Here is a 143,853-nt window from a genome sequence, read left to right as displayed (position 1 = left end):
CACAATGTGAACAGTGCCAAGATTGAGGTCACCCATTCCAGCCATTTTCAGGGTTTGCCATGAGTTGGTTGGACACAAGAGAGAGAATGACACTTGCCTGTGAGCTAATCCCAGCAGAGACTGAACTAGAATCTAGTTCTGCTCACCTTCAGACCAGGTTATTCCCTAGCGTTACATCACAGCTCACAACTCTCGTGTGTCGACTCCTTCTGTAGAGAAAGTAACTTCAGCGTAAACACCCACACTCCCTCTTGCACAGGTCATATTCTCAGATGGCCTAAAATGGTATCATTCTTTTTCTCCTCCTATTATTTATTTTCTCATATCTGAATTCTCCTGCCCTAGTTTTCTAAATTTTTCATTTTTACATTTCTACAAAGATGACCCAACAGCAATTGAATAAATAACTCTTGAACTGACCCCTAAGCAATCCAAGAAGGCATGATGTGAGTCCAAAACGGATTTTTCTGGTGCTAAGGATACAGTTTAAAGTATTTTTGTGGTGACCTAGATGTGAGGATGTGAGGCAGGGTATGAAGATTCATAAAATCAGCACTTACCTTCTTAAAGTCTGTCTCCCACTTGACTCAACAACTCAAGGCCAGCCCCTCAGGTGTTCACAAGGTGTTTTTATAATGGAATAACTCCTCCCTCTGGAACGGGTGGAGCCCAGTCAAGGAAAAGCCACTTCTACAGAGTTCAGGGTTAACAGTTCATGATAGATTAGAAGAAAACTGCCAAGTCATTCTCTCATCACAAACAATTGGTTAATATATTTCTTTTCAAAGTAAGAATCAAAAGATACACAAAATTTCAGCACATTTGCACTCTCTCTGCCTGTCAGTGGGGCATGGCTTTCTGAAGAAACTTACTGTGAGGTTTTCATGAATGGGATGGAAGGACAGAGGCAGATGAGAAACCTCTGCCATGAGCAGAGCAGGAGCTGATGTCAGGAAGGGGCAAGCAGAGTTCTGGAATGCTTTTATATTGGTTCACAGACAAAACAGAGAACACCTGATTAAATGTGAATTTCAGAGAAATAATAAACAATTTTTTAGTATAAGTGTATCCTAAACATTGCATGCTACCCATCCAGTGTAGGCATCCCCTGCCTCAGCAATTGCTGACAATTTTTTTCCTCCATACCGTGTAGTGGGTGGTAAGGTGGGCCCCTAAAAAGATGGGTCCATGTCCAAAAACCTGCAAACTGTGAGTGTGACCTTACTTGGAAAAAGGGTCTTTGCAGATGTAATTGAGTTCAGGAAGTGAGATGAGATCGTTCCGGATTCTCCTCATGGGCCCTAAACCCAATAACACATATGTTTATAACAGAGGAGAAAACACAACACACAGAGGATGAGGTGAGGTGAAGATGGAGTCAGAGGTGGAAGTAATGTGTCCACGAGCCAAGGAAGCAAAGAACGCAGAAAGCCCCCAGAGCTGGAAGAGGCAGGAAGGCATCTCCCTGAGACCTTTTGGAGGAAGCGAAACCCAGCTGACACATTGACTTGGGACTTCAGGCCTCCAAAAGTGTGAGAGAGTACATTCCCTTATTTTAGCCGCCCTGCTGGAAGTAATTTGATGTAACCACCACAAGAAATTAATATCAACTCCCACCTACTGCTCCCATTACTATGCGATTATTTTGAAACTAATCCTGGACAGCATATCACTCCATCTATCAACAGTTTACTGCGTTCATCTGTAAGAAGTAAGCACTCCTTTGCTAAACAGAAGCAGACTATTAGCCTATCACGCTAACTTTCCATAATTCCTTCATTTCATTAAATATTCAGGATTCTAATTTCCCCCAACAACTCATGAAGTTTCCTTACACTTGGTTTGATAGTATTGGGGAAGGTAAGAGTATATAATAAAGCATCAAATGCTATATTGTAATATGCATATTTCATTTAAGTTGTCATGGGCCTCTTTGACTTCAAAGTATACATGTTCTAGAAACTGTAGTGACTGAAGAGCCTGTCACCATGTGAATGTGCTAAACTCTCAGCACCACAAGGGCCAGGAGAGTGGATATTGTGATTTTTATTAAACTCTTCAATCCTGAACAGGACCTGACACACTAGCAACGAATGCACATTTGTTGAATGAATAAAAGAAAGATCTAACGCTTTATAAAGATGATGGTTTTATTGATGTGTAAGCCTCCTATATCTCTTACAATCATATGTTTGCTTCATGATTTTTATTTAGTGTGATTTCGGATAGTTCTGATCTAGAAATAGTCTCCTTACTTGCAAAGAGAAATGATAACTAAGACAGGTACTATGTCTAATGATGGAGTTTAATTTCCTTGGTTTTGCAAGACTTTCCTAAAATCTAGGAGCGATGTCCCCAAAATTTGTAGATTATTTTCCCTTGGTATCTCTTCACCTGTGGCTTCCTCTCCGTCCACTGCCCCGTCTCTGTTTAGATACATCTCTTCTCTTCCCTGACATTCTACCACATTCTCCTGATGGGAAGCTGGTCTCATGTCTCCCTACATGTGTTGCCAGAATATTTTCTAATGTATTGCTTTCATCGCGTTTCTCCTGGAGCTAAAGCCGCTGTCTGGTGTTCTCAGGATCTGCTCTAATCTCTAGTGTGGCTCCCAGAGCATTCCACAGCCCAAGCTCCACGACCTCGAAATTCCATTGAATAGAAAAGTCTGCACTACATCCTAATAAATTGAAATTTTGCTGAAAATTTTTAACTTCGGTCAAACTAGTGCAACTCTATCTCACAGTGGATTTTTATAAAATGCCTTGAGAGTCAGGATACTCCATTCACTAGGATTCAGGAAGGTGGGGAGTAAAGGTCATTGTCCCAGGAATACCCAGTTCTCTTCTTCTTTCTCCTCTAAACTCAGTGCACCCAAGATGCTGAACAACCAACTCACTTTTTCAAATGCAAAGATATAAAGATTTGTTGTGCTCTCTTTGGCCAGAGTAATCTTGGCATCTTTGTCATCAGGTGGGCATATGGTAAAAGCAGGATCGTTTCACTCAAATCTGCCACACCTTCTATGTACACACCAATCTTGAAATACAAAAATGACTGAAGTGTCAAATGCCTCCTGCCTTAGATTTTATAGTTGAAAAATGTAAGAGAATGGAGCATCAGGAGGTGGCAAAGGAATTCACCTCCATTGGGAGCATTTTTATAGGCCAGTCATTCACCTATGAGTTTTCCCTGATTTTCACATTTCATTCTAAAACAAGCTCTCGAGGTAGATATATGTTAAAATTTTTGTTACATGCATGACCAAACATACAGACAGAGAGCATCGGTGACCTGCCCTGAGTCACAGACCTGAGAAACATTGATGGTATCACTGCAAGTAACCACTGAGACTCTAGCTAGGGTTTGTCAGCTCTGCTGGGTTTGTTCTGTGCACAAACTCAGTGTGGTTCACACGGCCAATGACCTGCCACTTAAGTCACCTCCACAGGGAGTCCCTGGCACAGCTATCTCAGCCACGTCCCTCTCCCTCTCAGTCTCTTAGATCACCCAGGCCCACATAATGCCCAATGTTAGCATCTCTTCCAGTGATTTCCATAGAACATGGTTCACAGCCCTCTCCAGGTACTGCTGCCCAATGCTGACCATGTTTGCATTTCTCAAGAACAAACCTAAAGTATCCCCTGAAATGCTGCAATTCTTCATTCAGTTCCATCCAGAGCATAAGCCAGGTGAAGTTTTTTATTATTCCAAACAGGGATTTCTATAAGATGCTTTTTAAAATAAAAGCTTTATTGACATGTAATTCACACAGCATAGTGACAACCTTTAAAGTGTACTATTCGGCAGTTGAATACATTCTGAAACCATCATCACATCCTAATTTCAGAACATTTCTATCACCCTGAGAAGAAATCCAGTGCCCTTGACAGTCACTCCCCATTTCCCCCTGACTTTGTCCCCAGACACCCACGCAATTGCTTTCTGTTTATCTGGATTTGAAAGTGTACACATTTCTTACAATTGGAATCACACACCATGTGGCCTCCTGTGTTTGATTTCTTTCATTTAGTAAAATATTTTCAAAGTTCATCCATGTTGTAGCCTTTATTCCCCTTCGGGGCTAAAGAATACTCCATGGTATGCATATACCACCCTTTGTTCATCCATTCTTCACCTGATGGACGTTTGTACTGCTTCCACTTTTTGAAGGTTATGAAAAACACTGTTATGAACATTTGTGTACCAGTTTTAGCGTGGGCGTATTTTTGATTGTCTGGGTGTCTAACTGGTAGTGAAATTGCTGACTTGTATGGTAACTCTCTGTGTAACTTTTGAATAAGTGCCTCAGTTTCTTACACAATTTTAATTTTGATCATGTGGTCCCATCACAAGAGGGAGGAGATGCCCCAGATATTGTTGTATTGGATAAATCTGCTGCTTCAGTCCTCTATCAAAATGCTCAATGTAACCCTAGCATCGTGGGTTCCACCTCTGCTAACCCTCCTCAGGTGGCCTGTCCATATAATTGGGTGATACATTAGGTTCCTAGTATTCATTCTGGTAAATTCTGGAACTTGAGAATCAGCTTCTTTGGGTCCTTCCCTTCCCCAGCCTTATCGTCTAGACCCTCAGACACTTTGTCCCTCATCTCTGGCTGTGGGCTGGTGTCCAGCTCTTAAAGGTCTGAACACCTGGAGTCATGACTCCACCATCCTCCTGGCTTCTTAGTTCATCAGGGTTTGCAGACCTCTGTCACTGTGCCCTCTCCATGGGCCGCATCCTCTTCTATCATCCCGCTGGCTTGAGTCCACTGCGGGTTTCCTGTCCCTCATCCTCCGAGGTCTCTGCTGGACTGCACCTCAGTCTACACCACCGAGGCCACACAGCTGGTGGTCGTAATCCCCCTGACACGGTCTTGGTCCCTTAGTGAAGGACCTGAATTGTTCCTATTAATTGTTGATGAAAGAGCAGGAGAAATACCGTACGGGGCTCTCTCCTTGGTGTCTCCCCCATAGAGGTTGTGTTTGGTGGCAATGTAGTTGAGAATGGCTCTGCTCTGCACCAGCTTCATCCCATCAATTTCGACCGTTGGCACTTGCTGGAACATCAAACTCCCATCTTTTGAAGGAAGAAAAGGAAAAGTAGAGGGAAATGTTTTATGGATCACATACTTTGAGGATGAAAAACTCTTTGTTGAAATGACTGGAGGTGTAACAACTAAAATTACTGTATAACACTTTAACAGAAGAGCATTTATTTTTAGCTTCCTACAGTCTTTCTTTTTCTTATCAATCTCCCTTTTGATTTTTAATCCATTATTTCATTTTTGTTTTTATTTCTCATCCAGATGATGATTGATCCCTGTTTTTTTGTGTTCGATTTCTCTTCACGGATATTTTAGGAAGAAGTTGGGAGAAGCTGCAACAGGACCACCAGCCGTTTGCCATTTCAGTTGGGAAGTTCCCAAAATAAGTGTCATGATGTTCAAGGCATTTAAGGCAGGTTTTCACAGAGATTTCTACATAGGGGTCCCTTTCCTTGCTCTTCAAATCTGCAATACTGCTAGGACATCACCTTGTCAAACCCATCAGAGACAGCAATTCAAGGCAATGCTGGGCCTGTTTCTCCTCTTTCACTCTGTTGCATGTGTTTGACGACCTTGCTGGGAGAACTGTGGGATCCTGAGCTGATACAGCTCAATCATGGTGCAGAAAAGCAGGAGAAAGCAAAGAAAGGGATCCACAGGGCACTGGGGATGGCCTTGTGGCAAAGCAAACTCAGAGAGGTTCAGCCTTTCCTGGGCCTGAGGGAGTTACCAAAGCTGCTCAGGGAGCCCCACCACTTACTTTGAACCACTTCTCTCCCTCTCCTTGGCCCCCAACTCCCAGCATACACACACATAGACATTGCCTGGGTTTAAAACCTCCAATTATAAATTCTACTAGATACCCTCATCAGAGGAATTTAGATACCTAGTTTTACCATTTTTTAACTTTTGAAAGTCTTCCAGAGTGTCTACAAATTTCTCTTCAAATTGGAAAACAGTAACAGTAAATGAGTTCTTCTTCTTTCATTCCAAGCATAGAATTCTTAAACTTGAATGGCCCCTGTCTGGCACATAATAAGCAGAAGGAAGATTTCTGAGCTTGGCAAGGTACACAGAGAAGAGTGATCAGGGCAATTTGGAAATTTAGGTTAGTGCCATCAAGGAAAGCAAATAGTTTGCAGCAGATAGCAGCTCATTCTTGCAATTTCAGTTCACCTCCATCCTGTTTCCAGCTCAGTGGATGATTGAGTCATGATTTCAGAGGGGGGTGTCATGGAGCGAAGGAACTGGAAAGTTCATCTAGTTATGGAGTTTTAATATCTAAGTAAAGCCTATCTCTCAACATGAGATCAGGACAGGACATTGTGTGTCCTCCAGCATAGGGTACACCAGGGGGCAATGACTGCCTCAGGTGTTGCCACCTGGTGCCTCTGCTATCATTTACATCATCCTATTCCATTTTATATATTCAAAGGGGTACTTTATGGTAAAAGTGTGGGAATTTGGGGTTTCTAACTTGTCCAGTGGAAGCGTTTATTGTGGATCCACATGGCTCCACAGGGTCAGACTATAGCGATAGTGAGGTGGGGGTGGAGCAACTCCTAAAGCACCCAGTTCCGGACAAACATAAGGGGTGGTGGCTGGTCATCAAGGGAGGCGGCCGAGGTGGGATGGGGTTGGCTAGTGAGATAGTGTCTGTGAGGCTAATGGAGACGGATGGGATGGTGAGGACCAGCCTTTGGGCACAGAGAACCCAGAAGAACTGACCAAGAGCCTCTGGTAAGTCCTGCCCCACCTCGTCTTCAGTCAAGCTGATGGAGAAGAGGAAGCCTGGGATGCACTCCGCATCTCCCCTACTTCCCCCTCCTGTGCTGAACTCATCCTGCCCAGGGGCTCTGAACACATCCCTGAACCCCAAGTCTGACCCTGGACTACAATGAAAACGGGTTATTGATTTATAGAGAGAAAAATACCTGGAATAGCACTATTTCAATCTTTTGTGTACTTGTTTCTTCATGAAATTGAGAGAGGTCCAGGCTAAAGTCCCATGTATCTGTGAAGCAATCGAGAAAGTGTAATCCCACGGCTTCAGTAAACATGTTGTTATGAAGCTCAAGAGAATCCGCTAGAAGCTCATGTCACAAGACATCACCTCACCTGGAACCTTCCTTTTTTGTTCCCATCTGAGGGACAAGATCTCCTGAGCTCATGCATGACTCCCTCCCCAGGAAAGCCCTCCAAGACCTTCTGCTGCCTCTGGTCTGGACAGAGTAGTGTGTTTCTCAGTGACACCTCCAGAGGCAGCACTCAACACAGTCCCAGGAAAACCTACCATCTTTCCACTGAGACTATGGCATTTTGACACTATAAATGCTTGGGTGTCCTCCTAGATGCTCCCCCCTCCTTTTAATAACCTCTTTACTTGTTTGCAACTTCACTAGAATATAAGCTGCCTGAGGACAGGGCCTGTGTCTATCTTGTTCATCTGGGTATCCCCAGGACCTAGTACAGGATACGGCGCTTGAAGGTGCTCAACAAAATCATTGCTGAGTGAATGCATTGCATCTTTCACTGGCAGTGTCTTACAATCCTCTACTCCCCATATTTCTGGTTATGTCTTAACTTTAATTATATTTTAATATTATATATTTTTATGCTTTTATTAAGGAAATTTCTAGCATGTATAAAATAAATATAAAAGTACAAAGATCCTCCTTGTACCCTCACCCAGCTTCGATAACTATCAACTCAAGCCAGTCTCCTATCATCTGTATGCCCACTACTCTGCCCATCTCTTAAAAATTTGAAGCAGATTCCAGATATCATAGCATTTCATCCCTAAACCTGTCAATGTATATTCTCAAATATGACAATATTTAAAAATAACCACAGAGGAGATATCGTCAAGATAGTGGCATAAGCAGACTCTGAAGTCATCTCCTCCCATGAACACAAACAGGTTACAACTATTTTTGGAAAGATTACCCTGGATAGAAAACTGAAAACTGGATAAAAAGAACTCCCACAACAACGGACAGTCCTGGCTAAGGTGGAAGGGGCAGAAATTCATGCTGGAGAGAAAAAGTCACCTTCAGGAGCAGTGGAATTTCTCAGCTGGCCAGGAGGGAGTCACCCTAAGGTACGCAGGCCTCCCTGGAGAAGTGAGGTCCAGAGCAGGGGCCAATACTGTTATAAGCATCCTTCAGAGTCAGCACAACTGAGACAAGGGTCTTACTATCTGACTTTGCTGGCTATTGACTGCAGTGGGGTATACTGCCAGAAAAGCTACTGGATGAAAGCCAAAAAGACTTGGGTCTTACAGGGCCCACGCACAAACTCACCCATCTCAGCAACCTAAAATCACCAGAGAGAAGGTTGACACTCCTTTGGTGAAAAGAGATTCACTTGGTGGGCTCTGGGGGCATCTTGATGAGAAGAGGGACCTCTCTGGAGACTGAGACATTGGGGGGGGGCCATTGTTCTGACCTGGTCCAGGTGTGCTGACACAGACCCCAGCAGACACCATTGAGCTTCTTCCCCTGGACTGTTAGCCCAGGGGGCTGCCACACCCACTAGAGCAGCAGATTTAATCCAGTTCAGCCAGGGCAGGCAGCCCACCACAGGGACCCACCCTGCCCAACAGCAAGCCCTCAGGCTACTTGTCAGCCTGCATTGACTGGGTGCCTTGATCATCTACAGGCAGGCGAGTGTGTCTGCCTCTGTGGGGCAGGGCCTGGGTGAGGACCAGGTGAACTGTGGGCAGCATTGGTGGAGAGGTGGGGGCCTCTGCAGTGGGGCATCCAGGTATGCTCCAGGGAGCTGGGAAGTGTGCATGGCTCAGGACTGTGTTGACGGCATGTGTGGTCCTGTGGGGGGTGATGCTTATCAGTGGCAGAAGACCTATGCTTCACAAATAGCCATAAAAATGATCAGCCCCACCTTCTAAAGCCTGAAACAATTGAGTGCTCCCATGCCTGGGGCCATCCCTATTCAGCTGTACTCCTAAGAGAATTGACAACAGCCTTGTAGGCCTGAGACCTATTGCAACTGTAAGCCCCTGAGCCTAGCAACCAGCTACACTGGGTACCTACCCAATTAACAGGAAAACTGCAACATGAGTGTGCTGTTAGACCTTGTAGCCAATGTTGCTGAGCCCCCCCCCCCCCAAACCAGATTTACAAACAAGCCAGGGAAGAAAAGACTAGACTCCCTGGATACTTGTCTTAAGAGCAACCCTGCCACAGCAGAAGGATACAAGTAGCCCACAAAGAGGTCACTCCTGGATCTTTTGGACTGGTGACAAGAGGGAAGCACACAGCTGGGCCTCAAAAGGCATCTCTTACATAAGGCCACTTCTCCAAGATCAGGAGACACAGCTGACTCACCTAATACATAGAAATAAGCACAGAGAAAGAGACATAATGAGGAGACAAAGGAATACATTCCAAGCAAGGGAACAGAACAAAACCCCAGAAAAAGAACTAAATAAAACAGAAATAAGTGACCTACCCAACAAAGCATTCAAACAAAATCTCAGAAGGATGCTCACAGAAACTAGGAGAAGATTGGATGAACACAGTGAGCTCATCAACAAAGAACTGGAAAACATAAAAAAATAACTAATCAGAAATGAAGAATACAATACTGGAAATGAACAATTCACTACAGGGACTCAATAGCAGAGTAGAGGATACAGAAGAATGGATCAGCGAGCTAGATGAAAGTCTAGAGGAAATCATCAAAGCAGAACAAAAAAAGAAAAAAGAATTAGACAGAATGAGAGCAGTCTAAGGGAACTCTGGGACAATATCAAATGCACTAAGATTGGTGTCTCAGAAGGAGAAGAGAGAGACAAGGGGGCAGAAAATTTGTTTAAAGAAATAATAGATGAAAATTTTCCTAATCTAAGGAAGGAAACAGACATTCAGGTACAGGAAGCACAGAGAGCTCCTAACAAGATAAGCCCAAAGAGGCCCACACCAAGACACACTGTAATTAAAATGTCCAAAATTAAAGATAAGAGAGAATCCTAAAAGCAGCATGAGAAAGGCAACAAGTGACATACAAAGGAAAGCCCATAAGGCTATCAGTGGACTTCTCAGCCAAAATCCTACAGGCAAAAAGAGAATGGCATGACATATTTAAAGTGCTAAAAGGAAAAAAGCTACAACCAAGAATACTCTATCCATCAAGGTTGTCATTCAGAATGGAAGGAGAGATAAAGAGCTTCCCAGACAAGCAAAAATTAAAGGAGTTTATCACCAAGAAACCGGTTCTAAAAGAAATGCTGAAAGGACTTATTTAAGTGGGAAAGTGATGACCACAAATAAGGATTAAAAAATTATCAAAAACAAATAACCCTCCCAAAAATATCCAGGCAATAAAATCACTGGTAAAGGTAAAAATATAGTAAAAGTAGCAGATCAACCACCTGATAAGATAACACAAAGGTTAAAAGACAAAAGTACTAAAATTACCTATTTCAATGATAAGAGGGTAATGGATAGACACACACAAAACAAGACATTAGATATGATTTCAAAAGCATAAAATGTGGGAGAAGGGGAGTGGAAAACTAGAGCTTTTAGAAAGAGGTCAAGCTAAAGAGTCTATCAACTCGATATAGACTGTTATATACATAGAATATTAAAAAGGATCCTCATGGTAATCTCAAATCAGAAACCTGTAATAAGCAAGCAAGAAAGTAAGACAAAAGAAATCAATCATATTACTAAAGATAGCCATCAAACCACAAGAGAAGAGAGCAACAGAAAGAGACAGGAACAGAGAGCAACTACTAAAACACCCAGAAAAAAAAGTAACAAAATGGCAATAAATACATATTTATCAATAGCTACTTTAAATGTCAATGGACTAAATGCTCCAATCAAATGCCATAGGGTGGCCAATTGGATAAAAAAACAAGACCCATGTATATGCTGCATACAACAGACACACTTCAGACCTAAAGACACTCACAAACTGAAAGTGAAAGGATGGAAAAAGATATTCCATGCAAGTGGCAAAGAAAAGAAAGTGGGGGTAGCAATACTTATATCAGATAAAATAGACTTTAAAACAAAAACTGTAACAAGACACAAAGACGGGCACTACATAAAGATAAAGGGAACAATCCAACAAGAAAATATAACTCTTGTAAATATCTATGCACCCAACATAGGAGCACCTAAATATATAAAGCAATTATTAACAGACATAAAAAGAGAAATAGACAGTAACACAATAATAGTAGGGGACTTTAACACTCCACTTACACCAATGGATAGATCATCCAAACAGAAGATCAATACAGAAACACTCACCTTAAAGGACACATTAGACCAGATGGACTTAGTAGATATATACAGAACATTCCATCCAAAAACCACAGAATACACATTCTTTTCAAATGCCCATGGAACATTCTCCAGGATTGATCACATATTAGGCCACAAAACAAGTCTCAATAAATTTAAGAAGATCGAAATAATACCATGCATCTTTTCTGACCACAAAGGTATGAAACTACAAATCAACCACAGGAAGAAAACCACAAAAATGTGGAGATTAAACAAAATGCTACTGAACAATGATTGGGTCAATGAAGAAATCAAAGGAGAAATCAAAAAATTTCTGGAGACAAATGAAAATGAAAATACGACATGCCAAAATCTGTGGGATACAGGAAAAGTGGTTCTAAGAGGGAAGTTTATGGAGATTCAGGCCTACCTCAACAAAGAAGAAAAATCCCAAATACACAATCTAAAAGTGCTCCTAAAGGTACTGGAAAAAGAACAACAAACAAAGCCCAAAATCAGCAGAAGGAAGGAAATAAGAAAAACCAGAGCAGAAATAAACGAAATGGAGACTAAAAAAAACAATAAAAAAAGTTAATGAAACCAAGAGCTGGTTCTTTGAAAAGATAAACAAAATTGACAAACCCTTAGCTAGATTCACCAAGAAAAAAAGAGAGAAGGCTCAAATAAATAAAATCAGAAATGAAAGAGGAGAGATTACAATGGACACCTCAGAAATACAAAAGATAATAAGGGAATACTAAGAAAAGCTATATGCCAACAAATTGGATAATCTAGAAGAAATGGACAAATTCTTAGAAACATACAACCTTCCAAAACTGGAAGAAGAAGAAGCAGAAAATTTGGATAGACCAGTCACCAGTAAGGAGATTGAAACAGCAATCAAAAACCTCCCAAAAATAAAAGCCCAGGACTAGATGGCTTCGCTGGTGAATTCTACCAAACATTCACAGAAGACTTAATACGTATCCTTCTCAAACTCTTCCAAAATATTGAAAAGGAGGGGAGGCTTCCTAATGCCTTCTATGAAGCCAGTATTATCCTGATACCAAAACCAGACAAGGATAACACAAGAAAAAGAAAATTACAGGCCAATATCACTGATGAACATCAATGCAAAAATCCTCAACAAAATACTAGCAAATAGAATACAACAATACTTTAAAAAGATCATACATCATGATCAAGTGGGTTTCATTCCAGGGCTGCAGGGATGGTTCAATATCCACAAATCAATCTATGTGATACACCACATCAACAAAATGAAGAATAAAAATCACTTGATCATCTCAATAGATGCAGAGAAAGCATTTGACAAGATACAGCATCCATTTATGATAAAAACTCTAAATAAAATGGGTATACAAGGAAAGTACCTCAACATAATAAAGGCCATATATGACAAACGCACAGAAAATATCATTCTCAATGGAGAAAAACTGAAAGCTATCCCTCTAAGAACAGGAACCAGACAAGGATGCCCACTGTCACCACTCTTATTTAACATAGTATTGGAAGTCCTAGCCAGAGCAATCAGGCAAGAAAAAGAAATAAAAGGGATCCATATTTGAAAAGAAGTGAAACTCTCACTCTTTGCAGACAACATGATTTTATATATAGAAAACCCTAAAGAATCCACTAAAAAACTTTCAGAAATAATAAATGAATACAGTAAAGTTGCAGGATACAAAATCAACGTACAAAAATAGGTTGCTTTCCAAACCCTAACAAGGAAGTAGCAGAAAGAGAAATTAAGAATACAATCCCATTTACAATTGCAACAAAAAGAATAAAATACCTGGGAATAAACTTAACCAAAGAGCTGAAAGATCTGTACACTGAAAACTATAAAACATTGTTGAAAGAAATCAAAGAAGACACAACAAAATGGAAAGATATTCCGTGCTCTTGGATTGGAAAATTAACATAGTTAAAATGTCCATACTTCCTAAAGCAAGCTACAGATTCATCACAATCCCTATCAAAGTTCCAACATTTTTCACAGAAACTGAACAAAGAATCTTAAAATTTATATGGAACAACAAAAGACCCCGAATAGCCAAAGGATTCAAAGAAAAGAACAAAGCTGGAGGTATCACACTCCCTGATTTCAAAATATTCTACAAAGCCATAGTAACCAAAACAGCATGGGACTGGCACAAAAATAGACACACAGATCAATGGAACAGAATCGAGAGCCCAGAAATATACCTACACATTTACGGACAGCTAATATTCAACAAGGGGGTCAAGAGCGTATAATGGAGAAAGGAGAGTGTCTTCAATAAATGATGTTGGGAAAACTGGACAGCTACATACAAAAGAATTAAAGTAGACCATTATCTTACACCATGCACAAAAATCAACTCAAAATGAATTAAAGACTTAAATGTAAGACCCAAAACCATGAAACTTCTAGAAGAAAACATAGGCAATACACTCTTTGACATCGGTCTGAGCAGCATATTTTCAAGTCCCATGTCTGACTGGGCAAGGGAAACAAAAGAAAAAATGAATGAATGGGACTACATCAGACTACAAAGCTTCTGCACAGCAAAGGAAACCATCAACAAAAGGAAAAGACAACCTAACAATTGGGAGAAGATATTTGCAAACCGTATATCAGATAAGGGGTTAATATCCAAAGTATACAAAAAGCTCATACATCTCAACAACAAAAAAACAACAACACAATTAAAAAATGGGCAAAAGATCTGAACAGAGATTTCTCCAAAGAAGATATATGGATGGCCAACAAGTTTATGAAAAGATGCTCAACATCATTAGCTATCAGAGAAATGCAAATCAAAATTACAATGAGGTGTCACCTTACTCCAATCAGAATGGCTATAATTAACAAGGCAGGAAACAAAAAGTGTTGGATGTGGAGAGAAGGGAACACTTGTACACTGCTGGTGGGAGTGCAAACTGGTGCAGCCACTATGGAAAGCAGTTTGGAGTATCCTTAGAAAATTAAGAATAGATCTACCATATGATCCAGCTATTCCACTGCTGGGTATTTATCCAAAGAAGTTGAAAACACAAAGGCATAAAGATACATGCACCCCTATGTTCATTGCGGCATTATACACAATAGCCAAGACTTGGAAGCAACCTAGGTGCCCATCAAGGGACGAATGGGTAAAGAAGATGTGGTATATATACACAATGGACTACTACTCAGCCATAAGAAATGATGAAATCCAACCATTTGTGACAACATGGATGAACCCTGAGGGTATTATGCTGAGTGAAATAAGTCAGAGGGAGAAAGTCAAATACCGTATGATCTCACTCATAAGTAGAAGATAAAAACAATGACAAACACATAGCATTGGAAATTGGATTGGTGGTTATCACAGGTGAGGGGGGAGGGAGAGGGCAAAAGGGATGATTAGACTCACATGTGAGGGGATGGGATATAATTAGGTTTTTGGTGGTGAACATGATGTAATCTACACAGAATTCAAAATATATTATGATGTACATCTGAAAGCTATATAATGTTATACTCCAATGATATTGCAATATAATAGAAAAATAAATAAAAATTTAAAAAACCATGTCACACTTAAAATCACACCTGAAAAATTAATAATTTTTTATTATCTAATATTCAATCAGTCATCAGGTTTCTAATTGTACAGTGTCATAAATGATATTTTATAGTTTGTTGAATCCAAATCCAAATAAGTTCTATACATTGTGATTAGTTTCTTTTGTTTTCCTTAAACATTTCTTATAATTGTTTATGTGGTTTCATGGGCAGAATATTTAAAATTTCTAGTTGGTCAAGTCAGTCCCATTCTTATTTAATATGCAGATATTTTTACTTAAATATGCAAGACCATTCATAGGTCATCTAATATTCAAATCTCCCAGCTTATGGGAGAAAGGATTTTGACAGTCAATTTTAGATCCAACTTAATATGAATGAACTCAGAACCAACCTCTAGCCCAACAGCAGCCAGGAGCCACTGGATCGACTCCATCTGCCCTCCTGTGCTGAAGTAGTGCAGCCTGGGCTTCTCTGACGAGATGCAGTCCCCTGGATTCTCTAAATCTGAACCAATGAATGAACTTATGAATGAGACCACAGAAACGCACTGTACTTTATGATGTACATTTGCCCAGAAGGGTGAACTATATGCCTTCTTCATGGTAGGGTTGGAGGAATCCCATAAAAGTCTCCCTTGGTCCAAATTCTCACCCAATAGTGGCCATGATGGCGAAATTACACAAAACCAGTCTCAGGTTGACATTTGTCCTCATTCTGAGGACATCAAAAAAGTAGCTTGTTTCCCACACAGACGCAGGCCCTGGGAGCCTGTGAGGGCCTTGAAACCAGAGGACTTCCCTGACAGCGAGGAGGAGAAGGGAGCAGAGTCACTCCTCAGCTCTTTGGCTGTCATGCTGCACTTGTTCAAAAGCATTAACTGGGGCTTAGTCTTGCCCCGACTGTCCCTCAAACCTTCTAAATTCTCTCCACAGAAGAGGATGTTCATTCCTTTTTTCTGTTGAAATTGCATATTTTTCCACTGCAGGATGAACTTTATTTTACAATCTAAAAATATGGATGTTAGTGCATTACTTTTATAGTATATGGAAAGGAACTAACATGTTTAGTGTCTACCACATAATGGACATTTTATCATTTTTATCCTCATTTCATCTTCATAAAAATTACTTGAGGTAGATCTTGCTATTATTCTAAGTTCACAGTTTGAGATTCTGCTGTCTATAGCGGTTAAGAAACTAGCCTAAAATAAGTGGTGAACCTAGCAATCAAACGGACTTTTGACACCAAACTCTTGTAGCTTCTCTATACCAGTGATAAATAAATAGCAAGCAATAGAATATTGGAACATACGAGGAAGCCATTTGGAGTAAACCTAATTTGGCCTGACCCTGTTTTTCCAAAAGGGCCTGACATGGCCATTGAGCGTGCATTGTATATCTGACTTAAGCCTTTGCTATGTCCCAAAGGCAAGAACAAATGGCCTTAAGATAAAGATGCAACTTTTCCCTTTTGGCATTTCCTTCAGGATAAGCATCTCTCCCTAGGCTGGGAACTGATTGTTGTGCTCACCCTTTGACCACTGAGCTCAAGACAACAGACCTGCTACCTGCTGTGTCCATCATGACAGCAGACTTACTACCTACTGTGTGAATAGCTGTGCTGTGCTGGCTAGGCAGACTAGCGACTGTGGTAAAAGGGACATACCTATCATATGTGACGTATGCTCTTTGTTCCAAGATGGTATAAGACTCTGTGCACCCCACTTCTTTGGTGCCCTTCCTTCCTCGGGGAAGGCAGGCACTGGGCCAAGCTAGTCCTTAGATCTGGGTCACAATAAACTCACCCCAATTTTCATTTATAGGTTAGCCGTGGATTATTTTCATTGTCTTTTCTTGGATAGTTGGCAGGATTTCAGAGAAGCCCACCAGAGACCACCTGGAATCCACACTGAACCAACATTCAGTACCAACAGGGGCCCACTGAGCCCCCTGGCTCACTGCATTCTTCAGGCGACCCTGGGGAGCTCTCCTTAAACTCAGGCCTCCTTATTTTAAGTCAATGGTCCAGAGTTTATATGAGCTGTTTCAAACCTTAAGACTAGATTTCTTAAGGGGGTACCAGTACCCACCCTAGGTAAGAGAAACCTAGGGGAAATTCCTGGGAAAGAGTAAGCTACGGGGAATTTCCTAGGCCAGAGAAGCCAAGGGGGAAATTTGGAGTAAATGAGGCAGGCTGACATTTTTAATTTGGATTTAAATTGGAAAGAATTGTGTTTATAAAGTCTGAACAAACTGCTTGATAGAGAAATGAGAGACTGAACATGTTCAGGTCTGAAGAAAAGGGGCACTTTACTCCTGGCCAAAAAGGCATTCTCAAGTGACTGAGGACCTCAGCAGGAGTGTTGGAGGATCAAATGCCTCATGATGCATAGTGGTCCCATAGGGAACTCCACTCTCATTCACGTCAATTAATTACATGTTCATCCAGGGATGTGCACATAAGGATTGGTCACCAGAGCTCTGAACCCCAGCGGCAGTTTTAGACTGCCAGCAGGAGAAACCAAGGCATGTAAGAGAGCATTTATGACCTTTCTTTAGGAAGCAAGACTTGCAAGCAACACACTTATGACCCATTACACTGTCCTTAGAAGTTGTTCAGACTTTATAGCAAAACAAAATTAAAAGAAAAGTGGGAAATTGAGCTTCTAAAAAAGCCTGACCAGTTCCCAAATGGGCAGTCTCTCCTCTGAACTCCAGTTGGCATCATGCTGTGACTTGCAGTTGCTTAACAAAAGAGGGAATATTCCCATCCCAGACTCCTAAAACAGAAAGAAAGAAAGAAGAAAAATCTGGGAAAAGAAGTTTTTGCACATGCAGTCTGCTATGGAAGCACTCTTACCCAAAAATCTAAGGAAAATCTTTGTTGTGTCTGTCTATTGTTTATGTGTTTGTCTATATATATATGTCATAACTGTGAGGCATTTTACCTCCAGATGACACAATTTCTAAAGAGATCTATTCAATTGACTTAAAGGAAGTGCTTACAAAAATTTTCCTAAATGCAACCAACCCAAATGTCTTCCAAGTTAACATAAGATGAAATAATCTTTGGTAAATGAAAGTTGAAGTTTATCGGTTTGATAAAAATAGGCATGTCGTAAGAGCTATCAGCATTGGATATGATGCAGACATGCAGCCTTTATTCTGTTTATTGGTCAGATAAACTGTTGTTATCTCTATTACAAAACTGGTTAACAAAAATAATAATTTTAAATGGCTAATTTTGTCTAATGTCTCATGAATTCTTCTAGGTAATCTAAATATTGGGAACAAGTAACTAAATAGATGAGAAAAAGATGAGTATTAGGTAAACTTTTAACAATAATTATGTGTTATGGGGTATGTACTTAAAGTAACTTCAAAAATCTCTTTGGTAACTTGAAACTTTGAAGTTTTACTAGGTTTTTTAATGATAAAGTTTCATTAAATATCTAGATTTATCTCTAAATAAGAAAAATATTAGACATTATTAAATAAAAGTTTATCTACTCTTGGCTTCTTATTACAGAAAAACTAAAAAGTATTTGAGTCTGTTGGTAAACATGTCTTGTGTTTTGTTAAAAGGTTATACTATAAAGTAACATGTTTTTAGAAATTGTAAAAGGTACAACCTCCCCATAATTCATACCCTAAATGAAGTCTTTATTTTGACATTCTTTGAGAATTTTCAGAGGGCCCCTGGGACTTCTCAAAGAAATTTGTTCGGTCTTCCTATCAAGGGAGAGATACTAATTAGGCTTGTTTGATGCTAAATTGCATGGGAAGCATTGTCAAGTAAATGATGATAAATCTTAGGTTATATTGTTCAGGTAAATATTCACTATTTTGATCCTACTACCTTGCTTCCAACATCACAAGGGGAGATGACCACGATTGCATTCTGTTATTTCATTTGGTTTACAGATGAGTGTTAAATAATAAGCAAGGATGTTATCAAGCTGTATATACTGTCCACCCTCAAGAATGTTCACTATTTCTATTAACTCTGCTAACCCAGTCAAAGATTTCCTTCTATAGGCTCAAGAAGTCATCACAGAGGAGAAAAATATATATATATATTATATTTTTAAAAAGGCATGTGAAACTTTAATTTTTATATGTCCAAATAGTTAAAATGTTCCAGAGGGCCTTTATTTTTTTTTTCCTTCTTGGTCACATTGTTTCTCATTGACATGTAACATATTTCCTCTTTTTAATAAGTTTGGTTCAAACTTCCTCAACTAACACTCATTGAGCAGTTTCATGTACCAAGCAAGAAAAGCTGGTTGGGGACAAGATACAAGTCTGATTTGTTCCCTGCCCTAAACGGGTTTAAGTCTAGTCAGAAAAAAATGCTTGTAGACACCGAGATTCTGAGACTTCCCTCTGTAAGGTCTCTGCTTTGTTCTTTTTATGTTGATGATACTTCCAGGGCACTACTGACTCTCATTATGTTGCCTTCTACTTGGCCACTTCATGTTCCTTCTAAAAACTAATTCTATGCTCCATCGATGTATCTAGCTCTCCCCTCAAGACTTCCCAAGTTACAGAGACACAAGGTATATGAGAAGTCAGTTAGTCCTCCAACTGTGTAACAAATACACTGCACCCCAGAAAGAGCACGTGATTTGCCAGCCAAATCATTGATGATAAAGTCTAGAAATCCTAATTCTCCTGACACTCAGACTAGTCTTCTTATTGTTCCTTATTACTGAATTTTCACAGCCTGCAGAGATTACAGTTGTCATGCCCACCACTAAATTGTGGGCTCCCAGAAAGCAGAGAAGGTGTCATTGCCTGTTAGCACAGTACATTGCTTGCTATGCCACTTGCTCAATGTTCAGCACACCCTCCATAGGACATGGCATCGTTAGCTCTCAAGAGCCACACTTTTTCTTTTTTTTTCAGCATTTCACTCATAGGGCTCACCTTTTTTATAGTACAGCAGTGCAGAGTAATTAAATAATAAGCTGGCATCATGGTAATAAAGGAACCAATCCTGATTATAAAATCCAACATTTTGCTATTTAAACAGAACTATCAAAGCAGTAGAACTCTCCCACAGAGGAGAGACATCCTGACTACACAAAGAGATTGAGAAAGTGCTTTAGGAGCGTAGCCAGGGGGAATATGTAACTTGGCAAATGGAAGGACTGTGCAAAATCCTCTGTCGGCCTGGGGACGTGACAGCTCAAGAGAAGGGCTGTTCTGAACTTTGCCTAAGAAATAAATCTGGATGCACTTGCCTAACTATCCTAAAAGTCCTATTCTTTTAGATTCTCTGTCAATTTGGAGACTTTTCTTCATAAGAAACCCAGATCACCTTTTTGTCCCCCAAACATTGAACCAGGAGGAGGAAGAGAAAGAGGAGAAGGGAAGGAGGAGAGGAAGCGAGTGAGGAGGAGGGGGAGGAAGAGAAAGAGAGGGAGAAAAAGAAGCAGAAAGAGACAGATAAGGAGAGGGAAAATAGCATGCTACTCAGCGCTCAACCACAAAGTAACCACATGAACAAGTGAACATGTGTGAAATCAACTATGAAGTGTAAGTTCAGATTCTGATGGGCAGGCATTTGCTTGTTGGTTTCCCAGTAGCAGATGTTGGTTCAAGAGGCATGCAAACCACTCAGATGTATTTTCTTTTCACTGCTGAAGTGGGGGTCCTCAACTGTGTGACCCTGCCAGATTTAAATCCAGTAGGGTTTTGTGCTGACTCCCGTATGAATCACAGTAATCCGTTATCTGGAATAGAGAAAGCCTCTAGCGTAAGCTCATACCCTCCTCCTGACATGGGAATGGTTGTGTTTTCACATTGCCCATGATAATTACTCTTACTTTTCCTATTTCATCATATTCTCTGCCTTCATTTTCTAAATTCTTATTGTTTTCCTTTAAAGACATGTCCTTGCAGAACTAATAATGCTTGAATTGTCTCCTGAGCACACAACCAAGGCAGAATAAGAACATAAGAGAACCCACATACAGTAACACACTTACAAATATTTTCCTAGTGAAACAGACATGAGAAAACTTATGAAAATGTATGAAGTCAACGTGAACCTAACTCAAAGTTCAGGTCGGCTCTCTGCTCAGCAGCTCAATGCCAAGTCCTGGTGTGTATGTTAGATGCTGTAGTACTGTGACAATTCTTTCCCTCCAAAGGGGGTCAGGTTCAATAAGAACAGCCATGCCCACAGATCTCAAAGCTCCTCCTACTTCCACACTAGACCTGAAAGAAAATGACAAATCAATGTTTCATTTCAAGGTGATCCATAATTGCATGAACAAGAGATTTCCAGTTTATTTGGCTGCCCAGCAGATCAGTGGGGACCAGCTTCTACATACACTGCTTATGGAAGAGTTCATGAAATTGGCTGCAAAATTTATGGCAGATGGAAAAGTCTTGTGGGGAGAGAGGGAGTGTGTCATAGGAAGGCAGTGTCAGAAAAGAGGATGTGATAGTGAGAATAGGGGGATAGCAATCTAAATTTGCAAAATGGACTCTATAATGAATACTGTTGCAACCCAAATTCTATAGGCTCAAAGAATCTGGCTGAGACATCCTAGTCCTGGTTGGGAGGACCTTAGCTGCATTATGTGGGTCATTTGCAGACCCTTCTCTTCTTGACTACACTTTAGCGTTGCTCTCTAGCCCCAGGTCCTTTGCATGTGCCGTTTCTTCTGCTTGGAACAGTCTCCCCTCCCTACTCTCAGGTATCTTGCGCTTCCTGGATCACGTCACTATTTTGACCTTATGTGTTTAATATCTGCTTTCCCCTTGTTGACTGTGAGCTCCTTGATGACAGGGCTGCCAAGTGCCCATGGCTGACACAGTGCCTGGCATATGGAAGGGACTTAATAAATATATATGATTTATCAGATTCTAATGGAAAATTTCTAACATATAGAAATGTAGAAAGAAGTATAATGGGCCTTGACATACCCATCTCCTTGCTTCAACAATTGTCAGCGATATTTTGAAACAAATCCCAGACTTCATTTTATTTCATCAATAAATAATTTAATGTATATCTTTTAAACTTTTGTGAAATTATTTGCATTACAGCAAAATTGAAAAGTGTACAGAGTTCCCAAATACTCTTCACCCAGTTTTCTCTAATGTTAATATCTTACATAACCAGAGTGCAATGATCAAAACCAGGAATTTAACATTAATACAATACTATCGACTAAACTCCAGACCTTTCTCGAGTTTCCCCAGTTTTTCAACCAATATTCTTTTTCTAGTCTGGGATCCCACACCATTTAGTTACCATAGTCTCCTCTAGTCTGTGACAACTCCTCAGTCTTTCCTTGTCTTTCTTAATCTCGGCACTTTAGAAGATCATTGGTTAGATATTTTGTAGAATATACTTCAATTTGCATCTGCCGGATGTTTCCTCATGATTTGCTTGGAGTTATAGTTTTGTGTGTGTGTGTGCACTGAGGAAGATTAGCTCTGAGCTAACATCTATGCCAATCTTCCACTATTTTATATGTGGCTCACTGCCACAGCATGGCTGATGAGTGGTGTAGGTCCATGCCCAGGATTCAAACCCGTGAATCCAGGCCACCAATGCAAAACATGCCAAACTTAACCACTAGGCTGTGGGGCCAGCCCCCTTAAATGATACATTTTTTGCAAGAATTCCACAGAAGTTATGCTGTTTCCTTCTCACTGTATCATTTCCAGACATAACATCATATCCAAAACATACTATGTTTAATTAGTTAATGTCTTATGAATGGTGACGTTAACCTTGATCTTTTGATTAAAGTAGTGCCTGCCAGGTTTGTCACTTTCAATGTTACTATTTATCTTTTTGGAATTAATAAATATCTTGTGGGGAGATACTTAGTGACTATGCAAATATTCTAAGTAAACTTTCATTGACTAATTTCAGCACCCACTATGGATCTTGCCTGCAGCAAACGTTACCATAGTGTTTGCTTAATGGTGAGTTTCCTCATTTCCTTCTACATGTAATAATTGGGATTCTTCCTTAAGGAAGAGCTGTCCCCTCTCCCTTTATATATTTATTCATTCATGCATTCAGTGGGTTACTTATATCAGTATGTGGATATTCTATTCTAAGAGTTACAGTCTAATACTACCAATATACATTTTGTTGCTCAAATTTGGTCTTTCCAGCTTTGGCCTTTGGGAGCTACTTCAGGTTGGCTCCCATGTCTTTATGACAAGTTCTCTCTTTTTGTGAATATTTCCGTATATTTTCTGTACCAAGCACGTTCCAGGCTTATCTTGCATTTCCTGTGTCCCAGTCCTGAAATCAGCCATTTCTCCAAGGACCCTTGTTTCCTTTTATTGGAAAAGGGTATTCGGAAACTAGGATCTGGTCACTGTCTGCATTCATTGCTTCTGGGATTTCAATGCTCCTGGGCCTCCTCAGCAGGAAACATATGTATATTCATGTAGATACATGTATATCTATGTATGTACATTAACCCACACATACACACACCTCCATGTGTATATCTGTCTGCATATATATACATAATTTAAAAACTAGAGTACAGCATTTTTCTTTTTAGCTTGTATATTTCTTTTTGTCTGGAGCCTACAGTACGCAGTCAAAATGCTGATTCAAAAGTTATTTAGGGTAATTCTTCCCCATCCCTCAGCTCAGTGATAATAGTCATTTGAAATGCTGTTAGGTCGCTGGTGTTTGCATTCCATTTTGGTTTCCCCCACCTCCTGCTTGGTTTTGATTAATTACTTAATTTTTGAGCACATGAAACTTTCTCATGGTTCTAAGAGTCCGAATTTTACAAAAAAATGTCCTCAGAGAGGTGGCATGCCCTCCTCATCCTCCTGCCCCATTTCCATTCCTTCTTCCTTCCACCCCTTTCTCACCCACCCTCTGTAGGTAACAATCTCATTTTCCCTGCTGGTTTTCTTTTGCGTGACTGAGCAGATACATGTATATTTTCTTGTAACCTCTTCTTTCTCCCCTAAAAGGCAACACACTACAGATGCTCTTTTGTACTTTTTTTTTTTCACTTAATGGTAGATCCTGGAAATCACCTCTGTTTAAATTCACAAAGATCTCTCTTATATTTTTATAGCTTCATAGTACTCCATTGTATGAATGTATCGTAATTTATGCAACCATTGTCATGTGTGTGTCTGTGTGTGTGTGTGTGTGTGTATGGACATTTACCTTGTTTCTAGGATTTTGAAATTGCAAACAATTCTGCAATGAAAAACATTGTATATATGCATTTTGTATCATTGAAGGTTTACATTCGTATATTTCTTTAAAATGTAAGTACTCTTTTTCTAGACAATTGTCCTATTCAATTATAACACAAAAAATTTAGGATTTCTTAGTTTAATCAAATATCTAGTATCCAAATTTCCTCAATTGTCTCATAAGGATTTCTTTTTTTTTCATTGTGAAGATTTTTATTAAACTATAATGTATTACAGTTTATGTCCTAATAATAAGATTTTAATCTGTAGGGTAACGTGATATAAAAACCTACTTGGCCATATTACTTCTTGAGTTTCTTCTGGCTGGCTTTCGTCTTGACCGTCTGTAATCGCGTCACGGCATTGAGCCGTGATTCTTGAGAAGTTGGACATTTAAGTGACACTGAGGGAGAGTGGCTCGGTTCTGAGGTGGTTTTGCTGGTGGTACTTCTCTAGGCCCTGATGTCCCGCTATTTCCATTCCCACTTAGTTGGCTGCTGCTTCATAGAACTAAGCTACTGGGACAAGGAAGACCTACTTTGCTAACACTGTCACAACTAACTGAGCAACTGAAAAATAAATGAGAAGCAATAGCATATATTGGAGAATATGAGGAAACCATTTGGTGTAAAACTAATTCGGCCTGACCTTGTTTTTCCAAAAGGTCCTGACCTTGGGCCAGATGTTATCTGCTTTTGTCACAGATTAATTGCCCCAGGAACTCAAGGGTGGGTTTGGAAGCATTTAGTTGTTTTTCCAAATTCATTTTTCCCTTCTGTTACGTTAATGAGGTGCAATCACCAACCACCCTGAACGGGACCAGGAACTGGACCAGGCCTCACCCGAAGAGCTATACCTGTGACCTTTGCCTTCTTTTTAATGCTAAAATCTCTCCAGGGGGAGCTGAGGCCTTATTACCATAACCTGCAATGTATGTGGAAGCATGTTTCCCAACTGAGCCTGTGCAAGTGAATACCCGCATCTCCATTTTGAATATTCATTCCGCATCCGAAATAAATGTCCCTGCTTCCCTTTGTTCAGGGATGCTATGACTTTGGAAATGATTCCACATGGTCTCCTGTTTGCTGCAAATATACTTCACTTTGTGAGACTAGTTACTTCTGGTGGAGAGTCTGATAACTCACCAGGAGGCGAACTTTGGTTTCGGCGACAATTTAAACATTTACAATGTGCCAAAGACAAGAATGATGCCCTTAAAGATAGGGATGTAGCTTCCCCCCATATCAGCATTTCTTTAAGGATAAGCACCGCTTCCTAGAAACTAAGGATTAATTACTGACCTGCTGTGCTCACCTTGTGACCCCTAACCTGCTGATCACCAACCTGCGGGGCCACTAAGCATCCTGTGACGGCAGTAAAAGAGATATTCCTGTCATATGTGATGTGTGCTCTTTGCTCCGCTCAGTACACCCCACTTCTTTGGTGCCTTGCCTTTCTTGGGGGAGGAAGGCCCTGGGCTAGTCCTCAGATCTGGTTCATAATAAGCTCATCTCAATTTTGATTTATAGATTGATTATGGATTATTTGTGTTGATAGTAACTAAGACTAGATTTGCCCAAAGTTGGAGGTGGAGGTGGTTTCAATGGTACAGTGGGTGTATTGCTGTTGCTGGAACCTATTTTGAAATCTATTCCACCGTTGCATGAGGTTGCCAGACCAGTCAAACCCACAGGCTTCCGGTTAGCTGATGAGGTAGCAGATTTCCCGCTGCTGTTCTGGGTCGCTGAACTCAATTTTGCTGTTAACGGACCAGAGAAGAAGTTTTAACAGCAAAAGCTGCCCATCCAGTTAGGTCACTAGTTCCTGAAGAGGAAACTCTGGTACTAGAAGAATTCTGGAAATAACTCTGGATGCCTTGACTTCTGTTCTCTTAAATGCTAGAAAAGTTGTCTCTTATTTGAGTTTCGTTTCTGGTTTCTTAACCACTGGGTCTTTGACAGCTGGAGTTATACAAATAACAGTAGGGGCTGGCTTCTGTGGTGGTTTCTGAGCTTTCTGAGCCATTCTTTTCATTTGTCTGGTACATCGGGCACAATACCACACCAGGTTAGGATCATTCACTTCTTTGTCACCTGGGGCTTATGGCAATCTTAGTGGTGGAGACTGTGGCACTCCTTTCTACCAATGGATTACTGGATGCCACCGTCATTTGCCAACAAACAACCCAGGCCTATCTCATCTCCACAGCAAAATCATCAGCACTGGTCTACTCAAAGCTGGAAAGATCAGCCATAGCTAAATGCTTGCTGGTTTGGACGGTAATGGGAGAGGACTGTGTCTCTGGTTTCTCCAGTCCAGGTTTCTTTGGAAGATCAACTGCTTCAGTGATGTCAGATTTCATTTTATCAGCAAGTATCCTCTCAATTTCTTTCTTTACCTTTTCCGTTGTAAAGACCTTGCCGTTATTACTGCCAGAAGGAAAACTGGATGATGTTTTGGGCTCTTGCTTACTAGAAATAGTTTTTGTGCTTGAAATTTTGCTTGACTCCAAGTCGTTTTGAGATGGACAGGATCTTGAATCAATGCCCTGAGCCAAAGATTCATCAAGAAATGCTTTTCGCTTTTCAGCAGGATCCTTACTCTTTGAATCTAAGAAGCCTAGTGCTTTCAAAGACATGGGATCAAGGGGCCAGCCCTGTGACATAGTGGGTAAGTCTGCGTGCTCTGCTTTGGCTGCTCAGGGTTTGCAGGTTCAGATCCAGGGCATGGACATATGCACCACTCATCAAGCCATGCTGTGGCAGAAGGCATCCCATATACACAATAGAAGAAGATGGGTACCAATGTTAGCTCAGGGAAAATCTTCCTCGGCAAAAAGAGGAAGATTGGCAACAGATGGTAGCTCAGGGCCAATCTTCCTCACAAAAAAAAAGATATGGGATCATGCTCCAAGTTCCCTGTAGCAGCCATTGCAAACATCACTCTGCCCACCGCCCCATCTGCTTCCAGTGGCCCCTTCCAAACCCCACCCAGCCCCAGCCAGCCCAGAGCTGAAGAACAAACATTCATACAGATTTCTTTACAGTTGGTTTATTTGCATCGGGATCCAAGCAGGTCCACACATTGCATTTGGCAATAGGAATAAACATATTTTGAAGACGTGGTGATATCGAACCTGAAGTGAGTTTGCTCACCCATTGCGCAGCAAGCCAATCTCTGACACTGGGGGTAGTGGAAGAAAGTAGGAACTTTATTATTGCACAGTGCTGAGCAAGGAGAGAGGGCAGCTAATGCTAAAATCCCAAACTCCCCGAAAAGCTAAAAGGAAGGGTTTTTATTTGGGGTTTTAGGTAGGGGAGGGGGAGCGTATGGCCTTGCTGGTCAGAGCTTTCCCACCAGCCTGTCTTTGGCCTTGAGACTACTTGCAGAGAGGAGGGAGCCCCTGACGTTGCTGGTCAGCAGCTTTCCCACCAGCCTGTCTCCTTGCAGAGAGGAGATAACGAATCCAGGCTTGTCCTTGGCGGTGTCTGTCTCCATGGAGGACGGTGGATTCTGGAGCCAGGAAGCCAGGGAGCAAGCAGGGAAAGAGTGTTTTGGTTTTAACCTCATATATGCTGGGTTTAATGTAGGGAAACTGATATCAGAGTGGGTATCAGTGGGTGAATGGATACAGATCTCAGGCAGTGGGGTGTGTGGGGGAATTGTGAGGAATTCCCAGAGCCCGGACTCGCACCCTTAGGTCACCAAGGAGTGCATGGTGCTGTGAGCGGTGCTCTCACCGTTGGTGAGGGAGCCCTGGGGACCCCGCAGGGCCATGCTCGACACTGGGAGCTCACAGGACGGTGGGGGAGGCAGTGCCCTTCATGTTTCTGAGAGGGTCACAGGGCTCGGTGGGGGCCCAGAGGAGAGCCTAGCTCCCCATGGGAAGCTCCGAGGGCAGGAGCTGAGTGCCGCCAGGGGGAAAGAGCCGGCCGGGCAGGGCTGGCACATGTGCCCAGGCAGGAAGGCAGGAGGCCCCACCTAGCCCAGGAGTGTGATGGGGCTGGATGGAAGGAGGGAGGAGGATGTAAGGAGGCCACCCTGCAGGCCATGGGAGTCACTGAAGGAGTTCAAGAAGGGGGTGAGACTCACATCTGCACTTTAGGAAACACTCTGGCTGTGAGCAGAGAACAGACTAGAGGGAGGTGAAGCCTCAGTCATGGAGACCCATTGGCAGGTCATTGGGGTGGTGGAGGTGAGAAATCAGTAGGCTCTGACATCAGACAGTGAACAAGGATGGCTGAGAGAGACGTGGGAGGCAGCTGAGAGGCTAGCGTCCCATCCGGCGGGAGGGTAAGGAGAGACAGTCAGGGGCAATTCCTGCTCACTGGTTTAGACAGCCGGGCTGCCAGTGCTGCCTCTGCTCCAGGTAGGGAATGGAGACAAGGGGGGCCTGCAGGGCAGACACAGAGTTTGTTTTCTGAGAAGCTGAGTTTGAGGGGTCTGGGGAAGACCAAGTTGGAGATGAGCTGTGGGCTGTCAGAGGCAAAAACCTGGGGCTTCTGCCCCTAGGTGGAATGAAGTAACCTGGCCAGGAAGCAGGAGAAGCAGGCCCAGGCCTGTGTGCCCAGCTCTGAGCTGGTTTCTCTCAGTTCAGATCTGAGAGAGAGGAAGCACTGAGGGGCTCCTGGAGGGAGAAGGAAAGCTCCAGTAACACAGGTCTGTCTCACTCATAAGATGAGGCAGGTTTGTGTCAACTTCTGTTCAGGAGCCAGCCTCAGGGAGAGCAATTCACATCCTTTTTCCCTGGACCAGTCATCTCTGCCCACTTCTCCCTGAGGCAGACAAAGGGCTGGCGACTTCCTTAGGGGTGGCCGGAAGACTGGTGAATCGGCACCAGAACTCCAGGGGCAGGCTTCTAGGAGGAGCTCTCTGCCCAGACTTTTCTCTTGGGCTTGTGACCCATGTCATCTGCCTTCTGGATGTGTCCACCCGGCTGCCCCTCAAGCAACTCGAACTGACCAAATCCCAAGCAGAAATGGGGTTTTGAATCTCAGAGGTTGACACTACTGATCCACACAGTTGCTCGGACTAGCAACCTGCCGTCGTCGCTGACTCCACCCTCTGCCTACAGAGCTCCCCATTTCCTCCTCATTCCCTCACCAGTCCAGCTGCTGCTCTCTGCACCACCCCACTTCCAATGCAGGCTGCCATCATCTCTTGCACAATTTCTGCAGCATCCTGCACACCGGACTCTCTGTGTCCAGGCTTGTGCCCTGTTGTCATTCATTCCCTCCTCCATGCAGCAGCCCAAGGGGGCTCTCTTTTATTTTATTGGGGTATAATTGACATATAGCATTACATTAGTTTCAGGTGTACAACATAATGATTTATTTGTATATATTGCAAAATGATCACCACATTAAGTCTAGCTAACGTCATCACCATAGTTGCAAATTTTCCCCCCATGATGAGAACTTTTAAGATCTATTCTTAGCATAGTAAAGGAGTCTTTCTAAGAAGCAAATTTAATCCTGTCCCTGGCTTAAAGCCCTTCGATGAGCCATGATTGCCTTTGCACAAAGTGCACAAAGCCCCCCAGAAGCTCCCAGTCTTGTCCAGCCTCATCTCAGCCCCCATTCTCCCTTACCCCATACTCTCACCTCTGCAACTTCTTTCCTGCCCTCTTTGCCCTCTTGCCTTTGCACACGCTGTTCAGTCAGAACTCTCTCCTTCCACCTGCATTTCTCCTCCCCACTTCTCCTGGCTACCTCCTTCTCTCCTTTCAGGCCAGCTAAAGTGTCACTGTCACACAGACCAGGGCTGGGGAAGAGCTTGGCTTTGTGTCAGTGTGGTAGTTTACAAGCCCAGCCTTTGGGGCCAGACTGCACGCTTCAGTCATGGCTTTAGAACTTGACGCTGTGCGGCTTGAGGTGAATTACTTCCTCTCCCTGTGCATCAGTTTAACCAGCTGTAAAATGGGCCTCTCATACCTTTATCACAAGTTTGTTGTGAGGATTAAATGTAAAGTGCTTAGGTCAGAGCCTGACGGTCAAAAAGCCCTATATGGATGTCTTCATCACTACATTTCCGCCCTATCCCAGTGCTTCCTAAATGCCAACCTTTAACCCCACTAGGTGGTAGGTTGCATGTGGGGAAATACAAAAGCAAACACAGTTTGATGATCATCAGGGGTTATTTTGGGGTTGTAGAATTAGGGAGTGTATGTGCATATGCACATTTTGTCTTTTTCACAAGTTTTGTGCATTAAGCTTATAATATGTTTGAAGTTTAAAAAAGGTAATACAATATTTTATATAGGCAATTAATAAAAAGAATCAGAATACTCAATTATTTCTACACTATGGTTACAAATATACGAGGATTTATATGTACATGGCAAAGATGGAAAGGAACACAGAAGAAAAATAATGTGCATTGGAGTTGTGAGATTGTGGGTAAATCAATTTTCTTTTAAAATGTACTGGAATTTTAGTCTAATATCATTTATTAATAAACTAATTAAAATAAGCAGGGCAGACATGAAGTGAAAGGAAACTTCCTCTATAAAACAGAAGGGGAAGGGAGGAGAGATGAAACGAGGAAAGCAGACGCAGGAACACTTGAACTTGACCCAGATTTGCATGGGCTGGCATTGCCCAGCACTATGCAAGATGGCACAGCCTTGCGTTATGTCGCACTGTATGGTACATTTAGCGCTTAGCAGAACATGCATTAGCATGGTTCAGCCTGGCATTGGCTTTACCTCGGCTTTGCAGCACCTCGAATTAGCTTAGTATCTCCTTGTACCTCATCAATTATGGTAACTATACATGAAGAATGTAGGTCTTTGAGCCCTAATCTCAAAACCCAGCTCAACCAGTTACTAACTATGAAAACTTGGGGAGTTCCTTAGCATCTCTGAGCCTAATTATTCCTCGAGAAATGGAGATAGTACTAACTACCTCACCAAGTTATTGTGAGGCTTAAATGAGATAGTATGCATAAAATAGTTGACTCAGGATGGTCCTTATCATCATCATCACCATCATCAAGTATATGCAGTTTTGCGTAGACAGAAAGGAGCTATACATACAAGCAGGGCCCCAACTGCAAGAATCTCAGCCTCCAGGGCTGGAGTGATGGTGGTGGGGAGTGAGCGATGGGGTGCGGGGTGTCGGAAATGCTGGGAGAGACTTTCCGGGTGGAATTTCACAAAAGGAAGGTAGGGCCAAGACAAACATTCAGTCATCAGGAGTGCAGTGCAAAGCAAGTTCTGGGCCAAAGGAAAAATAAATAAGCAAAAAACTAGAGATGATTTGGGCTGATAACCAAAAAGACAAAGTTGTGGGGAGGTCAGTCAATAAAGCTAGAGGTTAATATGCAGCCACTGGGGCTGGGGCCTTAAAGGGACAGGCTGCTGCCACACATTGGAGGCACTGGTTCATTAAATGCAGGGAGTCCCAGGTTTTCATTAGAATGTGGTTCTAGCAACCATATTCTAAAGCAGACGTTATGAATCAGAGCATATTTTCCCATAGGAACTGTATTATATTTGTAGATTTTCTCCTTGATCAAGGACTCAGTATCAAATAATGCCTAGAAATGGCCAAGAAAATGTCATAAAAGCACAGATGAAGCAATTATGAGCCTTCAGAATAATCTGTTGAGTTTCAATTTGTGTAAAATGGAAACCTGCCAACATCCCTGACTCCTCCTTAAGATGTAGTTGAACGTGATTGATAGTTTGCTGGAAGAATCTAGGGAGTTGGTGGCTGACTGGAGTCATGGGCTTCCCCACCTCCCTCATTCCCACACCCCATGGCCCACCAGGTTTGCTGATTTTCTCCAATGTTTTTGAGTCCATCTCCTCATCTCCATCCTTACTTCCCCTCTGCCCTAGTTCTGGCCTCATCATCACTCACCTGAGTCTTTACAGACGCCCTTAATCATACTCCATGCCCCCTGTTTCTTTATATTAGTTAAGATGTTTTAAGCTTCAAATAACAGAAAACTCAGAAGTGTGTTTGCAGTAAGGAATATAACATCTCAACAAGAAATCTGGACGCATCTCTGGAGGTGATTAACTTGGCAACACAACAACGGTATCAAGGACTCTGCAATTGCATTGGCTGCTTCATCAGCATTGTGTCCCTGGTCACACAATGACTGCCACAGCCCTAGTCTGCTCAGCTCCTTAGCTGACTCCTCCTTTTGGGTCCTTAGTCAAGGTTGCATGCCTAAGCATAAACACACAACCGTGATTGTCTTGACTAGTCAAAATTCATAGGTGGAACAGAGAAGGGGCCAGTTTCCCTGACTCCATGAGAGGATGATGCAGAGCAAAATTGATGGATGGCAGTAGCATGGGCAGCCACATGTGCCTGCTCTCCCTCGCCATCCTCACCGAGCCCCTTCTGCATGACATTTATTCCCATAATGCAAATCTGACCTCCTTACACTGCAGATTGAAGACTTCAGCAGCTCCCCTACTTCATGTTCCAGGAGCATGAACTTCAGAATACTTTTACAGATATCAATCAATCTGTTCCATGCCTGTACTCCTCCTCCTTTTCTCTCATGCTAATACTAAGCCTCCAAGACTCACCTGGAGGAGGTAGTCTCCCCTTCCACCCAAGACTGGGCTAAATATCCCTCACTAAAGTCACATTCCAGGCTATAGCCACCCAGTGCAGAAACCACCACAATGGTTGTTTAGGGCTGACTTCCATTCTGACTGTTTGGGTGTCCATTCTGGTTAGTCCCTGCCCTTCCTAAAGCCCATTGTTAAGTATGTTTTACACCACTCTGCTCTTATAACACTCTTGCAATCTTAGTACTTAACTATATTACATTAAAGTTTCCTCTTTTTGTAATGATTCTTTCCTCTACTAAACATAAGCTCAATGAGATAATAAGTATTATCTTATTGATCTATGGAGCCCCCATACCTTCCATGACACTGACAGAAAGTGAGCTTTCAATAACTTAAAGAATGGGTATTGTTGAACCAATCATATACAAGGAGGTAAAAAAGAGGAAGGAGTCAAAGGTAATGCTGATGAGTGCAATAATTTTGATAGGAAGAAAGTTGGGTGGGAGAGCCAATTGGGTAGGAACGAAGGTTCTGTGGGGTTAAGACTTGGCCATGTGGAATTTTAGGCAAGAGCAGGGCTGCCCTGACAAGATGAGAGGCTAGAGTCCACCTCTGGGACTAGGAGAAGTTATAAGGATGGTACAGTCTTCGGTGTAGAGAGGATAATGTAAATCATTAGAAAAGATCTGTTAAAATCAAGTTGAAAACCTGTATATGTAGACAAAACAGGGCTGGAGGTTTAGCTAAGTGCCACTAATTCCTAATCTCCATCATCTGGGTTGTCAGCTCCTGATATGAACTCCCATAAGAACTTGTTCTATCACCATCGTCATACTTATCACATCCTATTATTATTATTATTACTACTACAGCTATTATTATTATTAATAATTTGACTCTCTTCTCTGTTAGACTGTAAGGGCCATGGGGTGAGGGACCTGGTCTACCTTGGTCTCCACTGTATCTCCAACCCAGCAGCCAGCACAGTAGAAGGCATTTAAGAACTACTTCTTAAGTTAATGGACAAATGAATGAAGGTTGAAATTATTTATATTAGTTAAGACTTATTCAGTAACTAATTTTTAACAGGTACCATGCTAATTGCTTTTTCATGCACCATCTCATCTGACCCTTACCAACCTCCTTTCGTGCTGGTACTATTGTCATTCTCACATTACAGACGAGAATTCTGGGGCCTAGAAAGTTTAAGCAATTTGCCCAAGGTCAGAGCTAGAAAGGATATTGGGAATTTGCACCTGCTCTCTTGAATGCATTATTCTACCTTCCAATTTTGGTAAAAAGAAGGCAAGAGATAGGCTCTAAATGGTCATCTATGAGCCCATATCTGTCCCAGTCTTGGGACAAACATTTGACTTGCCCAATATTTTTAGCACATTGAAGCCAACAATGGAAAGGGGGAAATTTCACATAGACGTCCAGATATTAAGCTCTTTATATGAGACTTCAGAAAAACTGGGGAAATTGGGCATGCTCAGACATGTCAACAGAGGGCTACCCTTCTGGTAAGGGCCCTGAGCCCTGCCCACCACCCCCTCAACCCACACACACTCCCTGAGCGTGGGCCCTTCCACCCACAGGCCCACTTCACTCACTGGCCCACATGCACCCTGTAGGCATTTGAGGTTGCAATCCTGGATCTACCAGGGAGTCCTTATAATATCATTCATTTTCCCCCTCCCTTTCCCAGAATAATCAATCTTTTCTTTTCTTTTCTTTTTCAGATCTTCTCAGTTTTTTTTTTTTAAGGCCCCACCTATTAATCCACCCTCTTTTATTTTCAAATGAGTTAGAGTCCTCAGGTATGAAGACTGATTCTAAAATCCCCTCTGGAAGACATCTACTCCGTTCCTCTCTAGTCACACCTCATGTCTAACCAGCATGTTCTTACCTGCACGATGGTGGAGCAGCCTCCTAAGTTCCTGCCTGAGGTAAGCCATCTCCTCTCTTCCCTGGCAAGTCCACCAATGGGAGTCCTGCCAAGCAGTGCCTTCTCCAGTGGAGCCTATAAAAGAAGCATCTGGAGAGTTTGCAAAAGGACAGATTCCTGGGCCCCCTGAGGAGACATTCTAATTAAGTCATCTCAGGAAGGGCCCAGGAATTTGCGTTTCTATCCAGTCATTCCACTTCTGAGTATATGCCCATAAGAATTGAAAGCCGCGTCTTGAAGAGATGCTTGTACCCATGTTCATAGCTGTGCTATTCACGATAGCCAAAAGGTGGAAGCAATCAAATGTCCATCAATGGGTGAATGGACTAACAACACATGGTCTACACATACAGTGGAATATTATTCAGACTCAAAAAGAAAAGTAATTCTGACACATGCTATGCAACATGGATGAACCTTGAGGACATTATGCTGAGTGAAATAACTCAGTCACGAAAAAGACAAATACTGTATGATCCACTTATATTAGATACCTAGAGTAGTCAAATTCATAGAGACAGAAAGTAGAAAGGTATTTGCCAGGAGCTGGGTGGGGGTGGAATGAGGAGTTACTGTTTAATGAGTACAGAGTTTCAGTTTTGCAAGATTAAAAGAGTTCTGGAGATGGATGGTGGTGATGGTTGCACAACAAGGTGAATTGTTACTGCCCAAGGAGGGTCCTCTGCTTGCCGCAAGACATGCCAATAGTCAGGAGGCAAGGTGGTAGGAGCAGAAGGACTTTATTACAGCTTCCTAGCAAGAAGTAAGATGGCCGACTAACACACAAAAGAACCATCTTACAGAACAAAGACTACAGGCCAGTTACATAGGGCTGGTTTCCGAATGGGGACAGACATCTGGTCCCAGTTTCTGATGGTCCTTTGTTTTACTGGATGTCCATCAGAGAATGGAGTGAATGCCCTGTACCCTGATTTTTCAGTTTTCATTGATGATGGCTATCAGCATAGACTCTCTGCACAGGGTCATCACATTCCTAAGGAGTTCAAAAGAACAAAGTTATCAACTTAAAGCATCTGGGAGGGGCCATAAAACCTACAAAGCCTGCAAATCCCCAGAGAAAAACCTTTACTTATCTAGGCAAACTAAAGCAAACGTTCAAAGGGGCTGGTAAGTCAGGGTTAGTTAATCAAAAGTCATTCAAAGTTACAATATGGTTTCTTTTCTACAATATGGCTTCCCTCATGTCAACCTCGTGTTGAGCTAGTATCAAATATATCTAATAACACTGAACGATACACTTGAAAATGGTTAGGATGGTAAAATTTGTATGTGTATTTTACTACAATTAAAAATAATAAATAATTTACATTCTAACAAAGTCCCTGGGCATGCTGATGCTGCTGGCCTATGAACCACACGTTGGGGTAGCCCTACATTGGAGGCCTCCACCAACCTTAAAAACATTGGTGTTGTAGCCAAACTGGCTCTCAGAGACACCAGCTTCTCTCTTTTGAATGAAGAGTGAAGTTGCATCTGAGTCATGGTGGTGCACCTTCCTAGGATGGTACCAGAAGTTGGGAGACCTTGGTTTTGCTCCTGACTTTATCTTTGGGTAATTTGGTGTCTCAACTGGGCAGATCTCTTGACCTCCCTGGGTCTTTGTTTTCACAACTATAAAATGAGAGGTTGGACTAGGTGATCCCTAAGTTCTCTTTGGGCTAGGCGAGTGCATAATTTGAATCTGAAAGTGATTCCAGGAGAGAGCTAGCCCATGGAATGACTATGCAGTGTGACACGGCACAAGTGGGCAGTCCAGACTTTTCCAGTCTATGGGGGAAAACAAAATCTTTTCCAGGAAAAGTTAGGTTCATTCAGGACAGTTCTGAAGGTTTGGATCAAGGTTTAGCAGGTCTGAAATCTGACAAGTAGTCATTGGAATCTTTGATTTCAATGTTTGGAAGTTTCTGGAAATGTGAGAGTCTAGTAGAGAGGGAAAGCTACAAAATGACCAGAAAGGAGGAGTCCCTCCAACATTTTTAGAGACACTGGCCAAGGCAAAAGCAAACAGTGGCCTGGTTTGATCACTTCTGCCTGTTATGTTTAAAATCCAAATTGTTTTCTCAGATTACAACAGAGAACTAAAAATTCCAGACTCATTTCAATAAACTATTCTAAAGAGAGTGTTTCTTTCAATATATTCCCCTTCTGCTACACAGTTCTACTTTGAAAACAAACCATTTCAAACTCTTCGATAATCAAATTGGCTTCTCTGTAAAAATCAAACCCCAGACGGCTTTAGGTTGAGATGGACCATCTGGTCTCTCCCACCAGGTCTGGGGTGCTGTGGAGAGGAGCTCTCTGTGCCTCCTTAGAAAAAAATGCTTAGAACTGCTCAGAGAGTAGAGAACACCTACCAGCATAGGGGTGAAGACTAGGAATGCAAGCCTGTGCACAAAAATATCTGTGTTAACAAAAAGAACTGGAAACAAAGGCTGAAAAACCAAAAACCAAAACCAAAGTCTTCACTGAAGAAAAGCAAGCAGATGTAATTTTTAAATCCAAGCTCCTCTCTTTTATCATTTTGAAATATTGTTTCCTTAACTGGAACTCAGACTCCCTCAGTTGCATGTGCAACACTAACAACTGGTGCTGGGACTTGCTGCTAATTTGATTTTAAAATCAAATTAAACTTTGGAAGTGACACACTTCATAAAACTGGTGCTTCTTTAACTTTTTTGATTATTCAGCTATTATCAAATATAATACAGCTTGTAGAGTAGACCCAGTGAAAATAAAGATTGAATGTATACATCAATTTCAGTGTGCTTTTGTTCCCATTTGGAAAAAAATTCTACAGAAAAATTCAGCTTCCTCTTCCACTGAGTTCCCAATGGGCAAAAATTATTTGAATAAAATGTGCCTTCTTGCCTCTGCTGACCTCTAGTGGTGTCAGGAATAGTGGTGTAAGGGAGGAAGACAATTCCTCTACCAGCTCTGGGTTTGTCTGGCCGGAGAACGAATTAAATTCACATGAGACAGAATAACAGGAGAAAATTAAACACAGCTTTATAACATATGTACATGGGACAGGCTCAGGCAACCTGAGCAACTCGCCAAAATGGCTGAAGCCACTACCTTCAATATCATCTTAAGCTAAAGACAAAGGAGGATGTTGGGGGTGAGGGGAGTCAGTTACAGGAGGCTACCAGACAAGCACAGTAAAAAGGAATAAGATTATTATGCAGATTTAAGTCCTTGCCTTCTCCATTGATAAGAGTTTCTAGAGATAAGGTCATCACCTTCTTCCTGGTACAGAGAGGGAGACAACTTTGCAGATGGAGATTTCCTTTACAATGTAAATGTCTCTTAACAAAGGGTAAGTAAACTCTGCTTTTCAGAGTTGCCTTCCTTTCTGCAGTTTATTAAAAGTAACCAGCCCCAAATAATCTTCATGCCAAAGAGACATATCTTGGGGTGGCCAATTCCAGTCCCCCACCGTGGTTAAAGGAGCAAGAAGAAACAGGCGGAGATGCCAGGAAAAAACAAAGTGCGTGCTCTTTGTGGAACACATGGAATTTATAATACCCCAAACATGTTTCAGTCAGAAGTGCAATTTAGACCACCAAAATGAAAACTCATTGATTGGTGATACTTAAATACTGTTTCCTCTTAAACAAAAAGTTGCTATAGTTGCAAAAATAACCATAAAGTTGCATTTTGCTTGGAAGCAACTCGAGTAAAGGATCTCATCCTAAATTTGTAAACCAGGAACTACCTCAATCAGAGCTGAATTCATGGCAGACCAGTAACAGATGGAATGTGAGGACGGCCCTGGTTTGTATCTCAAGTGCTGTTCACATCCGATTCTCTGGCATCAATATCAGAGAAGACCATGGACCCAAGGACAACCAGGCCAGGCTGCTAGGGCTGCCCAAGGATCTAGTGATCAAGATATCGCCAAGAACAGCCACTGACATTGGGCAAGCGATACATTCTGTGCCAGCACTGTCTCTACGGCATTGAGAGCACCGCTGTCCTCACTTGAGGCTTAGAAAGATAACAGTGGCTTAGTCACCAGCTGACAGAGGCAGACCTAGGTCTTTCTGATACAAAGTCTTTGCTGTTTTCACCACATTGTGTGCCTCTCACCTATGATGGGAGAGGAAGCAAACCACGATCTGGGGCTTGAAGACAACACGAACCAAAGCCACCACCCCGGGAAGCGAGTAAGGGTCTCAAACACAGAGCAGGTAGAGGTGGGCGGGGGGGAGGTGGACAGGGCAGCCCAGGACTTTGAATCCTGAGTAGTGTCACCAGTTAAAACACAGGACACATGCCACATTTGGGACAAACTTCTATCAAAAAACTATCCATTGCTTCATCTGAAATGCAAGTTTGACTGGATGTCTTATATTTTTGTTTGCTAAATCTCGCAACCCTACTCCTGAAGGCCCTTGCGACTCATTTGTTTGAGTTGGAGGCAAGCCCTTGCAGTTGTCCTTGTTAAGTTAATGTTTGATGACTCCTATGGTATTGATAGCAGGCAGTGGATGAAAGGAAATAGAACATTCTTACCTCGGGGGAGGATGGCCTTCTACCTGGGGATCCAAGACTGTGTTTGCTTGAAAAGATGAGTAATAATACAAGGCCATGTCGGAAACTTCAATGCGCACGCAGATCACCTGGGTATCTTGATAAAACGCAGGTTCTGATTTAGCAGTTCTGGGCAGGGCCTGACACTGCACTCTCACATGCTCCCAGCTTCCGCCCTGCTGCTACTCTGGCCACACTTGGCGTAGTGAGTATAAACCTTGTGTGCTCAATGGGTGATTCAAACAAAGGGCTCGCTACTGATGAAGCTGTCCACCCCGGGGTGGGTGACAGAAGGGGACAGCAGCTGAAGTTTCACAAGGATCAGTGCTTCAGACACAGCAATCTTTGGAATGCCTATTATTTTCTGCTGCTGTTGCAGTCTGACTGTGTGTCTTAACTGTATTCTTTTGTCAAAAGACATACAAGGCACTGTTTGGCGGAAGTGCTGACCTGGGGTTGCTATCTATTTTCTACCACTGGAAATACTTCTTCATTTCTACAGGGATTGGATCAGTCATGGGCTTCGGTTGACTTATTTTCCTGCAGACATTGATGTTAAACAATGGGGAGGATCTCATCTCATCTTTCTGTCTCAAGGGTAAAGGAATCCTTTCCGCACAATTCCACTTTTCAAAGCTAATTCTTTTTGAACAAAGGGGGCAGGACTGGATTGTGGGGTCAGCTCCAGCAAGGCTGGTTAAGGTTTCCCCACCCAGGACGAGCAACGTGGCTGCCACTGAACGAATCTCTGTTGTGGATTTCAAGGCCTCTGACCTCATACGTGGCCGACCTGGAGGCAGATGTCAATTTCAGGGTCATCAGCAAAAATCTCGACTCCTCTTTTCTGGGTTCAGAAGGAAAGAGGAAAACTGTGGTTTATGAGGGTCTGCCGAATGCCAGGCCTCGTGCTTAAGTCCCTCACTGGTCACAGACATCAGGTTGAAGTAAGAGTTAGCAGGCAGCCTCTGATTTTAAATTTTTGTTGAATTCATTTTATTAGTAGGAATAAATGTCTATCTTTAAAGTCTACAAACAAACCAAACATTTCAAGAATTTCTTTTTGCTTTTCTTGACGTGGATGCCCAGATACACCAGAAAATGATTTTGGAAATTGTTCAGATAGAGGATAATCTTACCCATGGAAAACCCTTTGCAATTCCATTTCCTGGAAGAGACTGGGGCTGCCCCTCCACTTGGGCGGACGTGTCTCTGGGTACGAGTATCATCTGATTCGATTAACTCCAGCATCTCTTCCAATGCCGTGACTCTTCTGTCTGCATGTTTCACACTTGACAGGATGCTTTGTCACTATGTAAAGCTATTCTCCATGACGCCTCCTGGGGATAGTAAATGCAACGAAATTATAGTTTAAAATTCAACCACAAAGACCAGAAAGGAAAAACAATTGAATTAACTAGATTATTGGATTCTTTTGCAATTGTGAAAGGACAACAGGGGCATCTAGACTACTGGGAAACAGCAGCTACTTCTAGGTGTATATTACGGCCCTGTGAATAGGGGATGCAGCTTAAAGGAGAACTTGAGAATTCTCCACACCCGCCTCTCCACCATACTGGTATCCTTGTTACGCACAGTCTGACAACAGCACAGGTCCTTCCCGCCCCTTGACGTGCTCTGCTATTAGGATTGACAGCAGGCGCTCCAGGTCCAGGCATATCTGTGCTCAAACTTCCTTTCAACCATTTACGAGCTCTGTGATGTGGAAAGTTACTTAACTTCTCTGGGACCTACCTTAAAAGGTGGTTGTAAAGATTAAGTAAGAGTAGAAATTTCGTGCCTAGCACAAAGCTGGACACAGAGCAGACACTCAAAAACCGTAGCTGTTATGATTATTGTATCATTAGAAAGAGAAGAGTCTATGGAAAGAGAATGTAAGAGCACTGAGGAGTGAATACAGCAAGTGTGGATGAGAGAGGGAAGTCCACTGCCTCCACATCTCCTAGAACGGCTACTGTCTTGGGTGGTTAGAAGTCTGGCCAGGAAGCCAACCTGAGTCTACCAGGCAGGTCTGGGAATGCATCGAGGGAGAATGGGCCCGCATAGACCCACCACCTGAGGACACTTGCAGTTCACCACCACCAGGAAAACAAAAGCAAATCGTCCCTCTGGCCCATTCTGGGCTGTTGGCCTGGTGGTCTGGCATGTCAGAAGGCTGTCACTGGAAGGTGGCCAAGCAGGAGGTCCCTGCAGGACTGGGCTCCTTAATGCAATCAGAGGCCATGCAGGGAAACAAGATGGAATAATCTCTCCCCAGCCAGTGTCTGGATCTTTTTAAAGCCTTGTGTTTTGCAGTTATTAGCTCAACTCTGGAAGAAGAAGGTGCCTCGCCAACACTTGTTTCTGGTCCATTTGATAATAGCCCTTCTAAGAGGTGTAAGATGGTCTCTCATTGTGGTTTTGATTTGCATTTCCCTGATGGTTAGTGATGCTGAGCATCTTTTCCTGTGCCTGTAGGCCATCTGTGTGTCTACTTTGGGAAAATGCCTATTAGATCTTCTGCCCATTTAAATGGGATTGTTTGTTTTTGCTATTGAGTTGTACAAGTTCTTTATACATTGTGGATATTAACCCCTTATTAGATACATAATTTGCAAATATTTTCTCCCATTCTGTAGGTTGCCTTTTCATTTTGTTGATTTCCTTCGCTCTGCAGAAGCTTCTTAGTTTGATGTTATCCCTCTTGTTTATTTTTGCTTTTGGTGTCAGATTCAAAAGCTCATCGCCAAGACTGAGGTCAGGGAGCTTACTGACTATGCTTTCTTCTAAGAGTTTTATGGTTTCTGGTCTGTTTGTTTGTTTGTTAGATTTGTTTTGTTTGAGGAAGATTAGCCCTGAGCTAACTGCTGCCAATCCTCCTCTTTTCTGCTGAGGAAGACTGGCCCTGAGCTAACATCATGCCTACTTTCCTGTACTTTATATGTGGGATGCCTACCACAGCATGGTGTGCCAAGCGGTGCCATGTCTGCACCCGGGATCTGAACCGGTGAACCCCAGGCTGCCAAAGTAGAACGTGCAAACTTAACCACTTTGAGTTAATTTTTGTGCTCCCAGAAGGTGCCAGGCTGGGATCGGGCCTAGGACTTCTTTTCAAAGCCCACCAAGTGGAACTCAGGGCAAACTAGCTTGGAGCTTTGGGAATTCAACCACGCAACCCTTGGCTTCTCAAAGGAGGCACTGGGGCAAGGAGTGAGGACCGAGGGCGTGGCTGTCTTTAAAAACAATTCATGGAGGGATAGATTTTAGTTTTCCCTGTATAGCCTTCTAGTCTGTTTGAATTATTTACAAAGGTCATGTGATTATAAATGGCTTATAGTTTTGAATCATTAAAAAGTCATTTCTTTTTCTTTTTCCACTTAATTTTTATCGGGTCAGACTCTCCGCTTCAGCTGGGGTTATAGGAAAAAGTCATCCCACACAGAGGGGCAGGGTTTCCTCTGAGAAGCCTTTTCTCCCGCTGTGTCTTATCCATCATGTGGTGGCTGGTCATGGCTTTCTCAGGGTGCAGAATGAAACGGGGTGATTGGCTACATGCTAATCCCCAGGTTGGCATTCGACCACCCTGGGAGCAGGAGATCAGGCCTCACACGGGCTGGGGAGGGGTTGCTGAATGGCCCAGGTTGTCATAACTCTGTGATGAGCCCGTCCTCTGAGGAGGGGAGGAGGAACAGAGGGGCAAGGTGTGGTCAGGAACGGTTATGCCCTGTGGTGGCCGTGAGGGAATGGCATCAAGTCTGGCGAGTCGTTAAGTCAGTTCACTAGGAAGGACATTTTCACGGATACACACTCAGCCAGCCTGGGCAGGATTTCCCGGGAGCAGGGTGGAGCTGGGAGAGTCGTGGACCCCAAGCCGTTGGCAGGAGCCCCGGTCCAGACCAGAGACCACTGGGAACCACAGTTGTGCCTGTAACATCACCCTGAAGAGCTGCCCCTTCACCAGGTCAGCCCCTCCATCCCCCACCAAACAGCCCTGATGCGGAGCTGAGCTCCAAATCACACGACTTTGGAACACAACAGTTATCTTTCAAGAAAGTATATCAAGGCTAGGGACTCTTGGGTCAGTTTGCATGAAGAGTCATCGGTTATATCTCAGTCTCAATGCTACTTGGAATTGTTTCACCAAAGCAAAACCCAGTCTTGGTGGCTATGCTAGGTGGAATAGGGGTGTCTAATTGTCTAAGATTTTTTTCAGGGTCTCAAAATGGTATTCCCTGGACATTGTCTGTCCCCCACATTTCCCCTTTGGATTTACTAGTGTCGGCCATCATCATGCTCCTGATTTGCCCTTTGCCCCCATTTTTCTTTCCCAAGTCCTCAGCATCAGGGTGGGTGTTGGAGAGAACATGACCCCTAAAGTCTCTGCTCCCTCTTCCCCCACTGGTGCCCATCTTGATGCAGATGGCAAGAACAGTGCCCTATGTAGGCCACCACCCTAAATATATCAGCCTCCGATTTATTTACACAGAACAATGATTTCACAAAAGTTGTAACCATCCTCCACGACTGACAAGCTTAAAAAAATTTCACCCATCAGAACGGTTTCATATTGCATTTAATGAGATTTGCTATTGATGGCCATGTGGTTTTCTTCTTTCCAGACATTTTACTCCTAAGATCTACGGTTTGCTTTGATTGGCGGCACATGCTGATGCTGCGACTGGATCATTCCTGCTGCCATCACAAGGCCTGCAGCCATCACAACTGCAGAACCTTCCTGACTGTTTTCACATAGTGGCTATCCGGGGGCAGCTTCCTCTGACTCCCAGGCTGCAGGAACTTCTTAATTGTAGGAATGCTGCTGATTCTTGTTTTAAATGCCTAAAATGAGAAATGGTAAAATCAGGGCCTCAAGAAAAATCACAAGCTTCAAGAAAAATCAAAACTTTGTCATGAAAGGAGGATGTTTAGACTGGCAGTTTATGGAGCCCAGGGTGCTGAATTTGACTTAATCACTCAGCACATGTTGGCTGGATGTTCCTGGGAAGGGTAATACACTCGCTGGTGTGTTTAGGATGAGTTAAGCTATCTTATTAAAAATCATTGTCCGGGTCTGGCCCGGTGGTGCAGCAGTTAAGTGCGTACGTTCCGCTTCAGTGGCCCAGGGTTTGCCAGTTCGGATCCCAGGCATGGACCAACACACTGCTCATCAAGCCATGATGTGGCAGCATCCCACATACAAAATAGAGGAAGATTGGCACAGATGATAGCTTGGGGCCAATCTTTCTCAAGCAAAAAGAGCAAGATTGGCAACAGATGTTAACTTAGGAAACATAGGTTTCCAAGAAAAGAAAATTGATTATGTATATTATGGTACATCCCTGCAAGAAATATAAGCCAGGAATTTCAAATGATATTATATATAAAGGGAAAGAGGAAGGTCCCTGTATTGACAGGGAAAGATCTCTAGAACGCATTGTTTGATTAAAAAAAAAGCCCAGGGCAGAACAGAATATATACTATTTTCTGTTTTGTGTAAAAAAAGTGAGGAAATAAATATATATTCACATTTCCTCATATCTGCATAAATAGGAACACTGGAAGGATACACAGGAAACTAATAAATGTGATTATGGACCAGCCCAGGGGCACAGTGGTTAGGTTCACATGTTCCGCTTTGGCGGGCCGGGGTTCGCCAGTTCAGATCCCGGGTTCACTGGTTCGGATCCCGGGTGTGGACATGGCACCACTTGGCAAGCCATGCTGTGGTAGGTGTCCCACATATAAAGTAGAGGAAGATGGACATGGATGTTAGCTCAGGGCCAGGCTTCCTCAGCAAAAACAGGAGGATTGAAGCACATGTTAGCTCAGGGCTAATTGTCCTCAAAAATAAATAAATAAATAAATAAATAATAAAAGTGATGATACAGGCAGGAAGGTGGGAGAGCCATGGTGGGAATGAGATTTCTCAATTTATACCCTCTTTCTATAGTTCTGATTTTTCAGAAAGATGTGACGACTGCCCAATGAAAATAAAATCCAATAAAATGATATGGCAGAAGAATATTTGTTGACATGTAAATATATTTATGATCATTGAAAAAGATGTTAAAAGCAGGCCACAAAACAATACTTAGCATCACCTTATTTGGGGGAAAAAAATGTAAAATAATAGGTCAGAGTCTAATGTAACAACATTTGGCTGCTTAGGTCTTTTTCTTCTCTTTTTTTGGTTTATAGAAATGTCTAATTTAGGTTGTATATTGAATTTCTTTTGTAATAAGAAAAAATGCCGTTCTTAAACGACAAAACCTGTGGTCACCTATTAAATACAATGTTTCTAAGGAAGTGGAATAGAGGCCAGGCGAGGAGTGGCAGTGGCAGGATTCAGAGAGAGTGGCTTGAGGATGGGCAATGAAGCAAGAGGCAGGCAGCGCCACCCAAGCAGAAGCTCTGAACAATCGACAGACTTCGCGGGGGCTTTGGCATCAGAGGGATTGGGGGAGTGGGGTGCAGAGTTGTCTAGTGGGAGCTGGGGAGGGAAGCAACAAGGACAGACTTCTCAGCCTTGCTTCTTCAGGAAAAACCACTCAAAGCACTAAAACATGGAAAACACTAAATGTTTATGCTACAGACCAAAATAACCTATTCTTTCTCCCTTCATGAGGTTTTATTTCCTCACGATCCTATAGTGTAAGGAAAAGAAAGTTATACAAATGAATAAAAGTAATGATTCTTAAAACGCTCTTCTGAAGTTTCTTTTGAGATTGACCTGGAGGCATATTTTGCTGAAGTCTTTGTCTCTATTCATTGCTTCCTGGGCTTTGTGTGGCTGTTCACACACTACCTTTAGCAGAGGGAAGTCAGAAAGAACAGAAGCATCGAGTTCTTCCACCATTAAAATAGCTTCTAACAGTTGTACGTCTGCCCAACTGAATTTGTTGCCAACAAGAAAATCCTCGCCATGGTCTTTCAAAATCTACAGAAAGGAAAATAGCAAAGAGTATCGAATAAATATAAAGACTATTTTGCTGGGTAAACACTTACAAAAGCACAAAATCTTTTGTACAGATCAAATTCACTCAAGAATTTTCTTCTTGATAATCTCCAAGAATGCTGACAAGATGAAACCAACACTCTTACACTTTGCTGTAAATTGGCACAATCTTTTCGGAAATTTGTTAGTGATTTTCTTGAGGTGTAAAGTGGTGGAACAGAGTTCTGTCTTGTAAGCCTGGAGCTGGTTAAGTAAAACTGTCCCCACCAGTAAGGGGAGACACAGAGGTCATGGTTAGCTAGAACCTGGCTATTACACCACAGGTGGGAATATGTCACCAATGAGATGCCAGAAGCCCAAACCTGTGCCTTTCTACTACCCATTGAAAAGTGAATGTAAAAATTCCTCAAGTGCTGCTTTGAGTAGCAGATGTACAAATATGGACTGACTCCGTAAATAAGGAACAAGATAAATCCAGGACCACATTTCTTCCTGTGATACATACAAGAATAAAAATACATGTTAGTATGTGATGAGGATCAAGCTGCCCCAGGGAGAAGCCCAAGGGGTCCTGCCCTACATACTGATCTATATCAATCTCTGGGAAGCACAGGATGTCCTGATCTGATCCGATCTGATTCTTATCTAAAGTTATAGGACCACCCAATAACCAGACCCCATCTGCACTGATACCATTTTAACGACTTTTTTACATGATCTTTCCTTTGTCTTGTAAAGAAATAACTCACCTACCTACGCCTTGTAAGTTTAGCCCCACCCTCAACCCATTGCAGCTCTTACTGCCCATGGGTTCTGTCCCCATGCTACTCCATGCTATTCTCTGAATAAAAGAGCACTACTGCCAGACCTTGAGAATGCAAGAAATCTTTCTTTCAACTCCTCGGCTTGCCAAGCCCGCATCAGTATGAGTGAAAAAAATGTCAAGAATCAGTGAATTCTAGAGTATCCCAGCCAAGGAGTACTCTAGTAACTGTGAAGACTAAAACAGTCAATGAAATATATCAAATACATCAAATATATGGTTATTCCTGCTGAAGACAAGCTCACTGCTACAAATTAAACATTATGTCATTTGTACATGAGACAACTCCTCCATGAGACCAAGGAAATAGTCTTACAAAAAGGGAGAATTTTGAGCCATAGAGCCAAAAATAAGAGTGAACTCTTTAAGGAGTTAAAAATGTTTAAAATGTTCAAAGAGATAATGAAAAGAAAGGCATGTGGGGAAAATACGCATATGGATTTGAAAAGACTAGAAGCAAAAACTTTGAAATGAAATATACAAACGATATAAAAATACTCAATGGAGGGGCTGGCCCCGTGGCTCAGCGGTTAAGTTCCCACATTCCACTTCAGCGGCCCAGGGTTTGCAGGTTCGGATCCCGGGTGTGGACATGGCACTGCTTGGCAGGCCATGCTGTGGTAGGCGTCCCACATATAAAGTAGAGGATGATGGGCACGGATGTTAGCTCAGGGCCAATCTTCCTCAGCAAAAGGAGGAGGATTCGCAGCAGATGTTAGCTTAGGGCTAATCTTCCTCAAAAAAAAGAAAAATACTCAATGGAGAAGTTGAAAAAGAATATCAGGCATTTGGCAGATAGATCTGAGGAAACCCACAGAAATAAAGATACTGAAAATATGAAAGAGAAGTTAAGACACACGGAAAACAGAATGAAGCTCCAACATGTATGTACCAGGAGCCCAGGAGGATAGCATAGAGAGAAGAGGGAGGGGCCAGCTGGGTGGTTCAGTGGTTAAGTGCATATGTTCCGCTTCGGCGGCCCCAGGGTTCGCTGGTTCGGATCCCGGGTGTGGACATGGCACCGCTTGACAAGCCATGCTGTGGTAGGTGTCCCACATATAAATTAGAGGAAGATGGGCAGGGATGTTAGCTCATGGCCAGTCTTCCTCAGAAAAAGAGGAGGATTGGCAGATGTTAGCTCAGGGTTAATCTTCCTCAGGAAAAAAAAAAGAGAGAGAGAGAACAGGGAAGAAGCCATCTTCAAGAGTTATTTGGTGGAGGAATTTCTTGAAATCTTTAAAAAGAGGGAGAATCTTCAGACTGAAAAGGAACTCGAAGCAGATTAATAAAAACAAATCCAGAAGTGAACACACAGCATTGAAAGTATATCAGATAAAGTCTAAAAAACATCAATACAGCACCACCACAGGAAAAATAACCACACTAATAGGAGACTCCTAAACAGTGGCAATCAAGGCCACAAGACATTGGTAATAATATCTTCAAAGCATTAAGGAAAATAATTATTAATCTAGAATTCTATAACCATCTAAATAATTATTTAAGAGTAAAGGTAAAATGAAGATATTTTCTGACAGAGACTGAAAGAGCTAAACACTTACAGACCCTTCCTGAAAAAACTCTGAAAAATACTCTTCATGTAGAAGGAAAATATGCCCAGAAGGAAGCCATGAGAGGCAAGGAGCAATGGTGAACAAAGAAATCCCTTAACACGTCTACATAAGTCTTGACTGTCAAAAAAAAAGGGTGCAGGGCTGGCCCAGTGGCGTAGTGGTTAAGTTCGCGCACTCTGCTTCAGCAGCCCAGGGTTCACAGTTTGGGATCCCACCATGCTGTGGCAGCATCCCACATACAAAATAGAGGAAGATTGGCACAGCTGTTATTTCAGGGACAATCTTCCTCACCAAAAAAACAAAACAAAAAAGACATTGAAGGAGTATAAAATCAAGTTGTATCTAAAATATTACTCAACAAAAACATAAAAAGAAGAAGACGGGAGAAGTTTGGAGGGAAGTTAAAGCCTTGTCTTATTGAGAGGAGGACAGTCACTCATAGTTTAAGAAAAAAATGTTTATCTTCCAAACCATTAGAAGAAAGATTGGGAATAAAGAAAATCTGATCAAGCTAACAGGACGGAGAAAAGGAAGGAAGGGAACGACAAAGAAAAGCTTTGTATTTGCAAACGGAAAACAGAATAAAATGAAAGAAGTAAATGTAAATATATTAGTAATGATAAAACATTTGTCTATATGACTCAAAAATATAGGGTTGATTGAAAAAAGGAATTGGACAATAAACTTACAGTATGGTACTGTGTATGTAAAAATGTTTTAGGATCCACTTACGTAAAAATTTTTTAAACAACTCAGAGCCAAGTCTCTGTTTTAAAAATGGACAGAACTAATCTGCGTCAAATTCCTAAAAGTGGTTGCCTCAGAGAGGGAGAAAGGAAGGGATATAATATTTGGGTACAGTCCAAAGGAGATTTCAGCCATCCGTATAGATTTGTTTTAAGGAGACAAAAAACATTTGTAAGCAAGAAAACAAAAGTATTGACATTTGTTAGTATCAAGTGGTAGGTTCTGCTTTTGAAAATATTTAAAATAATAGAATAACAGGTGGAATTATCTTCAGTATAAGTGGATCATACAAAAATCTGAAAGTAAATAAAAATGTATTTATAGTGAAAAGACTGGAAGGAAATACATGAAAATAACTGACATTTATCTTTTGGTGCTAAGAGTAGTAGCGATTTATTTCTTTCATGTTCTACATTTCTGTATTGTCCCCTTTTTTATATAATGAGTATCTGCTTCTCATAAAGTACTTAATAAATAAATAGTATCCTAACATTATTTAAAGAATAAAAACAGGAATAAAAAAATTAATAAACTCATTGGTCTCCTTTGAAGATGCCAGATAACTAACACATTTTGAAAAGTGGTGAATAAAAAGTAAAAAAGCATTTATCCTCCTTTCCTATATCAACCATACCCCAGGGTGACCAAATATATTATGTGGGGAAGATTCATTGTGTTGAAAGTATTCCAGCTAATAAGTGAAGAGAGACTAACAGGATTGGGATGTGAACACTTTGCACCCACTAATAAATCTGTGGGTCTAGACATTGATCATCAATCATGTTAACGTCACAAGAAGAGTGACAACCAGACAACGTGTGCTTTCCGATGACCTACGCAGCACTCCCTGTGAAAGTCTGGCCTAAATCATCAAACCTGAACCCGACCAAGCTTCTAATTCTAATTTCCAGTTGACAGGAAACCTAGAGAATAAGTGTGTATGTCGCAATTGATAAAATCCCAGACTGTGGGAAACTGGATATGACAAATGCAAGAGGAAAAAGAGAGAACAAAGAGACACCTTACAGATGAAAAGAGGCTGAAGACATGTAACTGACTAATTACAATGAATGAACTTGAATTTGATCCTGATTTGAACAAACAAGTGATTTTAAAAGTCTTGGGAAGTACTGGATCAGGCACACAGATTTCAAAGGCTGTGCTATGATAAAGCACTCTTTAGCTCTATAACTTTAACTCTGTGACTCAAATAATCATATTAATTTTTTTAGATGGAAGGTGTTTCAACAACATTGTACATTGTTCCCAAATAAACACGAACTGCTTGAGCTTGTCTAATACTGTGAGGTCCTAGCAGAACCCTTAATTATCGTTATTAAGTGATCATTGTTTCCCCAGGCTAAGACTGAAGATAAATACCACAGAATTCTTTTGCCCTGCAAACATTTAGCTACGGAACTCTGTGCTAACGGACTTTCTCATCATGTCACAGGCTGTCCTTTAGTGTCTGGAACCTCACAAGATGTACGGACGAGACTTTTGTCATTAGTATTCACTCCAAGACGACTTCAGAAAAACTGTAACTTTAAGAGACTTCGTCTTTTGCGTGAGCCATGATTAGTCTACAGTATTAAACCCAAAGAAATATCTGACGGACGCAGTGAATTGGAGGTGGTGAGGCCTTGGGCTGATGGCTTATTTTAAAAATCAGAATAGAAATGCCGTATCCTTTCATTGAACTTGGTTTATTGCAATCCTGTCTTGTTGAAGGTTCCATAATTATGCATGTCTGGAATCCTTATTTAAGTTTTGGTCCAAATGCAGTAAAGCTCTAACATTGCTTCTGTCTTTTCAGACATTCACTCTTTAAATATTCTTATCAGTAACAGAAAATGTAAAAGTCCCAGAACCTTATAGCTTACCTTTTCAAAGGCAGGGAAGTAACAAGTTTTAGCTTTCTTCACGACTAAAGCAAGATTCTCCTCTTTCTCCCCAGGGGTTTTAAATGCAGCCAGAGCAATCATCATCATGAGGTCCAGGGTGCCATCAGCGTACATGTCGACCCTGACAAGTCAACATGGGACTCTCATTCCGAGAGGAATCTTTGAGTATGGAGTTCCCTAATCTGCCACTTGTATGGTATAAATGGATACTGGGGCAAATAACTTGATTCCCTCTCCCCCAAGCTTCCATGCTTAGGAATGATTTCTGGAACCAGTACCAGCCAGAAGACCACAGTACAGTAGGGTCTCTGGAAATGTTTATTGAAAAAAGGAATATGTGAAAGGATTGAGTACCTCTAAGTTGAGGCCTTGTGTGCTTTCCCTCTCTCTCTTAGAACCCTGCCTAGTTGCCACGAGAACAAGCTCAGGATGAGAGGATGAGAAACACATGGTCCATTTGCCTCCCAACCAATCATCAGCCAATAGCCAAAACCAGAGCCTCGTGGCTGACTACTAGTTGACCAGACGTATGAGTGAGACCAGCCAAGATAAGTCAAGCCTGGCCCAGATATGCTGACCACCCAGATGACTCATAGCCTGGGGAGCAAAAAGAAATGCTTGCTGATTTAAGTCACTGTGTTTCAAGAAGATATGTTATATGGCATTATTTGTGGTCGTAGATCGTTGCTACAATGCTCAATATGTATTTGTTTGCTGAGTCATTCATGTCTACCTTCATGTAGAAAAGTTTACCAGGTTATCTTATGTGAAGACATTTTCTTAGGAGTGAGGGGAGATTATGAGAATGTTGACTGCAAACCCCTAGGAGGGGAGATCTGGAGTATTTATTCAGAGCTCTGCACAAGACATGCCGGGTGTAGCAAGGTCCTCTCCCCTTTGTTCATTCCTCTTGCCTCCTCCCCTCAGTCCAGGCTGAAAGGCTGCACCTGAACTAGGTCTTAGCTGGTGTAGGACGACAGAGCCTGGAAAAGAATCAAGTAGAGGCGTGAACACTCTGGTACCTGACTCTCTCCTTCAGGTCTTTCCCATACAAGTCATACTTGGCAGCAAGGTAGCTGAGGATGGCTTTAGTCTGTGTCAGCACCATTCCGTCCATTTCAACCAGAGGCACTTGGCCGAAAAGCAGGCGTCCATCTATGGTTCAAGCAAAGAGAGGTTGAGATGCTCTCCTTCCCTGGCTGTGGTGAGCCTGCAGGAGGGTTCACTTCTAATTTCATTGAGTGATTTCTAGTTTCATCCAAAGTGGGGAGTTAAAGGGAGCAAAATGGCGGGGTGAGCTGACCCGGGATTCTCTCCCCTCCAAAATACAACAAAAGATTGGAAGAACTGAATTTCAGAGAATAAACATAATGCCAGCTCGTTAGAGACCTACAATACCAAGAAGGAGGAGATCATAAACCTAGCTTTACACCTTCGGAGGCGCTGGAACGGTAGGAGAGAACATCGCTCCCTCCCCTAGAGTCTGCGATCGCTGCGGCGCGGGTCGGGAAGGAGCGGGGGAGGGGCCGCGCGACCCGGGGATCATCCAGGACTCCTGCCGCTGATTCAGTGGAGACCCGCTGGGGGGGGGGGGGAAGCTTCCGTCCACGGGGACCCTATAAATCAAGGGCCTTGGGAGACCAGAGAACAGAACTGAGCTGAACCCAGACCAGCGCGTGTGAGTAACAGCCCCTCCCCCACAGCAAAGCCAGTGGGCGCAGCCATCTTGCCCCAAGGCGGAGAGCTAACACGCCGCTCTCGATCCCCATCTGGCGGCGACAGGCTGTAACTGCAACTGAATTCTACCACCATGAGAAAAAACCGCTCCTCTACCATCCAGCAGTTTATAAAAGCCCCAGACCAGAAGGAAAACAATAAAAACACAGAATTAAGTCCTGAGGACTTGGAATTAGGTAAACTAAGTGATAATGAATTCAGAGCAGCTATAATCAAAAAACTCAATGAGGTAGAGAGAAAGAGAAACAAGCCGAGTTCTGGAGTTACTTCACAAAAGAGATTGAAATCATAAAGAAGAATCGAACAGAATTACTTGAGATGAAAAACACAATGGACCAGATAAAACAGAATACGGATTCCCTGAATGCCCAGGTAGACAATATAGAGGAGTAAATCAGCATAATCGAGGACAGACAGGCTGAATGGCGCCAGACAGAGGAAGAAAGAGAACTAAGAATTAAAAAAAATGAGGAAAATCTCCGAGAGATAATGGATTCAATGAGGAGTAAGAACATAAGGATCATAGGAATTCCTGAGAATATGGAAAAGGAAAATGGAGCAGAAAGTGTGCTTAACAAAATTATTGAAGAGAACTTCCCAAATCTAGGGATCAACGGAGAAATGTGTGTAGAGGAGGGTTTTAGATCTCCTAGATTTGTCAATGTAAAAAGACCCAGCGCAAGGCACATAATAGTAAAGTTGGCAAATAGGAATGATAAGGAAAGAATACTCAGGGAAGTAAGGAAAAAAAAAAGAGAATAACCTATAAAGGAGCCCCTATCAGACTGTCAGCGGATTTCTCTACAGAAACCCTACAAGCTAGGAGAGAATGGAGTGATACATTCAAAGCTTTAAAGGATAAAAACCTTCAGCCAAGAATACTCTATCCAGCAAGAATTTCCTTCAGATATGAGGGAGAAATTAAACCTTTTCCAGACAAACAAAAGTTAAGGGAATTTGTAACTAAAAGCCCTCCATTACAAGAAATCCTCGAGAAGGCTCTCATACTTGAAAAAAGAAAAAAGGGAGAAAGGGGACACAAGCCACAGACTAGGGAGACCGATGGATAGAACCAGAACAGGATAGCAAATATTCAACTATAGCATTAGGGTAAAAGTAAGGAAACTACCAAAACAAGGACGATCTTAGCACTCTAACTACAAATTAATACGATGAGCTGGAATAAAAAATGAAAATAATTATTTAGGAGGGGAAGAGCAAAGGGTCTAAATCAGTATTGGTCGAGTAAGTAAGAGACCACCAGAGAATAGACTATATTATACACAAGATTCTAAATACAAAGTGGGGAGTTAAAGACTCCAGCTGTTGAGGAAATGCCTACCATTTGCTTCACGGAAAATCTGAGATTTTCTTGATGGTTTCATGCATTTTTATGGGTTGGTTAATCGTGATCATTTAAGGCTTTCTACATTTACTATGATTATGTCATAGTATAGGCGCTCTGGTTCCCAAAGTTCAGGGTCAATAAGAATCATCTGGGGGAGCCACGTTGTTAAAAATACTCACCCTATCTCCCAGATGTCCTGATTCAGGGGTAGAGTAAATTCTTTAAAAAATCTGAATCTTTAAAAAGTACAAGAGGTATCAGTCTAGGTCTGCACAGCATCAGGACATCACAACAAGAATGCTGGCAAACTTGGGTCTGAATGCCAGGTTTAGCCCTTTCCAGCCATGTGACTTTTAAGCAAATGACTTATCTGAGCTTCAGCTTCCTTTTCCCTAAAATATTAATAATATCTACGTAGCAGGATTTTAAAAGGATGAAATGAGAAAACATAAGTAAAACATCACATACCATCAATAACCAATGTTCAGTAAAATCAAATTCTCTTCTTTGTGAGTGACTGCCTATACGAATAATGCATTCAAAGACACCCTACAAATAGTGCTCTTCTCATGGGATCTTGAGGAAATGAGCAGGCTTTTCATTTCATTCACACCTGTGCATTCCGAGAATAAGGATCTTTACCCAGACTAGGAATCAGACCTCACCAGTGCATTGGCAAAGGCCACAGTTAATTTCCCCAACATCCTCTACTGCTCCTACCTGACTCAACGAGAGGCAGTGGAAGATGGTGGGAGAATACCACTGAGGAACCCGTGACAGCTTTCCAGGGAGCCAGGGACCCTGTCTAGCTGGATGACTTTAGGCAAGTCTCTGACTTCCATGAGCCTATTTTCTGATCTGCAACAGTATCTGTCCTGCCCATCTTACTGCGTTTCTTCGAGTAAGAATAAGATCAAGCTTGTGATTGTGCTTTGGAAATACCAGTACTATTACTAATGGAGAGACTGCAAAACCGCCATTGCCTAAAGGTATTTCTACCTTTGTTCAATATTAAACAAGCATCTGAAGCTGAGCTCTGTGCTGCTGCTTCAGAGTGATGCAGACGTCCATTAGAAATGACCCCTGCTTGTAGGAGCGGACGAGCTTGTTCAGATGGATTTTTTTTAAAAATCTCAGGTCAAGAGTACAGGAAAGGATCTTTGAGATGATTTAGTTCAATTCATTCATATTATAGACGACAGTACTGTGGAGGCCAAGGGAGGCAAATGTGACTTCCCAAACTCACACAGTCGGGGGAAAGCCAAGCCAACGGAAGTGGGCCTCCTGACTCCTGGTCCAGTGCTCTCTTGCGGTCCCTCTCTGCCTCCTGTTCACAAACAACAGTAACGCCCAGGAGGGCGTCCCAAGCACGACAGCAGCATCATAGACTCAGGGAGGGGTGGAAGATTTCAGAGGCTGTTAGAGAGCACTTCCTAACGGAATGATCATGAGAGAGTTTACGGAGAGACAGTCATCTATTGATTCAATACATATGTATTTAACCCCTACCATGGACAAGTGACTGTCCTTGTTTGGGACGGAGTCGGGCAGAAACAAAGAGGAAGGAGAGCTTCATGGGGATTTCAGATAATAAAGTTCCTGGACAAGAATTGAGGAAGGAGTAAGTGGGCCTTCCCCATTCAATGAGATCTACTGGTACATTGCAATCTAAGAAGATAAAGATTATTTTTACTTTATGGTCAGGAGACAGGATGTAGACAAGCTAAAAGCCTTGCCCAAAGTCATACAGTTTATAAACGGCAGATCTGCTGACTAGTATTTGAATGTCTTTCTTAAAAAATAATTTGTGTTAATTTCATGACTGTTTATCAGCAAAAATGAGGACACCCAGGTTTCCTTAGATAAGGAAAATAACATTATGGTCGTTAGGAGTTTAAGAAGTACCATGAAAGTACTAGTCTTTTCTCTAAGTGTGAGAATTTTTTCTGAGGAATTGTAAAGACTAAGAACTACTGCCTCGATCCAAATTTAATAAAATTTCTACAGTCTTGATTCTACAATTGTGACCTGATAAAATGCTTGCTGTTAATCTATTAAAACCACCAAGAACAAGTGGATATGAATCATGAGAACCGGAGAATATCTTAGGTAAAATTCCCTTCCTTCTGTTCCCTCCCCTCCAACCCACTGGATCATTATTTAAGAATTTTTAAAGATTTCTTCGGTGGGATGGGGAGTATTGAACCAATTGGCACTGGGTCAACCCATGCCATCCTATCTAGTTGAGGCCAGCGTCATACCTACTTGATAAGCTTTTACGAAGGCTAAGGAGACATCGCAGATGACAAATTTAGCTCTGTGCCAGGGACACAGCAAAAAGTCAATGTCAGCAGTCACACTATTCACCTTTGTAATAGTTGTCACTCTAGAGCTCTGTGTTCTATAATGAAATGAATACTTCCTAGAAACAAATTTCATTTTTTCCCCATAAGATAACATTGAATAAATCTAGGCTCACCCTTCTGCAACTTCTCGTATTGTTCTCTTGTTTCAATAAATTCTTCTTCAAACTAGATAAAGGATAAAGACATTGTTATCACTTACAGGTCCTCAAAAAGAGACAGAGAAAGAGAGAAATGCCCACGATATAAAATGCCCAATGGCTTCCTGCATGAAAATTTAAAAGGATTCACAAAACTATCAACTACCACATAGCTGAAAATGCTGACAGAGTATGTGTTTAGATTAGCTTAGACTAGCATGAGATTGGCACCCCTTTTTGGTTTTTGTCAACTTAAAGGATATCCCCAAGCCCCCATCCACATTTCTCCTTTTCTTCACCTCAACTCTTCCCTCTCTCCAAACTCTTGTCCTTTTCTACAACTTCCCCAGTGACTCCTCCTCTTCCCTTTCCTCTCTTTTCTTTCTTCTCTCTGTTCTGTGTTATTCTCCCTCCATATCAAGACAAATTAAATTTCTCTTTAATGCTCACATATTCAGTGAAAGGGATCCAAGGATCATGACCCAGGCGGGGTTCTCATAATTTATTGATGGAGCTTCTAAAACTTTTGTGTGAAAGAGTGACTTTTTCCTCCCCTAAACCTTGAGATGGGGGTAGGATCAGGTGAACAAAAGAAAGAAGGTAATGAATCCTTGCCCTGGAGGAGATGACATTCAAACAGGAAAAAGGAGCCTACACCTGCGTGAAACAAAACAACTCGAAAGCACTTGTGAAAATCTATGGAAAAGTCAGTGGAGAGGGAATTCAGAGTTAAAGAAAGAGCTCCATGGGGCAGCCCTTTCAGAGGAGGGTTCGAGGGGAGACCAGACTGCAGCCGGGCCTACGTCTCCAGTTGGCAACCACGAGTAGGACAAGACTGAGGAGCCAAGGCAGAGGTGAAAAGCCGCCAGGAAATCAGCTGGTCCCATTGAAGAGGAAGATCCAGATGTGGGTCTCCTCTCTCTCCTTTGTCTTACGATCCACCATGATCTTGCCAGCCCCTATAAAGCTTCCATAACGCCTCTCTAGGCTCTACCTTCCAACCCCTCCTTAAACAGAGGACTATTATCCCTCCTTCAACTCTTACCAAAGAAGACTGTTGGAAAGGGAAAGAGTGGGTACAGCCTGAAAGCATCCTCCTGAACTTTGAAGGGGGAAGAGGACCACTTCAATCTCTCCCAAATTACCCTCCTTACTTTTCCCAGTCAGGAACCGACCTCCACTCCAGCTGCGGCCAGCAGCCAGCGGATTGACTCCATCCTGCCCCTGCCACGAAAGTAACACAGCTTGGGCTTGGCCGCCATGACTCCTGGCTCAAGGTCTTCTGAAGGGCAAAACAGGAAGAATATGTTTAAAGAACAAATTAACACACACTGTATGGTGTGTCTCCACTTATAACAACTCTAAGACAGGCAAAACAAAACTATTATTTGGGAAGGCATACACAGGAGGCAAAACTATGAAGAAAAGCAAGAAAATAATTATCCCAGAAGCAGGATGCTGGTTATGTCTGGTGAGGAGAATGGAGGTTGCGATTGGGAAGGGGCATGGGGGGTTCTGGAATGCTAATAATGTTCCATTTCTTAATCAGAATTAGTAATTAGTCTTTATAATTAATATTTAAGCTGTACATAAATGGTTTACACTCTCCTGTACAATTTAAGAAAAAAGAAAGAACAACCTACATCTATCAAAGTGTTCTGTAGATTTGAGAGATTGCCTCTGATGTTTTGAGAAAGGAACCAGGAGTTACTATGATGGTTTCACGGATGTCCCTGCAAAAGAAAATCTTTTTTAACAGTGGCAAGGAGCTGGGCCTGCTTGGATGGAAATGTTCGGTGGGAATTGGGAACTCTTTCATTTCTGTCACAAAACCTGAGTGCTGGGACAAGCACAGACACAGACCTAGACAGGACCACCTGGCCGCCAAGAAGCTGCGTAACCTTAGGCCCATTCACTAAACCTGTGTCCGCCTTCACGCCCTCATCTGTAACTGGAGAGCATTACCCCCGGGGACCCACAGTGTTTCAAAGCGAGTACAGCCACAATGAAGCGAACCAACAGTACTTTCTACCTCCTTGTCACAAGACCCACAGAAAGCCCACAAACCTCCAGAAATCTGTTTCTAAGCAGTGGTCCCTTCAAATGCAGGCTGCATGGTCTTTCTTCTGTCTGGTTATTCTCTTAGTGATTTGAAACCCAAAGAGATTAAAACTCTCAGCTCTAGACAGCCTTCAGGAGATCCGTACCTCACACGGCTACTGTCATAACTCGGAGGCTCCAAAAGACACTGTATTTATCCTAAAGACCCAATCAAGAGTGAGGAACGAACACCGTGCCTGGCGCCCTGATAGTGAAATCTCTCAGACAAAAGGAGCGGCAGCAAGATGCCACCCTAAAACGATCAAGAATGGGGCAAGCTTCTTGCTGGCACCACAGACTCAACACTCAAAGGGCAGCAGCGATACGGGCCCTCGGAGGTGTGGGACTAAACCGGACAAGTGGTCAGAGTCTGCGGACCAGAGAGGAATGTAGCATTTTCCTTGGAGGTGGGGAGCAGAGTCTCTGGGTGAGGGAGGAAACTGTGCTCCTTGGGGTGTAACCTCCTGAATGCGGGTTCATAGCTGAGGGAATGAACACTGAGAAAGCTGAGGGTGCAGGTATGGTTCTGGCCCCTCTCACTTACAGCCTCCTCTGTGCCAGGCACGGGATCCACATTATGTCCTCAAACGGAAATAAGGGGTGTGACTATCCTCATCTTTCAAAGGCAGGGGGCTCTGGGCTTTAGAGTTATGAGTCCTCTCTCGTACAACCTCATTCCATCGCTCTCCACCCCAGTCTCTTCATCCTTAAAATGAGGGGATGGTTGTGCTGCCCACCTCTGAGGGTTACTGTGAAGGCCCAGGATGGAATAAAGTAATAGAGAAGACACATACCACAATATCTGCCCCATATCAAGTGGGTCACGCTTCTTTAAAGGATGAGCGGATTTACTGTTTTCTTAGAGTGTTTATGCTAACATTGGCTTGTCTATTCATTTTATGTGATTTGTAAGTGATTGTTGCAAATGCAATTGAAATCTGTAAAAGGGAGCTAAAACTCTGGTAATTTGACTTGGACTCAATATTGTAATACAAAACATGTAAAAAGTAAAATCTGGTGTGACTTTTGCCTTTGTTTTGTGATTATGAGCATAAATGGAGCATTTTTGTAGCTCGCTGCTGTGTGGAAGCGTATTTTGGAATTTTATGTAACACCTTTGCACCCACCGGTTTCCTCCACTTCACTTCTGCCCGAACCTTGCACATTCTCAAGGCACATAGGAGACTGAAGGCAGTAACTTTGGGATCTGGAGCTGGATTACAAGGGACAGGATCACTCCCCACCCGGCCACCACCTCCAAGGCTTCCTTGGTGCCAACAGAGCCCTAGAAGAGCAGAGTGAGGATGAAGGAAACCCCGCCTCAGGTCAACAGGACTGTGGTCTGCAATGCCCCCTTTCCAGTCTGAAAGAAGGAAACTGTGTTCTCTTGTTGGTAATAACCAGCCTCTAGAAGGATAACTAGTCACTCCTTCTTGTAAAAATCTGTACAAATGTTTGTGTGCCCCATAAATCACTGGCTTTGGCCAAGCAGCCCCCATTCTCCATCTCTCGGCCTCAGCTGCGTGGCCTTCTAAATTGGGCTCTCAGATGAATGCTGGAGGACCCAACTGGAGCTTGTTAAAAGATCCTCAGCAGGACGTAGTCCCTACCCCAACCCCTTCCAGGAGGAGCTGTAGCTGAGCGCACAGAGGGAGCCCAATACCTCTTACAGTCTCACACTCCAAAACCAACTGCTCCCCCTGGATCCTACACTGCAAAACTCTGACGAGGTGGCAAACTCCTGAAGGCAGGGGCACTTCTTAGTTCTTCCATCTGCTGTGGAAACAATCCAATGTTACCCCAGACACATGGTGGCTGTTACCTCCACGTGTCACTGAGATACCAGTTCCCAGACTTGTTAAGATTTTTGTGTTCAATCTTCCATTCTTTCTATCAACATCATTTATGGAGCTCCTACTATGGATAGCATACTAGGTTCTGCACTCCAGGCATTCATAGATAAATAACATGTAGCTCCTGCCATCAAAACCCTTACAAACCTTATACCTGGTGATGGAAACATCCAGACTATCAAGAGGTAAGTCAGAAGGAAATGTGTTTAATGAAAATACAATGTGGTATTACAGAAATTGAACAGAGCCTTAAGGAATGGGTATATAGTCACACACCACATAATGATGTTTCAGTCAACCATGGACCACATACAGAATGGTGGTCCCATAAGATTAGCGCCAGCTAGGTGTGCAGTAGACTACACCATCTAGGTCTGTGGAAGTACACTCTATAATGTTCACATAATGACAACATCACCTAACGATGCATTTCTGAGAACATATCCCCATCATTAAATAACACGACTGTATGAAAGTATGTTTGTTTGTCTGAGCCCCACCCCTCCCTGTCCCATGGCATTATAGGTTAAGGGTCTAAACCAAGTCCTTTAATCCTTTTTCCTTGACTTCCAATGAATTTAAACAAAGATTTGGATAAACCACAGCTTGATAATACGGAAGACCAAGTCTAATTACGCTTCAAATAGTAAACCCAATTAATCTCATTGTTAAAAAAAAGTAGATTGTCAAAGCTTAAAAGAACAGGTGCAATGGAAAAATTCATTCCGTCCATGGAAAATGAAGCAGCAGGGAACAGAGGAGCTGTGCTTTCTGATTTCACCCCAAATGCAAACGCTGTGAACCCAGCTCCTGGAAGACCCAGGACCCAAGTGGGTGAGCTGAGTACAAGCTCATGCCCATCGCTGCAGCTCTCCTTTCTGTGCCGCTGATCTTGGCCAACAGGTGTGTCCCAAATTAAAAAAACCTGGTTCACCAGGAAGGCTGCCCGCCTGGGTCTGATGACACTGGGAATGGAGTCCCACCTCTCACTTCTCCTGGGTGCAGCTTCACCTGAGGCGAGCAGTGGGCTGCACTCCCCCACCCAGAGCCCAGGGACGCATGGCCAAGGGGGGTGAGCAGAAAGCAGTGATGATGACTTTTGGATAGTCAGAGCGTGGTCCTTGGGTAACAGGTATGCGCAAAATCTTTTAGAAAATGTGGAAGAGCATGTATCTGAGTTAGACCCTGGATACCAGTAAAAACAAAGACCGAGGTTCAAACTTCAGCTTTACCCCTCACTGGAGCAAGCTTTTTAACCTCTCTGCGCCTCAGTTTCCTCACTGGTACACCAAGGCTGATAGTTCCTAATTCATTTTGGTTAGTTATGAGGTGGAAATAAGACAAAGTGTGCAAATTGCTAAACACAGTAAGGACTCAAAAAATGCCCCCCACACACGCACACACACAGATGCACACACACATCTTTATCTCAAGATCGCAACAACATTCATACGTGAGAAAAGAAGTCAAATTTGCTTCTGAAAGGAGTGGAAGGTATTCTCCAGAAGTGTGACTTGGGTCCAGCAACATTCTCCCCTGGGAGCTGGTGAGACACGCGGCTTCAGTCCCTGGGCCACATCTACTGAATCAGAGTCTGCATTTCAGACAAGATCCCCAGGTGACTCACTTGCACAGGAAAATAAAGTTTGAGAAGCTGGGTCTAGAGTGAAAACAACTCAGCTGCACCTGGGGACTGCGTGCGTGGCCCTGGGTTTTTCTTCCCTGGGGAATGCTGAGCAGGCACAAATTGCAGCACAGGTTTAACAAGCAGGAAAAGCAAATGGTGAAGTGCTGGAGTGTGTGTGGCTAAGAACAGAGAAAGGGAAGGGGAGAGGGATTTGGGGGGAATTATAAGTAAATTCCCCAGGTAAGATCATTTTTATTGACCCCTTATTAAGAGAGGAATTCCTATGATGTGAGGCCTTCGATTTCCAAGTTTCACAAAGTGCCAGACGTGTGGGTTCCAGCGCGTGGGGAGACCCAGACTCGGCCTCAGTTTCCCAAACTGTAAAACGAGGAGTTGGTTCAGACTCCGATAATCTCCTTCGTTTCTTCCAGTTTTAACAATCTTTCTGATCTTGTTTCTCTTCCCTTGTCTTCATTCTTTGCCCTCTGTTCCTAGCTGCTGAGCACCCATGTTAAGAAAGCAGCCAATTATTGGGGGGAGTGGGGGTGAAATTCTACTGACAACGTTAACTGTCATTCTGGATAATTTAAGCAAAACAACACACATTTTTCTCGATTTCAGTTAGAGCAGGCTTCTACTGAATTTTCTAGATAATGGAAATTTCAAGGGGTTCATTTATGAGGTTGCCAGTTTTAGCAGATGTTTGGGGCCAGAATACAAGATGTCAATTTTAGATCTATTATCAATAGGAATATCCTTAACGTTCTCTTTGGTTTCTCTAATGGATCAGAATGGCCTATCAGAATGGATCACAACCAACAGACCAAAATTTGTCACTGAGACAAAAAACCCTCCCACAGAACCCTCTTTTCCTCATAAAATTTAATTCTGCTAGTTTGGAGAGATGAGAGCATTTGAGGTCTGAGTACATAATGCTTCAGAGAAGAACGTGTTGAAGCTGGAAGACAGCAATGTTAACAGTATAACAAAGACTTTCAGCGAGGCTCTGAAGTATAGCTTACATATAGCTTTAAAGTTACATCCCATTTTTAATTGATTACATATGATTTCTCTTCTATTTTTCTAACATATGACATATTAGCAAAATATTTAATTAGCTGGATTTGACAGGTTATCGGGGAAAATCTCCTACATGGAACTAGCCCCTCCAAAAAAGAGCTCAGGTATTTATCGGACATTCTTACACACAAACAGCAGAACAACATTCCTTGGTGGGGAGCGACTAGGAGTTACTGATGTAACAAGATGATTAAGGCGGTTGCTCGATTCCAAGCTCATATGGGAAGCGTCTTCTCCGGAGAGCCCTATATTTCAGTTTCAGAAACTAAATTTCCTTCCCATTAGAGTCTAATGGATTGATTCATGTTCCCAAAACCCAGAAGAGGGTGATTTATATGCCCAAGGCCTACAAACTTACTTAAGTCAAAAATATACCTGAGCCGATGTAAACTATTATGAACTCAAAGTAAAAAGAATTTTTTTTAAATATATATATACCTGAATCAAGAAAGAGACTTTCATCTACCCAGGTCATTGAGGCTGCTTGGTGAGTTACCACAAAGTGAGTCACCACACGGCCCGTTGCTGTTTAAAGAATGGGACAAGTCCTAGAAAAACCTGTCAGGGCTTGACTGAGAGACTCCTGCTTTTCAACTGGGCACAGGCCCCTGGAGATGCAGGACCCCAGAGGAAGCCCCCAGTGTCAGATCATTTGGATTAAATCTTCCAAACACACATGGAAAAGATACTACATGCAGGAGATTTAATTGACCCTCGGGTATCATGGCACAGAGTGAGCGGTTCACAGTTCTTTTCAACTGTGTACAAAAATAGGAGATTTGCTTGAGGAGGAAAAAATGTAATGGCTCAAAAATTATAAAGGTTTAAATTCTACTAAGCATGTTCTGTCAACCAATCAACTAAAACACCATTTGACTCTTACACACGAATTTCTGAAATTACATTTAGTGTGTGATATGGGTGTGGGGGCATTTCAATGTCTGATGTTATGCATATCATGCATAGGCAATGAAAACCTCCAAAAGGCCTCGTCTAGATTTGCTATCTTGTTTTCATTTACGGACCTACTTGGCAGAAAAAAGACCCGGTCCTTTTATTTGATATGGGCAAGTTTAGAAATAATAGTCATTAAATTAATCCCAAAGTTAAAACAATTGCCGACTATAAACTGTAAATTTGGCCACAAAAATCCCACCAAGCCCAAAAAGAGAACACAAGAACTTCTCCACTCACCTTCTCTCTGCCTTGCTCTCGTCTGGAGTGCTGTGGGCACATTAAACGAGGATTTACAGACTTTTTCTTTCCAGTTGAAAGCTTTGCGCAATCAAGGGATTAGCCAACAAGAATTCCAGTCTGTACACACCTCTGGAGCTTCGCTGTACATCCATTGTTTGTGTATTAGACAGCACATCAAGTTACAGAAGTAAGACAAAAGCAAAATTTCCAGGCTCACTGAACAAATATTTACTGAGTACCACTCTGTGCGAGGCATTGTTTTAGGCCCTGGCTCTCCAAGGGTAGACACAACAGACCCATTCCTGCACCTGTAGTGCTTACATTCTAGGGTGGAAGACAGGCAGGATAAACATATAAACAAATAAATGCAGTGTGTCCAAAGTAATAACAGCAACAATGTACCAGATGGGCATGGCTTATGGATAAGTGAACTCTATGACAGCAGTGTTATAAGGGATGGGAGGGAGCAACTGGGAATACTCTGTTATAAGTATCTGCACGACCCATGAAGCGGTTATAGCATTATTTGAAAGCTGTCTCAACTTACTTGTAAATATATAGTGCAAATTCCAGGGCAATCACTAAAATGTTCTTTTTTTAAAAAAAGAGCTATAATTGACATGCTAAGAGAGGAGAGAAAATGGAATCATATGAAATGCTCAATTAAAACCAGAGAGGGCAGAAAAAGAGTGGAAGACAAAAAAAAAAAAAAGAAATAACAATGGCAACAAATAGAAAACAGTTACAAACATGGTAGATATTAATCCAATTGCATCAATAATGATTGTCAATGAGAATGGTCTCCAACACACGAACTAAAAGACAGAGACTATCGTGAGTGGATTAAAATAGTGAAGACCCAAGCATACGTTTTCTACAAAAAAGCCACTTTAAATATAAAGACTCCCATTGATTAAACAACTAAGATTGCCAGAAGGTGCCAAATGCTATGAAAATAACAATTGCATGATGAAGAAGAGGTGTGGGGAGGGGGCTGCTAAGACCTCACGGTCAGAGGAGGATTCCCTTAGGTGGGGATGTATGACTGACAGAATAAGAAGGAGCCCACCATGCAATCTGCCGGGACAGACAATTTGGGTTAAAGGAATAAAAGGTATATTCACCAAGAAGGAACAGCAGCAAATACAAAAGCCCACTCTGGTTGTGGCTTGTTGCAGACCCGGCCCCCTGGAACCCACTTTCTGCTCTGTTCCATACCCCAGGAGGCTGGCCCCAACAGATGGCCCCAACCAGGCAGAAGGCAGAAGAGTCAGGTGTTCCTTTGGGCACCCAGTCTGCCAAAGCCTCTCTGAGTGGCGTCTTCTGGGTCCCAGGTTCCTTAAGAGCTGCACCTCTTCCTTCTGCCCCAGACACCAGAGCCCCACACCATCCAGCTTCCCCTTTTGTTCCAGACACCAGAGCCTCTGCAACTGCCCCATTTACACACAGCTGTGCACTTTAACAGCATTAGTGCACCTGCCGTGGCTTCTAGTCAGTGAGCCTCCTGACTCCCTTCTGCTCGTGCTTCCTGTCTCGTTTGTTGGGTTCAGCCCCAAACACTCTAGCACACTGACGTTTTCGAGGATAAATGATCCAGTGCCTGACCTCCCACTCTATGACCCAGAGTCTGGTGGCTCATGAAAGTGGTGGGGTCGGGTGTGGGGTGTGTGAGACTACAGGGTGGCAGTCTGGACCAAAAAGGGATTGTGACAAAAGTGGGGTCATGCCATCTGAGGCAGGATGGGGAAGGAGTGGAACTTGTTTCCAATATGGGAAGTGAACTGCACAATTTAAGGTCATACAATCGTGAGCAGGAGCCATGGGAACCTGTCTTCATCAGAGAAAACTTGTCCTCTTGGATTTATTTTCTCTAATCCTGTAACTCAGTGCAGAAGCCAACCTTCCTCCCTGGTTGTTTTCTCTTGAGGGTCCCCTTGTGTCTAAGAAAAATAAAACCCAAACAGAAATGTTTGCAAAATAGCTTCAAGCCTACACAGCAGGCCCCCAATTAATATCATCAGGCAATGGCCGGGGATAGTAAAATCACACCAAAATGGTGACACAAAATAGCTCAAATCTGCTGCCATCTACAAAACTCAATAATACAGATGCCCAGGTATCATCAAATCGGTGTCTGGTTCCCATGTGCAAGTTAGTTTCCAAATGAGTGTAAGATGTTTCTCTCCCTGGAACAGTTTAGAAGGAGCGGAGCAGAAGACTGCCCTCACTTCTGACACCATCTGCAGGTTCGCTGGGTGCCCAAAAAAACACACTCAGGTCTGACAGTCTGCTAGAAGGACTCACAGAACTCACTAAGAGCTGTTGTACTCACGGCTATGGTTTATTACAAGGAGAGAATACAGATGAAGATCAGCCAGGGGAAGAGATGCACAGGGCAGAATTCGGGAGGGTTCCAAACACGGGGCTTCCAGATGTCCTCTTTCTGCAGAGTCGTGGACAGCACTGACTCCTCCTGGCAACCATGTGTGACAATGGAGTAGTGTCAACCAGGGAAGCCCACCAGGGCCTTGAGTCCAGAGTTTTTATTGGGGCTCCATCATGTGGCATGACTGACCGCCCCCGTGGCTGATGTGTCTCCAGCCCCTTCAGACCCAAAGCCCCACCATGCATTGCATTGTTAGTGTGGCTCAAAGCTCTCACCCTAAATCACTGTTACTGTCTGGCTGGCCTGAAGCCCCCAGCAAACAAAGACACTCCTCTCAGCATGACGCTCCAAGGGCTTAAAGATCACCTCCCAGAAGCAAAGGCAGACCTGCCTTCGGGCAGGGTGAGCCTCTACTCCACACGCCCCCATTCTCCTCTTTTCCTTGGCTCCTGCTCTCAGGAGCCTGGCCGGCCTGGGCCTCTCCCTCAGGAGCAGCAGCCAGGCCGTCACTGCTCCTCAGGCCTGTCCCCGTGCTGCACCTGCCACCAAGCCTTTGCTCTTCTAGCAATCCTAAATATCAGCGGGATGATGGAGTACTTGCATGGTGACAGCGTGAACACAAATAACTACCTTGACATCTATGCTTGATTTTCCTCTAATACAACACCGAGGCACCTGCAGTGACTGTGACAGGCATTCACGATCACCTCATGACTGTGTGTTTTTCACATCTCAGCCAAACGCCCCTCCTGCAGTCAGGGATGTCCTCTCTCTGAGACTCTCATCAGACACCTGCCTTTCCTCGGTTTTTAAATTTCTGAGCATTAGATACTCCCAAAGCAACAATTCTTTCTTTTCCAAAATTACTTCTACTCTTTACACGTCTATCTCCCCTACAGTGGTCAATTTTTCTAGAGCAGGGGCTCTGTTCTAAGGTTCTCTTCCTGGCACCCTGCCTGGTACATAATAGGTGCCTAATTAATATCTGAGACAGAAATCAACACAAGTTTAAAGCAGTATTAGTAAATCATACTTTTAGTTCTGAAATATAGAAAACTTGAAGCCTACAAATAACCATTTGGGTAGTAGGAGGATAAAAGTAACATATATTTATATCTTCTTACACATGTCCCATATAACTGGAAGGATATTCAAATGATAACTATGTTGCCCGTGGGGAGCAGAACTGGGTAGCTGGGTGGCAGTGTGAAAAGAACACTTTCAATGGTACACCCTTCTATACTTTTTTGATTTTTGAACCATGTGAATATATTATATATTCCAAACAAGTTAATTTAAAAATTCTAGCAACAGGGCAATGATTTGTAAATTCTTTATTTTGGCTACTATCAGCTGCATTTATTACTACCAGGGATTTATAATAGCTCAGAGGGGAGTTATTCACTAGATATTCTGTTTTATTAGACACTAAAAATTAGGAACAGACTGGAGGGCATTCTGAATGTAATAAGAAGAAGAGAAAAGATGCTCAGGGGAGAACACGAGGTGTGCCCGTCCTTGTTATTAGGAAATGAGTTCAGATCAGATCTAACTTAAATGTCAGCCTCTCCAAAAAAGCTTTAGAAAAAAAAAAAAATCCCACAACAATTATTCACTGGACAGAAAAATGTCGATGTTTCTAGAAGAGATCTCCTTGACATGAAAGACCCAACTTAGGAACGACTATACATAGCACCAAGACAGAGCTGGGATCACGGCAGCCTGGCATCAATGAAGACACTATGGACACAGCACTCTCTAGGGCTAGCTCTCACTCACAGATGCATGAGTTGTTTTACGGCATAAAGAGGTTGTAGACGGTTCTCACGTAGATGTCATCCGGAGGAGGCTTCTTCTTGCTACCAGGCTCAAGAAATTTCTTAATTGTAGGGATATTACTTATTTTCACGGTGAACTCCTGAAAAAGGAAAAAACCCAAGAGTTCAAGGTTAACAGCAAGGGTATTATTTACTATGAAAATACAGTTGTGCAAAATGGCACATCAAAATCTGTCCAATAAATATCTGGTGCAGGGATTCAACCAGAACTGTAATCCTGCACCTGTTTAGTGTCTGATCTCTTGGTACAATTTATGTACAATCTCTGCCAACGAAGGCTAGACTCTAGATCAGGCTTTATGCAAACCGCACGGATCATACCAAGATGTGAGTTCTTTTCAGAAATGGAAAATAAAAAAGATACTTAGAATACGATTATGATACTTGCTTAAAGAGAAAAAAGGAATGAAAAAAAAGACGTGAAGTACCTTAAATCTACTGATATGCTCAGAAAAAATGCATGAGTCATTTAAATAAAGTACTTTAAAAAGTCATCAGATGGTACAATTTATATTTTAGGATTCAGCTTCCTTGGACTTTTTTACTCCTATTACCAAATGAATCCTCTTTCTGGCTGTGTGGGGGAAATGACCAGTTGCATTTTTTGTAGTCTAGGGCTCACATACCAGATACTTCTATCAACTGGAGTAGAAGGAAAAAAATCATATTTTTCATTCATAGAGTCAAATCTTACCAATTCTCAACAATTGAGAAGAAAAATCTATTTGACTTAGTGACAACTGTGAACTATATGAAGTGAATATTCAAAATATACAACTACTCTAATAAAATCTTTCAAAGTCAAGAGGTCATTTATTTAAAAAGCTACTACTCACTAAATGTATATTACACACAAAGTACAGCCTTAATTAAGCAGGCACACAAACACACACAAACATATGTCACTAATATTTAATAAAAACTCTCATAATTATGTCAATGCTATTTGAATATCACAATCTTCTCTTTTTATTACTTATTCGAGCTACTTGAACTATCTGATTTTGACTATTGTACCAATATTTAGGAGGTTGTTTCAGAGAATTTACCATTTCAAGGTTTACCGGGGGTTCATACTTGTCAAGTATAACGAAACTTTTGTGACTCTTGACTTTTTTTTTTACCCTTTAATCAATGCAGGAATGACCCTTTAATTCAACTCAGATCTGGTGCCAGATTCTGAAGTCCTTTAATATTGATGCTCGATCTGACCAGAGATTAAAATAGTATTTACATAGATGTGCCTAGGGTTTAAAAACAAGTTGTTAGCAGCATGGATGGAAAATACCAGTAGGTCCCTGGGCTATTTCAAGGATCTATTGGTATTAAAGTCAAATTAAAGAACCTCCGTCTCTGTGTCTGGAAGAAGGAACGAACAGATAGCTACACTACATAATGGCTGTTGGCCCTGTTGAAGATTTCTATTCTTGTTTTCTGGGTGTATGCCTTTAACTGGTGGCTCCTGTCCTCATCAGCATATCAAAATGCTGTTTACTAGACTTGGGAAAATTATTTTAAAAGGTATGTGTGTTACTTTTTGGAGATTAAGTGTGTGTCTCTCTTGTCTTTCGATAACTTGGTCAAAGATGTGTCGATTTGGTCCTTATCAGGGGTTGACCACCTCCTGCTATAGAGGACCAGTCAGTAAATATTTTAGGTTCTGCAGGCCCTATGGGTTCTAACAGAACGACTCAGCTGTGCCGTGGCAGCACTAACGCACAGACAATGTGTAAATGGATGGGCGTGGCTCTGCGCCCATAAAACTTATTTATGGACACTGAATTTTAAATTTCAGATGTCCTGAAATATTATTATTCTTTTGATATTTTTTCAACCATATAAAAATGTAAAAACCATTCTTAGCTCAAGAGCTGTACAAAAACAGGTAGCAGGCCCAATTTGGCCCAGGGGTGCCGCAGTTCGCCAACACCCCAGGATAGAGCAAGGCTGACCGGATTTAGAGATAAAAGGCTAACATTCTAGACGAAACTGAGGTACCCACTCACGAGGCTATCCTGACTGCTGACTTCCTTACCCTGGTCTCTCTTTCCTCATACGTATCTTTTTGAAGGCATCGGATGAAACTAGTGTTTTAAAGCCCTTTTCTGCTTCAAAATTCTATGATCAATCTTGCCAGAATAATACCGAGGAATAAGCTGAGCCACACGCAGTCTCTCCTTGGAATCTCTGGGAAGGAGAATGTGGGGGCTCTGTGGGGTAATGTTTACGATGCCTCTTCTTAGCTCTGGGAACTCAGGCTTGGACATTTCTAGTTGGAGACCACATTATTTCTGAGAATGGGAGCCACACTGACGATGAGACTGGTTTTGATGCTGACTCTCGAGCTCTGCCGTCAGAGAAAACCTCGTCCCTAGAAGTACTTCTACGGCAAGTGCCTATTGGCAACCTGTGTGGAGCTCGTTCCAAGAGTGTAGTTATGGAGCAAAACTAAGGTAAAGCTTCTTTCAGCTGGAGATGATCTTTCAGCTCTAAGAATCTGGGGAGCAGGAAAACAATTTCAAGTCTGTACCTTCATCTCATTTTACTAAGTAGAATTTTAAAAAACTACACACACATACACACACCCAGGCAACCAATCAACAGACACTGGAGGAAGGCCTAAGAGTTCTGGGCCAATCTTCTGAGACGCGGTTTTATTTACCTGGAGGTGAGGAAATGCAGACAGGATATTAGGAATTTTCTCTTCTAGAGCCAAAATGGTTTGGAGAAGAATTATGTCCGCGAGGCTCAGCTGATTACCAACAAGAAACCTTTGTCCGTGATCCCTTAAGACCTGCGGGATAGAAACGTCCTGCATCGGTTACAATTCTCGACATGGAGAAACTGACGGAGGTATTGGATCAGTGCAGTGTCTGAGAAGGCGTGAAACTAGGCCTTGTCCTTTCATCCTTTTATAAATAACATCAACTAAGAGGACGCTCCCTGTATCAGGAGAGAGAAACCAAAGGCGTAGAAATGAAAGCATCATTAAATATCTGCTTTACAGCAGAATGAGCCTGAAAAGAGGAAGGAAACATTCTGGATTTAGCACCCAGCGCTTTACAAGGGGACATCTACACCACGAATGCATCTACAGAAATGAATTAACCCTGATGAATTCAGGAGGCTGGGGGGCACGTGATGTAAGAAGTCAGCGATAGGTCCCGTCTAGGGAGTCCAACGTCGTCTGCCAGTTCTGGGTTTCTATGAGGGACTCATGGTCACAAACTAGATGCGACTATAAAAAAAGCAGACTTGCACATCTCCCAAGACAGAGAAAATTAAAAGCACGAGAGTTCATCTCGGCTCCTGTGTTGAGAGTAACCTACAGGTGCGGGTTCACAGGAACAGATGACAATCAGGGAGAGGCAAGAACAGTGGCAGAACAGAGGGGATCCCTTTGCAGTGGACTCTTAGATGCCCATGAGGGTGAGTTTGTGTGCACATGCGTGTGCATGTGTGTTTGACAGGGACTCTGTGTACGACTCCAAATTAAATACGACTCTGGAGCCAGAGTCGGAGAGTACAATGAATCCAGAATTTATAGTCAGAGGCCAGGGCTCCAATCCTGCCTCCAACCCTGGGCGCGTCACTCAGTCTCTCTGTGACTGTTTCATTATGTGTAAAAGAGAGGTAACAGTTTTTAGCTCATGTGTTGGGAGCAGCCTTGATGCACTCTGGGCCACAGGGACAGAAGAACCAGCAGTGACCTGTCTGCAAGGCACCTGTTCCTCCCTTATCACACATTTCTGCATTATATTTTATATTCACAAAGTGCCTATGGGCAGGAGACCATGAAACCAGGTGACAGAAAATACCGCTCCTTCATCTGAAATCTAATTCCGCAAGGATGGCCAGAAGAAGTCTGCCAATTCTAGGTTTACGTTCTGTTTTTTGATTGAAGCATTTAAAAATATTCCTCTCAGTTGAGGAAAAGAGGAGTTTGAAGCTCAGAAAAGCAGATATAGTAATAAGATGAGGAAAATAAAACAGAAACAAAAATAGCAAAGGGAAGAGAAATAGAACAGCAATGGCTCTTTTCTTCCAATAGCACATCTGACACACATTGCCCGTTAAAGAAACGACCATGGAGTGGAAGAATGAAGCAATTAGGGAGTTTCTGCTTTTCTGTATCCTACACATGTGGGCACCTGGTGAATGTGCAGGAACAGTAATGCACACATGGGGTGAGCCCATATTTCTCCAGGCTTCCGAATAATGTGGTCCTAGTAGAGTCTGAGGGGCTCCAAGACATCCTGGCCTTGTGCTGGTGGCCACTGTCCGCTCTCAGGTGTCCAGTGGGGTTAGTCCAACGGGGCTCAGCTTTACCCAGCCCTGAGCAGCAAGGGGCATGGTGGCAGCTGCTTTGTGGTCGGGTTATGCTGTGCACATAGGCTTCTCTGCCACCTACCTTTTCAAACACAGGAAAGTATCTAATGATAGCCTTCTGGGCCATGTTGACCACTTCTTTTTGCTGATCATCTGGTTTTAGGAAAGGATGCATGATGATCAATTCCAGCAGATCCAGCGTCCCCTCCACATACATGTCAATCCTTAAAACAAAAAAGCAGCTTTCTCAGTTTCCTCTCTTTGAACTCATCGGTTTTTACCACTAAGAATTGAGAGTGCTTTCCTCTTAAGGCTCTGGCAACTTAAGTACCATGAAGCATTTACCCACATCTGTCTCTTAAGAGCAAAGATGCAAAGTCACTTCTAGTTGTAATTCACAAAATCATTTGGAAAAATTTGTCACAAATCAGAAAGCACAATAGTCCCTCCTCCACCCGCATCCTGCACCCATGCTGTGTGGGTGGAACTTCACATTTATGAAAAGAGTGCATATCATTTATGGAATGCTTGGTATGTACCAGGCAGAGTGCTAAACACTCTACAGCCAATATGTCACTGAATCCTGTGACATTATGAGGAACGTGCTATTAATATCCTATTGTACAGGAAACTCATCAGGACCCTGGAACTTAGCATTTTTCCTAGTATCATACATCGAGCAGATACAAGGACCAGGCTTTGAGTTCACATTATAATCCAGTGCACGGTATCCCAGTCCTTGCATGTCACAGCAGCTTTCTGTTCCTAATACTCAATGACAATCAATTTGCAAGAAAGGCAAAAGCAGCATCAAAGTGTTTAAAGATGTTGAAACCTGAATCCATCACACCCCAGGGTCAGGATCCAATATCTGAATTCAACTGCTTTCTATCATTTTACTCAGACTCTCTGTCCTGATTTTCCCACTGGTTTTTGTTCCCTGTTCACACTAATGACACAAGACATAAAGCAGTCAGGATGCGCTGGAGAGGACTGCTAATCAGCTAGGGTGTCAGCAAGCTGACAAACAAGAACGCTCGAGAGGAGCCTCAGTACAGGGTTCTCTCCTTGAGGTCCTTGCCAAAGAGGTGGTGCTTGTCCGCTATGTAGTGGAGGATGCTGCGGGTCTGCACCAGCTTCATCCCGTCAATTTCAACCATCGGCACTTGTTGGAACAACAGGTGGTTACCTGAGGATGGAAGCTCAGAGTTACAAGTAATCTCTTCCCTGTTCCCCCTCCCCTAAAAAGGTGCTCTATTGAATGATAAAGGACAGTGGGGTGACAGTCTTAGGAAAGAGCGTAAAGCTCCCTGATGACAGATAACCTTAACTTCATTCAGGGAAGCAGATTTAGCCATAAAGCAGCCCCAACACTAGCACTGTTCTAAACCTTCCCTTTTCATTTTCACCCCAGGAAAAAATAACTACCCACGGTGAGAAGGGGTAGGGGGAAATGGAGTGAAGATATTTCTTCAGAGCTGCACTGGGCAACAGTAGCCAGTAGCTGCATGTGTCTACTTAAATTTAAATTAATTAGAATTTTAAAAAATTTCTAATTCAATTCCTTAGACACAATAGACACATTTCAAGTGCTCGGCAGGCACATATGGCTTAGTAGCTACTACTCTGGACTGTGTACAATGGAACATTTCCATCACTGTAAAATGCCGTACTGACAGCACTACTTTAGACATCTGATCATGAAAGCTAAGTCACCAGCTGATACTTACCCATATAGGCTTGGTTTTTCTCTTCCACAGCCACATACCACTTACTACCAAGTATGCTGTCACTGGTCCCAAAGTAATCCATTACTTTCTGCAACAAACCTATGTCAAACACTTTCCACGTACCAAACCCAGGGAGAGATGCAAGTATAGGCTACAGCCTAGCCCTTGAGTGGCTCAGTGTCTGGGGCATATGAAGGCAGAGGGGAGATGAGTATTCAGCACATGCCTGGTGACGTCAGGCAGTGTCATACATGACAGGTGGCATGAGACCCCCTAGAGCTGGTCCCTCTCAAGGGAGCGTTGAGTTAAGCCTGGGGACCCCTGCTGGTGGCTGGGAGGGAGCTGCATGCAGGTTTAGGGGGTATTCCTTCTGGGGCCTGGGCACGGAGGGAGTAGGGCTGACCCGGAGTTAAAGGGGGCCTTTCAGTGATTTTGTTTCTGTTTGGTATTTACTTTCAGAAATGCAGCCCAGTGTAAATGGGGACTTTCAGCTACATACTTCAAGCATGCGCCAATGCCTCAGATAATTTGGAGAGGGCAAGGAGGGGAAGATGAAGAGGAGGGAAGGGATGAGGGAGAGGAAGAAAGGGGGAAAAGAGGGCAGAGGGTTGGAGAACAGGATGAAGAAGAGCTGTCCACCTGGATGCAGGAAGGAACTGCTCCCTCCCTTTAGCTGGTTCTTAAAGAATTACTAAATAAGAAGCGATTTCTTGGCAATTTCAGCTGTTATTTCCTCCTGCCTGTCTGGTTTTAGGATACTGTTCTGAAGGTCTGGTGTCAGCAGCATCTTTGCCCTTCCACACACATATCAGTTCTTAAAAAAAAAAAAATCAGTATTACCAACCGTTGTCTCACTTCCATACTCACCATCCTGCAACTTCTGCAGCTGATCTTTTGTTTCTAAGAATTCTTCATCGAACTAAATTTTAAAAGACACCACCCCCCCCCCCAAAAGAAGGGAAATGTCATTACAGGTTCAGGACTGAAACAAGCAAGTTAAATTTCCTCAAAAGCAGAGAGAAAGAGCACACTTAACATCCACATTTTGGTTTCTAAATATTAATGCCCACTGGATGGAAATCAGGACTCCTGGGAGAAAAGGTGGACTCTGTTCTCTCAGACAGCGAGGAAGTGCTCAAATGCGAGGAAGTGCGAGAAATGTCAAAGGCAAAGGCACACAGGATGCTACTTGAGAGAGAGAATCCCTAGCCAAATCTGTGACAATTCAAGCATCAAAAAGAGTAAGGTCAATTATGGATTACAACACACACACACACACACACACAAATCCCTGTGTCCATAAATGATGATACTAAAATAAAGGGAGAAGGAAAAGCTCCTTTTTACAGAAGAATTAGTGCTAACTCATATAGAATTATTGCTAATTAATGATAAAAATAGGAAGTCACCAATTTGCAACCTACAATGTAATAATTGATTCTTGTGTGTGTGTGTGTTTGAGGAAGATTAGCCCTGAGCTAACTACTGCCAATCCTCCTCTTTTTTGCTGAGGAAGACTGGCCCTGAACTAATATCCATGCCCATCTTCCTCTACTTTATATGTGGGACGCCTACCCCAGTATGGCTTTTGCCGAGTGGTGCCATGTCCGCATCCGGGATCCGAACCGGCAAAACCCGGGCCACTGAGAAGCAGAACGTGCACACTTAACCACTGCGCCACCGGGCAGGCCCCTAATAATTGATTCTGATAAGGACCAGAATGGATACTGAAATCCTTAGGTCATGGGGCACAGGATACTCGCAATCTCAAAGGATCACCCCACAAGTTAATTATGACAAAGGAAAAATATCTTGTAATGGAGAGATCTGTCAAACCAAGTGGTCAAACGTAGTTCCCCACTGGGGGCCACTCTGAGAGGTCATGTGCTTCCTGCCGTGACACAATGAGAAGGGCACAGGAACACTGTGGAAACATTGTCAAAAACATTTAACCTGGATCTCATTGCAAGGTGAAAATCAGCCATATCCAGAATGTGGGACATTCTGCCACAGAAATGGCCCCGACTCTTTTAAAGAGTCAAGGGCATAGGGGAAAAAAAGAAGGAGACACTGTTCTAGCTGAAAAGAAACTAAAGAGATAGAACCACCAAATGCCTGAATCTTGATTAGATCTTGGATGGAGGGGTGTGGGTGGACAGCTACAACTGCAAAACAGGTACAAAACAGTCATACACACATTTGGGGGACAATGGGGAACTTTTCCATAATGACTGTGTAGTAGATATTGTAAAACTAGTATTAATTTTCTTAGTTGTGACAATGATATTGTGGTTATTATAACAATTATTTATTCTTCCTTAGGAGGAAGATACATGCTGATATCTGCAACTTTCTTTCAAAGGATTGGGGGTGGGGTAGGGAGCAGAGAGAGGAAGGGAGAAATCAAATGTAGCAAAATGTTAACAACCGGTGAATTTAATTGAAAGGTGTCCATTGTATCATTACAACTTCTCTGTAGGTTTGAAAGTTTCAAACTAAAAAGTTAGGGGAGGGGCCAGCCCAGTGGTGTAGTGGTTAGGTTTGGGCTCAGCTTCAGGCACCAGGGTAGGTGGGTTCGGGTCCTGGGTGTGGACCTACACACCGCTAATCAAGTCATGCTGTTGCAGCGTCCCACGTATAAAACAGAGGAAGACTGGCACAGATGTTAGCTCAGGGACACTCTTTCTCACCAAAAAAAAAGTTATGGGAAAAAAAGAAGCAGTGAAAACAGGTTCCTCTTCACGTGACATACAAAACACGTTCTAAGGCACTAATGGACTTCACGTCAGAAACAGGAGGGAAGCCTCCTCCCGCTGAGTCCTCAGAGGGTTCTCTACCTGTGTCTGTCCCTGCACTGCCCCCTCAAGGCATCCGAGGGGGGACAGAGCTGACCAGCACACAACTGGCACTTCTCCCCTCCTCCATCCCAACCAGCTGACCTGGGGGGAGAATCGGAGTGATGGGATGTTGGCATGGCTTCTCTTACTCCCCAGGGTCCTCGTGGTGTGAGGAGAGGGGTCTCAGGGCCCCCTGGAGGCCCTCGATCTGGTGCCCACAGAGCAGTAGCCGCAGGGCAAGAATGTCCCGGGCATTTGTCCAAACGCCTAGCTGCTCACACGTGATGCAGGTGGTGCCCCCTCCACACTACTGCTCTCAAACCTTCATGACTGTGACCATTTAAAGCACACAAGGAAGTGCGGGGGTGGGTGTTAGACCCAGGCCCCCCGCTCCGATACTCAATGCAGTAGCTGGCAGAGACCAGAAAGATACATTTTTTAAAACAAATTCTTCCAAACAGTTCTGATTCTGAATTTTGACTTCTGGAGACACATATGCAAAATGTGTGCTCTCTCTGACTAGAGAAACTCTCTCGTGTCAAGCTTTACAAAACTACTGGGCAGCAAGAAGAAACTGGCACCGGAATGGGAGATGAGAGGGTGGGAAAGAGAGGAAAGACAAACATCACAAGGCAGAGCTGGGAGGGTGCCTGGCGACTCTCGTCTGAGCACTGCTCAAGCGATGAGCACAGAGGCAGCGTCCAGGTTTCTGTCTGCACAACCAGGGTACTGTTCCCACCTGGGGTCTTTGGAGCACTGCCCTCCCCACACCACAGCACCCCCTCTTTCAAGTGAATTGCCCAGAAGTCCTGAATTAGGAGTCTGTGGCCTTAAGTCTCCTCTTCAACATGTGTCAATCTCCCTCTTAACAAGGAGGACCTGACTGGGTTTCTGGGGGGTCACCAGGCAAATGAAGCCCCGAGCAGCGAAGAAGCAACATTCAGCTCAGAACAATGTCTAAGGTCTCAAATCAAGTGACTGAGACCGAGGACGCCGACTCCCCGAATTAGGACAGGCTGCCTTTCAGCAGGTGTCAGTTACCCAGTTATTCAGGTGTGTGTGCTTGTGTGCTTTACACCACAGGGGCAACCCAACACTGTGACCCTGGGAGTCATGAGCTGTCCCTCTGTCCTGACTGTTTCACATCTACATGAGCACAAACTGAGCTAAAAATATCTTTTGGCAAAGAAATGGGGAGGGACACCCACCCCTCAATACCACCTTTTGGGAATTGCTCCTGTAAACCATATGGTCAGCCCTAGTGAGGGAGGCCAGTCTAGCTCCCCCCACCCTGGTCAGAACGGTGGGCTCGGGAACCAAGCTGGGCGAACTATTCTACCCCACCTGCCTGCCTGGTCTAGGGTAGTGGGTCATATCACCCAAGTTCTTTTTTGTTTGACTTATTTAGGGTGGAGTTTCTATTACTGCAACCAAGAATCTTGACTCACAGGAGAGTAGGAGGGACAGGACAGAATGAAGACAGGGAAGAGAGGGGATTTGACAAGGGGTTATATTACATACACATATAAGACAAACACTGCAAAACCTATTAAATAAACCAGAACTGCAAACTCAGAGGCATACAGGAGTTAGATGGTTGACATAAATAAGCTGACCAGGTTTAGGTGATGGGACCAAGAATTTTTTCACCCTCCTCTTAACAAATGAGAAAACATGTCCTGAGCCAAGAGGGAGTGATGGGGACCGTGATGAATTAGAAAGGTCCATCCACAGTGTGGTCCTTACTCAGATTCAGCTATTGCTGCCCTGTGGAAATGAGGGTCCAGTATTATCAGATCTTCTTCCCATTTCTCAAGAGAAGTCAGAAATTAGAATTTAAATACAAAAATTTAGAAAATTGTCAAACACTGTGTGGCAAGTTATAATGATCTGCAAAGAAACCAAAACCAAACCAACCAAACAAAAAACAAAACCCCAAAGCCATCAACCTTCATTTGTCATCTCTGGAGGTTGCTACGGTAACGCCTCATTATTCTGAAAATTGAAAGAGACCGAATCAAGCATTTATTTTGCCTTTCCTATCTGAACTGTACTTCAAGGCAATTAAATAGTTAACAAGCAAAAAATTACTCTTTACAAGAGAACCACAGTTAATAAATTCAGGTGAAATGGCAGAAATAGAAAAATCGCCATTTTGCCATCCCTAACAATGATGACAATCAACAGCTGCTAAAACCACTAGTTGCAAGTGTAATGGAGGAAACTTTCCAATGCGCGGATCAGGCTGACGTCACTGGAACACACGGATCAAGCTCAGCGTTGCTGAAAACGAGACAGTCAGACATCATGCACCCCCTGATGTTGTACAAGAGAAATGTGTTCACAGCATCACCTCTGACGCAGTCTGGTAGGAAAAAAATTAGGAGAGAGAAAGAAAAAAAGGAGCCTGGATTTATCAGGGTCCAACGGCAGTTTACAGGAAATATGGAGAATAAAGGAACATGTTAAAATGAGGGTAAATCAGCCAAATCCAGAATGGGGGAAATTCTACAGGGCAGTTTCTTCCACAAATAAATGGCACCAGAAACAAATGCAGACACTTAGCACCCGGATCTTGGCTGCTAATACCATGTTCTAATAAAAGGGGCCAGGGCTCCTTGGAGGCACACCGGATTCTAGGACGAGGGCAAATTAAATATAAGGTGAGCTTGGAGCATCTTGTCGTATCAGAGAGTAAGGAAGTGCTGAAGGGAAAAAAAAGAAAAAGAAGGATGGGGCTTTGTGGAAAGAACACAAGAGCCACCTGAAAGAGCCCCAGTGGCCAGAGCTGGAGCAATTCGAGCAACAAAATAAAGTACTATTGGATTTTAATCCAAAATATAAAATAAATATACTTAAGTCCACACTGATATAAACAAACGATCGAATAAATAAATAAGTGAAGAGGAAAAAGATAATCTTCCTTACGCAAGAATTCTAAATGTAGATACTCTCCCCTCAGGAGTTGGAGCTTAATTCCCATCCTTTGGAGTGTAGGCTGAACTTAATGATTCGCTTCCAAAGGACCAAAGGAAAAATAGTCACTTTACAGTGAAGAAACCTGGCAGACACCATGTTAACCAAATGACCAAGGTTAACAGCACCCATGATAGTTCATTTTAATATCATGGAACCCCTAACACGAGGCAATAAGAAGGGTACTTCATCTCTTTGGTATTCTTCCCCCAAAACCCCAAACCCCAGAGTAATCATGAGAAAAACATCAGACAAACCCAAACTGTGGAGGATTCCACAAAAACCCTGACCAATACTTTCCAAAACTGTCAAGGCTGTGAAATAAAGGAAAGACTGAGAAACTGCCACAGATTGAGGGAGACTAAGGAAATTTAGTGATTAAATATAATGTTGGATCCTGAAACAGTAAAAAGGCATTAGTGGAAAAATTAATTAAATTTGAATGAAGTCTGTAGTTTAGTTGTGCACCAACGTTAATTTCTTAGTTTTGACTCGGTTATGTAAGATGTTGTTAGTAGGAGAGACTGAGCGACAGTCATGTGGGAACACCCTGCACTATCTTCATAAGTTTTCTATTAATCTAAAATTATTTCCAAACGTAAAGTTAATTTTTCTAAAATGCAGAGAAAATCTTAGAAATTTTTAAAATACTGAAAGAAACCTAACCAAATGCAATGCGTGGACCTGATTTCAATCCAGTCGGGGACAAAGTAACTATAAAAAGAACTGTTTGAGACAATTAGGACTAAGTGCCAGATGCTAATAAGGAATTGTTAATTTTGTTGGGTGTGGTGATGGTATTGTGGTTATGTTCTAAAATCCTCATCTTTTAGAGATAAAAACTGAAGTACTCAAAGATGAAATGGTATGTATTTTGCTTTAAAGAACCCAGTCCCATAGAACAAGTGGAGGGGACGAGAGAGACGAACAAAGTCAGCAAAGAGCTAATGACCCAGCTGGGTGAAAGGTGCATGGAATCCACGGACGTTCTCTCTACCTTTGTTCGTATTTGAAAATTTCCATAAATAAGAAGGTAAAAGAACAGAACCAAAAGAAAAACAAAAATACTGTGGGCCAAAGTAGACACGTATGCAGACAAAATAGCAGGCTGCCAGTTTGAAGCCATCAAAGTAAACAGGAAATTTACCTAGAGAATGTATAATTAAAAAGTTCTGGGAGTAACTGGCAAATTTCAGGTTCACTGCTTTTCTCCTTATTAATTTATTGGTAGTAGATCAGAAGTCAATGATTAAGCAACAGTCAAGAGTAAAACAGAATTCCATTAACGACATTCCATTTATAAAGAAAAACCCCCTTGAAAGGAAGAACTCAGATTCTGACTCAAGGAAGCATGCCTGCAATATTAGTGGGAGAAGACCAGAACAGGGCTCCGCCATTTATGTTTTCCTCAAAGGTCTCAAGGCTGTACGACAAATCTGTGAAGAAACAAGGCAGGGTACCTCGACTCCAGCAGCGGCTAAAACCCATCTTACGGATTCCATCCGACCTCTCCCGTTCGGATAATGGAGCTTGGGCTTCGCTGCCATGATGGCCTTGCAGGCTTTCTGAAAAACAAATCCAGCAGCTCCTCGCTCACGAACAACAGTCTCAATTTCGTGTCCTCAACCCAGTGCTCAGGCTAAACGAATATTCGGGATTTGGGCACAGGAAACTGACTTTTTTTTTTTATTACTGCGTTTTCCCTCACTCCATAAAAACACGCCACCATTTTAAAATATTTAAAAATAACAACCATCTTTGTTGGTTTTCATATTGTTTCTATTTATGATTTCTTATTCTGGGTCTTGGGAAGCTGGGGCCATTTGCTGAAAAGACATTTGGGCTAGCAGTACGTTACTTCACAGATTCAGAACATCATATAATTTGACCTTGAAAAATCTTAGATTTTCCAAATGCAACCCGGAGAGGCCAGACGCGGAGGAGAGTTACACACCCCCTGGAACCTCTGCAAGTATTCGCACTTTCACATGCATCATCATATTTAATTATCCCAGCAAATGGGAGGTGGATGGGCTAAGTATTACGACTGTCTGCAAAACGTGCGTCTCTCGCCACGTCTGCGGTAGCCGCCCCCGGGTCCCACAGGTCCTCCGCCCCCACTGGGAGATGAGCCCCCTCTTGCGAGGGCGCCCAGGCCACGCACTCGGCCCCCCGAGACTAGCCTCCCGAGAACTCCACGCCCCCGTTCAGCCCACGCTGGGCCCGGCCCGGGAAGATCCGAGCCTGGCTTCCACCAGTGGATTCAGACTCCGCAGAGCGGGTTAATGGAAATACGCACAGAGCCAAGAAAGACCCCAACCCCAGCCCACGTCTGCCCAGATGGGGGCGGGGGCGCAAAGGACAAGAGGGAGGGAGACAAGAGAAGGATTGAATGAGGGGGTGGTCACTGGATGGATGGGAGAGTTAGAGGCTCGGAGCTTAGAGAGGACGGGGGAGGGGAAGAGAAACAACAGAGGAAGGGGCGCCGGAGGGCAGCAGCGGAGACAGACCTGGAATCCGCTCGGAGAACCCGGAGCCGCACAAAGTCGGCGGCGAGCGGTCAGCAGCCAGGCGGGAGCAGCAGGCGGTCCGAGCGCGCTCACGGTGGGCGAGGCTCCGGAAAGATTTCACCAATAGAGACGGCGGTGTTTAGCATGCCCCACCCATCTGCAAGGCATTGTGGATAATATAAAAACATCTCCAATTTAAGTCAATTTAAACATCAATTTTAGAGTTTGAAGGATGAAATAACCTTTAGAATGTTAGTTAGATTTGGACTTTTAGCTGAAGGTTCCTGCTAGAGACCAGGCATAGTAAACAACTCGACCTATGCGTAAAGGCACAATTTTCTACAGGCTTATATACCTCGTGCTCGATCCTGCTGCCTCGGATGTGAGGGCGATCTGGCTGCGACATCTGTCACCCCATTGATCGCCAGGGTTGATTCGGCTGATCTGGCTGGCTAGGCGGGTGTCCCCTTCCTCCCTCACCGCTCCATGTGCGTCCCTCCCGAAGCTGCGCGCTCGGTCGAAGAGGACGACCTTCCCCGATAGAGGAGGACCGTTCTTCGGTCAAGGGTATACGAGTAGCTGCGCTCCCCTGCTAGAACCTCCAAACAAGCTCTCAAGGTCCATTTGTAGGAGAACGTAGGGTAGTCAAGCTTCCAAGACTCCAGACACATCCAAATGAGGCGCTGCATGTGGCAGTCTGCCTTTCTTTTGACGATACAACCAAGATACTTTTTTTTTTTAACGAAACGAAACAGGGAGTACACCTGCATTTAGCACACTAACGACTTGTAAATTCCAGCTATCAGGTAATTCGTATAAAAGGTACATATAGCAAATTGTTGAAAAGTAAGTATGCAGAGTGCCATATATAACATATAAGTGCTGTTAATGCATATTTTATTAAGCGGTAGAACTTAATTTCTCGTTTTGTGTATATCTGTGCATATATTTATTTTTTTACTGTGCATAGCACCATCCTGGATGGGAGGAAGATGGGGGGGCTTGAGGTGGAGGTGTCAATGGGCTAAAAAAGTAATTTGGCTGGTAAATAAGTTAAAACTTTTAAACATGTTTCAAAACCATCTAGGCTATCATATAGTATATTCACATGAATTTTAAATTTAAAAATATGTATCTTCAAAAAACTTAAAAACAATTTCTTATTCTTAGAGGCAGCTTCTGCTCTCTCGGTGTTGTTGACTATTGTTTTCACCCAGGAGGGGCTCCTGAGAGCACCTGGCTTGAGAAGACCGGGGTGCTGATGAATCGCAGCAACTAGTACGATCATGTTTTCGGTAGATTTTTCCGACAGAAGTGTGGAGAATGAATTGGGACAGTGCAGGGTGGAGAAAGAGAGACCTGTTGAATGTCCATGTGAATCAAAGTAGCATCGTGAGTTTGAAGAAGACGGATAAGAAAAGGTGAAATATTAAGGAGGTGGAGGTTTTACCAACCAAGTAGAAGCAAGTAGAGGAAAGGAGGAAGAGAAAAGTCCAGAATGATGAGCCTCTCCAAACACACACACACACACACACACACACCTCCTTTCCCATCCTCATCTATTTTTCATAACATTTATTATCTAACATACTATATATTTTATTTATTTTATCTGTCTGTAGATTTGATAGAATATAAATTCCATGAGGTTAGAGATTTTCATATTTTTAAAATATACTTTTGTATATCCTGCTCCTAGCACCATACTTAGCAGAGAGTAGGCATTCAGAGAATATTTGTAGAAGGAAGAAAGGAAGGAGGGAAAGAGGGAAAGAAGGCGGGAAGGAGGGTAGGAAAGAAGGAAGAAGGGAAAGAGGGAGGGAGAGAGGGAGGGGGTGAGGGAGAGAAAAAGAAAGAAAGAAAATGCCTTGGTTTCTAGCTCCATAAAGGGTGGTAGAGGAGGACAAGTTGTGGGGAAAATAATAATGAGTAGATTTGTCTTTCACTCCTATGAGCCATCCGACTGAAAATGTCCCCTAGACGGTGATGACTCAGAAGAGAGGGTTGGGATGGATCAAACCGGCAGCAACAGGATGAGCTGATCCAGAGAAAGGACGTAAAGGAAGCAGAGAAGCAAACCAACAACAGCTGGGCACCCCGAGTCAGAAAAGGCACACTTTCGAACACAAATAACACTGTATGTTCAATTTCATGTTTCTAATTCTGACCTAGCACAGATTACTCAGTTTAACATGGGTAGGAAGCCATTATCTTCCAAGCCCGCTGAAAGTGATCATTCTTTTCGTTTTTTCCAACCCATCTTTCTACAAGGATTTATTTTAATTGAACTAGCTAGGACAAACATTATTCAATTTTGTTCATAAGCCAAACATTTATCTCCATTTCCTTATTTCTAATTGTTTGAACCATATCAAATTGCTGATACTTTACTATTTTCTTCTAACTTACAAAGACGGCAACTTCATATGTCCCACCTAATATTACAGGGGTCACATTATCCTAGCGATCTTGTTTGCCTGAAAGAGAAACTAAGGCAATATCATAAGACGCTATTATTACCAGGCTTGTGGAGAAATTAAAAGTCCTGTTATAATAATTCTGCCATTCAATGACAGAAACCCTTTGGTCAGTTTATTCCTTGGAAGCCCTTGAAATCATGCTATTCTTGGAGACCTTTGGAGTTGCTGCCAGTCTGGGACAACCTTACTTGTAGTGTCTATCCATCTACCTAACGAAGTCCTCTCAGCCTTTGACCCTTCACCCACCCACTCAGTAGCAGGTAAAATTGCCTTAACAAAAAATCAAGAGCTTTAAATCTCAGTTTAAGAGAAGCTTTATATGTAAACACTCCAGAAAGAGGGAAACAATTGGCTTAAATTCAGCATTAGCCATAAATGACTGGTATCTATTCTAACAGCAGGGGTTTTTTTGGGTTTTGTTCATCTGTTTTGGCTTTTTTATTGCAGTAACATTGGATTATAACATTCTGTATGTTTCAGGTGTACATCATATTTCGATTTCCGTGTAGATTACGTCATGTTCACCACACAAAGACTGATTACAGTCCATCACCTCACACATGCCTCATCACCCCTTTCACCCTCCCCCCTTCACAGCAGGTTTTTATGGCAGGAGGGACAGCTGAGAGCTTGCACCTGAGGGGCTTCTGAAGGCGCAGGCTGGGCACACACACCATGAGGTCACACACTCAGGCTGGCGGTGTTCGAAGCATGAAGGGCACATCTGGGGATTCACCAATACAAGTTTGATTGGTTAATCACATTCCTCCAAAATTCTTTCAAGGATTCAAAGAATGTTTGGGAAATGCACTTCCTCTGGAAACTTCTGTGTAATTCGTGAAGTTATGAACTTCTTTTGAAAGCTTATATTGTACATTATATATTGTACAATGTATGTATCCAATATATATTGTTTGAGTGTGCCTTGAAAGCTAAAAACATATACGTAATAATCATGATGAAAACATATACGTATTAATCATGATGACGTCAGCAACAAGAAATTGTTTCGACCTTTTTTTTTTAACATCCCTAGTCACCTAACTTGCTAAAAGCTAAATTTAAAAAAACCTCCACTTTGCAGGAAAACAATGCTGCTTCTCTAAGTGTATGCTTCCAATGCCACAGCAGTCACACTGTAGTAAGCATTAAGGAGGAGCCATAAAATCTCAAAAGTTCAAATTAGAAAATACTAGTGATCTTTTTTTTTTTAAAGATTGGCACCTGAGCTAACATCTGTTGCCAATCTTTCCTTTTCTTCTTCTTCTCCCCAAAGCCCCAAAGTACACAGTTGTATATTCTAGTTCCAGGTCATTCTAGTTGTGCTGTTATCTTTTGATGGAAGAACATGAAAGCAAAAACAGAACACGCAAATCAATTTTTCTTAAACTGTAACTTTATTTGGAGCAGAATTTTCTTATGTAAAATGAACTTTTTTAAACACCTCAGGACAAACTGTTCAAGAAGCAACATTTCATTTCAGAAGGGGCTTGAGTAAGTGGTTTTCTGTCCTCCTATCTTCTCATCATTATGAATATTTGCTTTATAAATAAGTATTTTCTCAGTTACTCCCTTGTAATCAAATCAGGGGATAATCTGCTCTCAGCAGTGAGACATCTGAGATCAGAAGACTGTTCTGGTGATTTTAAATTCACATTAGCACAGTGTCTATAAGAAACTGATAATACAGATTAATGTGATATTTGCCTCCAGTTTGTCTTCTTAATGGTTTCCATGAAGAGGTCTTCCCAATAAATTATATAAAATACAGTACTTTGGTTGGAAATTGTAAAAATAATTCTAAAAATTAACCACATATATTAAACAAACCAGTTGCTACAGTATGCTTTAAATGAGATAAAATAATTAGTATGTCAAACATTTTCCTATAAACATATTGCTTTTGGTTATACACGGAGCTGAAACATACACCTGCATTCCTTCTCTCCTAAATGGCACAAAACAATGGCTTGATGGTAGGGAAATGAGAAATCATGGTGCCCATGAACTCCAACAGTACCGGTATTTGGATTCTTGTTTTGTTTTCCGTGTGTTGCCTTGATTGTACTCAATTTTTGATAACTCCGGGAGATGACATAGTGTCAATTTATTAGCTGTATATGGTTCTTTAGGCAAGAGATGTCTCTAAAAATTGTTTGAAAATCAATTTTCTTCCTACTTAAATCCTATCATATATGAGCTGAGGGAGGGCTTAGAAATAACTGGAATTTTCTTGTAAAACAAACAATCACACCAAGAGTAGCTTTGATGCTCATGCAGTTTCCCTGCAGTTTACACAGGGACCCCCCAGCACGCCACTGGCACTGAATGAGAGCCATCCCTGCACCATCTCCTGACATCCCAGAAAGCTCCCCGACTCTGAAATGAGCTAGTCATGGACAGGTACAGTGAAACTCATCATTCCTCTTGGCATCTTACAGTACATTTTATAATTCTATAGTAACTGAAAAATATATGCAACAGGTAGCATTTTATTTTCACATAACAAAAGATGGTCACTATTCCCTTCTATAGGAAACAGCTTGTATATACAATTTGTCCTTTACCCATTTAGGGGGGAAAAAAGAGTATTTCAGGATTTGGGTTAGTTCTCAAGAATTTACATTGCTTTTCCAGTCTTCCAGTTTTCTCAACTGTGCATCAGCTTCTTGACTTTCACATGAATAAATGTGTTTGGCTTCCCAAGGGAAGTTGTTTGCTAATAAACAAAGGAAAGAAGAGAAAGAAAAGTGAAATATTTTCCAAATTTGGGCCCTACACAAGTATTCGAAAACAATTTTATAATGTGTAATAACCAGGTAACTAGGTTTTTCAATTTAAAAAGAAGTGTAATGACCTTAACATAAGCTAGAGCGCCAAGAATATGGTATTCACAATCTATTTGCTTGTCTATGGGGTATTTACAATTTAAAACCAGCTTTCCAGCAAGCTGGGTAAGGTTACAGATTAAATTACTTTTTATACACAATACAGAAAGGGAAAATAAATATTTTAACCTCAGTAAAGAGTCATCTCTGAAAACACATTTTCTGTTGCTTTAGATAATGAGTTGTGAATATAATACAGAAATGAATTCAGCTTCAAGTTGTGCGTACATGTACATATTTATTTTTTGAAGCTTTGCCGCCAGTTTGTTAACAGGAAAACATTACCCATCAAATCCACATCCATTATGTGCTTTTCTTATGCCTCTAGTGGCCATAGTGCTTGGTCAAGTATATTTTTGAGCCAGATTCTCCAAAGCAGAAATTACTCCCTGATTTTAGGTTAGGGCTCTCTGGGAGCCATGGTAATTTGTTCAGGCTGCAATGTATTATTAACACATCAAAGCAATATTTTATCAACTTACTAGGTTGAAGCATATCAAAGTGCCAATATTCATTTTAACCTACAAAAATGACAATTTCATACGGGTCAACTTGCTCTATCCTGGAACCTGGAAGCAAACGAGAGTAGTTTGTGCCCTGAGAGAATGTGAGTCAACACACTACTGAGATGCTATCATGTTCACCGGTGGTGACCTTCCCTCTTGCCTTTCAGGTAACCATGAGTGGAGGCAAATGTGCCCCAAAGAGATGGACGAGAGTGGACCTTTTGTCTTTTTCTGTCTCCAAACTAGCTTTGTCCTTTTCAAACTTGCTGTAAACATTCCTCTCAACAGAACAGCCTCTGCCCGACAGAGAGAGTTCTCACTGTTGAAACTACACAAGGGTTAAGAGTTCAAATGTGGCACCCGACGGACAAGAACATCGTGGTCACCGTGACTTCCCAGATAAGTGGAACCTCTGCCATAAATCTTTTCTGCTCCCCAAACTGCCCTGAGAATTTGGCTAGGACAAAAGAGTAGTCATTGTCTGTTCCCAGCCAGGCCTGGAGAACTGAGCTGAATGCAAAATTCTATCAGTTATTATAACAAAAAAATCTGCTGCTGCTTTGAAACTTAGCATGTGTCAATGTGTCCTGGCAGGGACATGTTTAAGTGACTGTGTTAACCTTTATGTGGAGAACCTTCTGGCTGAAAGGCTTCCCTTTGGTGGGTACTTATACCATTTGCTTTCAGAAATGGAAGAAAGCAGAAGGGGATGGCATAGCGTATAAAGCTGGGTTTCTTCTGGATGTTACCAACCACCATGAGGGCTGTGGTCAAAATTTCAAAATATATTTACTTAGAGTTCCTTCATCTGGGGAACAAGATCAAAACAAAGTGAATTATACAACAGTACTTTCTGAACAGCACAGCGGTATCAAAAAATCAAACCAATAACATGACACTGAGAAAAGCAGATCATTTTTCTAGTGCTGATGGCAGTCCAACGAGCCGGAAGTACCTGATGCACCACAAGTGAAATTTCAGCACTTCACAATTATCCCCACATGTTGAGTAAATAACCCTTTATCATGTAGCTTTAAATTGCACGCCTGTTGCAATACTGCATCAATATTATTACATTTTTAAAAATCTGTATAAAATATTATCTGGAACCCCAAAGGAAAACCAATTAATCTTTAAAAAGTTCATTACAAAGTTGACTGTATAAAATGCTAAAACATAATCCATATATACAAAATGTTGCTGCTTAAGAAAATAACGGGACCCAGTTTTAGAATAAAATAATTTTGTACAAAAAAAGGGTATTGCATTCAAACCAATATTTAAAAAAAATTCTAAAAAGAATATTGAAATGTCTTAGTTCAGAAGATAACTATGAAGCGTTTGTTTGCTTTTACACCACTCGACAGGTTCTTGCAGCTAGAACACCAGTGGGATGAGGGATAGTGTCCTGCTTTCCCCTACAAAGGGCTTTGTGACAGTCATCGCCGAGACGCGTACTTGGCGGCCCAGTCGGTCCGGCCGTGCACAGGCTGGGCGGCCGGAGGCCGGGGCATCAACCCAGGAGTGCTTCTAGGCTGGGTATGGAAAAAAGGTCGCCCGGGATGAGGTCTCACAGCCTTCAGGGAAGAATAACCTGCAGTGAAAGAGAAAGGTGGGTCTGACTGATATGGGACGCATGCAAACGGTGCAGATAAATGCATCTTGATGACAAAGATATCAGAAAATGAGAGTTCGAGAGCAGCTTTTGCCTCCTACTCATAGTCAGGACAACCCCATGCTATAGTTGTAAGGCCAAAAATACTGGTGTCATTCCTGACCTCTCTCTTTTTCTCTTATCCTACTTAATTAAAATTTGTCAGCAAATCCTATTGGCTCTACCTTCCAAATATATCCAGAATCTGGCCCAACCCAACTATGACCACCCCGGCCCAGGCCAGCATCATTCTTTGCTGGATAATTACAACAGCCTCCCAATTGGTTTCCTGCTTCCAACTTTGCTCCCTGCTTTCCATCTAGTGACAAGCAGCAACCTGAGTGAGCCTGGAAGATGGAAGTCAGATCACCTTACTCCTCTGCTCAAAACCCTCCGGTGGCTCCCAGGTCGCTCAGAGTCAATGACAACGTGCTTATGGTGGCCTGCAGGGCCTCATACGGTCAGGCCTCTTCTTGCCTCTCTGACTTCCTCTTCCTCCTCGCCTCCTCTCACTCACGCCACTCCTGCACCCCTCGCTATCCCTTGAAGATGCCAGGCCTGTCCGGCCTTGACACCCACGCACTAAGAATCCCATCTAGAATAGTCTCCCCCATATTGCATGGCTCGCTCACTCACCATCTTCAGATCTTTACTCAATGTCTCCATCCTCACTCCACCTTGCGGTGACGTCTTCTTTGGCTACCCTGTCTAAAACTGCAATCTGCACCCCACACTCCAACCCCCACACTCCCTACTGCCTGCCTGCTTTATTTTTCTCCTGAGCACTTAGGAGCGTCTTATTCAATTTGCTTATTGTTTAGAGAGTACAAGTTCCACAAGGACATGGAGTTTTGTCTGCCTCCTTCCTTGGCGGACCCTAGGCCTAAAACCTGCCTGTCACCAGGCAGTTGTTCAATAACTATTTGTTGAATCAAGTCGTGAAGGATCCGAAATAGAACTTACCAGGGGAAGGGTCTGGGATAGGGGCCAGGTGTACCCTCTGCATAGCAGAACCGATTTCTTTTTTCAGAAAGGAAGGGATGTAGTTTCCAGTCAGTCCTCTAGAACTTGCAGAGCCGGAACCCACTGATGTGCAAAGGGGAAAGCTCATTACTACAAGGACACATGCACATGACACCACAGGGTTAAAGGACAGCAGTGCAGAACAACAAAGAGTAGGTTCTGACTGTTAGGAAGGAAAAAAGAATTATGATAGAAACAGGGAATTCTGAGCAGAGCATTCCACCACACCACGCTGTCGGAAAGACTCGCAGGGCAAAGACTGTGCTGCTCCTGTAGCCCACGCCCCAGCGGAGCCTGGTTGGTTGGTTCATCGAAGTAAAGGGAAATTTGGAATTTTCTTTCTTTTTGGAGTAATAGGTTTAGCCTCTTCCGAAATTTGCTTTTTCCATTCCATAATATAGAATAGCTATCCTTCCAAGTCAATATATACAAATTCTAGAGTATGGCTAAACCATAATTTATTTAATGATTCTCTGATTGATCAGCACACACATTATCTTAATTATTTAGCTATTACAAGTAATTCTACACTAAATATTCTTGTCCATAATCAAAAAGACTAACTACTATGAAATTATTATTACATAATTCACTTTTTATGTCATTTCTATCTTGAGAGTGCTTCAAGGGTCAAAACTGTATGCACTCGTCTTAGTATCTAGGACATTAATGGAATGCCTTACAGATCATAAGTAATCAACATATATTGGGTGGGTGAATGAATCTCTATAATCAGCCTTATTTTGAAGGCTTAACAGCACACATGGGATGATGAACAATGTTACTATGTGCCATTATCCAATTGGAAGTTACATCTGTTAGGAAGAGGGTTAATGAGTGGTACAGTTGCTCTGTCTTTACAACACAGAGCATCCTTGGCAACTGCGTAAGGCAGAGTGAGAAAAATGGTCTGGTGTGAGGCGTTGTGTCGGTCAGCTGGAGCACGTTTTGCAGTTCTGGTGAACAGATAGATATGAAGAAAAACGGGAAGAGAACTTGAACAGGTAAGTCACAAAAGGGAAAAAACATACAGTCAATAAACAGGAAAAGATGCTCAACCTCATTAGTAAACAGGACATGCAAATTTAAGCCATAATAAAATGCCATTTCACACCCATCAGATTAGCACAAATTTTACAATCTTGACAGTACCAAGTGGCAAGGATGCAGCACAACTCCCATACCCTGCCAGAGCGCAATTTGGCAATATCTGTGAAGTCGGAGATGAGCAGACCCTTTAACTTAACTTTAACTGCACCATCCCCGGAGAACCCCTCACACGGTGCAATACAATAGGTCCGACAATGTTTATTTCAGCACTCTAACAGCAAAACCCGTAAACAACTTACAAGTTCGTCCAGAAGAGAAGGGATAAATTATAGCCTAGTAGAAGTAATAAATTATAGTATTGTATAATTATATATTGTATATTTTATATAATATAATATTCTACATATGTACAATTGTTACATACGTAATGTAATTAATAAAATGAATGAAGTGGAGATCCAGGATTATATGCATATAAATTTTAAAACATGCAAAACATACTATGTATTTCATGTTTTTTTTTTTTTTTGCTTTTTCCCTCCCCAAATGCCCCCCAGTACACAGTTGTATATTTTAGTTCTGGGTCCTTCTAGTTGTGGCATGTGGGACACTGCCTTAGCATGGCCTGATGAGCAATGCCATGTCTGCACCCAGGATCCGAACTGGCAAAACCCTGGGCTGCCGAAGCGGAGTGTGCGAACTTAACCACTTGGCCACGGGGCTGGTCCCTCATGTATATTTTTTTAAATGCATGGAAATAATAAATGCTCAGATCAGGTGGGGGTTGGGGGAGGCGGGGGAGGAGGGAAGGTGAGGACTTCACGTGTACTGGCAGTCTGATGCCTTAACCTGCTGGTGGGTAAGTGGGTGTTGATGTATTACTTCCTTCTTTTTTGTATTCCTTACAATAAATGAACACATAATGGATAAAGGCAGGGAGAAGTGAGGCCCAGAAGTTTCCTTGGCAATGTGGAAGGGGATGCAGCTCCCAGCAGGGGCTCCCTGTATGAGGGAAAAAAACGATGTGGGAAACTGGTCTGCTGGCAATGGGCTTAGTCAGCCTGAAGGCTTCCGAAATTCATTCATCTCTTCAAAAAAAGTGGGGAGGGACTTCCAAACCGTCCACCTTCCAACCAGAAGGGGTTCTGATGCCCTGGGCTAAGGCTGTGTCATCAGACACAGGGGACGAGTTGGAGCAAGGCAGCTAGAGCTGAGTCAGAAGGAGGTCGCCCACCACAGAGCAGGACCTCAGATGTCAGCCTTTGTAAGACCCCGTAAAGTTATTTCTGTTTTTCCCATGAGGCAGGGAAGACTCTGCTCTCCTCCCCAGCTACTCTCGAGAGCAGACCTCGCGGGAGCTGAGTCCCCAGGGCCTGCTGCTGAGAGAAGGAGAGGGGCACAGGCCTGGAAAAGAGGCCCAGGGTTTCCGCACCAGAAAGGCCCCCGTGGTTCCACAGCTTACACCCTCATCTCTCTGGACCCACCCTGCAGCATCCAGAGAATTCGCTTCTTGTGATTTAGGAGTTAAGAATCATTACTCACCTGAATTTATTTTGCTGATTACCGATACCGTTCCTGAAGATTTTCCAGACACACCAGAACTAGACCATGGATTAGATGGAATAAAATCCTTGCCTGGATTCGGGAGTATGCCATTTCTCATATTTATTCCTAATAGGGAAGAAATGATTTTAAGATGCAAAATACATATTTGGTCTTGCACGAGACTTCAGAGATGAAATTAATGCAGACCCAATTTGTCAAAACCTTCCTGCGGTTCAAGGATCTAAGCAAAAACTGACTGTGCTGATGTCATCTGATAGATGGCAGAGGAAAGATGCCGTCTTCGGGTTTAGCATGTTGTCTCACTGGTGAGCAGCCTGAGAGGTCTCTTCAACTTCTACCAACAGATCTGTCTGTCCCATGTCTTGACCCCCTCTGGCGCTGTCCTGGGCTTCAGGGCTCCTGGATGTTCCTCCTCTGCCTTTCTGTCACCTTTGCAAGTTCTTCTCCAACCCCCACCCCACCCCCCACATCTGCATCCCTCTGCTCTCCTCTTTCTGCCTTCTGTCCCCCGAGATCCCATCTTCTCACCTGACAAGGACCACCATCACTATCACAAACTGATGACTCTGGTCTGTACCAAGGATCCTCACCAACTCCCTCACGTCAAAGGCTGACTTGACCTCAACCTCAAGCCAAACCACTTTCCCTCTGGACCGCCCACTTTCCCACTTACGTCAGACATTGCAGCTATTTTTCAGAACTGAAGGACTGAATTCATCTTGTTCCTTCTCCTTCTTCCCCTAGAGCCAAAAAGGAACAACTCTCCAACTCCCTGCCTGCTCCCTTTTGCCTGTGGTCACTGTAACTGGAGTCTTTGTCCCTCACACCTGGATCACGGCTATACCTGTCATCTGGTCTCTCTCCTTCCAGGTCACCCCGGGAACTGTCAGGCCAGTCTTCTAAGACCACAGTGCCAACCCTGAAGAACCCTAGTCCCCACTGAAGGGTGAGGAATTAATGCATCAGCAGGCCAGCCCTTCCCGTTTTCATTCCTTCCCCTGGGACCCCAGCCCTAGTCTGACCACCACCCCCCTCAGCTGGACGACAACTACAGCTTGCTGGCCCCTCACCCACTCAGCACATAGAAGTAGATAAAACCAGGACACTCTCCAATTAACAGCCTTCAAGAGCTTCCATTGCTTACAAAATAAAGTCCAAATTTCTTACAGGACCCAAAAAGATGCCCCATACTATATATTACATTACCCTTACGATGCTCTGGCCACACTGGCCTCTTGGCCATTCCTCACAAGCCCTTTCCTGCCTCCGGGCTTCTGCACTGGCTGCTTCCTCTGCCTGCTGTGCTCTTCCCTCGGATCTCTGCACTGAGTTCCTTCCCATTCTTTGGGGCCCACCTGGGAGTCACCTGCTCAGAGAGGCCCTTCCTGACCATTCTATCTAAAGGAGTGCCTCCTCCCCAGTAGATCACCCTGAATGTCACTTATCACCATCTGCACTACCGTGTATCTGTTTGTTCAGGTCTGTCTCCCAGCACTAGAAAATACGCTGCATTAGAGTATCGTCTGCAGGGCTGCAGACTTTGTGATGTGAATAGAGCCCCCTGGGGTTGGGCAGCCCAGGGGCCCCGCTCGGCCATTTTGTTCTCCCTAATATTCCCGGTGCCCAGCACACAGTAGATACTCAAACGTATTTACTGATTGAATGCACTTGTGAATGAACGGTTGGCTAATGCTGTAAGCTTGGAATCCGGAGAATCTGGAGAGAGGCCATCCACACTATAGTGTTTACACTTAACCCTGTAGTACTGCCAGATGGTGAGACTAAGCTCCCCGCTGGTTTCCTGAGAGAACTGGCAGTTTCTCCTAAACCCGGTCAGGTGCAGGGGCCTCAGGCATGCTGCCCAGCTCTTTCCAGTTGCTCCCTCCCTGGAGGCTGGACCCAGTTTCCTCTACCCAATTTCTTATCTGAGCCAACTATATAAAACAAAAATGGGAGGCCCGGGCTTCAGCAAATATTTTTCTGATGTTCCCATCAGTTCCAAAGAGAAGCCCCAAGCACTTGCCTTCCCAAACAGACTCTCTGTGAGCACGTGATTGCGGGCACACGACTTCGTATCAATGGTCAAAGTAAAGGCAAGTGTTTACACTACCAGGCAGGTATCGCGAGTGCTTCAAGTAGAGCTGCTTGGCAGCAGATCGCAGGGTCGGCGTGTCTCGCCTCTGATACGAAGTCTGGGTAGGGGCACTGTTTCCCGTTCCCACGGGCTCAGAGGGCTTCAGGTCCAAAACACTCTCAAATCTGAAGGGAGAGAACGAGGCTCAGGTTAGCACGAGCCAGAAAGCATCATCAGGTAGGAAAGATCATCTCGCAAAGCCCAGATCCATCCATTTAGAGATAGGAGCCGCACACTTGCCTGCAGAGGGTCTCATCACTCTGTCTTTTCTTGTTTTTCAGGTCAATCCTGGTGAGGGAGGGACTGAAGTCCAAGTCATCCAGGTCGGCCCAATCATCAGAATCCTTTGTGGACCTGGAAACGAGACCCCACCGCCTCCTACTCTTTGGCTTGATCTCACCATTTTTGTGCTCCAGGCCAGTGAGGATTTTCTGAGTATACAAGGAGAGGGGGGAAAAAGCAACACTTGGCATTAATGGAGCTTCCCCACGAGTATGGCCCATTCTGAACTTTCTCGGTTACGAAAAGGAGGACCCTGGGGCACATGATTCCCCAATATGCACTGTTACCTGAAAGGGCAACGGTGGAAAACACATTCCCAGACCTGTCTCTCATCTGTCCTGCACAAACTACATCGGTTTACATCCAATGGGTATAAGACAAGGATTTTAAAAAAGAAATTTGAGGGGCCGGCTGGGTGGCATAGTGGTTAAGTTTGTGCACTCTGCTTTGGTGGCCCAGGGTTCGCAAGTTCAGATCCGGGGCACGGACCTAGCACCACTTGTCAAGCCATGCTGTGGCAGCAGCCCACATAAAACAGAAGAAGACTGGCACAGATGTTAGCTCAGCAACAATCTTCCTCAAGCAAAAAGAGGAAGATTGGCAACAGGTGTTAACTCAGGGACAATCTTCCTCACCAAAAAAACAGAAATTCGAGGTACTTCTTACAGACTAGGAAGATGGCTGGATTCTCATTCAGGCCTCAGCCTTGAAACAGTTACATGATTTATACTGTCACAAATAAGAGACACAAGAGACAGAAGAGAACACAGCTAAGATGTCAGGCATCCTGCTTCTTTACAGAAAACAATGCAAATAATGCCTTCCCTGCCCACTAGACCTTGACCCCTCTCTCTTGACCATAGAATTAACTACAAGAGGACATTTCTAAACACACAGTGCTTCTAAGTTGCAGGCCGGGGCAAAGCGATCGGTCTAGAGATGCCATCTGTGTGACCTCGTGCAGGATCTCACATCGTACTACTTGGGCCCAGCACTCAGGGAGTCAACGCTAGTTGACAGAAAAAGTATTACTTTGGCACAAAGGTGTTAGAAAATCAGACTCTTGAGACAGCGTCACAAAGCTATTGGTAACTAGATTCCCTTGTCAGATTATCATTTTATTGACGAACACTCATTGTTTCCTTTTGAACACCAGCCCAAGAGTAGAAGAAAGATCTGGGCTCAATTAACAGCATCACCTGAAGGCATTAATAGGACCAACAATCTACAAATATGCGTATGGCACTTTTATGATTTTCAAAACATCTTGACAAGATCATGACCTTGGATCCTCATGAACAGCCCTTCCTGGTGGGCCGGACAGGTATTAGAATTTTCCTTTTCAGATGAGGAAACTGAGTCCACCGGCGTTAATAATAACAATGACTGACATTTACCGAGTTCTAACTAGGCGCGAGGTACTGTTCTAAATTCTTTCCAGTATTAAGTCATTTTGTCTTCAAAAGAATTGCACCAGGTAGATGCTATTATTATCTCTACTTTACAGATGAGGAAACAAGGAGCAGAGAGGCCGGGGGACCAGCCCAGGGCCACCGAGCTGTGCAATAGCAGAGCTGAGATTTGAGCCCCTGGCAATGTGGCTGCTGCGTCCAGCTCTCCACCACACCACAGCTGCCGCCCATGCACGGCTCCGTTATGAACACGCAGAGCCCGAACTTGAATCTGGACCTTTAACTCTAAAAGTCATGGCTCTTTTTATAATTCCATGATATTGCAAAGATAAATTTATTATAATTGGATCTTCTATGCTGAAAAAGAAAATCTTTCTCACAATAAGTGGGGTCAGAAGAGCAACAGGCCAGACACAAGGCTCACGAGCAAATCTTTACTGCTTACTGCCTGAGGATTCTTGGTGTGCAGGGATGGGAAGAGCAACGGGCTTGGCTTGTCCTCCGGAAGATGGCTCGGGTGATCTGTCCTGGAAGCCTCGACTTTGTAGGGGTACAGGACGTGCTGAAGAGGCTGGCTGGCTTGATGTTGCCTGGAAGAAATCCGCGTGTGTGGCTTGTTTGGGGGCTGGGCCGGAGGGACGGGCTTCATGTAAGGAGGTGGGCCTGCCTTTTCCAGGACTTCCTTCTGTGGTTTTCCTGAATCCTGAAGGCTCTGTGTGGTGCTGCCCAAGGGGTGCCCAATCTGGAAGTAAGGATAGCGAAGCGCCTGGAATGACACATGAGGCTTCTTTAGTAGAAGAATCTGGCCAGGAGGGTTAACACCATTCAGGATCACTGGGCGCGATTTCACGTGACTAGTTTACTACAGTTCGTTAGCCCAAACCAACTATAAAACATCATCCTGGAGCTGTAACGCCCCTTGTGATTTTCCTTATCTAAAATATTGCAAAATAAATGTACTGGTTTCAACACTTAAAATTATTTGGATAAAGCAGTCAGTTACACTGCTGTTACTTTGGCCACTTCTGAAAAGTATTCAGGGTCAACACAGATCCTGGCTTCGAAACTTATTTGCTATGTGTTTTAAACATATTTCACCTTTCTAAGCTCATTTCTTTGTTCAACTGAAAGAAAAAAACATTATAAAAGTGAGAGAGCCAAACATAATGATCCAGGACTCTGAAGAATCAGACATAAAATAAGCAGATACATCCACTTTTGCCCCAGAAATGCCGAGAGAGTAATACATGATATAGTTAAGCCTTGCTATCAAGATAATCGAGTTTTCTGGATAGCCGAGGGATAAATATTAAAGTGCTGGAGTTTACAATTCTACCCGAAATATTCCCTGAATTCCCTAGTCGTTCTGAGCAGAAGTCGTTGAATATAACATAACCTTTCTTAATGACTCTGGGACAGCTATAAACATCTGTAATGATTATACGTAAGTGTGGACACAGAGGCAAATAATGTGGCTCCTCCTGTAGACGTCGCGGACCCTGACGTCTAACTTGAAAAGTCTCTCTGTAGACCTAGGCATTTTGCAAGTCTCAACTGATTTGGGGGCGTTTTTAGCTTTTCTGACACTATTCTTAAAAGTACACATTCCTCTCTTGGTTCCTTGTTACAGAATCTATTTCTTTTCACCTCTTGTGCGTGTCCTTTAAAAAAGTGGGTTCATGAGAAGGCTCCCTTCCTGCCCTGACATTTGTGAACTTCACCACCAGAAGTGCATTTCTGAGAGCTTTCCAATCCTCTTGAGCCATCCCCAGTCTTCTGGTACCAAATTATGGCTCATTCTTCTTTGGACCTTTGGAAAGCTGCTTTTCTACAGTTCCTTAACTCCTCCAACTGTCATCTCTCCAGCCTTCACAAATTTTACCATCACATCGGGACTGTCTTCAAATGTCTGTCACTTTCCCTTAGCCAATTATTATCTCCGATTAGAACTGGTCACCTTTTTGATCCTCTGAGCAATGTAATTGTCAATGAGATGAGCTGAGAAGGTGCCAGAAACAACTAATGCAAAAGGCAGCTGGCAGGAGGCACCAGCACACTGCTTTGGGGAGCACTGTATAATGTAAGTCAAAGTGGCCCGGGGGAGGCAGCTTAAGAAAACAGGAGGTATGGAGTCAGAGGACCTGCCACCCACGTGAATGAACTGCGCTGCTTTGCACTCTCTTTACTAGTCACTGGATAAGTGATTAAGGCAAATCACTTAAACTTGCTGAGATTCCGTTTCCTCATTTATGAAATGAAAACAATAACACTATCTCACGGAGTCTTCGTGGGGTTAAAATCACATAAAAACATACTAAAGCATTTGCAAACTGTAAAGTGCTATAAAATGCTAATTACAGTTATTATCCTAGCTCTCTCATCTGTCACTCTCTGTCATCTGTAAGATGAGTAAATTGGATTTAACAAGGTATTTTCAAATTGCCTTTCAACACCAGTACAGCCTTATAAACAAACTGCTTCATAATCTTAACTCAAAGAGAATGTTTCTGAAAACGTTCTCCAAAGGCAGGTAGATATATCTGTTTGTTTTCATTTCCACACAGGTGGTGATATAGCACATGAAGCATATGCCAATTTTCAAAGTGACTATATTGTGTAAATCTGAACTACTTTAACGATACACAGAGAGTTTCAAACTATTTTAAGTTCTTATACCTTTTATAGTTCACCATTAGTGGTAGTCAATATTATTTTTCACCCATAATACCAAATAAAATACTTCCTGTGAGACTTAAAGGAATTATTCAGAGTCAGAGATGAACTTCATAAGAAATGCATCAAGAGAAGAAAGTGGAAGAAAACCTGACTGGCGGTTGGCCGCTTCTTGGGGTCCCACTGGAGCATGTCTCTGAGGAGCTGAATTGCTTCACTGCTAGCGTTTGGAATCAGGGTCTTTAAGTTATTGGGCACACACTGGGGCCAGCGGAAGTTCATTGCACTTGAAAGTTGGTAGCCTTCAGGCCAGTCAGTCTGAAAGAAGGAAAAGGGAGAAAATCGTGCTCAGCCCATCACTGTGATAGGAGTTTATATGCTGGCACCTGTGCCCACAATGGAAAGGCAATCACGTCACTACCATGCCCGTATTGACTACGGTGGCACCATGAGTGATGAAACGTAGGAGGACACTAATGGAAAGACTACAAAGAACATGAAATCTGGGGAACAGTGGAGAAGACAATGGATTTGCCACCAACTTGTTTTACAACCTAAACACAAGATAGTTAATCTCTTGAGATTTGGGAGTTGAACAAAATTAGTATCTTCCCAATTGGGTTCCGTGAGACAGAGGTTTTAGAAACTGCTAATGAGATATTTTTTGGGGGAAAAAAATAAAACAAAACACCTTGCTCCCAGTCAAAGAAATTTGTGAGACCCTACATATTACTTTGTCACCAACTTCTTCTTCTTCTTCTTCTTCTTCTTCTTTATTTTTGGTGAGGAGGATTGGCCCTGAGCTAACATCTGTTGCCAATCTTGCTCTTTTCGCTTAAGGAAGATTGTCCCTGAGCTAAGAACTGTGCCAATCTTCCTCTATTTCGTTAAGTGGAATGCTGCCCCACCATGGCTTGATGAGTAGTGTGTAGGTCCGGACCTGGGATCTGAATACACAAACCCCAGGCCACCAAAGTGGAGTGTGTGAACTTAACCATCACACTACCAGGCCAGCCCCTACTTTGTCCCCATCTTGATTCAAAATACACATGCTGAGAAGTGCAGCAGTAAAGAAAGCTGTTCCACCCAGTCTCAGCTCTCCGCTTTCCATGCATGATGCCCACGGAACCCAAAAGCTGGAGTGAGTGAAAAATGATGAACAAATAGTCTTTAAGGTCCCTTCTGGTTCCAACATACCACTATTTTACAAGACATATTCTGATGTAATTGCTTTCTATGTTTTTAAAGTGAAGCAGCAGGTACATAGCTGACATCATTCATTCGCTTAGTTACAGAGTTCCTACTATATGCTTAGCGTGTTAGGGATCCAAAGACAATCCAGTATGAATCCCGCCCTTAACGACATTACTGTCCAAAAGAGAAAATAAGACATTTATTTAAAAACACAATAATACAGAATAAAAAATAACAAAGGTCACGAGAGAGAGAGACACACTTATCCAGAGAAGGGAGAGATTCCAGCAGAGAATTATGGAAATCTTCTTGAAGAAGTGGCATTAAAGATTCATTCAAATGATTTAAAAACATTTTGAGGGTCTGGTTTGTACCAGCAATGGTGCTAGGACCTGGAAATAAACACAAATAAACATAAGACAAATCCTTGCACCGAGTGAGTTTATGGTCCAAGAAACAGATATGTACACATATAATTATATTAATAACACAGATCACAGCTGAAGATGGAGAGGAGATTACAGGATGGGTGAGGAGAAAGATTCCCGAGGGGCCTCAGAAGGGAGCAGGATTTGGGCGTGTGAGGGACTGTCACTGCGGCACAGTGTGTATACGCAAAGCACAGAAGAAGGGACAGTTCAGGGCACACAGCCAGGAGGGGTGCAAGGACAAAGAGGAGGATTAAGGGTGCTGGGCGATGGGGAGTCAGCGAATATTTTAGGAGGGGAGGACGGTACCAGATCTGTTCTTTAGGACGATGGATCTGGCCACAGAGTGAAAGATAAGCTGGAGGGAAAAGACTTGAAGGCAGAAAGACTGAGAAGACACCTCCAGACACAGCAGGGCGATCAGGCCCAGTCTGCGATGGAGTCTGACGGCACCGGTGACAGACACCACACTGCGATATTCAACAGCATTTACGGGCCAGCTGCTTGGTCGGGGGGGAAGGGGAGTGAGGGGAAGAGAGAAGGTGAAACTGGAACTCAGCCTCAGGCTGGGGCTCCGGATTACCACAGGACCACAGAAACGGGCAATGAAAGAAGGAAGTGAGCTGCGGGGGAAACAAAAAGCAACCATGAGTCTGAGGTGATGAGGGTGGGGTCAGGAGAAAATCTCACAGATAGCTGTCAATATGTGACTGGAGTAATAAAGGCGAGGGTGGTGAGAGCTACAGTTGACAGTCAGGAGACTTGTGAATACATATAAGCGTTGTACCATGAGAACAGAGAAGCTCTCAAGGGAGGTGGGATGAGGTAGAGACAAAAGCAGAGGGGGCTGTGACAAATATGTCTTCCACTTAAGAGCAGAAGGAAGGAGTGAAGCGGCCATGTCTGTGAATGTGGGCAATGGAGGATTCCAGAAAGATTCCAGAATGGCAGGTGACCAGCATGCAGTGCGGCACAGGATGGAGAGGGAGCACGGGAAGCTGCCAGCTTCGGCCCACAGGCCTTGGTTCCGTGTCGTTACCTTTTTCGGTGTCCCCAACACCTGGCAAATTTTGAAGATGGTGTCAATTTCACTGGCGCCAGGAAAGAGTGGCCTGAGGGTGTACACTTCGGCCATGATGCAGCCCACGGCCCAGATGTCAATGGGGGAGCTGTAGTTGGTGGACCTCAGGAGCACTTCTGGAGCCCTATACCTGGAGGGACAAAGGTGAGCTGCTAGTTACTGCATCCACAGGTCAGGAGCAAAGCAAATATGTAAACCATTCTCACTGCGAGAGTTTACGTATTTCTATTTTCTGTCTAGCTCAGTGTGGTACGGGGACTCCTGAAGCCCTGGCAACTGCAGTGGCTGCTGCTGTAAAGCAGCGCTTCTCCACTTCAGGGTATTTCTATTGAGCGTTCCTCTACAGGACTCTTCTCTACAGCATCTTTGAGAAACACAGGGAGTGAGAGTTAGGAAAAGAGAGTGAGAGAGAAGGGGAAAATGGGGAGAGAGAGTACATAAAGCTTGTTGTCTGTAGGCAACTTCTTGGTCACGGCCAACTGTGTGAGTCAAATTCTTAGGGTCTGAAAGTTTTACCAACAGCAATTAGCTGTTTTTTTCAGCCAGGACTTTGGAGAATCTTGTACACAACTCTTTTAGGAAATGGTCTTCAGGAAAGTCTAAATGCCAAATATTATTTATATTATGGAAAAGCATAATGGACTTCCTTTTTTTTTTGGCAGGAAAAGATTTTCCTTGAGCTAACGTCTGTGGCCAATCTTCCTCCTTTTTTTTTCCCTCCCCAAAGCCCCAGTGTACCATTGTATATTCTAGCTGTAAGTCCTTCTAGCTCTTCTATGTGAGCCACCACCACAGCATGGCAACTGACAGACGAGTGGTGTGGTCCTGTGACCGGGAACCAAACCCAGGCCACCGAAGTGGAGAGCACCAAACTTTAACCACTAGGCCATCAGGGCCAGCTCTGGACTTCCTTTTAAAATTATTTACAACACCAACTTTTAAACCTTGTACAATGCCAACATACCGACAAGTACATGCTTTAAACTGCACTGTTCCTCTTAGTAAAAAGTTAATATTTGTAACATTAATATTGTCCTCAGTATAATGGTATCTTTTTAAAGAAGCACAATTAGATAACTTTGAGGAAAATGGTATTCACCATCTGGTGGATACATAGTCTGTGTACGGAGGTCTCGATCGGATTTCTCGGGCAAGTCCAAAGTCTGCAATTTTCACCAGCTCTGGTCCCATGCAGAGGAGGTTCTCAGGCTTTAAGTCCCGATGGAAGAAGCCTGTGGAGGCAGTGGAGAAGGAATCCGAATGCAAGCCTGCTTCTGCATTCCTCTTTGCAGCTGCATTGCTCTTTCCATAACAGCTATAATTTGAAAAGTAGTCTGGTATGACACTGAAGGCTCTATACATTCATCCCACTGATAAAGTAGAGTCCTTTGGACCTCTCAAAGGACTTCATTCATTTCCCCTTGATGAATTCAAAATGGAAAATCATTCAAAAGTTGATCTTCATATTTTTTTCCCAAGAGAGAAAACTTCTTTTAAAACATTAAAACTCAGTTATGGGCCGAGATGACTTTGCAAAAAGAAACTGTCGCTCAAGGAAAAAATATCATGCCTACCCTGCCCCAGTCAGCCAGAAAGAATTTGAAACTAAAACCATTTCAAAAGACAAGTCTTATGGGTACTGAGAGTTTATACCACAGCAGAAACACAACGACAAGTTTTTGTTTAAGAGACAAGGGATTTACGAATATGACCTACTTATATCTGAGATTCTGGTGTGTGTTGCAACAAACGTTTAGATGTTAAATACTTATTACTGTGCCTAATGAAGCACAGAGGAACATCTGCCGCTCACAGTGTGAAGCACAAAGATAACTCGTCAAATGGGAGGCCTGACTCAGCTACCGCAGAGCTGTGGGGGTGCACGCAGGAGTCAACACGCCAACCTTCTGGGTGCACTCAAACGCCCACTGACCAGCAATGTATGCCTCTGAAAACTTGAACCCTTCCACTTGTGGGGGGGATCACTGACACAGGCATCATTCCCCACGACTCTAGATCTCAGTGGGACACCAAAACTGTAAACGAACTCTGTTAATGCTGCTGCTGGTGATATTTGTTATCTGCTCTCATTACCAATGTTGTGAAAGTTGGATTTTAACCAGCACATTATGGGAGAAATTCACAGCCGTCACTGAAGATCTACACTATTCCTCGACAACTTCTTTGCTGATAACGCTCTAATCCACACCTCTGACGTGCCTTCTCCACTCTTTGCTAGAACTATGTCTCTCATAGGGTGGCAGCTGGATGTCACTGTCATCCCCACATCAACCTGTCCCAAGCCACTTTTCTCCTCTCCCAAATCATCTCTCCTTCTCAAACCTGTGAGAAGAGACACGGGTGCCTTGTAGTTATGTTGGATCCATCTTTCCCCAGACAGTCATGGAATGGTGTCACATTTTTCATCAAAATATCTCATATCTGCCCCTCTGCCCTTTCCCACTTCCCCCTCCCAAATCCTCACTCCCATTGTCTATCCCTGAACTGCCACTTTCCAGCAGGACTTTCTCACTCCAGCTTCTCTGGATTCTCACATATCCTGATAATTTAAACACTATCTTTGTCTTGTCAGTGTCCCATACACACACACACACACACAAATTTCCATGGCTCCTTTTTAAATTATTTAACAAGCCTGAACTCCTTTCAGTCTACTTGAAGAGAGAAAATTATTTTCCAATACTTACCATCAATATGTGTAAAGTATGTTCTAATCAGTTAAAATTCCTCATTTTCTTTAGGTTCATTGTATTTATTCCCAATAACAATGTTGTACTCTTGTTCCTTTTCGTCTATATCTACTCTAATCTTTGTTATCTTCCAAGACCTGTTTTGAGTTTCCCTTCCTGCATGAAGACATCCTAAGATGCTAGCCTTCTTCCTTCCTTTCTTTCCTCCTTCCTGCCTGCCCTCCTTCCTTCTACCAATAAATATTCACTGAGGGCCCATTCCACGCCAGGCACTGGGTTAGGCTCTGTGGATTCAGAAGCAACCCAAACGGGCATAGGTCTGGCCTGGTGGACCTAACACGTCCTCTGAACTGAACAGAGCCCTGTCATTGACAGGTATGCTAACCATCTCTCACTAATTAGATGGAGCACTTTGAATGCAGATGCCACATTCATATTTCTTCTGAACGCCTAGCACAGTGGCAGGAGCATGGTGGCCTCATAACATATTCTTGGTGATTGAACAAAGGACTTGAATAGGTTTGTAGAGAACATGAAGGTGATAAATCTACCTGGGCCAAGGAGGCAGGGGCAACAGAGAGCAGACTAGGGCTATTGGGAGGGTAGGAGGAAGGAAGCCTCACAAGACAGCAACTGAGAACTGAGAAAGACGAGCAACGACCCTGAAGCAGTGTGGGAGACACTGAGGGCTCAGTGCGGGAAGTCCTCTTCACAGAGGGAGTCCCAGCAGCACTAAATCTACTGGTCAAGGGTATTTTCCAAAAACTGTGTCTGCTCTAGAGGAACAGGAGGGTGGCTGTGACGTGGTCATATGTGAAAATGCACTAGATGTCGTGTATGGTGGAAAGCAAGAGTTTTAATAAAAGGACACTCCTTTCTGTCCATCATTCTGAAGACACCAGGGCTTGCTACTGGATGAGGTTCTAAATGAAGAATATTATGGCAAAATGATGGGTCTGCAAGGTGAACGGCTGGCTAAGGTGGACAAAGTGAAGATAACTACAGAACCTAGAAGCCCGCACACATAGAAGGTACAGACATGATCACATACATTCAAGAGGGCCACAGTGAGAAGGGAAGTCCTTCCTCCCCACCAACACGCTGCTTCTATTTTCCATAAACTGAGGGATTGAGAAGATTAAACGAGTCAGACCTGGGTTAGACCAGAGACAGGCACAGCAAGTTTTCTATTTGTACAGCATATGTATATGTAGCTATGTGTCTGTATGTGTACGTAAATGTATGAGTGTTTGTGTGTACATGTGGGTGTGGGAAGAAAAAATATGTATATATTCCATTGATCATTCTTTACCCTGCCACTGTACCAATATATACCTAATGGTCTTCCTCATACCAGTTCCTTAAGTATCCTAACCAAATTCACAGTAAATTAAATTATAGTAAATTATATATTTACTCTATTATTTACTAAATTATAAACTATAGTAAGAACCAAACTTGAGGTTGTCAATTCAACAAATTCAAACAGTAATTCAGTATTAGTCAAGAATGGCCTTTAAAATGAAAGAAAAGAATGTCTGATGGGGACAAGTTTGGATGGCTTATCATCATCCTAATTAAATAGAGATTATCGACGCCCACCAGAGTGGGCAATGTCTGTTCTAAGACTTGGCATTACTGCGTCATCATGTTTGGACGCTCTGTTCTTCAGAACACCGTCCAGCTCCCAGAAAGCCTGACTGTATGTGCCATCTAGGAATTGACTTAAGAATGTGTAAATACACAAGCAGTTATTAGAGAGTGTTGTATCTTCAGGGCATCCAGGATGACTCCTGTGGCCCCTGAGAATATATGAACTGTGAGACCGTGGTCTCTCTTCCTAAAAGCTCAGGGCATTAAAAACGTCCCAGTGATAAAGGAATGGCAGCCATCATTTTCTTACTGAACAGATGGGAAAAGCGAGGAGAGGGCTGAGTTATTCACAATCCTACCGAGAGATGCATCTGAGCTGTTGTACTACGGACCTGTCCTCTGTCCCTCTCAATCCATATGACTAAATCTTGATTTGTGGTTCTGGTCCTCTCAAGTCCAGACTAATGCTGTTTCTCCTCTTAGACTTCCTTTTTCTCCTCTAGTTGGGCCAAATTATTATTTCTAAATGTATGTAGTATTTCTCTTATAATGAATCAATCATTTGTCCTCCAGCCCCCAAACCCCATTGCAACTACCTCTGCCACCATCTACAACACCTGCCTCAACAAACCTGCATCCTCCTCCATTCAGGTCATCCTAACAGATCAGATACAAGTATCCGTCTTGTGCTCCAGACCTTGTACCTTGCTTCCACTGGGTCATGCTCCCATAAACAGCAATCACCTCCTCCCGTCGGTCAAGCTTTATTCTTTCCTTAGCTGCTAACTTGTCTGTAATCCTACTTCCACAGAGAACAAGTGCTCTAATGAAATGAGGAGAATGAAGATTCTGGTTCCTCATGGATCCCTGTAGGCGGCTTTCCTTTCTATGGATCATACTTCAGGCCCAAAATAAACTACCAGAGGGAAAATGGCTAGGGAAAAAAATTAATTGCAAACAGACTCTTAAAAATGAGTAATGCAAACTGTATTTGTCACTCGACATATGTTGTCTGTTAGACTGTACTCGAGTATAAGCCTTTATAACCAGGAAGCATGCATGAATATGCCTGTAGGACACCCAGCCGTCTGTCCTTCTCATTACTGAATAATAGCAACAGCTATTATTAGTCTTATACCCATGAGTTCTTGGTAATTAAAAGTATAAGACCGTCTTGTCATGCACATCGACTTTTCATCCCTATTTAACAACACATTACTGTTTCTATATGAGAGGCAAGACTGCATTGTGGTCAAGTGTGCAGACCAATCAAGTGACCCAGTTTCAAACCCCAGTTCTGTTCACTGACTGGTAAATTACTTAACCTCTCTGTGCCTCCCTTTCCTCATCCGCAAAATGGAGATAAAACAGCATCTACCTCGTGGTGTTGTTTTGCAGGATTCAATATTTGTTAATATTTGTAAAGTGTTTAGAGCAGTGCCTGGCGTCGGCACCTTGCAAGAGCTTGTCATTATTAGCAACACGAATCCTCTCATTTCATCTTCCCCACAACCTGGTAAAGGGGGCAGGCAGACACGGCTCCATTCTGTGCAGATAAGAATTCAGACTCACGAGGCTAGTGATGTGCTCCACCACCTGTGCAGAGGACGTGCTAAGCTCTGCTCCGATTCCTGGCTGGGTTCGAGCTCTGCTGTGTGCACCCGGGCTTCTAACAATGAGCCCGTTTCTTCCTCTGGGCTTCCGATTCACAATGGAAACCCTCACAGCTGGGTCATTCAGAGATCATGCAACAGCAAAGTACCGTTGATAAGAATCTTCCTGTTCAAAACTGTTTGGCTTTCAGAATACAGGAACAGACTTTCAATTTAATTTCAGGGTACCCCAGCCAGTCAAATAACAGAGGGATTTTCTCTTTCATCCAGGCAGAAAATGTGTTGTGCTTACTTCTCATTAACAACCCTGGGGCAAGGAAAACATCAAGCCACAAAGAAGGCTTTCTTCCCTCCACCACATTCTGTTAATGATGAACCTGATATGAATATATAGAAATAACCACAGAATACTTAAACTTGAATTTATGTAGCCACTATGAATTTATGTAGCATACCTTCCTGCTATGGAAGTCGTAATTCTACAAACATTACTGAATTTTAACCTACCATGTTTTCATCACGAAGGCCATGAGGACAGCAACACACAGAAAGGCCAAAGGCTGACTCAAGGTCATGCAGAGCAAGACAGCGGGGAAGCAAAGAAGCAGAGAACCACCTCTGGGGCCAAAGCATTGTCCTCCAAGCCACTGACGGCATTTCTCGTTACCTGCACCGCTAAGCACGACCTGGATGTTGGCAAGGGCAGGTCAAGGATGAAACACGGTTTGTATTAATTGTTTAATTCCTGCAAAGTACATATGCTTTGGCATGGCTCAATCAGCACCAACTGGAGCCGTATTTTCATTCCCTGTGGGGGAAAGTACTCAGTGACACGAACTACGGCCATGGCAACTAGCTCCAGCGCTCTTCTCCCCTCTCAAAGGAGTCTGCTCCCCGGGGACAAAAAGCACCTCCTCACAGTGACAGCCAGCTAACAGGAAGAGCCTGAAATGCACAAGACACATCTGGGAAGTGCTTTAGCTTTCTTCCATTACTGGAGGAAAGGAACGTATGGAGCCGCATGTGCACTTAACCAAGGTCAAGCCTATGAAAACCATTAAAAAGTTTCCAAAAATCATTTATCAATGAAAATGAGATAGGACCTGCAAAATTAATATCCATCACACCTCATTATTATCGCTCTTTTCTTCAGCTCTTATTCTCCGTGCTCTTTGAGAACAGACAGGTTTTTCCAGCAAAGAGTGACAAATGGGCACAGAAAACCTGAGCTAAGTTCCACTTTACCACTTTACTGTAGTGGGGCCTTTGGCAGGTCTCTAAACCTCTCTGAACCCTAGTTTCCTCTTTGAAAGGAACAGATACCATCTGTCCTTTCTACCTGAGAAGTTGGCAAGGAAAGAAATAAAGTGACAGATGAAACCTTATGAAGCTCAAACTAGAACTGGGCACTTAACAGCTGGGAAAAGCGTCAAGAAGAATCTCTGGCAATAGCAATGGTGCTGGGGTTATAAAAGCAAAGAGGGTCTGAGCTTCTCCACATACTGAGCCTTCCCTTGCAGTGTTTCCACACACAATCCGAGTGTGTAAGGCGTGTGAGGGAAACAGACAGTGCAGAGTTCCGAAGAGCTGTTCTGACACAACAATATACGGATACTAAATTATTAGATACAAACAGGTATTGTGTGTATGCACACACATGTGCATTTGTGGGTGTGGGTGTGTGCCTGTGTGTGGGGGGAGGAGTGCATGTGTAGGTATGCGGGCATGTGGGTTTGTGTACACGCAGGTGTGTGCATGTATGCACATGCATGTGTATTCATATACCAGGATTAGGGAGAGACCTGGATAAAAGGCCACAAGTTCTTTCTGGCAACAAATATCTGAGTTTCATGAAAAGCCACAAAAAGGAAAAGAAGAGAATGCTAAAGAACACTAACTTTCTCACAGGTCCACCGCTCACTTTCCAGTACTGAGAGAGCTCCATTAACTGAGACGCGAACACTGGTCCCCATCTGAAAACCTTCTGGTTGACCCTTCTCGGTTGAGAATCCCTTTGATTTCTCATCATTTCTTTTTCCTGGGCTCTTAAATCTAGTACATGATCCTTCTCTTCCTGTTTGTCCCTAAGACACCGGGAGTTTTCGGTGTTTTGCAAACTCATGCCATCCCTTGTGAATTCTCGTGAATACAAGCTAAAGTGCTGGTTGTCTCCATGTCAGTGGAATCAGAGATAACTTTGACTAAAATCTTTTTACTGGAATTGGTTCACAAATGACTCAGTCTTGCATATTACTTGCTGCTTATGCAGCACATGCCTGAGGCTGCCACGGACCTGCACAGAGAGCCCTTGTCGGTCTGTTAGTTGCGTTTCATTTAGTCTACCTGTGAGGGGCTGCTCAGGAGTTAAAGGGCAGGCTGGGAATGGCCCCAGGTGTACTGTGCCACCAACTGTGGCACAATGTCTTTTCTACTCACTGCCAATTTGTGTCCAATCTGAACTGACTGTATTATCAAAGGGCTTCCACTCAGTTTCCTTATTGGATAACGAACTCATTCATTGGTGCAATGTTTGCAATGGCCATGATACCCTTAGACTAGGGATGAAAGGATTTCTGCCTGTGCAAGATCAGCCACTTTGCCCATTTGTCTGTGTGTTAAAGTGGCCTCAAATGACCTCCTGAGGGCACCCCTGGCTCCACAGGTGGACACGTCCATCCCGTGGCTGTGTGTTCACAAGGAGGTAGGATCCAACCCTAGCTGCGTCTGCATCCCATTAGCAACAAAGACTAGTAATGCCCAAGATAACTGCTAGAAAATATAACCTCAAATTCATTGTTACTCAATATCTTTCAAAAGCTCAGCTAAGGAGAACGATACTGATGGAGGATTTCCTGAAGGGCACATGGTCATCCTCTGGATTGTCTAAATCTCTCCTTGGACCAACCAAATAAATCACCCCTAGAGTGAATCACACTGGGCCCCAGTAGAACTGTTTTCTCTGATCAGGCGATGTAACTGGCCTACAGTGAGCGACACGACGCGGAACTGCCCTGTGTAACCTGTTACTGTGTTTACCGTGCAGTCCTGTTATATACTGTCCCCTCTACAAGGATCCAGGAAAGAAACCTCTCTGGTCTCAGCAGCAGGAAGAGCTGTGCTTCGTTTGGGCAGCTGGTCTGTTTTTACCTCGGGGAAACTATGCAGGTTGTAAGTGCTCAGGTTTCACGTTTTGCACTGTCTGACACAAGCTCAGAATCACGTCTCTGCCTGGTTCTTCCACTTAAATAAAACTTGCCGATGTGCCCTTTACGGATGGACCTCACCCCTGGCTATATCCATGCCTTGTTTGGCTTTGCCTTTTTCTTTGCTTATTTTCAATTTATTTTATTTTCCTGTGTTGCATAAATATTGTTAGATCATTTTTGAACCCTTTTGAACAAACTGAAATATAAATACATTAGGAAAATGAGAAGTCACAGCAAAGCAGCGTCACTTAGTGGGTTAAACATAATATGTGAAACTTCTCTGAATTCTAATCTTAGGTTTCTCATTAATACACCAGTTAAGGGTCAGGAGTCATTCTTAGATCCATAACTAACAAGCTTAATGTTAAAGCCTAAAGAGGAAGAAGACGCAGATATGATAAACAACGAGGGAAATTCAGAAATCAAGTTACAGAGGATAACATATTCCTAAATTCACTGTCAGCCTCTCTTCAACCTTTTCTGGGAGTCAATTACAAAAGATGCTTCCCACATCTACCTGATGGCACCTGTCACTGCTATTGAAAAGCATAAACTCCACATCACTTACCATGTTTGTGAATGAATGCAAGTCCTTGCAATATCTGATACATGATATTCCTTATAGCAGACTCAGGAAACAACTTATTTCTGCATGGGGCAGAGGAAAAAAAAGTTATAAATCTAGATTTACATATGAAAATGAATTCCATTTTCACGTGCTTTTGATTTATATAGTAAGAATTTAAGAAAACATTTGCTTTCCTGCTAATTTAACTAGATCCTTTGATAATAAAGACCAAAGAAAAACAACCATTTATCCGTACAAGAGAGCTTACCTTATAAATACCAAATATATTCAGTTATGATACAAAGAAGAAAAGATTAAACACTTTATAACAAAACAAAAAAGAATAAATTCCATCCACTATATTATATAAAAATCTCCTCTCTCCATAATATAAACTAGAACTTCAAAAAGTTTCACCGGGGAAAATTTGAGGTCTTCCAGAGGAGGGACCTTGGAGATGCAACCAACGGACAGTGACATTTCCTGTTGGATGGGCAAACCACACAGCTTCACAGCTGTTACTGACAATGAAGATGATAATTGCTCACTAAAATCACCTAGAGGGATGCTGTGAATGGCATTCGTCCGCCACCAAGAAAAGGTGCCCAAGAGGTTCCACACGGCTCACTTTTAAAGTTCAAAATGGCCACAGCAGGTTAAGTTTTTTATCAGTCTCTTCTTCCCAGCATGCAGACCCCTGAGCAAGGTAGCAAGAAATGAACTGAAATAAACCCAGAAATTTTCAATGGCGGTCTCAAAATGAATGAAGCTGTTACACCCCTGACTTGGAGTTGCTCTTCCCATACGTTCTCATGGGAACGGAGAGCTGCAGAGTATCTGTCAAATCTCTGAGCTCGTTTGGAAGAATAACCCATTAAAACATGAAAAAGGGTGCATTGAAAGTAGCTTCTATGAAGCTATTACAAGCCTGCAAAGTAGGAAGGCGGGTTGGCCCCTCATCTTATGGGCAGCTTTCAACAGTGGAGCCTACCCAAAAGCAGAGAGGAAACGCAGCCACACTGCAACATTTATTTCTAAGATCATGATGACCAAACTGTACCTTTCTTTAATGAGCTGGTAAAGATTCTCCTTCATGTACTCAAAGATAAAATAAAGATGATCATTTTCCCTGATAACTTCTTTTAATTTTACTACATTGGCATGGTTGAGCTTCTTTAAGGACTGGAAGGAGAGAAAGAAAAACACAAAAAATTAGAGAAAAATCTGTTGTTGAAAAAGAAAAGTAATACCATGTATACTTAGAACACCTAATTTTAGAACCAGAGAAATGCCACAATTCCAATTTTAGCGACAATTTAATAAACAGTATTTCTCTGAAGTCAATAGTAACTTTACACAGAAAAATGTATTCGACGAACTGACTAGAAGGTACGTACAAGACGGTAACTGTATTTCTGGCTGCCCCCAGCACCAGGCAGGGGGCCAGAGCGATTCTAGGTGGCCTCCCTCCAGATGATGGAATTCACACCATGAAAGGGGCCAGAGGCGAATCGATTGGATGCTGAGGCTTTGAATGTTCTAGTATCGGAGAAGGGAGCTGCTTTGGGCTGAGATCCCCAGCCAACAGTCTGCAGACACTTTGAACAAGAACTTATTCAAACAGACAGACACGGACGGCCTGATTCTCTCAACTTTTGTCTGACTCTTGTGTGTCCATGAGATGCACAGCACTCCTCACAACATAAGTTTTAAAAGAGAAGGAGAAGAAGGAAGGGAAAAGGAGGCGAAATCTCATTGGAAGGAGCCTGAAGTGAGATGGGAGAAATACCTCTGCTTCCAAGAATAGCAAAGGCAAAAAAGGCAGGCATGGGATGGGGAACAAGAGGGTGGCTCAGAACATGGGGCATGAATGTGATGATTCATTCCTGTGCAAATGCAATTTCCGTTTTCCTGGAACTTATACGTGAGTACGGCCATCTGCAAGCTATTTTCTGTTTGCATCATTAGTTCTGCTGATGGTGAACAAACACATTTTTGTGTTAGTGAGCAGCAATCTTGTTCACGTACGACAGCCAGAGACACCCAACTACTGGTCCACTCCCCAGAGAATCAGAATCTGACAGACTGTCTCCATGAAGGGTGCCTCAAAGGGTCATTTTGGCCAGTGGGATGAACCCTTTAATGCAGAAAGCCTTTTCCTCACAGAGAAGAGAGTCCAATAATAATAAGTTGTAAAGCCCTCTTTATCTTTGAATTTCCTTAAAAAGCACATCTCCTTTATAAAACCAACAAACACAATGTCTGAAGATGACAATGTTAACATGAATATCCAAATCTGGAAGGACACTCAGTAATAAGTTACCCGAGGGATCGAAGCCTGGGAATGTGTAATGTGATCAAGTTACTTCAAGCAGCTGGGAAGAGAGAAGAAACAGGGTCAGTGAAGGAGAACAAAATAAGACCCTTGTGGAGCCTCTTTCCCAAAGACAAGCTGCTGCTAAGAAACTTCTCTGGCAGGAAATCCTCAGCTGTTTCGGCCAACTGGCCAGATCCTTCTAGAATGACCCAACCAGGCTGATAATTTCTTTTAGTTGGGTTGGATTCCTGGTTCTCCATGAGTAACAAACAAATATCACTTAGCTTGTAAGTATTCATTGGACTCTCACGGACTGCAGCCATCTTTTCTGCTTAAAATGCATCATAAGCAATGGCAGAGACATCCAGTAGATGAGCAGCAGAATGAACGGGGCAAATTCATTCAGAGGAAAATGAAGTAGGTTTCAAAGCTTTTTTTTTAAGATTTTATTTTTCCTCTTTCTCCCCAAAGCCCCCCAGTACATAGTTGTATATTTTTAGTTGTGGGTCCTTCTAGTTGTGGCCTGTGGGACACCACCTCAGCATGGCTTGATGAGCAGTGCCATGTCATCACCCAGGATTCAAACTGGTGAAACCCTAGGCCGCCCAAGCGGAGCACATGAACATAACCACTTGGCCACGGGGCTGGCCCCTCAAAGCTTTTCCAGAAGAGAATACTAGGCAAGGAGTAGGGTGCCATTGCTCTCAGCCTGAAGAGTGTTTTGAACATGACTTACTAACCCAAGTCTAAGAGGGGCTCAGCTCTTGCTTCAAAGTGAGGCTCATGGGCAAGTTAAAGTCTATATTAGTTTAATATAAAAAGAATTGATTTTGTGTGGGGGACTTCATGTGACTCATTTTACAGAGATACACATCTAGAAAGAAGGTATCTAATTTTGGCTCAGGAAAGGTTTCCAAGGAGAAGTAGAGGCAGGACATTTGGATCAGAGCAGAGCAGCAGAAGCAGCAAATTAAACCTGGGTCAGCAGTCCAAATGGGGACTGTTTATCCCCATGCATGAAGGTTCTTAACTATTAGCAAAACTACAACATCCTGGGCCCCAAGGATACCGCGGGACATAAGACACGATGCCTGCCCATAAGAGGCAAACAACCTACTTGGGAAGAGAGGACATGAATGAATATATAATATGTGCAACAGAATAACGACGATCCTATTATGTGTTAAAGGAATGAGAGAGACAAGGAACATCAGAGATGTCTCAAGGAGGAGGAAGAGGCAAACTGAGCAGCCAGTGAGAGTTTCACCTGAAATGTGACTTGAAGGCAGAGTGACACCTAGACCAGCTCAGGGGAGGGAGAGGGTGTGTCAGGAGGGAAGCCCTCCACAGGCATGGGTGTGGGAGTGGACCGGCACACTCTGTGTCTGAGGGATGAGAATCACCCACAGGAAGCTCATATGGAAGACTTGAACTGGAGAAGCAGACAGGGAGGACACTGTTTGGACACCAGGTGTCTACCCACCAAAGCCTTCTGACCAACCCAGGTCTGAAACCAAACAAACTACTGAATCTCTGGGCCTCAGCTGTTCACATCAGCAAACTCAAGATACTAACCCTTTCCCCATCAGGTAGTTGTGGGGATGAAAGCAGATAGTGCATGTGAAGCATCTTAGATGCTGCCTGGCCCATAATGCTTCCCAACGAATGGCAGACAGCGTGTGAACAGCTGAGTGTTATGGAGGTCACCTATCATCTGGCAGCAGCACACAGGATGTGTGAGATGGGTAGGAAGTGGAGTCACACATGCCACCTGCAATGAGTGTGGTTCCTGGGTGAATGATAATTCACAGAAGGGGGAAAAAACATGAGCATTGGGGGAGACAGACATTCTAGAAAATTCAGGCACTGATGTCCACTAAGCAGTTGGATATATGGGCCTGAAGCAGGGGTCAGCAAACTTTTCTGTAAAGGGACAGAGAGTAAATATTTCAGTGTTTCGAGGCCATATGGTCCCTGCCGCAACTACTCAACTTTGCCTTTGTAGCGTGAAATCAGCCACGGACAATATGTAAACACATAGGCGTGGCTGTGTTTCAATAACCTTTTTTTTTTTTGCAAAAACAGTCAGCAAGCTGTGTGTTGACCCCTGGTCTAATGCATAAGAAAGAAAAAAGATCCGATGTGACTGCTGAAGGAAGGGGGATGAATGGAATCACTCAGGAGGAGAAGTCAGAGCAAAGAAAAAAATTGCTAAGAACAGAATGCAAGAAATCATCAATATTCAAGAGGTGAACTATAGGACAATTGGTGAAAGACAAGAAAAAGATAGGACAGCTGGGCAAAAGCAGAGTCGCACAGCCCTGGGAGAGGAGAGGAAGAAGTGGTCAACAGCACCCAACAGTGTAGGCAAGAAAGTGCCTGAGAAAATGATCCAGGACTCGGCAACTGGTGGCTTGTAGGAGAGCAGCTTCAGCAGAGCTGCAGAGGCAGATGCCTGATGCAAACCAGTGGAAAGTCAGGAGTACGTGGGGAAGTGATGGCGAAGGGAGAAGTTTGGAAGGTAAGGTATGGAAAGGGAAGGTTGGAAGCTCAAGAGGAGAGAGGGCGGAGGCTTCCCTAGCTGAGAGGGAATGGTGAGCACATTTATAGACTGCAGAGAAGGAGCCAGTGGAAAGGAAGAATTTAAAGAAATGGGAAGGTTCACAATAGCCCAAAGGTGGGAGCAACCCATGTGTCCACTTGATGGATGAATGGATAAACAAAATGTGGTCTATGCCTACAATGCAATATTATTCAGCCTTAAAAAGGAAAGAAATTCCGACACACACTACAACATGGATGAACCTTGAGGCCTTAAGCTAAGGGAAGTAAGCCAGTCACAAAAGGACAAATACTGTATGATTCCACTTATATGAGGTACCTAGAGTAGTCAATTTCATAGGGACAGAAAACAGAATAGTGGTTGCCAGGGGCTGGGGGAAGGGGGCATGGGGAGTTATAGTTTAACAGGTACCGAATTTCAGTTTTGCAAGATGAAAATAGTTCATCTCTCTTCATGAATGGTGGTGATGGTTGTATGACATTATGAACGTACTTAATACCACTGAACTGTAGGCTAAAAAATGGTAAATTTTGTTACGTGTATTTCATCACAATTTGAAAGAAAAAGGACAGTAGTTTGAAACTAATTAAATCTGAATAAATCTTTGGTTTAGTTAAGAGTAGTACCAATGTTAAAAAATAAGTATATTCACTAACATAACAGCGTAGCAATCCTCTTTCAGTTATTAGCTGCATAATGTTATCATTTTCCCCTTTTTTCAGCATCAGCGGAACCGTTCAAACAGAATGACTCCATCAACTATAACTCTAAGCATGTATGAAGCGATTTTATCAACCAAACGTAAATCGGTCCCTGGTGTATTCATAAATACCTTCACCTCCCGAAGGTTCATGCATTCCTCCCAGGAATAAAACTTTCTTTTCATTCTAAAAGAGAAGAAAGAAACAAATAGCATGCTTATTCCCAGCAACAGGCTAAACTTGATTTTTCAAAAATGTTTTCGTTCTGAACCTAATGAACAGTATTTAAGGTCGGTCTTGCTTTCTACCAAATATTAGACTGTGCAAAACAAGATTTTAAAACTTGGCAGTGCAATCAATCCTACGTCACAAAATTTCCCGGCAGAGGGGGTGCAGTGCAAAAGGCCTGGTCTGCTGTCTTGCTCTGTCACTAATCTGCCCTGGAGGGAAATCCCTCAGGCTTATTTTATCTAGACCAGAGCTGCCCAACAGAACTTTTCACATTGATGGAAAGGTTCTGTGCTGTCCATTATGGCAGCCACGAGACACATGTGGCTACTGAGCACTTGAAATGCGGCTGGTGCAACATGGGAACTGAATTTCTAATTAAATTTCTATTTAAATGCCACATACGGTTACTCACTACCATGTTGGACAGCACAGTTCCAGACCGTCTGGTATGAGAGTTGGCAAACTACGGTTCATGGGCCAACTCCACCCCACCATCTGTTTTCGTAGAGCTCACGAGCTAAGAATGGCGTTTATATTTTTAAATCGCTGGGAAAAGTAAGTCAAAAGAAGAAGACTATTTCGTGACATGTAAAAATTATATGAAATTCAAATTTCAGTTTCCATAAATGAAGCTTTATTGGAATACAACCACACTCATTCATTTAGAGACGGTCTACGGCTGCTTTCACACTACGACAGCAGAATTGAGTTGTGACAGAGACCATATGGGCTGCAAAGCCTAAAATCTTTACTGTCTGCCCTTTACAGAAAAGGGTGCCAACCTCTGGTCTAGAGCCTGAGGGGCGAGAAAGAGAACCCTATCAGCCAGCCAGAAACCCAAGTTTCAAGGTTATGTCTTTCATCGCACTTCAACCACAGTGTCTCATTCGAGTCACACAGCAGCCCCATGAAATAGATGGGACAGGTGGGAAACCAGGAAACAGAGAAGTTCTGTGATTTCCCCAAGGTCTTGCTGCTGGCTAATAACAGACCAACTTCCATCTCTCCACCTCACTCTGTCCCCGATGTCGCACCATCTCCTGGCTGAGTGACCAATGCCTTTATTTATACCCCAAATATTAGTTAGTCCCTCCTATGTGGCAGAGGCTTTGTCGGTCACTGGAGACACAATGACGAGAGACATCCCTCATGGAACTGACATCATAGCAGGAAGGCAGGCAATTAACCCTCCTCTGTGCTAAGTGCTAGGAAGGAAAGCACGGGGCATTATGAGAGTGAACCTCAGAGCGACCTCATCTGGTCAGGGGTAATCAGGGAACACTCCTCTAGTGAAGTGATACTTCAACCAAGACCTGAAGGACGAGTAGAATTTAGCCCAATTCGGGGTGTGGGGTAGGGAACATCGTGTGAAGTCTCAGGGCACAAAGGTATGTGGTGAGTTCAAGAAGCCGAAAGGCCAGAGTGGCCGGAACAAAGTAGGACAGGCGATCCGGCTGAAGAAAACAGGTGAGGGCCAAATGCGGCAGCAATTTGTAGGTCACCTTAAAAATTGGGGGTTTGATCCTAAAACTGAGAGGAAGACACTGAAAGCTGTCCGGTTTCCCCGAAAGCAGAGCCTGAGGCAAAGACCTGAATGCAAGGTAGTTAATCTGGGAGGTGACTCCAGGAAACCAGGGCAAGGACAGGGAAAATGGGAACAGAGAGGTGGGAAACCCAGGAAAGGGTGCATTACTGAGCTGATACTGAGGGGGGCAACCGGGACTCCATCCTGCTGGGGCCTTCTCGGGAGTCTCCTGTGTATACTTGAGGTGCGATGCTGGTGGTGGGCACAGAATTGTGCACACAGCACACTGAAGTCAGGTGGAACAGGGGGACAAGATGGGGCAGCAGGGGCACAGTGTTTAGCACAAATGGTTTTAGACAATTAGATCTGTGGGTTTACAATAATCCCTTCAGACTGGACTGGATAGGGGTTAGAATGGAAGCCAGGAGCCCTACAGAAGACACTATTCCAGTGGTAGAGGTGGTAAACGAGAATGAATTGATTGGGAAGCTAGCAGTGGGAATATAGAGAAGTAGGCGGATCAGATAACTGTTCAGTCATTAGAATCTACAGGTAGATGACCAATGCTGGAGCATACAGGAGGAAGTCAGGAGGACTCCCATGTTTTGAAGGGACGGTAGCATCATTTATCAAGATAGGGAACACTGAAGGAGAAACAGGTTTGGAGCAGGAGAGGGAGGACATGTTGGACATAAGTTCAGTTTTGGATAGGATGAGTTAGAAGTGTCTGCAGGGCATCCAAATGGAGATGCTGAGATGGAAACTGAACATAGACGGGTGTGGCAGGCAGACTCTAAAATGGCCCCCAAAGACCCCCATCTCTTGGTACCCACAACCTGGTATAATCGCCCTCTTTCAATGACTTGCTTCTAACCCACAGAATACGGCAATTTGAGAGGATGTCACTTCTGTGATTAGCTTACAAAAGCAGAAAAGATGTGACTTCCATCTTGGTAGAAGACTCTCTCATTGCCTTCTTGGCTCCCACGTCTTGAGGAAGCAAGTTGCCACATTGTGAGCTGCTCTTTGGAGAGGTCCACAGAGCAAGGCACTGAAGGCAGCCTCCACCCAACAGCTAGCAGGGAACTGAGGCCCTTAGTCTAACAATGAGGTACTGAGTGCTGCCCACGATCATGTGAGCTCGGACGTGGATCCTTCCCCAGTCCAGCCTGCAGATGAGACCCCAGCACTGGCCAAGACTCCTTGACTGCAGCCTCATGAGAGACTCAATAGCAGAGAACTCAGCTAATCCACGTCTAGACTCCCAACCCACAGAAACTGTGAGATAATAAGTGTCTGTTGTTTTAAACCGCTAATTCTTGGGGGTAAATTGTTACACAGCAAAAGATAACTAATACAATGAGTCTGGATCAGTTTACAAAGGGCACATGGGGTGGGGAGAACGAGCCAGTATTCACCAGACCACTACACATGTAAATAATCCACATTAAGTCACTTAATTTCTCAGAGTTTCAGTTTCCTTTCCTAGAAAATAATGTTTCTTAACTTGCTCATTACTGCCTCACAACATGAGGAAACAATTTGAAAAAGTACTAGCGCTGTAAGTACTACAATAAATCTTAAGTGGGAATGTGTTTAAGATCTCTAACATGAGCGTTCCAGAGTTAACAATCATCTAACCCCCAGAAATCAATGCAAAACATTCTCCTCCATGTCTCCCACCCACACCCCTCAAATTTTTTCAAAGACGAGGAATGGAGAGGGTAGAGTTAAAACTATGTTGACGATCTGCAGGTGAGGATGAATTCATGGGAGTGACGGATAAAACTTACTTTTTAATAGCAATCAGCTCCCCAGACTCAATGCTTCTTCCCAGCAGGACGGAACCATAGGTCCCATCCCCGAGCTGCTTGATCGTTGTGTATCTATTCATGGTGTGCCCGCTCAGGCCGGACACTCATCTCAGGGCCGAGGCGGTCCAGTCCTGCAGCGGCAGCAGGCCTCCCCGGAGTGTAACCAGATTTTTCGATGGCAGCACCAGCACAAGGTATTCAACAGAACGTGACTATCTCCCAAATACATATTTTCAAAGATCAGTCTTCTGCCTGTAAAGAAAAACGAGAGACGAGGATAAATGCTAACGTACATTTTAAGTTTGTGTATTTTTATAGTCTAAATCAGGGACTGGCAAACTACAACCCCCAGCCTGCTGCTTGTTCTTGTAAATAAAGCTTTATTGGAACACAGCCATGCCCACTCACTTGCATATGGTGTACGGCTGCGTTCACAGCACAATGGCAGAGCTGAGTAGCTGTGACAAAGACAGTGTGGCTTACGAAGCCTAAAGTATGCGTTTTCTGGACCTTTACAGAAAAAGTTTGTCAACCTGTGGTCTAAATAACGCTCTATTCTAACATTTTTGTAAAACCAGAGATAACGTTCTTGGAAAGTGAATTTGTCACTGATTCAGAAATGAATCAGCTGTAATTCAAGCTTTTCTGCTGACTAACCATTATGGGCGAACCCATAATAACTATGGTCGATGAAAACTGCAGAGCTGCAAGAATCTCTGCTAAATATACTATGTTCTGTGTAATTCAGCTACGATTAACAACGTAAATATACAAAAGCCAAGAAATGCTAAAATTCAAGTTCTCCTGATAGAGAACTTACACGTGCTCCATGAACTATCTGTGGCAAGGCATCGACAGCACTACTTTTATTGCTAGGCATAGAGAAGCGAAACAAAGAACTAGTCATTTTTTAAGGACTGCATATAGGATCCCTTTTAAAGTTAGTTATGTGTGTTTTTTTCTAATAATAACTTATTGATTTTTTATTCATAAATTGAAAGACTCAGTCTGCCTATAATAAAGAAAATATAGTAATAACTTCAGTGATTGTGATGCCTTTAGCAAACATTAATAAAATGTAAATGGGAGCCGGCCCAGTGGCACAGCTGTTAAGTTCGCACATTCCGCTTCAGTGGCCCGGGCTTCGCCAGTCCGGATCCCAGGTGCAGACCTACGCACTGCTTGGCAAGCCATGCTGTGGCAGGCGTCCCACATATAAAGCAGAGGAAGATGGGCACGGATGTTAGCTCAGGGCCAGTCTTCCTCACCAAAAAGGATTGGCGGCAGATGTTAGCCCAGGGCTAATCTTCCTCAAAAAATAATAATAATAATTTAAAAAATAATAATAAAATGAAATGTAAATCCTTAAATAAAAATAAAGGCTTATTTTAAAAATACAGGTGCCAAACTAATTATCTGAAGAACCAAAAGATCAGAAAATAATGATTGAAAGTATGTGATATTCTGCATCTAAATCCAGTCTATGCAGCTTCTCCTTCCAGAATAATTCCAATCAATGAATGCACAAGTAAAGAGGGAAATAAGAAATCCACTATTAGGGGCCAGCCCTGTGGCCAAGTGGTTAAGTTTGCATGCTCTGCTTTGGTGGCCCAGGGTTTCGCTGGTTCAGATCCTGGGCACAGACATGGCACCACTCGTCAGGCCACTCGTCAGGCTGTGCTGAGGTGGCATCCCACAACTAGAAGGACCCAGAACTAAAATATACAACTATGTACTCGGGGGATTTGGGGAGAAAAAGCAGGAAAAAAAACCAAAAGATTGGCAACAGTTAACTCAGGTGCCAATCTTAAAAAAGAAAAAAGAAATTCACTATTAGGCACATATCACAGTAAGATTTGTTGTAGATTCACTGATGGATGCAAATATTTGTGGATGAAAGATTGACGAGATACAGATATTTGCATAGTTTCAAAGTATCTCTTTTTTTTTTTTTTTTTTTTTTTTGAGAAAGATTAGCTCTGAGCTAACATCTGCTGCCCATCTTCCTCTTTTTGCTGAGGAAGACAGGCCCTGAGCTAACATCCGTGGCTATCTTCCTCTACTTTATATGTGGGACACCTACCACAGCATGGCTTGCCAAGTGGTGCCATGTCTGCACCCGGGATCGGAAACAGCGAACTCTGGGCCGCCAAAGGGGAATGTGCGCACTTAACTGCTGCACCACCAGGCCGGCCCCTAAGGTGTTTATTAACTTCAAAGGGAAAGATGGTAACTCCACGTGGAAAAATCTAGCAGAAACCTCCTTACCCAAATGATCAAGTTCAACGTCACCATTAATAAGACATAGGACATCATGAACCCTGGATATGATGCTCTGAGAAAGGGCACATCATCACTGCTGTGGTGCTCTTATCAAAAATAGAGAACCTCAATCTATTCATGAGAAAACTTCAGACAAACCCAAAATGAGGGACATCCTACAAACAACTGACCAATATTCTTCAAAAGTGTCATGATCATAAAAGGCAAGGACAGACTGAGAAGCTGTCACAGACTGGAGGCAATTAAGGAGACATGACAACTCGATGCAACGTGAGATCCTGAATAGGATCCTGGAACAGAAGAAAGACATTAGTGGAAGAGTTGGTGAGACGTGAATAAGGTCTGTAGTTGAGTTAACAGCATTGTGCCAGTGCCAACCTCCTGGTTTTGACCATTGTTCTATGGTTATAAGATGTTAATATTAGGAGAAGCTGGGTAGAGCATTTCTAGGAATTTTCTGTACTATCTTTGCAAATTCTCTCTAAGTCTAAAATTAGCCCAAAATTAAAAATTAAAAAATAAATCCCGTCTATGCTCTTGTGAAGGTGTGCGTGACCTTAAGAAATCTTCAATGTAAGGTTATGGCTGATTTCACCATACTCTATCATGTAACTGCAAGAGCTTTTAGAGATCAAGCTCCCCTCACCCTTGACACACACACACACTCATTCCCCGGGCCCCTAGAAGCATTTTAAGGCCCCTGGTTAGGGGGTATTTTCCTTCCTTTTGAAGCTCCACAGGATCAGACTGCCTACAACTTCCTTCAGCAGCTCTTTGCAGGGATGTATTCCAATTGCTGATTAATAAATATTTATAAAGCACCTCCCGTGCGACAGACCCTATGTTAACATCTGGGGATATAAAGACGAATAAAATATGGTCCCTTTTTTCAAAGATCTTAGCTTCTCATGGCAGGGCATGAAGGTGGGGGGTGGGATGGGGGCCCAGATATGAATATGAATTAAGATATTTCAAGTACACTGAGGGCACAGAATGTGGGGAGGGGTTAAGGAGAAAGCCCCCTGGGTTTCCAGCTGCGTCAATTCCATCTGGGCTCAGGAGAGCATAAGAAAAGTCTTCAGAAAAGATGGAGTCTGGAAAGAAAAAGAAAAGTAGGTGTTTTGTAAGGTAAGGAGTTCTCAAATTCCAAGGAGCAGAAACAAGGCACAGGGGCTTGAAACTGGGGTGGAGGCAAAGGTGGGGAGCTTGGAAATAAAAAGAGATAACCCAAGAGTTTTGTTTGCCGAGGGCTTCAGATGACATTTTGGAAAATACAGGTTTTGACTGGATCCTATACTAAAGAAGAAGAAAATGCTACAAAGGACATTATTGGGTCAATGGAAACAATTGGAATATGGATGGCAGACAAGATAAAAGTATTGTACCTGTATTGAATTTACTGAAGTTGATGCCTATCCTATGGCTCTGTAAGACCATAGTCTTATTCTTAGAAAATACACTCTGAAGGATTCATAAGTAAAGGGCCATGATGTGTGCAATTTATTCTCAAGTGGGTAGAAAACAATTGTGTGTGTGTGTGTGTGTGTGTGTGTGTGTGTTGAGAGAGAGAAAGTGTGCACACAAATAAGGTAAAATGTTAACAACAGGTAAATCTGGGAAAAGGTATATGGGTATTCTTGGTATTATTCTTGCAAATTTCCTGAATGTTTGAAATTATTCTAGATTAAAAGCTTTTAAAATTCTTCTCAAAATGGTAAAGGAAGGCAATCTTTAAAAAGATACATATCCTAAACATTTTATTTCAGCTTAAAACATGCAAATGTAGATTTACTTAACAAAACCTACTAATAACTTGTTTGTAAGACAGAACACTATCCTACATCATGGCTCCCCCACTGTAGGATTACTACATTGTGGACTGTTTTGGATTCCAGCTGCGCCTCAATACAGAAAGAGAATTTGGGCCACAACATAAGCAATTTTGACTGCTAGTTTTCCTCTCTTTTTCTTATTTTTCATCTTTATCCCTATCTACTTTTGATAGGCCATATATGATGCCTATGTCACTCATAATTTCATTTTCCAGCAAATTAAAATTCCCAAACCATTGTTGTACGTCATCTTCCTAAAAATCACTGGATTGTGATTTGTCAAAGGCAGCTAACTAATAAATTACATGCTTTATTAAAAAATAAATAAATAAACTTTGACCTAGAGACAATGGGGAGTGAGGATTCAATTAAGGTTTTTAAACTAGAGAATAACATGATCAGATTTGCATTTTGTAATCCAGTGAGTTAGAATATTTTTCTTAAGGTCCAACCAAAACTTGCCTGTTCTAATTTAATCTAATTCTCTTCATGCTTAGTTTTTTGTCAATATAAAGAAACTATCTCACAAAAATGTGTGTCCACGTGAAATTAGCAATCACGTGCGTGCCTTCTCTTGCTTTAATTACACAAGCTTTCCTTATTTCCACTCCTTCCAGTATCTTTGGCATTCAGCTCAGAATCGTCACAATTCTCCATCTCCTTGATGAATTGTGACGACTAAAACTTAATCATCATCTACCTCCCAGTAGCATGTGGGCTGTCCCTTACTTTTTTTTTTTTGCAATGGTATTATACTATTGATCCATATATACTAATTATTAATCATAGAAGTCTTTCTTTGATAATTAATGTCCCACTACTTCCTCATCTACTTAAATTGTATAATTGGGACAATGCTTTCCTAGATTATCATTGACAAAGCTATTTGTGAAAGAATTAAGAACGTTATTGAAATAAAGATAGAGCGGGTCATTCATTCAACAAACAGTCCGTAACAATTCCTCCTTGTTATAGTTTGTCCTAACATCATAGAACAAAATTCAATTATTCTGGCAAGATTTGACTCTCACCACGCACGGTAGTCGCTTCTTAGTCCTGTCATTTCGGGTCATTGCATAACAACTGTACAATGGATCAGACTAGTGTCTATTCAGGCCTTGCTGTCAGGTTGAATAATTTTATTCAAGCTTTACTGAGATGCTAAGTCTTATGCAAGGCCTTGAGGGTACATCATGGATAAGGTAAGGGTCCTTCCTTGAAATAACTCACAATTGACTGGTATGTGAAAAATGTAGAAAGTCGTATGAGAACATGGTAGAGAGAGCAACCAACTCTTGGGAGAAGTGAGAGATCTGACAGTCCTTCAGAGAAGAGGCAGCATTGAGGTACTGAAGAATGAGCAAAGCTTTAGTATACTGAAAAGGGAGAGAAAGTATTTAGAGATGGAGGAAACTGAGTGCAAAAGGTTGGCAGGTACAAGAGCTTGGTATGTTCAAAAGAGGGCAAAAGCCTAGTGGTTCCCTGTACTCAGTACCTGAACTTTAGAATCACCTGGGGGGCTGGCCCTGTGGTCTAGTGGTTAAGTTCAGCGTGCTCCGCTTCAGCGGCCCAGGTTCGGTTCCCAGGTGTGGACCTACACCACTCATCAGCAGCCACACAGTGGTGGCAACCCACATACGAAACAGGAAGACTGGCACAGGTGTTAACTCAGTGCGAATCTTCCTCAGCAAAAAAAAAAAGAAAGAAAGAAAGAAAGAAAGAAAAGAAAAAGAATCACCTAGGGAACTTTTAACAAATACTGATGCCCAGGCTTCATCTGTAAGAGTCAGGTCAGAGATGGGGAATGAGTTTCAGTAGTTTTGAAAGCTCTCCAAGTGACTCTAATGTCCAACCAGAGTTGTAAAGTACAGGGCTAGGGCACAGAACCCATGGAGGGCAGGCAGGAAATGGCTAGAAACTTAGGGTGGGCCTGACGGTGAAGGAGTAGATTTGTCATGCAGGAGTCTGGTCTTTACCCTGCAGAGAGGAGCTCTCCAGGGTTTTTAAGCAGGAGATGACATGAGGAAGATTCCTCTGAAGCCCAAAGAGATGTTAGAATAGAGAGACTAGAGGCAGAGAGACTAGTTAGGAGAGTATTGCAATACAAAGGCACTGGACTGGATGGCTCCTGGATATGAGACACAGGTTTGGAACAGGGAATGTGTGGGCATGTATTATTTGCACAATGTGCAGAGACAGTGGATTCTGTCTTCTAAGGTGTTGAATTTGAGGTTTGTATAAAATCTCTCATTGGAGATGCTCATTAGCAGCTACAAGTATTTCTAACCTTGTTCTATTTTTTATCCCAAAGACAGTACATTATTGGAGTTCTTATTAGGAGCACAGCATTCAGACAAGGTTGATCCATTGCACAACTCTGGGGTACTCCATTCACAGGAACACTGTGTGAACAATGCCCACTGGAGTGTTGCAGCTCCAAGTGTGGCCATGGGTCCAGAACAAGGGATATTATAGTCTCAGCACACGCCTGAATTACTGTTCAACTTTGGATGAGAAACTTGAAGAGAGAGATTAAAGAACATAACGAGGGGCCTAAATGAAAGCAAAAGAAGAGTAGCTGAAAAAATACAGACTAGATGAAGTCAAGGAGACTTAAGAAGCTGTGGTAATTGTTTCAAGTGTACAAAGGGGTACCAGGGAGAAGGATTAGTTACTCCATGTAGGGATCCAGAGAACAGAACCAGGACCACTGTCTGAGCTTTCTATTCTCAACTCTACTAAATTATTTCCTATACTAAAAAAATATAGTGGTATTATTCAATTTAGCATTAGACAAGAAGTATCATTCAACCCACAGTCAATTCTGAGCATATCCCAGCAGGAAGTGGTTAAATACATTTGAGATCAGTATTGCTCAGTTGTTCATCATTTTTCTGGTGGCCTGAATATGATGACTCATGTCACAATCCGAAAGCGAAGAACAAAAACTCCCTGTTGCTCAGGGAAAACAACAGGGTGGCTGGCGGGCAACACACTAGAAAAAGGAAGGGAGATACGACAGGCCATTGTTGGTCTACCAATAGCAATGCTCTTCTTCTTGCTTTATTTACAGAACTCTGATTTTATTCAGGATTCAATATAATCTGGGATGACAGCCACCTACTACAGCCCCAGGGCATGAACTAGGATCAGTACAAGCCAAGCAAAGCAATTCCACTTCCTACTAAAGCTGTTTAGGAGTGGGAATATGGCTCCAACTTATGAGATGGAGAGAAAAGTGAGCTGGTGAGCGAGGAGAAAGGCCTCTGAGAAGGAATCTACTCCCTGAAGAAGGCAGCTGACGAAGAGGCTGCCCTGTGTTTCTGCCTTGAACATAATTGTGTAAAGCTGCACTATTTAGGGCGGAGACAGCCTTCTGATGACTATGAAATGTCAACTCTAAAGATGAGAATCCCACGTGCTGAGGATGGACAAAAAGAAAGAAAGAGGCTGAGTCCTTGATGACATCACTGGGCTGCTGCATGATCCCCGAAAATATCTGCCTTAGATTTCTTTTTATATGACCTAAATAAAGGTCTTTGTTGCTGAAGCCACTGTTAGATATTCTATCAAGTACAACTGAAAGCATTCCTGATACAGTGGACTAAGGCTACGTTGACTCAAGAGATTAAATACAAAATTCTCTATAGGAGGCGAGATAGATAGATAGATAGATAGATAGATAGTTCTTTTGTAGTTAACATAGTTTTGAAGACTGAAAGAGGTGTGTAGCTGAAGACAAATTAAAAAAAGTAATTCTCTATTAGCCTAAGGTTCATTTTCCATCCACCATTATCTGCTTCCATTTTGGAAGAACATATGACTACAAATCCATGAGGACCAACAAGGATGAGTGTCCAAAAGTTGCCTGGACAACTAACCAGCCAGGACAGGGGCTTCCCTCTTCTCCCCAGGGTTTATCCAAACCCCACTTCTCTTGGGCCTTGAAGGTCCCCACATGCTGGGCAGATGGCTTTCCAGATACCTACTATCTACAGCTGGCAATAAAACCAAACTCTGCAAACGGCCTGATTATGCGCCCACAGACAAGACAACTCTCGTACCCACACCGTATGTTCAACAGAGCACCGTGGCCCAGCATGGCTTCCACAGAGAAGGCGAGAAACTGGAACATTCATGCCTCTCTTGTTTGTTCCCTTGATTTGGAAGTTTCCCCAAAAGAACCTATTCCTTAACTCATGCTGTGTGACCTGGTAGAATTTTGTGAATTCCACCAATTCACAAAACTTACCACATGTGTAACTGACCACATGTAGCAACAGAGCTTAATTTAAAGGCAACCATGGAAATTTCAGAACTCTCAGTCTGAGGTTTTGCAGGAAAAACGTTTCAGCACAGTAATGACTATTTTTATTGTACATTCTTCTTTGATGCTCAATGAGAGATATCTACCTCCTCAGAGTCAGTTCTTCAAAGAAAGAAGCAGACAAATATTACAGGTGTAAAACGCATATGTGAAATAGCTATTCCTTTGTAAAAAGTTGGGTACTTCAACGCATTTTATTAACTCAGTGTTTTAGAATGCTCATTTAGAACAGTCACTAAGCTATCCTATGTCTTCAATTGTCGCTAACTCAAGTCTCGACTCAGTATAAAAACAAATCACCACATATCATTCTGGTTCCTCTCAAGCACATTGTGTCTGCTCCTTACCACAACATTTTGTCTGGAAGTCATTCCATTAAGACCTCAGTCCATAAGTAGAAGACACTGTCCACTGCTGGATTCTTTACCGTTTGGTAAAAAGGCCAACTCTTGTCTTTTCTACAGTTGTGAGGTGTACCCACATTTACGATGCATGATATAGAAATAAGTGAGGTACATATTTTTCTAGAAGTATACAAATATTTATTTCAGATACACAGGAATATCTAACCTATGCTCAAGAAGTTAAAGCATCAACAAAGTCTGAGTCAAGTGAGAAATTATGCACGAGACTATGCTCAGTACTGACATATAAGATCCAAAAACCTATGGGCACTGGATCTGGCCTCTAGGAACTTCCCATGTATCTAGCTGGGTGGGTAGAACACACACAATGACCAGAAGACATGGCATTTGGGGTGAGTTCCTGGAGAGAGGTGAAGACGACAAGAGAGCCACAGGTGCACAGCCAGGAGAAGTCACTTTGTGGATCAATGGCCGGCAATCTCAAGGAAGGCTTTGGGTCACTAATCTCTAAATGATGGCTAATTTCTCTCATTAAGGACATGTCATTTACCCATATGCTGTTCCATATATCACTGACAAAAAAATAATTTTTTTTTAATGTAAAAAGTTCTCCTTACCAATGGTATTAGTTTCCCATGGCTGCTGTAACAAATTACCACAAATGTGGTGGCTTCAAACAACAGAAATTTATTCTCTCATGTTTCTGGACACCAGAGTCCAAAACCAGTATCACCAGGCTGAGATCAAGGTGTAGGCACTTCCTCCAGAGCGTTAGGAGGAACCCACTCCTTGTCTCTTCCACCTTCTGGTGGCTGCTGGCATTCCTTGGCTTGTAGCCACATCACTCCAATCTCTGCCTCTGTGGTCACACTGCCTCATCTTTTGTGTGCGTAAATCTCCCTCCACTTTTCCCTTCTAAGGGCTTGCGTTTGCATTTAGAGCCTAACCAGATAATGCAGGTTTATCTCCCCATCTCAAAGCCCGAAATTTAATCACATCTGCAAAGTCTATTTTGCCATGTAGCAAACACTCACAGGTTCCAGGGACTAGGACCTGATATCTTTGGGGGATATTATTTCGCCCACCCCTCTCCAATAAAATCTCCCAAAGACTTTCATACGGTCATCGGAACTATGGCAGCATGGTTTCCATTCATTCAAAGTTGAATGTTTTAGGAATGAAATCAGAAGTCTATGCTTACTTATCCGGTGAAGGGCATTCCTCCTGGAAATATAGAGAACATTTCTCTTCAATTTTGCACAGTGGAGAAAACTTCACAAATCTGGCTGAAACGTCTGAGTATGACATTAGCACACGGAGATTCCACACTGGGGGAACCAGAAGTTGCAAATTGGCAGCCCAAAGACTGAATTCAGAGGTATGTTTTGAGTCTATATTTAAAAAAAGGAACTTTCATATAAAAATTGAGATTTGGGGCTTCTCTGGAAAAACTGAGGAGCTAACAACATGGGATCCTTAGCCCTCTCTGGTAATACGAAGCCAGAAAAAGGTTGTCACCAGCCCGCTGGAAGGAGCATGGGCTCTTCAGCTCATCACAGTCCCCATCCTCACTGTTGTCGCTAAAATGGTCTCCTTGTCAGGTGCCAATTTTTTTTTCAGGTGCCATTTATTTTTGCATCCTCATGGCCACTTGTTTTACTGGAAGAAAAATATTTCTTTGTTCTTACGCCCCTATCAAAACCAAGAAAGTAAAAGCCTGAAAAAAACCTTATGTTTGAAGAAAAATTGTTCTTTTTTTACTAGAGAAGAGCAATTCCTTCCTGTTTAAGGGGCACACACCCAGCTTCCTTGAGTCTTTCACATTTCCTCCTTCCCCCACAGCATCTGAATTCACAGCTCCTGAGATAGACAAGTCAACACTGTCTGAGAAGGGAATGGAATGCAGCAGGCCAGCCACTAACTTGGGATGTTAATGTTAACCATTAACATGCTAATGGGCAGTACTTCTAAATCCTGCTCTGACACCAAGAATTAACTCAGATAAGCCACTCACTGTAACTAATCCACACTTTGCTTCCTAATATATCAAATACGCCAAAAAGATGATAATAGTAATAATTTTAGTACTTACTATGTGTACAGGGCTGTTCTAAGTGCTTTGCCTATATTAATCCATTTAATCCTCACAACTGTACCAAGGAGGTACGCTTATTATTATCCCTATTTTACAGATAAGGAAACTGAGGCACAAGCAACTTGTCCATAGTACCATTCTCATCATCAATCTCACTTTTTAGATAAGGAAACTGAGACACAAGTTAACTTGTCCAAGGTTATACAGCTAGTAATTGGTGGCCTTGAGACAGGAAGCCAGGCCAAGGGCACCCAACTCAAGGGAGAGGCTGCAAAAGATCCAAAGACCACGAAATCTTTTGAGGATCTGAGAATGAGAGGAATCAGAAGAAGTATTTTGTAGGTCAAAGTCCAAATATGGAAGCCGGTGATGTAGCCTGGCTCTAGATGGCCTCATTCTGCAAGGAGACATCAGCGAACCCAGCGGGGACCTCGCCAGCCCTGACTGCCTGTGGTGGAGGCAAAGCGAATGCAGACAAAGAGGGAGTGGCTTCAACTCAGAGCGTCTCTGGGTGCTCGGGTTTACTTTCTGTGAAATTAGGGCGTTGGACTTGATGAAGTGAGGTGATCGCCTGCTCTGACGTTATGTGACTCTGTGACTCTCTGTGTCAGGAATCAAGCCAGCATTTGTCTAAGAAACAAAATGGATGAATGTTTCCACTTTTCCCATCACATACACAAAGCTGGCAAACAGAAGACAGCGCCCCAGATGGACCCCGTATGCTATACGTCATCTCTCTTTTGGAGAGGGACAAGTGCCCCAGGCCTCAGCCAGGCCCCCAAGTTCAGAATCTACCCCTTCACTTCCCTCATAGACCAGCTCAAACATCCCCTCTTGGGAGCCACTTGCCCCGGCCTGCAGAGACAGTCACAGCCACCAGCTCTCTCCCTGAGACGCCAACAGCGCCCTGTCCCACCTCACTGCCAGCCCTTCCCTGGTGATCGGAGACATGTTCTCACACCTCACACTCCAATTGCACATGGCAGGTACTCAAGGATTGTCTGAATGGTCAAAATTTGAACTTTAATCTTGCTATTGATTTTCTATACCAAAACTCTCAGTGATCTATTTTCTTCATGTGCAAAATAATGATAACCAAATTGTTGGACCTGACCAGAAATGTTGTGAAGTTCTGAAATGGAAGGACAGTAAATACCAGAGAATGGTGGCAGTGGGCAAGCTGCCTGGGCCCTCCCCGCACACAGCTGGAATCACCGAGCCTCAGAGAATCGCAGAAGGGCCCTCTCACGGTCCTCAGATGAGGCCTTTGACCTTTGTGTACGGCTGTACCCAACTAACAGAGAAACACAGCTTTATTTTGCTTTCAAAGAGTTCCAGCCAGTCTTTGAAATAAATGTTATGGTTTTTCTGGCTGGCTGACATTGGGGAAAACCTCCTGCGACCTGCCCCAATTCCCTCCCCTCGGCTTCAACCCTCAGTGGAGGTGAAGAACACCTGCTCGAGGCCAGCGGCTCACATGGGCACTCTGCTCATTCACAGCCTGGAACAGAGACTGGGCGCAGGGACGAGGCAGTCTGCTCTTAATTTCGGAACCTTGACAGTCATTGAAGAAATGCCGCATTTACTCATTTTTTAAGATAGAAGACAGAAAATTGTATGCAAGGGTGGGCTGCCCAGCAGTGGTGGTTTACCAGCCCCACTTACACCATCCGGATCTGTAGCAGGAGCGTGTCTCCCTCGGCCTTCATGGTTTTCCACTGAAAAGATCCCAGTACTTTCATCTGTCTTCACAGGAAAACTGGATTATGTGCAAAATCTTTCCATGACCCTTCTCACAACACTTCTGACTTCCATTTCACTTAGCCGACACGTAATTACACATCGTATTCTAGGTTCAAACGTGCCAGAACTTCACGTGACTAAGTTAATACTGTTCATTTCTTTTAAAAGGGTATTAAAAATAGTACCTCCGTGTTTATATTTTCCTCTCTGGGGCTTAATTCTTCTGCCCATACACATTTTAGCAAAAATGTCCTTTAAGTATTACCCCTCTTAGACTAGTGCTTTTTTCTGCATTGGGGACAGCAGCTACAGGGCCAGAAGAACCTTCTTTATGTGGAACTTGCTTTGCCTTTACGTTGACAAAGGAGTGCATTAAAGATGCTCTTGGCTACTGCATCAACTGGAGTGATGGGAGAAGAAAATCAGTTCTCTGTGCACCCTCTTCTATTCCCAGAAACTGTCCCACGTGTTTACCTGCCTCGCCTCCTTCAACCGCAGCTTCTGAGCAAAGAACCCGCACATGCCAGGGTCCTTAATCCCACCAGAAGGCTCCACAACTTCCTGTCGCTTCTCCTGCAACACCAAAGGGTGCTCATGTCCTGAACCTAAAAAGAAGTCTTCAATCTCTTGCAGATTATTGCTAAGCTCGGACCCACCATTCCATGTGGCTTTTGTGGACTGTGAAGAACCGAAGGGAGAGCAAAATGTTAAACAGCTAGAGGGAGAATAATTTACCCTGATTTGTGTGAAACTGTGGGTGCGCTGGGGAGACAGTCCTGCGCTTACTGACGGCTGTCGAGGGTCCAGGTGCTTCTCGATTGCCACCCCATGCTTTACAAGTGTGCAAGGTAGGGTGAAGCGAAGATGGAGGAGTGAAGAAGGACATATATATCAAGTGCAATGCAAATATTACAGCAGCACATTTAACTCAGGAGCTGATCTCACCCAATGTAAGATGATTCACCACCAGGCATAACAGCAAACAAATCAATAAATGTATCCAGGAAGTGAAGGCTTAATATAAAAATAAAATAGAACAGGGGTCAGTAAACTTTTTCTGTGAAGGGTCAGTAAATATCTTAGGCTTTGAGGGCTAAACGTCTCTGTCACAACTGCTCAACTCTTTGTGCCGCTGTAGCACCAAAGCAGTCACAGACGACACATAAATACATGGGCATGGCTGTGTGCCCATACAGCCTATTTACCAAACAGGCAGCAGGCAGGAAGCCACGCAGGGCACAGTGTCGACCCCCTGAAACAGAGGAAACCCTGCAAGTCAGCAGATGCCCTGCAGCCCCCTCCCCATAACCCCCATTTACCCCAAGGTTACAGAGTTACACACACAAATTGCACTTCTGTCTAGAATATACACTCTTGGAGGGCAGAAACTTTGTCGTATTCACAGCTGGATTCCCAGCACTGAGAAGAGTACCTGCAGACAGTTGGCACAAACAGGTGCTCGTAATAAAGATTTGCTGAGTGAGCAAATTAATGAGCAAGCAGCTTATGGCTTTCTCGAGGGTAATTTTGACTACAGGTGATTTTCCTGTACCCTCAACCCCACTCCCACTGCCATCCCATCCCCTCATCCCCCCACCCAACCTTCTTTGCAAAATTGGCCAACTATTTGGAGACTAGGATACAGAAATTATGATCCTTCTAAAACGTTTACACTAATTTAGGAAAACATTTGTTTTTTTAACAGCAAAGGTAACATGTAGGAATATATCTCTTACTTCTTTCTCACTCATTTTTGTCTGAGTTAAATCAATCGTAATAAATTTACTTCCAAAGCAAAGGCAGTATCCAAGAAGACAAACCACTCATTATGGACTGCTGAGAACTATAAGCTCAAGTGGATAAGACCTTCCATGATATTGTCAAATATGTAGTTGGACGTTACACCCTAATACTTTATCTTTCTGGTTCTGGGCCATTATCTTTTATAGTCACCACAAGGGCAGTCATACGTCATCAGCCCTTTATCACAGGTCGTACTACACCTATAGAAAGGTGAAAAATGATTCACATTGATCTTCCCTCAAAAATACGTGGCTCTCACAAGCTCCTGGCTGTCACCGTACGTTTATCAAGTGGCTAGTAAGAGCCCCCAGCACAGTGGAAAATGCACCAAAGGAAACAGGAGGCAGTACTGTAGCCCTTCCATTTTAAAAAACTGAGTTAGGATGACAAAGTTAAAATCTAGAAAAAATTTAAAGTAAGATAATATATAACCTAATGCTAATTAGTATAGATTGAATGCTAAGTTCAGTAGGACCCAGTTTCAACATAGGCATAGCTTAATGTTAATGTTGAATTCAGACTACAGAATTAGATTTTTTTTTTCCTGTAAAGGACCTTAATGATTATCCAACACCCTCACTTTAAAAATGAGATCCAGAGACCCAACTAGTAGGAAGAGGATCCTTGTTATCTTCAGAGTAGCTTTTTTCTTTTGTTTGAGGAAGATTAGCCCTGAGCTAACATTTGCTGCCAATCCTCCTCTTTTTTGCTGAGGAAGACTGGCCCTGAGCTAACATCCATGCCCATCTTCCTCCACTTTATACGTGGGACGCCTGCCACAGCATGGCTGGACAAGCCGTGTGTAGGTCCACACCTGGGATCCAAACTGGTGCACCCCAAGCCACTGAAGCAGAACGTGCAAACTTAACCGCTGTGACACTGGGTGGCCCCAGAGTAGTATATTTTTTAATGTGTGAATTTAAGAAATGTTTTAATAGTCTATTATAAGAAATGTTTTAAAAGTCTAGAAAATATGTGTCACATGCTCCCCTCTTGCCCTTTGGCAAAAAGTTTATGAACATATCGCTAATCCTGAACACATATACAAAAAAAAAGTAGCAGATCACTAAAGACGTGCTTTCTTCAAACTCTTGAGACCACTTTACAAGCCAATGCCTTTAGGATTGATTCCCACTACACAGGTGAGCGTGACCACAAGACACTCTTTCTATGAAGGTTTCAACTTTCAAAGTGCAAAGAGTCAGGCACTTACTCAAGGTGTAAGGACGCTTCTGTTTTCTTGGAAGGAAATAAGGAGTGGAAGCTTTCCGCTCGGATTGAGCATTTCTCTAGGATCTGTTGAGCAGTAACACTTTCCTAACATCAGAGAGCACCTCATGGGGAGCAGAGACTGAGCATGAATGCCCACATCAACCTTCATTACCATCTCGAGGGGAACCTGCACCGCTTCTTTTCATTCTTCTTTGGCTGCGAATAAAGGCATCTCTGATTTCTTCCTGCCACAACACTTTCTTAGCATTTTAACGCAATTTGCCCAGAAAATGATTTGCTTTACCAAAATCCTTTTTAAGGTAATTTTCTAGAACACATATATAGTCATGCATTGCATAACGACATTTTGGTCAATGACGGGCTGCATATACAATGGTGGTCCCATATACCTTACGTAGGCTACACCGTCTAGGTTTGTGTAAGTCACTCGATGATGTTCGCACAACGATGAAGTCCCCGAATGATGCATTTCTCAGAATATATCCCCGCCGTTAAGCAATGGTTGACTGTATTGATAAGGAGGTTAAAACTGTGTTCCAAGGTAAGCACGACCACAGCCTCAGACACGGTTACACTATAACCCCCATAAGTCACCCAGCACACACCTCTGTTTGCACATTCTCCCAATCAACCACAAACACTGAGGTCCACAGATTTCTGACACTCAAGTCATAGGCCCTTCTCAGAACACCGTGGTCATCAAAGACTGCTGATGAGAGAACCAAGAGTTAAGTGAGACACTCTTCACAGGCTGACAGATCATCACACACAGAAAGGTCACTGTACCCGGAATTCTGCCAAGAAACTGCTAGGCAAGTAGTCCTGCCATAAATACACACATTCACACACACCCCACAAGCAGAAAAATAGAAGGGTTAGGTACAGCTCCAACTCAGCAAGATCCTGCAGAATGAAATGGAGGAGCTCGCCGCAAGAGAAGCAGTGAAAAAAAAAAATTAAAAGGCAGTACTGTTCCTGGCAAGGTTCAGATGGAAAAACAGCAACAGATCCCAGAAGCAGAGCTGTAGCCAGGAATAACCGAAGCCCGAGCCATTTTAAGTAGAGGCAGGATAACACTCCCTGAAGATCCACTGCCTGGTTGCCCTGTCCTCTGGGCCTCCAGGCTGAGCCATGACTTGTGGCCTACTACAAGTCAGTCAACAAACATCTGCCAAATATCTGCTACATGTTCAGGCCCCTGTGAGTCACTGTCCAGGGATGAGCAGACCTTTGTCAGGGGTATGCCAGGCCCTGCTTAGACACTGGAGACAATCTTCACAACACAACCGGCTGGGGGAGGCACGTCCCCTATTTCACACGTGACAGGACTAATGCCAGGAGGCTTCCATGAGACCACATGAGTAATAAGTGGAGTCAGCCCTGACCTCAATTCTGCCTGCCTCCAAAGCCCACGACACCACATCCCCATGCATAAAACACGGCTCCTGCCCTAAAGAGGCTTAAAATAACCTAAACCAATTAGAGATCGATACAGCCAAGACAATGAAGGGCCAGCAAGCAAGGATCTTAAGACGGTAAAGAAGGAGGAGAGAAATGAGTAGTTAGAAAAGACATTAGGAAAGAAGCAGGACCCCGGATCCTCCTCGGAGGACGGGTAAGATCTGTACAGGAGAGTGGAGAGAAGGGAGTGAGTTTCATGGGAGAGCAATCTGAGCAGTGACACTGCAGTGGACGCGAGCCTGGCCCCCTTCGCGGGAGGGCAAGGGGACCAAACCACATAGAACACAAAGATATAAGCTCAACTGAAAACAGCATTCAGATGGAGAGGTGAGGCCTGATTATGAAAGGCCTTGAAAGATCAGGCAAATTATTTTAGACTTGAGATAGTAGAGAATGGAATGCAGTGGAGGCTGCAAGGCAAGGAGAGACATGAGGAAGTGATAGTCTAAGAAGATTAGACAGCAAGGCATGCTGAAGAGACCAGAAGGGGAAGCGGCTCATTCATTCACTCATTCATTCATTCATCAAGCATTTCCTGAGGACTTACGAGGAGCCAGCCTCGGGAGGCTAGCTGAGAGGCTGCTCCAATCTGCAGGAGAGGAAGGGTGAGTTTCCGGACTAGAACGTGGAGGGCAGGATCTATACACATCACATTTCAAAGGTCTCGATGACTCACTGATAGAAAGGATGAAGGAAATGAAGTAGAACATGGTTAAAGATAACTCCAAAGGTCCAAGACTGACTTGACTTCCACCTTTACCAGGAACCTCAAAAGCAATGAGAATAAAGGAAACAATGAAAGTATAAAAAAAGGCCTTGAAGATGTAGAACAGTCAACAAATGAACTCCCCAAAGGTCTGTTCTTGATCCTGGTAGCTCATTTACATATAGTCTGGAGGTGAGAATCTTCAGTGAGAAAAACCCTTGCTTGGAAGAAATGCTGAGCTCCCTGGACAGGGAGGACAGAGCTTCATCCACCCTCCAGCACATCCCTCCATGACCTAAAACCAAACCGATCTCATGTAGAAACGTGGCTACCCACTCCTGCCCAGCCCCCAGTTCTGACTTCGGGGAAGGGGGACAAGGCAAAGTGGACAGAGGGAAATAGAAAGTGGGCAGGGTCACTGACGAACGCTGGACCTTAGGGAGGGGGCAGTGGTTCAGGAAATCATTTTAAATAAAGACTCCCAGCTCTGCTCTCATTTCTACACCCACTTCCTAGCGTTTTACAGTTACTGGTCCTCAAACAGACAGCAAGGCCTTGAAGATTCTTTACCAGATCCCAGCGCTTTGTTCAGAAACTATTTCAAATGTGCATATTTATGAATACATTAACTCCCGCCACAGCTAGCATATGGTCGAGGACACACAAATTCTTAATAATTCACATGTTAACTACAAATCTTTAAAGCTTATTTTTAATTTTATACTCAGCAATGGTGCGATTCACTTTGGGAGGCACATTGGAAAGCCCCCTTGCTGGCAAATGTGAAAAAGGAAAGCTGTAGCCATCAAACTTCTACTGCTACAAGGAGCGCTCCAATCCCCAATCAAAGACCCAAGAGGCAATACCTCAGAGAAACCCAGCCCTGCCTGCACACTTCAGGGTGGTATTCTCTCAGCATGGTCCAATTTTAGGAGAAGCAGATCTTTATTCGGTTATAAGTGGAAACGAATGCTCTTTTCTACAGAATGAGGCATTAAACTACTTTTACATTTAAAAGTAAAAGTAACAGCCCTCAATGTTAGTGTCCAAGCCAAACTTTAAAAGGTACGTTACAAAAGATACGGTTGTTCTGGAAAACGCTTCAACACCCCTCTCATTACATCTACTCGGAACAGTAAGAAAGAAATCAGGGCAGAAAGAAACCCAGTGAAAAATGGTTGCACAGAAATGTGAGAATTCTTGCTCAGATCCTTGCGGGACAGCCAAAGGCCTAGTCAGGAAAATTCCAAAAGCAAGTCCTCCGCATGCCACGACAGGGGCTTCCAATCAGGCCAGGATCTTTCCCTCTTTAACACTAAAAGGTAAGCAGCCATCACAATCTTCCAGACTCCGAGGAGACGGGAGTTTTCACGCCAACAGGGAGAGACCCACATGACTGAGAAGGGAAACTACAGCCCGCTAGCCTCTCCCTCCCCCTCTGATCGCTCGCGGGGCCACCGGACAGGGGTCACTCCGCAGCTCCAGCCCATCACCCCGAGTGACAAGGTCGCCCGGCGGAAGCCCCTAAACCCCTAACCCCACTTACTGGCGCCGCGAACACAGGCGGGGCCCGCCCCTGCGGTGAGCTCAGCTCCTCGGCGAGTGGGGCGCAGCAGCCCGCTCGGGCTCTGGGGACCGGGACGATCCCTGCTAGGACAGGCCGAGGGGTCCGTGCAGGGACGCCCGGGAGGTCCGGCGAGTCGCACGGGCCGCGCGGCGCATGGCAGAGCAGCAGGGACCCGGCCGCTCTCCAGCCTCCGGCAGGAAAACAAACAAAAGGCAGGCGGCTGCTCGCGGGGACGACCGGCCGCCTTCCCTGGGAAAAGTTACCCTGCAGCTCCCCTCGCTGGCCCTGCGCGTCCCTGCACCGCGGCCGGCCCTCCCGGGGGCGCCCAGCCACCGCGCGCCGCTCTCGGCGGGAGGCGCGACCCAGCCCAGTGATCCCTGCGCCGAGCTGACCACCAAGGCGACCTCCAGCTCCCCACAGCGCACGCCTTATGGCAGACCGGCTGCATCAGGGATTAGGATTTAGAAATGGAGGCCGTAGATGCAGGTTCTGAGAACATTTCATTAAAGATAATCTTGGTGAAAACATTTTCCTGAGTTTAGAAGATGTAACTGAGCTTGCACGACATTGTGAATGAAATCAATGCCACTGAGTGGTATGCTCAAAAAGGGCAAATTGTGTTAAATATATTTTACCACAATAAAAATATTTAACATAAAAACGCAACTGATTGCCTGTTAGCATCCATTTGAACTTAGAGGTTTTATATTGTTGGCAACTTTGGTTTGAAAGACTGGATTGTTATCTGGGTGGGAAATTGACTAGATATGCGCTACACAATTGTCCTCTATGTGTAACTAGTTACACGAAATCTAACACAACACATTTTAAACACACTCACTTGTGTCACAAATTATACATTAGCTTAAATCATCCATAGAAGAGACTGGCTCTGAAGTGCTTTTAAACAAAAATTGCTTCAAGGTCCTTGAGTTGAATTTACATAATTGCCCCAAGCCAGCGGTTCTCAAACTTTGGTTGGAGACCTCAGAATCACATGGAGGGCTTGTTAAAGCAGATGCTGGGCCTCATCCTCAGAATCCTGGTGCTGATGCTGCTGGTCAGGGGAACCACTGCCCTAAGAAACCCCATTTTAATTAATAAAGCAGTAACCTTTTTACACATTCTGGATCTTTCTCTGAGTTTAAATTCTCCAGCTCATCACCATATCCATTTACTCTCACTATTTTTATTTTTGAATTCTAAGGACTGAAGAGAGGTTGTTTTTCCCTAAAAGAATCTGTACAAAAGGACTGAATCCCTCTCTCTTCTTGCTTCCGTTGAAGAAAATTGCAACATACCAAGACAGTCAAGCTTCCTTAGACTTTCTGTGCCAAATAGGAAAGGGTCATCTGGCCACTTGGCAAATGTATAACATTTATCTACCTTTGTGTTTATCTATATAACACTCAAACCATATGGCAAGTGAAAATTGAAAGTCATTGACAATGAAAAGATAAGGAGACAAGAGGGAGTCTAACAAATCTTACACTATTCCTAAGAAAAGAGATTTTTAATTGGTTGTCTAAGCAAGTCTACCTGGCCCGGTAGAGGGACTGTCTTGGTCAACCTTTAACAAGGGTCCACCGAGCTGGTAAACGGCTTAGGGCAGTAACTCTAGCCTCGGGAACATTATAACTCTGTAAATAAAACATGACATAATACAACCCTGTAAAGAGGTCTAGTGTATACTGATCTAAATTAGAAAATTAGCAGCTATGAAACATAGCGTTTTAATAAAATAGGTGCTCAATTTATCGTTACAAATCTAATTATTATTTTATTAAGCTTGTTTGCTAGGATAGAAATCATCTGTGCTAATTGACCAACATATCAAATTAGCATTCAACATATTTAACGCAATAGAGGAATCCTGAAAATATTTCAATACCTCATTTTTCATTTGCAAAACTGATCTTTTCTTTTTCGGTGAGGAAGATTGGCCTTGAGCTAACATCTCCTGCCCATCTTTCTTTTTTCTCCCTGAAGCCCCGGTACATAGTTGTATATCATTCTAGTTTTCTGGGTATGTGGGATGCT

The 143,853-nt window shown here is 43.1% G+C and overlaps 5 protein-coding genes and 1 pseudogene across 22 annotated transcripts in view; all 6 read right to left on the bottom strand.

The window, feature by feature from the left end:
• Window positions 1–708, bottom strand: part of LOC139039695 (glutathione S-transferase A2-like) — a 22,460-nt gene extending 21,752 nt beyond the window's left edge. The window contains exons 1-2 of one of the 3 annotated variants that reach the window (XM_070514751.1): window positions 561–588; window positions 147–209 (exon numbers count right to left, since the gene is read on the bottom strand). The gene's annotated coding sequence lies outside the window, so the exon portion shown is untranslated. Of the gene's footprint in view, window positions 1–97; window positions 122–146; window positions 210–560 lie in introns of those variants that run through there. The other 2 variants (XM_014863891.3, XM_070514752.1) reach the window with 2 other exon arrangements.
• A 23,690-nt stretch (window positions 709–24,398) lies between these two features.
• On the bottom strand, window positions 24,399–27,027 carry LOC106845564 (integrator complex subunit 12-like; annotated as a pseudogene).
• Window positions 27,028–43,686: 16,659 nt separating this feature from the next.
• On the bottom strand, window positions 43,687–64,761 carry LOC106845581 (glutathione S-transferase A4-like). Of its 5 annotated transcripts, none has more exons than XM_070514747.1 (8): window positions 64,577–64,761; window positions 58,366–58,455; window positions 57,898–58,004; window positions 56,699–56,750; window positions 52,157–52,289; window positions 51,114–51,255; window positions 45,862–46,068; window positions 43,701–43,970 (listed from the first exon to the last, which is right to left on the bottom strand). In XM_070514747.1, the coding sequence occupies exons 3-8, from the start codon at window positions 57,982–57,984 to the stop codon at window positions 43,848–43,850; spliced, it is 744 nt and encodes a 247-aa protein (XP_070370848.1). In that variant the 5' UTR covers window positions 57,985–58,004; window positions 58,366–58,455; window positions 64,577–64,761; the 3' UTR covers window positions 43,701–43,847. The 5 variants fall into 5 exon arrangements, with proteins under 5 accessions (XP_014719367.1, XP_070370851.1, XP_070370849.1 ...); XM_070514749.1 differs by lacking the exon at window positions 64,577–64,761 and adding an exon at window positions 59,950–60,076; XM_014863881.3 differs by lacking the exon at window positions 58,366–58,455 and having other exon boundaries at window positions 43,687–43,970; window positions 45,937–46,068; window positions 64,577–64,711.
• Window positions 64,762–66,896: 2,135 nt separating this feature from the next.
• GSTA4 (glutathione S-transferase alpha 4) lies at window positions 66,897–83,680 on the bottom strand. Its single transcript, XM_014863884.3, has 9 exons — window positions 83,541–83,680; window positions 83,186–83,342; window positions 82,136–82,240; window positions 75,730–75,781; window positions 74,189–74,321; window positions 73,215–73,356; window positions 71,466–71,597; window positions 68,745–68,883; window positions 66,897–67,052 (listed from the first exon to the last, which is right to left on the bottom strand). The coding sequence occupies exons 3-8, from the start codon at window positions 82,220–82,222 to the stop codon at window positions 68,761–68,763; spliced, it is 669 nt and encodes a 222-aa protein (XP_014719370.1). The 5' UTR covers window positions 82,223–82,240; window positions 83,186–83,342; window positions 83,541–83,680; the 3' UTR covers window positions 66,897–67,052; window positions 68,745–68,760.
• Window positions 83,681–87,043: 3,363 nt separating this feature from the next.
• On the bottom strand, window positions 87,044–122,515 carry CILK1 (ciliogenesis associated kinase 1). Of its 6 annotated transcripts, none has more exons than XM_070514739.1 (14): window positions 122,378–122,515; window positions 118,960–119,014; window positions 114,308–114,429; window positions 113,248–113,327; window positions 104,656–104,788; window positions 103,515–103,686; window positions 101,004–101,171; window positions 98,626–98,946; window positions 96,727–96,917; window positions 96,463–96,611; window positions 94,329–94,457; window positions 91,677–91,799; window positions 90,518–90,653; window positions 87,044–88,384 (listed from the first exon to the last, which is right to left on the bottom strand). In XM_070514739.1, exons 1-14 carry the CDS (start codon window positions 122,476–122,478, stop codon window positions 88,342–88,344), a joined length of 1,923 nt encoding a protein of 640 aa, XP_070370840.1. In that variant the 5' UTR covers window positions 122,479–122,515; the 3' UTR covers window positions 87,044–88,341. The 6 variants fall into 6 exon arrangements, 5 of the variants coding, with proteins under 5 accessions (XP_070370840.1, XP_014719362.1, XP_070370841.1 ...); XR_011504944.1 differs by lacking the exon at window positions 87,044–88,384 and adding an exon at window positions 93,086–93,119; XM_014863876.3 differs by having other exon boundaries at window positions 87,044–90,653.
• LOC139045821 (uncharacterized) lies at window positions 122,378–142,092 on the bottom strand. Of its 7 annotated transcripts, none has more exons than XM_070514746.1 (3): window positions 140,088–140,128; window positions 138,685–138,788; window positions 122,378–122,650 (listed from the first exon to the last, which is right to left on the bottom strand). In XM_070514746.1, the coding sequence occupies exon 3, from the start codon at window positions 122,625–122,627 to the stop codon at window positions 122,508–122,510; it is 120 nt and encodes a 39-aa protein (XP_070370847.1). In that variant the 5' UTR covers window positions 122,628–122,650; window positions 138,685–138,788; window positions 140,088–140,128; the 3' UTR covers window positions 122,378–122,507. The 7 variants fall into 7 exon arrangements, 4 of the variants coding, with proteins under 4 accessions (XP_070370847.1, XP_070370845.1, XP_070370844.1 ...); XR_011504945.1 differs by lacking the exon at window positions 122,378–122,650 and adding an exon at window positions 138,064–138,274 and having other exon boundaries at window positions 140,088–140,215; XR_011504947.1 differs by lacking the exons at window positions 122,378–122,650; window positions 140,088–140,128 and adding exons at window positions 138,064–138,274; window positions 138,469–138,585 and having other exon boundaries at window positions 138,685–140,073.
• Between the last annotated feature and the right edge of the window lie 1,761 nt (window positions 142,093–143,853).

The sequence above is a fragment of the Equus asinus genome, chromosome 8 (genome assembly GCF_041296235.1).
Source record: "Equus asinus isolate D_3611 breed Donkey chromosome 8, EquAss-T2T_v2, whole genome shotgun sequence".
Lineage (NCBI taxonomy): Eukaryota > Metazoa > Chordata > Mammalia > Perissodactyla > Equidae > Equus > Equus asinus.
The sequence above is the reverse complement of the archived record's forward strand: the minus strand, read 5'-3'. Positions and strand labels throughout refer to the sequence as shown.

Bases quoted from the DNA above. Each gene is read 5' to 3' on its own strand.
- GSTA4 (XM_014863884.3), bottom strand. From the start codon at position 82,222: ATGGCAGCGAAGCCCAAGCTCCATTATCCGAACGGGAGAGGTCGGATG. The intron at 73,357-74,188 runs GTACTGAGGCTC...TTTTGTTTTAAG, and splicing joins GACCTCAAGGAGAGAACCCT to GATTGACATGTATGTGGAGG. The intron at 68,884-71,465 runs GTAAATAAAACC...TTCCTTTTTCAG, and splicing joins CTGCATTTCCTCACCTCCAG to GAGTTCACCGTGAAAATAAG.
- LOC139045821 (XM_070514744.1), bottom strand. From the start codon at position 122,627: ATGTATTTGGGAGATAGTCACGTTCTGTTGAATACCTTGTGCTGGTGC.
- CILK1 (XM_070514739.1), bottom strand. From the start codon at position 122,478: ATGAATAGATACACAACGATCAAGCAGCTCGGGGATGGGACCTATGGT. The intron at 104,789-113,247 runs GTAAGTGATGTG...CTGCCTCCACAG, and splicing joins TGCATTCATTCACAAACATG to GCTTCTTCCATCGGGACTTA. The intron at 88,385-90,517 runs GTACGCGTCTCG...TTTGTTTATTAG, and splicing joins CGGACCGACTGGGCCGCCAA to CAAACAACTTCCCTTGGGAA.
- LOC106845581 (XM_070514747.1), bottom strand. From the start codon at position 57,984: ATGGCGGCCAAGCCCAAGCTGTGTTACTTTCGTGGCAGGGGCAGGATG. The intron at 56,751-57,897 runs GTCGGTTCCTGA...TCCTTTATCTAG, and splicing joins TGGCCGCAGCTGGAGTGGAG to TTTGAAGAAGAATTTATTGA. The intron at 51,256-52,156 runs GTACCAGAGTGT...TTGACTTGTCAG, and splicing joins GACCTGAAGGAGAGAGTCAG to GGTCGACATGTACGCTGATG.